We start from the raw sequence: 117207 nt of genomic DNA on the forward strand, positions 1-117207 counted from the left end.
AGATCGAGGGCCTCTCGTACAGCTAGCGCTTCGAGCGTAGTTAGATCGCTGATTCTGGTAAACACAACGCCGAGGCTCCCAGGAAAGCTCCTGTGTGGTCCCTGCTTATGGCGCCCACTGCTCCATATCTTCCAGCTCTATCAACCACAGCACAATGTTTACTTTAGAGGTAATTCCTTGGGTACGCCTGTAGATCATGAAACGCTCGCAACTGGGCTAGATATTCAAGGCTTGATCAGTTGAGTTCACCCAAGTAAGGATGTTATGAATCCGTTTATAGCCCGAGGGCTTTAAAAAATGCCTTCATGGAGAGCTTCTCTTCGTTTGACATGTACTAGATTCCCTAAACTTATGATCGATGGACCGTATGGTGCGCCAGCACAAGATTACCGGGAATATGATGTGTTGTTGCTCATCGGACTTGGCATCGGAGCCACCCCTTTGATCAGCATTGTGAAGGATGTGCTTAACCACATCCAGCGTGGGGAATCGGTTGGCGGAACAGAGCCGGACGGCAGTGGCAAGGCAAAGAAGAAACCATTCATGACCAAGAGGGCCTACTCCTACTGGGTCACAAGGGAAGAGGGCTCCTTTGAGTGGTTCAGAGGGGTGATGAACGAGGTGGCTGAGAAGGACAAGGACGGAGTGATTGAGCTCCACAACCACTGCTCGAGCGTGTACCAAGAGGGCGATGCTCGTTCCGCGCTCATCGTCATGCTCCAGGAACTCAACCATGCCAAGAAGGGAGTTGATATTCTGTCCGGAACCAGCGTCAAGACCCACTTTGCCAGGCCTAACTGGCGAAGCGTCTTCAAGCGCATCGCGGTCAACCATGAGAACCAACGCGTCGGTACGTCTTCTCGCTGCCATTGTCATATCGATCTGGTACTAGAAATGTCGGTGACTAGTTATCATCGATCGTCTGCTAACGCACCTTAATTTAATTCTGCTTCAGGGGTTTTCTACTGCGGCGAGCCTGTTCTTGTGGCGCAGCTGCGGCAGTTGTCGGCAGACTTCACCCACAATACAAACACAAAGTTTGACTTTCACAAGGAGAATTTCTAGTTATATACGATATGTAGCTGATGTAAGAGCATGTCTATGTATGGTCTGCACAATAAGGTACAGAAATAGTAATACAGGTTTTTATTTGGACTGGTTTAGACGCTTTATCATGAGATCTTGATTACTGAACAAATCGTGAAACTGGTGACACTTTCGGCTTGCTCTGCTCTAGGCTCTAGCTCCAAAAATATCACATCTGAAAATCAACTCCGACAACAAACAATCACATCTAAAAATCAACTCCGACAACAAACAATCACATCTAAAAATCACCTTGAGCTCGGGAGGTCGATCAGACAAGCGTGAGATTCCCAGAAGAACGAACATAGCTCCATTTGGATAAGTGACAATGCAAATGCCACCTGTACCCTAGTACACAATAAGTTCATTTCACAAGGGGTTTGCTAATCAAAATAACTAAAGTACAGAGCAGTATACTACATAACCACAATAAGTACATTTGGATTAGTGACTTCACCCACAATAAGTCATTCTCCATGACAGCTGTATTTCTTCCAAGGGAATTACATAACCACAAGAATGTCGTAAGACCAACTCACTAAAGAACGTACGGTGCAAATAAAATTGCATAAAAAGGTGTCCGGTGTCGAGTTTCTAAGATGAACGAGACATTTCTGAGCGGGAGTGCATCAACGTAGCAAGGGCGGTAGGGGAATGCATGGTCTATGCCTCTAAATTGTTGGTGATGTTTCTCAGGATATATGTAGCCTCCTAGATACTGCATTCTGGAAGTCTGGAGATGATATGTACCCACCGTGTCACTAAATTTGAGAAGAAGCGCATCCTTGTGCGGATGGAATCCGACAATACTGCAGCCCCACCCCCAAAGGTCTTCGTCTGGAACTGTAATGTTATCATAGTCAATGAAGTTGTGTTTGTCCGAGTTCCATGAGTAGTCGGAACCGTCTCTACTCTCCAATTCCTCCTCCTCCTCCTCCTCATCATCACCATCCTCATCTTCATCCTCGTCGTCGCCATCGTCGTCGTCGTCGTCATCATCATCATCATCATCATCCACATAGCTATCTTGTTTTTCCTTCTCTTCACCTTGTGTCTCATCATCATCATAGTCGTCGTTGTCATCATCATCATCAACATAGCTAGTTTGTTCTTCCTTCTCACCACCTTGTGTCTTGTCATCATTATCTTCTTGTTCATCCTCTACATCTTGTGCCTCGTCATAGTTATCTTCGTCCTCTTCCTCTCCACCATCCTCGTAGTCTCCGGTCCCGTCATCGCAATCATCATCACTATTGCCATCTTCGAATAGGCTGATTAAGTCTTTGTTGCCTTCAGCCAATTCCCATGTCATCCTTGGTTCCATCCTCGGTTCACTACTAAGATATTTCATCATACGGTCATGCTCTTTGAGGTCGGCACGGTGTGCCAATGTCCATCCCAACTGATCATCGGCCGACTCCATTAGATCCCATACTTCAAGCAGCAAATCATTGACCACCGCATAGCGGATCCCTCTATTGCAACTCCCTAAGTACCTCGTTGGCAGTGCCCATTGACGCAATCTCTTGCGGCCATAAGGATGCCCTGGAAGCTGAACCATCTGGTATGTCCCCTCCGAGCAACGCAGGATCATGAGGACATCACTATGGCAGTGGACGTAGAGTGAGCCATGCCAGTACTCGGCCGACCACCACGTGCGCAGATCCTTACAGCGCGGCGTGGTCACCACATCGTATAGGTTTCCTGAGGCGCATCGCCCTGGCGTGAACTTGCGGCTCTCCCACTGGCCTGTCCGTGAAGAGAACACCAACACGTGGAACACATTCTCCTTGGGCACCTTTGGGTTGGGCTCTTCCTTAGATTCAGAGAATGGTTTGTCTTCTCCAAACAAGTTGGGTAGCCACGTGTCCTCCCAATCGATCCAGCACGGGCATGGTCGACGTTTGGCGCGTGGCCACTCATCTTCCTCGTCGTTGCGATCTAGCTTTTCTGTGGGTAAGAAGAACACCTCGTGGTGCCGCGACACGGCCGGGTCAAAGGCGAGGAACATGCCCTCGACGCTGCACGGCCAGCGCGTCGGCGGACATGGCAGGCGGGCATATCGTGACGTGGCTGGGTTGCACACGTAGGGAACCATGTTAGGATGGAAGTAGCGCTTCCCCGTGACGAGGAGCAAGCCGTTGCAGTGCTGCTTCACAAGGCAATCCCAATGGTCCCAGAAGAGACGCCGGTAGCCGGGCACGTGGGCGTCGGCCGACTGCGATGGCGGCGGGCCGAAGAAGGCGAAGTCGGGGTCGTAGCCGTTGTAGGTGGCGAAGACGCCGGGGAACTCGCGCGGGAATACCTGCGGGAGGAGGAGGGCGTGGGTGTGATCGGCCACGAGGTCGCGCCACGCGCGGCAGACGCACCGGGACACGGCAAGGGCGCGGCCGGGGAGGCGCCTGAGGATCTCGAGGAGGAGGTCGCTGGGGAGGGCTACGCCGTTGCCGTCCATCACGCCGACGGGGTCGCACGTGAAACTCGCGGTGGCTGGCGCTGACACGAGGCGATCTCGGGTGCAAGGAAGAGAGGAATAATAGGATCTAGCGACAGAGTATTTTTTTTTTTTGAGGGATCTAGCGCTAGAGTTGTATACAAGCGTATCGCTCAATACGAACTGTAATCGTAGTGGGCATTGCTTTTTTTTTTCGTTTTTGATTTGAGGCACGTAGTGGGCATAGCTGCCTTGTATAGGACCGTCTCACCCTGTGAAAAAACGGGAACTCCTATTCGGTGCTTCAGGCGCCGATAGTTTTTTTTTAGACAATCTCGCAAAATTTTAAAAAACGGGAGCTCCTATTCGGGGCTTTAGGCGCTTATAGTTCTTTTAGACAATCTCGTAAAATTTTATTAAACCATCACAATGTTTACAGGGATAAAAGACAATCCACCAGACTGACCTGACAAAATATGGCAGCCAGCCCCAAAAGATAACGCATGTGCTTCTGCATTGGAACTCCTAAATTCATGAAGTATATATTACATGAAATAAAACATCAGAATGTTCCTTGATCTCCTCAATAATTGGCCCATATGTAGCAAGTAGCAACACCTCCCTGCTAAATTTCATCGACAACCACCTTGAAATTAGAGGCGACATGTATATGCTGCAAGTTGAGATCCTCTGCCAGATCGAGGGCCTCTCGTACAGCTAGCGCTTCGAGCGTAGTTAGATCGCTGATTCTGGTAAACACAACGCCGAGGCTCCCAGGAAAGCTCCTGTGTGGTCCCTGCTTATGGCGCCCACTGCTCCATATCTTCCAGCTCTATCAACCACAGCACAATGTTTACTTTAGAGGTAATTCCTTGGGTACGCCTGTAGATCATGAAACGCTCGCAACTGGGCTAGATATTCAAGGCTTGATCAGTTGAGTTCACCCAAGTAAGGATGTTATGAATCCGTTTATAGCCCGAGGGCTTTAAAAAATGCCTTCATGGAGAGCTTCTCTTCGTTTGACATGTACTAGATTCCCTAAACTTATGATCGATGGACCGTATGGTGCGCCAGCACAAGATTACCGGGAATATGATGTGTTGTTGCTCATCGGACTTGGCATCGGAGCCACCCCTTTGATCAGCATTGTGAAGGATGTGCTTAACCACATCCAGCGTGGGGAATCGGTTGGCGGAACAGAGCCGGACGGCAGTGGCAAGGCAAAGAAGAAACCATTCATGACCAAGAGGGCCTACTCCTACTGGGTCACAAGGGAAGAGGGCTCCTTTGAGTGGTTCAGAGGGGTGATGAACGAGGTGGCTGAGAAGGACAAGGACGGAGTGATTGAGCTCCACAACCACTGCTCGAGCGTGTACCAAGAGGGCGATGCTCGTTCCGCGCTCATCGTCATGCTCCAGGAACTCAACCATGCCAAGAAGGGAGTTGATATTCTGTCCGGAACCAGCGTCAAGACCCACTTTGCCAGGCCTAACTGGCGAAGCGTCTTCAAGCGCATCGCGGTCAACCATGAGAACCAACGCGTCGGTACGTCTTCTCGCTGCCATTGTCATATCGATCTGGTACTAGAAATGTCGGTGACTAGTTATCATCGATCGTCTGCTAACGCACCTTAATTTAATTCTGCTTCAGGGGTTTTCTACTGCGGCGAGCCTGTTCTTGTGGCGCAGCTGCGGCAGTTGTCGGCAGACTTCACCCACAATACAAACACAAAGTTTGACTTTCACAAGGAGAATTTCTAGTTATATACGATATGTAGCTGATGTAAGAGCATGTCTATGTATGGTCTGCACAATAAGGTACAGAAATAGTAATACAGGTTTTTATTTGGACTGGTTTAGACGCTTTATCATGAGATCTTGATTACTGAACAAATCGTGAAACTGGTGACACTTTCGGCTTGCTCTGCTCTAGGCTCTAGCTCCAAAAATATCACATCTGAAAATCAACTCCGACAACAAACAATCACATCTAAAAATCAACTCCGACAACAAACAATCACATCTAAAAATCACCTTGAGCTCGGGAGGTCGATCAGACAAGCGTGAGATTCCCAGAAGAACGAACATAGCTCCATTTGGATAAGTGACAATGCAAATGCCACCTGTACCCTAGTACACAATAAGTTCATTTCACAAGGGGTTTGCTAATCAAAATAACTAAAGTACAGAGCAGTATACTACATAACCACAATAAGTACATTTGGATTAGTGACTTCACCCACAATAAGTCATTCTCCATGACAGCTGTATTTCTTCCAAGGGAATTACATAACCACAAGAATGTCGTAAGACCAACTCACTAAAGAACGTACGGTGCAAATAAAATTGCATAAAAAGGTGTCCGGTGTCGAGTTTCTAAGATGAACGAGACATTTCTGAGCGGGAGTGCATCAACGTAGCAAGGGCGGTAGGGGAATGCATGGTCTATGCCTCTAAATTGTTGGTGATGTTTCTCAGGATATATGTAGCCTCCTAGATACTGCATTCTGGAAGTCTGGAGATGATATGTACCCACCGTGTCACTAAATTTGAGAAGAAGCGCATCCTTGTGCGGATGGAATCCGACAATACTGCAGCCCCACCCCCAAAGGTCTTCGTCTGGAACTGTAATGTTATCATAGTCAATGAAGTTGTGTTTGTCCGAGTTCCATGAGTAGTCGGAACCGTCTCTACTCTCCAATTCCTCCTCCTCCTCCTCCTCATCATCACCATCCTCATCTTCATCCTCGTCGTCGCCATCGTCGTCGTCGTCGTCATCATCATCATCATCATCATCCACATAGCTATCTTGTTTTTCCTTCTCTTCACCTTGTGTCTCATCATCATCATAGTCGTCGTTGTCATCATCATCATCAACATAGCTAGTTTGTTCTTCCTTCTCACCACCTTGTGTCTTGTCATCATTATCTTCTTGTTCATCCTCTACATCTTGTGCCTCGTCATAGTTATCTTCGTCCTCTTCCTCTCCACCATCCTCGTAGTCTCCGGTCCCGTCATCGCAATCATCATCACTATTGCCATCTTCGAATAGGCTGATTAAGTCTTTGTTGCCTTCAGCCAATTCCCATGTCATCCTTGGTTCCATCCTCGGTTCACTACTAAGATATTTCATCATACGGTCATGCTCTTTGAGGTCGGCACGGTGTGCCAATGTCCATCCCAACTGATCATCGGCCGACTCCATTAGATCCCATACTTCAAGCAGCAAATCATTGACCACCGCATAGCGGATCCCTCTATTGCAACTCCCTAAGTACCTCGTTGGCAGTGCCCATTGACGCAATCTCTTGCGGCCATAAGGATGCCCTGGAAGCTGAACCATCTGGTATGTCCCCTCCGAGCAACGCAGGATCATGAGGACATCACTATGGCAGTGGACGTAGAGTGAGCCATGCCAGTACTCGGCCGACCACCACGTGCGCAGATCCTTACAGCGCGGCGTGGTCACCACATCGTATAGGTTTCCTGAGGCGCATCGCCCTGGCGTGAACTTGCGGCTCTCCCACTGGCCTGTCCGTGAAGAGAACACCAACACGTGGAACACATTCTCCTTGGGCACCTTTGGGTTGGGCTCTTCCTTAGATTCAGAGAATGGTTTGTCTTCTCCAAACAAGTTGGGTAGCCACGTGTCCTCCCAATCGATCCAGCACGGGCATGGTCGACGTTTGGCGCGTGGCCACTCATCTTCCTCGTCGTTGCGATCTAGCTTTTCTGTGGGTAAGAAGAACACCTCGTGGTGCCGCGACACGGCCGGGTCAAAGGCGAGGAACATGCCCTCGACGCTGCACGGCCAGCGCGTCGGCGGACATGGCAGGCGGGCATATCGTGACGTGGCTGGGTTGCACACGTAGGGAACCATGTTAGGATGGAAGTAGCGCTTCCCCGTGACGAGGAGCAAGCCGTTGCAGTGCTGCTTCACAAGGCAATCCCAATGGTCCCAGAAGAGACGCCGGTAGCCGGGCACGTGGGCGTCGGCCGACTGCGATGGCGGCGGGCCGAAGAAGGCGAAGTCGGGGTCGTAGCCGTTGTAGGTGGCGAAGACGCCGGGGAACTCGCGCGGGAATACCTGCGGGAGGAGGAGGGCGTGGGTGTGATCGGCCACGAGGTCGCGCCACGCGCGGCAGACGCACCGGGACACGGCAAGGGCGCGGCCGGGGAGGCGCCTGAGGATCTCGAGGAGGAGGTCGCTGGGGAGGGCTACGCCGTTGCCGTCCATCACGCCGACGGGGTCGCACGTGAAACTCGCGGTGGCTGGCGCTGACACGAGGCGATCTCGGGTGCAAGGAAGAGAGGAATAATAGGATCTAGCGACAGAGTATTTTTTTTTTTGAGGGATCTAGCGCTAGAGTTGTATACAAGCGTATCGCTCAATACGAACTGTAATCGTAGTGGGCATTGCTTTTTTTTTTTCGTTTTTGATTTGAGGCACGTAGTGGGCATAGCTGCCTTGTATAGGACCGTCTCACCCTGTGAAAAAACGGGAACTCCTATTCGGTGCTTCAGGCGCCGATAGTTTTTTTTTAGACAATCTCGCAAAATTTTAAAAAACGGGAGCTCCTATTCGGGGCTTTAGGCGCTTATAGTTCTTTTAGACAATCTCGTAAAATTTTATTAAACCATCACAATGTTTACAGGGATAAAAGACAATCCACCAGACTGACCTGACAAAATATGGCAGCCAGCCCCAAAAGATAACGCATGTGCTTCTGCATTGGAACTCCTAAATTCATGAAGTATATATTACATGCAATAAAACATCAGAATGTTCCTTGATCTCCTCAATAATTGGCCCATATGTAGCAAGTAGCAACACCTCCCTGCTAAATTTCATCGACAACCACCTTGAAATTAGAGGCGACATGTATATGCTGCAAGTTGAGATCCTCTGCCAGATCGAGGGCCTCTCGTACAGCTAGCGCTTCGAGCGTAGTTAGATCGCTGATTCTGGTAAACACAACGCCGAGGCTCCCAGGAAAGCTCCTGTGTGGTCCCTGCTTATGGCGCCCACTGCTCCATATCTTCCAGCTCTATCAACCACAGCACAATGTTTACTTTAGAGGTAATTCCTTGGGTACGCCTGTAGATCATGAAACGCTCGCAACTGGGCTAGATATTCAAGGCTTGATCAGTTGAGTTCACCCAAGTAAGGATGTTATGAATCCGTTTATAGCCCGAGGGCTTTAAAAAATGCCTTCATGGAGAGCTTCTCTTCGTTTGACATGTACTAGATTCCCTAAACTTATGATCGATGGACCGTATGGTGCGCCAGCACAAGATTACCGGGAATATGATGTGTTGTTGCTCATCGGACTTGGCATCGGAGCCACCCCTTTGATCAGCATTGTGAAGGATGTGCTTAACCACATCCAGCGTGGGGAATCGGTTGGCGGAACAGAGCCGGACGGCAGTGGCAAGGCAAAGAAGAAACCATTCATGACCAAGAGGGCCTACTCCTACTGGGTCACAAGGGAAGAGGGCTCCTTTGAGTGGTTCAGAGGGGTGATGAACGAGGTGGCTGAGAAGGACAAGGACGGAGTGATTGAGCTCCACAACCACTGCTCGAGCGTGTACCAAGAGGGCGATGCTCGTTCCGCGCTCATCGTCATGCTCCAGGAACTCAACCATGCCAAGAAGGGAGTTGATATTCTGTCCGGAACCAGCGTCAAGACCCACTTTGCCAGGCCTAACTGGCGAAGCGTCTTCAAGCGCATCGCGGTCAACCATGAGAACCAACGCGTCGGTACGTCTTCTCGCTGCCATTGTCATATCGATCTGGTACTAGAAATGTCGGTGACTAGTTATCATCGATCGTCTGCTAACGCACCTTAATTTAATTCTGCTTCAGGGGTTTTCTACTGCGGCGAGCCTGTTCTTGTGGCGCAGCTGCGGCAGTTGTCGGCAGACTTCACCCACAATACAAACACAAAGTTTGACTTTCACAAGGAGAATTTCTAGTTATATACGATATGTAGCTGATGTAAGAGCATGTCTATGTATGGTCTGCACAATAAGGTACAGAAATAGTAATACAGGTTTTTATTTGGACTGGTTTAGACGCTTTATCATGAGATCTTGATTACTGAACAAATCGTGAAACTGGTGACACTTTCGGCTTGCTCTGCTCTAGGCTCTAGCTCCAAAAATATCACATCTGAAAATCAACTCCGACAACAAACAATCACATCTAAAAATCAACTCCGACAACAAACAATCACATCTAAAAATCACCTTGAGCTCGGGAGGTCGATCAGACAAGCGTGAGATTCCCAGAAGAACGAACATAGCTCCATTTGGATAAGTGACAATGCAAATGCCACCTGTACCCTAGTACACAATAAGTTCATTTCACAAGGGGTTTGCTAATCAAAATAACTAAAGTACAGAGCAGTATACTACATAACCACAATAAGTACATTTGGATTAGTGACTTCACCCACAATAAGTCATTCTCCATGACAGCTGTATTTCTTCCAAGGGAATTACATAACCACAAGAATGTCGTAAGACCAACTCACTAAAGAACGTACGGTGCAAATAAAATTGCATAAAAAGGTGTCCGGTGTCGAGTTTCTAAGATGAACGAGACATTTCTGAGCGGGAGTGCATCAACGTAGCAAGGGCGGTAGGGGAATGCATGGTCTATGCCTCTAAATTGTTGGTGATGTTTCTCAGGATATATGTAGCCTCCTAGATACTGCATTCTGGAAGTCTGGAGATGATATGTACCCACCGTGTCACTAAATTTGAGAAGAAGCGCATCCTTGTGCGGATGGAATCCGACAATACTGCAGCCCCACCCCCAAAGGTCTTCGTCTGGAACTGTAATGTTATCATAGTCAATGAAGTTGTGTTTGTCCGAGTTCCATGAGTAGTCGGAACCGTCTCTACTCTCCAATTCCTCCTCCTCCTCCTCCTCATCATCACCATCCTCATCTTCATCCTCGTCGTCGCCATCGTCGTCGTCGTCGTCATCATCATCATCATCATCATCCACATAGCTATCTTGTTTTTCCTTCTCTTCACCTTGTGTCTCATCATCATCATAGTCGTCGTTGTCATCATCATCATCAACATAGCTAGTTTGTTCTTCCTTCTCACCACCTTGTGTCTTGTCATCATTATCTTCTTGTTCATCCTCTACATCTTGTGCCTCGTCATAGTTATCTTCGTCCTCTTCCTCTCCACCATCCTCGTAGTCTCCGGTCCCGTCATCGCAATCATCATCACTATTGCCATCTTCGAATAGGCTGATTAAGTCTTTGTTGCCTTCAGCCAATTCCCATGTCATCCTTGGTTCCATCCTCGGTTCACTACTAAGATATTTCATCATACGGTCATGCTCTTTGAGGTCGGCACGGTGTGCCAATGTCCATCCCAACTGATCATCGGCCGACTCCATTAGATCCCATACTTCAAGCAGCAAATCATTGACCACCGCATAGCGGATCCCTCTATTGCAACTCCCTAAGTACCTCGTTGGCAGTGCCCATTGACGCAATCTCTTGCGGCCATAAGGATGCCCTGGAAGCTGAACCATCTGGTATGTCCCCTCCGAGCAACGCAGGATCATGAGGACATCACTATGGCAGTGGACGTAGAGTGAGCCATGCCAGTACTCGGCCGACCACCACGTGCGCAGATCCTTACAGCGCGGCGTGGTCACCACATCGTATAGGTTTCCTGAGGCGCATCGCCCTGGCGTGAACTTGCGGCTCTCCCACTGGCCTGTCCGTGAAGAGAACACCAACACGTGGAACACATTCTCCTTGGGCACCTTTGGGTTGGGCTCTTCCTTAGATTCAGAGAATGGTTTGTCTTCTCCAAACAAGTTGGGTAGCCACGTGTCCTCCCAATCGATCCAGCACGGGCATGGTCGACGTTTGGCGCGTGGCCACTCATCTTCCTCGTCGTTGCGATCTAGCTTTTCTGTGGGTAAGAAGAACACCTCGTGGTGCCGCGACACGGCCGGGTCAAAGGCGAGGAACATGCCCTCGACGCTGCACGGCCAGCGCGTCGGCGGACATGGCAGGCGGGCATATCGTGACGTGGCTGGGTTGCACACGTAGGGAACCATGTTAGGATGGAAGTAGCGCTTCCCCGTGACGAGGAGCAAGCCGTTGCAGTGCTGCTTCACAAGGCAATCCCAATGGTCCCAGAAGAGACGCCGGTAGCCGGGCACGTGGGCGTCGGCCGACTGCGATGGCGGCGGGCCGAAGAAGGCGAAGTCGGGGTCGTAGCCGTTGTAGGTGGCGAAGACGCCGGGGAACTCGCGCGGGAATACCTGCGGGAGGAGGAGGGCGTGGGTGTGATCGGCCACGAGGTCGCGCCACGCGCGGCAGACGCACCGGGACACGGCAAGGGCGCGGCCGGGGAGGCGCCTGAGGATCTCGAGGAGGAGGTCGCTGGGGAGGGCTACGCCGTTGCCGTCCATCACGCCGACGGGGTCGCACGTGAAACTCGCGGTGGCTGGCGCTGACACGAGGCGATCTCGGGTGCAAGGAAGAGAGGAATAATAGGATCTAGCGACAGAGTATTTTTTTTTTTGAGGGATCTAGCGCTAGAGTTGTATACAAGCGTATCGCTCAATACGAACTGTAATCGTAGTGGGCATTGCTTTTTTTTTTTCGTTTTTGATTTGAGGCACGTAGTGGGCATAGCTGCCTTGTATAGGACCGTCTCACCCTGTGAAAAAACGGGAACTCCTATTCGGTGCTTCAGGCGCCGATAGTTTTTTTTTAGACAATCTCGCAAAATTTTAAAAAACGGGAGCTCCTATTCGGGGCTTTAGGCGCTTATAGTTCTTTTAGACAATCTCGTAAAATTTTATTAAACCATCACAATGTTTACAGGGATAAAAGACAATCCACCAGACTGACCTGACAAAATATGGCAGCCAGCCCCAAAAGATAACGCATGTGCTTCTGCATTGGAACTCCTAAATTCATGAAGTATATATTACATGAAATAAAACATCAGAATGTTCCTTGATCTCCTCAATAATTGGCCCATATGTAGCAAGTAGCAACACCTCCCTGCTAAATTTCATCGACAACCACCTTGAAATTAGAGGCGACATGTATATGCTGCAAGTTGAGATCCTCTGCCAGATCGAGGGCCTCTCGTACAGCTAGCGCTTCGAGCGTAGTTAGATCGCTGATTCTGGTAAACACAACGCCGAGGCTCCCAGGAAAGCTCCTGTGTGGTCCCTGCTTATGGCGCCCACTGCTCCATATCTTCCAGCTCTATCAACCACAGCACAATGTTTACTTTAGAGGTAATTCCTTGGGTACGCCTGTAGATCATGAAACGCTCGCAACTGGGCTAGATATTCAAGGCTTGATCAGTTGAGTTCACCCAAGTAAGGATGTTATGAATCCGTTTATAGCCCGAGGGCTTTAAAAAATGCCTTCATGGAGAGCTTCTCTTCGTTTGACATGTACTAGATTCCCTAAACTTATGATCGATGGACCGTATGGTGCGCCAGCACAAGATTACCGGGAATATGATGTGTTGTTGCTCATCGGACTTGGCATCGGAGCCACCCCTTTGATCAGCATTGTGAAGGATGTGCTTAACCACATCCAGCGTGGGGAATCGGTTGGCGGAACAGAGCCGGACGGCAGTGGCAAGGCAAAGAAGAAACCATTCATGACCAAGAGGGCCTACTCCTACTGGGTCACAAGGGAAGAGGGCTCCTTTGAGTGGTTCAGAGGGGTGATGAACGAGGTGGCTGAGAAGGACAAGGACGGAGTGATTGAGCTCCACAACCACTGCTCGAGCGTGTACCAAGAGGGCGATGCTCGTTCCGCGCTCATCGTCATGCTCCAGGAACTCAACCATGCCAAGAAGGGAGTTGATATTCTGTCCGGAACCAGCGTCAAGACCCACTTTGCCAGGCCTAACTGGCGAAGCGTCTTCAAGCGCATCGCGGTCAACCATGAGAACCAACGCGTCGGTACGTCTTCTCGCTGCCATTGTCATATCGATCTGGTACTAGAAATGTCGGTGACTAGTTATCATCGATCGTCTGCTAACGCACCTTAATTTAATTCTGCTTCAGGGGTTTTCTACTGCGGCGAGCCTGTTCTTGTGGCGCAGCTGCGGCAGTTGTCGGCAGACTTCACCCACAATACAAACACAAAGTTTGACTTTCACAAGGAGAATTTCTAGTTATATACGATATGTAGCTGATGTAAGAGCATGTCTATGTATGGTCTGCACAATAAGGTACAGAAATAGTAATACAGGTTTTTATTTGGACTGGTTTAGACGCTTTATCATGAGATCTTGATTACTGAACAAATCGTGAAACTGGTGACACTTTCGGCTTGCTCTGCTCTAGGCTCTAGCTCCAAAAATATCACATCTGAAAATCAACTCCGACAACAAACAATCACATCTAAAAATCAACTCCGACAACAAACAATCACATCTAAAAATCACCTTGAGCTCGGGAGGTCGATCAGACAAGCGTGAGATTCCCAGAAGAACGAACATAGCTCCATTTGGATAAGTGACAATGCAAATGCCACCTGTACCCTAGTACACAATAAGTTCATTTCACAAGGGGTTTGCTAATCAAAATAACTAAAGTACAGAGCAGTATACTACATAACCACAATAAGTACATTTGGATTAGTGACTTCACCCACAATAAGTCATTCTCCATGACAGCTGTATTTCTTCCAAGGGAATTACATAACCACAAGAATGTCGTAAGACCAACTCACTAAAGAACGTACGGTGCAAATAAAATTGCATAAAAAGGTGTCCGGTGTCGAGTTTCTAAGATGAACGAGACATTTCTGAGCGGGAGTGCATCAACGTAGCAAGGGCGGTAGGGGAATGCATGGTCTATGCCTCTAAATTGTTGGTGATGTTTCTCAGGATATATGTAGCCTCCTAGATACTGCATTCTGGAAGTCTGGAGATGATATGTACCCACCGTGTCACTAAATTTGAGAAGAAGCGCATCCTTGTGCGGATGGAATCCGACAATACTGCAGCCCCACCCCCAAAGGTCTTCGTCTGGAACTGTAATGTTATCATAGTCAATGAAGTTGTGTTTGTCCGAGTTCCATGAGTAGTCGGAACCGTCTCTACTCTCCAATTCCTCCTCCTCCTCCTCCTCATCATCACCATCCTCATCTTCATCCTCGTCGTCGCCATCGTCGTCGTCGTCGTCATCATCATCATCATCATCATCCACATAGCTATCTTGTTTTTCCTTCTCTTCACCTTGTGTCTCATCATCATCATAGTCGTCGTTGTCATCATCATCATCAACATAGCTAGTTTGTTCTTCCTTCTCACCACCTTGTGTCTTGTCATCATTATCTTCTTGTTCATCCTCTACATCTTGTGCCTCGTCATAGTTATCTTCGTCCTCTTCCTCTCCACCATCCTCGTAGTCTCCGGTCCCGTCATCGCAATCATCATCACTATTGCCATCTTCGAATAGGCTGATTAAGTCTTTGTTGCCTTCAGCCAATTCCCATGTCATCCTTGGTTCCATCCTCGGTTCACTACTAAGATATTTCATCATACGGTCATGCTCTTTGAGGTCGGCACGGTGTGCCAATGTCCATCCCAACTGATCATCGGCCGACTCCATTAGATCCCATACTTCAAGCAGCAAATCATTGACCACCGCATAGCGGATCCCTCTATTGCAACTCCCTAAGTACCTCGTTGGCAGTGCCCATTGACGCAATCTCTTGCGGCCATAAGGATGCCCTGGAAGCTGAACCATCTGGTATGTCCCCTCCGAGCAACGCAGGATCATGAGGACATCACTATGGCAGTGGACGTAGAGTGAGCCATGCCAGTACTCGGCCGACCACCACGTGCGCAGATCCTTACAGCGCGGCGTGGTCACCACATCGTATAGGTTTCCTGAGGCGCATCGCCCTGGCGTGAACTTGCGGCTCTCCCACTGGCCTGTCCGTGAAGAGAACACCAACACGTGGAACACATTCTCCTTGGGCACCTTTGGGTTGGGCTCTTCCTTAGATTCAGAGAATGGTTTGTCTTCTCCAAACAAGTTGGGTAGCCACGTGTCCTCCCAATCGATCCAGCACGGGCATGGTCGACGTTTGGCGCGTGGCCACTCATCTTCCTCGTCGTTGCGATCTAGCTTTTCTGTGGGTAAGAAGAACACCTCGTGGTGCCGCGACACGGCCGGGTCAAAGGCGAGGAACATGCCCTCGACGCTGCACGGCCAGCGCGTCGGCGGACATGGCAGGCGGGCATATCGTGACGTGGCTGGGTTGCACACGTAGGGAACCATGTTAGGATGGAAGTAGCGCTTCCCCGTGACGAGGAGCAAGCCGTTGCAGTGCTGCTTCACAAGGCAATCCCAATGGTCCCAGAAGAGACGCCGGTAGCCGGGCACGTGGGCGTCGGCCGACTGCGATGGCGGCGGGCCGAAGAAGGCGAAGTCGGGGTCGTAGCCGTTGTAGGTGGCGAAGACGCCGGGGAACTCGCGCGGGAATACCTGCGGGAGGAGGAGGGCGTGGGTGTGATCGGCCACGAGGTCGCGCCACGCGCGGCAGACGCACCGGGACACGGCAAGGGCGCGGCCGGGGAGGCGCCTGAGGATCTCGAGGAGGAGGTCGCTGGGGAGGGCTACGCCGTTGCCGTCCATCACGCCGACGGGGTCGCACGTGAAACTCGCGGTGGCTGGCGCTGACACGAGGCGATCTCGGGTGCAAGGAAGAGAGGAATAATAGGATCTAGCGACAGAGTATTTTTTTTTTTGAGGGATCTAGCGCTAGAGTTGTATACAAGCGTATCGCTCAATACGAACTGTAATCGTAGTGGGCATTGCTTTTTTTTTTTCGTTTTTGATTTGAGGCACGTAGTGGGCATAGCTGCCTTGTATAGGACCGTCTCACCCTGTGAAAAAACGGGAACTCCTATTCGGTGCTTCAGGCGCCGATAGTTTTTTTTTAGACAATCTCGCAAAATTTTAAAAAACGGGAGCTCCTATTCGGGGCTTTAGGCGCTTATAGTTCTTTTAGACAATCTCGTAAAATTTTATTAAACCATCACAATGTTTACAGGGATAAAAGACAATCCACCAGACTGACCTGACAAAATATGGCAGCCAGCCCCAAAAGATAACGCATGTGCTTCTGCATTGGAACTCCTAAATTCATGAAGTATATATTACATGAAATAAAACATCAGAATGTTCCTTGATCTCCTCAATAATTGGCCCATATGTAGCAAGTAGCAACACCTCCCTGCTAAATTTCATCGACAACCACCTTGAAATTAGAGGCGACATGTATATGCTGCAAGTTGAGATCCTCTGCCAGATCGAGGGCCTCTCGTACAGCTAGCGCTTCGAGCGTAGTTAGATCGCTGATTCTGGTAAACACAACGCCGAGGCTCCCAGGAAAGCTCCTGTGTGGTCCCTGCTTATGGCGCCCACTGCTCCATATCTTCCAGCTCTATCAACCACAGCACAATGTTTACTTTAGAGGTAATTCCTTGGGTACGCCTGTAGATCATGAAACGCTCGCAACTGGGCTAGATATTCAAGGCTTGATCAGTTGAGTTCACCCAAGTAAGGATGTTATGAATCCGTTTATAGCCCGAGGGCTTTAAAAAATGCCTTCATGGAGAGCTTCTCTTCGTTTGACATGTACTAGATTCCCTAAACTTATGATCGATGGACCGTATGGTGCGCCAGCACAAGATTACCGGGAATATGATGTGTTGTTGCTCATCGGACTTGGCATCGGAGCCACCCCTTTGATCAGCATTGTGAAGGATGTGCTTAACCACATCCAGCGTGGGGAATCGGTTGGCGGAACAGAGCCGGACGGCAGTGGCAAGGCAAAGAAGAAACCATTCATGACCAAGAGGGCCTACTCCTACTGGGTCACAAGGGAAGAGGGCTCCTTTGAGTGGTTCAGAGGGGTGATGAACGAGGTGGCTGAGAAGGACAAGGACGGAGTGATTGAGCTCCACAACCACTGCTCGAGCGTGTACCAAGAGGGCGATGCTCGTTCCGCGCTCATCGTCATGCTCCAGGAACTCAACCATGCCAAGAAGGGAGTTGATATTCTGTCCGGAACCAGCGTCAAGACCCACTTTGCCAGGCCTAACTGGCGAAGCGTCTTCAAGCGCATCGCGGTCAACCATGAGAACCAACGCGTCGGTACGTCTTCTCGCTGCCATTGTCATATCGATCTGGTACTAGAAATGTCGGTGACTAGTTATCATCGATCGTCTGCTAACGCACCTTAATTTAATTCTGCTTCAGGGGTTTTCTACTGCGGCGAGCCTGTTCTTGTGGCGCAGCTGCGGCAGTTGTCGGCAGACTTCACCCACAATACAAACACAAAGTTTGACTTTCACAAGGAGAATTTCTAGTTATATACGATATGTAGCTGATGTAAGAGCATGTCTATGTATGGTCTGCACAATAAGGTACAGAAATAGTAATACAGGTTTTTATTTGGACTGGTTTAGACGCTTTATCATGAGATCTTGATTACTGAACAAATCGTGAAACTGGTGACACTTTCGGCTTGCTCTGCTCTAGGCTCTAGCTCCAAAAATATCACATCTGAAAATCAACTCCGACAACAAACAATCACATCTAAAAATCAACTCCGACAACAAACAATCACATCTAAAAATCACCTTGAGCTCGGGAGGTCGATCAGACAAGCGTGAGATTCCCAGAAGAACGAACATAGCTCCATTTGGATAAGTGACAATGCAAATGCCACCTGTACCCTAGTACACAATAAGTTCATTTCACAAGGGGTTTGCTAATCAAAATAACTAAAGTACAGAGCAGTATACTACATAACCACAATAAGTACATTTGGATTAGTGACTTCACCCACAATAAGTCATTCTCCATGACAGCTGTATTTCTTCCAAGGGAATTACATAACCACAAGAATGTCGTAAGACCAACTCACTAAAGAACGTACGGTGCAAATAAAATTGCATAAAAAGGTGTCCGGTGTCGAGTTTCTAAGATGAACGAGACATTTCTGAGCGGGAGTGCATCAACGTAGCAAGGGCGGTAGGGGAATGCATGGTCTATGCCTCTAAATTGTTGGTGATGTTTCTCAGGATATATGTAGCCTCCTAGATACTGCATTCTGGAAGTCTGGAGATGATATGTACCCACCGTGTCACTAAATTTGAGAAGAAGCGCATCCTTGTGCGGATGGAATCCGACAATACTGCAGCCCCACCCCCAAAGGTCTTCGTCTGGAACTGTAATGTTATCATAGTCAATGAAGTTGTGTTTGTCCGAGTTCCATGAGTAGTCGGAACCGTCTCTACTCTCCAATTCCTCCTCCTCCTCCTCCTCATCATCACCATCCTCATCTTCATCCTCGTCGTCGCCATCGTCGTCGTCGTCGTCATCATCATCATCATCATCATCCACATAGCTATCTTGTTTTTCCTTCTCTTCACCTTGTGTCTCATCATCATCATAGTCGTCGTTGTCATCATCATCATCAACATAGCTAGTTTGTTCTTCCTTCTCACCACCTTGTGTCTTGTCATCATTATCTTCTTGTTCATCCTCTACATCTTGTGCCTCGTCATAGTTATCTTCGTCCTCTTCCTCTCCACCATCCTCGTAGTCTCCGGTCCCGTCATCGCAATCATCATCACTATTGCCATCTTCGAATAGGCTGATTAAGTCTTTGTTGCCTTCAGCCAATTCCCATGTCATCCTTGGTTCCATCCTCGGTTCACTACTAAGATATTTCATCATACGGTCATGCTCTTTGAGGTCGGCACGGTGTGCCAATGTCCATCCCAACTGATCATCGGCCGACTCCATTAGATCCCATACTTCAAGCAGCAAATCATTGACCACCGCATAGCGGATCCCTCTATTGCAACTCCCTAAGTACCTCGTTGGCAGTGCCCATTGACGCAATCTCTTGCGGCCATAAGGATGCCCTGGAAGCTGAACCATCTGGTATGTCCCCTCCGAGCAACGCAGGATCATGAGGACATCACTATGGCAGTGGACGTAGAGTGAGCCATGCCAGTACTCGGCCGACCACCACGTGCGCAGATCCTTACAGCGCGGCGTGGTCACCACATCGTATAGGTTTCCTGAGGCGCATCGCCCTGGCGTGAACTTGCGGCTCTCCCACTGGCCTGTCCGTGAAGAGAACACCAACACGTGGAACACATTCTCCTTGGGCACCTTTGGGTTGGGCTCTTCCTTAGATTCAGAGAATGGTTTGTCTTCTCCAAACAAGTTGGGTAGCCACGTGTCCTCCCAATCGATCCAGCACGGGCATGGTCGACGTTTGGCGCGTGGCCACTCATCTTCCTCGTCGTTGCGATCTAGCTTTTCTGTGGGTAAGAAGAACACCTCGTGGTGCCGCGACACGGCCGGGTCAAAGGCGAGGAACATGCCCTCGACGCTGCACGGCCAGCGCGTCGGCGGACATGGCAGGCGGGCATATCGTGACGTGGCTGGGTTGCACACGTAGGGAACCATGTTAGGATGGAAGTAGCGCTTCCCCGTGACGAGGAGCAAGCCGTTGCAGTGCTGCTTCACAAGGCAATCCCAATGGTCCCAGAAGAGACGCCGGTAGCCGGGCACGTGGGCGTCGGCCGACTGCGATGGCGGCGGGCCGAAGAAGGCGAAGTCGGGGTCGTAGCCGTTGTAGGTGGCGAAGACGCCGGGGAACTCGCGCGGGAATACCTGCGGGAGGAGGAGGGCGTGGGTGTGATCGGCCACGAGGTCGCGCCACGCGCGGCAGACGCACCGGGACACGGCAAGGGCGCGGCCGGGGAGGCGCCTGAGGATCTCGAGGAGGAGGTCGCTGGGGAGGGCTACGCCGTTGCCGTCCATCACGCCGACGGGGTCGCACGTGAAACTCGCGGTGGCTGGCGCTGACACGAGGCGATCTCGGGTGCAAGGAAGAGAGGAATAATAGGATCTAGCGACAGAGTATTTTTTTTTTTTGAGGGATCTAGCGCTAGAGTTGTATACAAGCGTATCGCTCAATACGAACTGTAATCGTAGTGGGCATTGCTTTTTTTTTTTCGTTTTTGATTTGAGGCACGTAGTGGGCATAGCTGCCTTGTATAGGACCGTCTCACCCTGTGAAAAAACGGGAACTCCTATTCGGTGCTTCAGGCGCCGATAGTTTTTTTTTAGACAATCTCGCAAAATTTTAAAAAACGGGAGCTCCTATTCGGGGCTTTAGGCGCTTATAGTTCTTTTAGACAATCTCGTAAAATTTTATTAAACCATCACAATGTTTACAGGGATAAAAGACAATCCACCAGACTGACCTGACAAAATATGGCAGCCAGCCCCAAAAGATAACGCATGTGCTTCTGCATTGGAACTCCTAAATTCATGAAGTATATATTACATGAAATAAAACATCAGAATGTTCCTTGATCTCCTCAATAATTGGCCCATATGTAGCAAGTAGCAACACCTCCCTGCTAAATTTCATCGACAACCACCTTGAAATTAGAGGCGACATGTATATGCTGCAAGTTGAGATCCTCTGCCAGATCGAGGGCCTCTCGTACAGCTAGCGCTTCGAGCGTAGTTAGATCGCTGATTCTGGTAAACACAACGCCGAGGCTCCCAGGAAAGCTCCTGTGTGGTCCCTGCTTATGGCGCCCACTGCTCCATATCTTCCAGCTCTATCAACCACAGCACAATGTTTACTTTAGAGGTAATTCCTTGGGTACGCCTGTAGATCATGAAACGCTCGCAACTGGGCTAGATATTCAAGGCTTGATCAGTTGAGTTCACCCAAGTAAGGATGTTATGAATCCGTTTATAGCCCGAGGGCTTTAAAAAATGCCTTCATGGAGAGCTTCTCTTCGTTTGACATGTACTAGATTCCCTAAACTTATGATCGATGGACCGTATGGTGCGCCAGCACAAGATTACCGGGAATATGATGTGTTGTTGCTCATCGGACTTGGCATCGGAGCCACCCCTTTGATCAGCATTGTGAAGGATGTGCTTAACCACATCCAGCGTGGGGAATCGGTTGGCGGAACAGAGCCGGACGGCAGTGGCAAGGCAAAGAAGAAACCATTCATGACCAAGAGGGCCTACTCCTACTGGGTCACAAGGGAAGAGGGCTCCTTTGAGTGGTTCAGAGGGGTGATGAACGAGGTGGCTGAGAAGGACAAGGACGGAGTGATTGAGCTCCACAACCACTGCTCGAGCGTGTATCAAGAGGGCGATGCTCGTTCCGCACTCATCGTCATGCTCCAGGAACTCAACCAAGCGAAGAAGGGAGTCGATATTTTGTCCGGAACCAGCGTCAAGACCCACTTTGCCAGGCCTAACAGGCGAAGCGTCTTCAAGCGCATCGCAGTCAACCATGAGAACCAACGCGTCGGTAGGTCTTCTCGCTGCCATTGTCGTGTCTTGGATATGGTACTACAAATGTTGGTGACTAGTTATCATTGGTCGTCTGCTAACGCACCTTAATTTAATTCTGCTTCAGGGGTTTTCTACTGCGGCGAGCCTGTTCTTGTGGCACAGCTGCGGCAGTTGTCGGCAGACTTCACCCACAATACAAACACAAAGTTTGACTTTCACAAGGAGAATTTCTAATTATATACTATATATAGCTGATGTAAGAACCTGTCTATGTATGGTCTGCTTCATAATAAGGTAGAGAAATAGTAATACAGGTTTCTTATTTGGCCCGGTTTAGACACTTTATCACGAGATCGCGATTACTGAACAAATCGCGAAACCGGTTCAGACACTTCAGACACTATCGCGTATCCTTGTACGGATGGAATCTGACAATACTGCAGCCCCACCCCCAAAGGTCTTCGTTTGGAACTGTAATATTATCATAGTCAATGAAGTTGTGCTCGTTTGAGTTCAATCCTGCTTATAATAAAACTTAATCCATGGAAATAACCAAGTCAATCAGCAGCATATATTCATCATAATAATATAGTCCTTTGAGGGAATTACACAACCAGGAGACTAGTTAAGGACATTAAGCGAGTCAAACCGAACCCTGGTATTTCTAACGGGCGGTTTTCCTAACAGGAAGTGCATCGACGTAGCAAGGTCGGTAAGGGAAAGCATCGTGCATGCATCATGCATGCAGCTTGTATATGTTGACGAGGCATCATGTGACCTAGATATTGCATTCTTGAGGTGTCGAGATGATACGCCACCCCAAAACCATTGGCACAGAGGAGGAGAACATACTTGTATGGGTGGAATCCAATGATCCCATACTCCCACACAAAATGATCCTGTTCTTTGACTTCACTCTCATCCAACTCGACAAAGTTATATTCATCTGAGTTCCACGAGTGTTCAGAACCATCAGTGCTTGCCTGTTCTCTTGTCTCACAGTCATTATCGTTTTCTTCTTCTTCCTCCTCGCCCTCCGCCTCTTCCTCCTCCTCTTCTCCCTCATCTTCATCCTCTTCTCCATCGCTAATCTCATCGTCTTCTTCATCACTTTCCTCACCGGTATTATGTTCAAGCAAGCTGACTAGTTCTTCCTCACTTTCGATCACCTTCCATGTACATACCGGTTTAAATGCCCATGAATCTGTCATATGATATTGTGCATTCATGTCCGCCTTGTGTGCCAGTGTCCACCCTAGTTGGCTGTCAGGCGAATCTGACAATGCCCACACATGGAGTTGTAACACATTGAGCACCACATAGAATATCCCTCTCTCATTGTTCGCTAAGATGGACCTCTTGGGCAGAGTCCCAATATAGTGTCCCATTCTCTCATCACAGTCAGGGGGGTCCCTTGGGAGCTGGACAGTGTCATACTTTCCCTCCGAGACCCGCATAATCATGAGTACACCAATGTGGCAGTGCACGTAGAGTGACCCCCGCCAATACTCGGCAGACCACCATGTTCGCACAAATTCCATATCTTCGATACTGATATCACCTTGTGTTGTCTCCACATTGTAGGTGCTCCATGGTACGCAGCGCCCCGGCACGAACTCTTGGCTCTCCCACAAATTGGTAATCGATGAGAAGACTAGCATGCACACTACCTTTTCCTTGGGCGCCTCAACGAATGGCACGAGAGAATCAATTTGTTCATTGGTGTCTCTGTCATGTTGTCCTTTTTCATATGGTTTCCCTTGCACGAATAACTCAGTCCACCAAGGCTTCCTAGGTTTTATTTTGACACGGCCTCTTTGCCATCGAGGCGGCATCTTTTCCCTGGGAAAAAGAAACACCTGGTGATATCGTGACTCGGCCGGGTCAAAGGCAAGGAACATGCCCTCGACGTCGCACGGCCATGGCGTCGGTGGTTGCGGCAGGCGGGCGCACCGCCTCGTCGTCGGGTTGCAGACGTAGACGTCCCTGACATCCCTGAAATCTTGCTCGTCCCGGAGAAGGAGGAGGCCGTTGCAGTGCTGCTGCACGATGGCCTGATCGCCCCAGATGAAAGGACGTCGGAAGCCGGGCTCGTCGGCGTCGTGCAGCTGGTGGCACGAGGAGCGCGAGGCCGGCGGGGCGAAGAAGGCGGAGTCGGACGGGCATCCGCTGTAGGTGGTGTAGACTCCGGGGAAGTTGCGCGGGAAGACGTGGGGGAGCAGCAGGTCGTGGGAGTCGACGACGGCGCGCCACGCGCGGCAGACGCAGCGGGACCTGGCAAGGGCGCGGCCTCGGAGGCGGCGGAGGATGGCGAGGAGGAGGTCGTAGGGGAAGCACAGGCCGTCGGCGTCGTTCGCGTCCATCGATCGCGCGGCGCGAGGGTGCAGGGTCGGAGGGGACGCGATCGAGGCCATGGCGTCCGTTGGTTGCTGAGACGGAGATATATGTTTTGGTAACGGAAGTCCGGAAGAAAGGTGCCTTGGGTATCACGGGTGATATACTCCGTATAACCTCTTTTTTTTTTTTTTTGCAGGGATCCATATATACGTTTACCTACGCATCCTTCAAAACCCTCGCGTACGTCTGTATAGACAGGATATGTATCAGGACTCTGATTCTCTTTGAGTGGTGTCTGATGACTCTGATCCGCATGGAATCCTACTATGTTTCATGTAAAAAAGAGAGAGAGAGAGTATTCTACTTGGTCGCTAACATTCAGAGATTAGTTGGACTAATACTATTACCTCCGTCCTGATTTATTGGCCTCCTTAATATTTTGTGTCAAACTTTGATCATACATTTATTAAAGAAAATACTAATAATGCATGTCAACAAAAATTATATCGCTGGATTCGTATTTGAACATAGTTTTCAATGATATTATTTTTTGTTACATGCATTAACATTTTGTTAGCTAAATCTAAGGTCAAATTTTAGCACAAAATACAAAGGGGACCAATAAAGCAGGACATAGGTAGTAAGAGTTAGATAGGACTCTTCGGACTTTTGAAAAAGGCTCACGCCCCGCTTTATATATAAAACAACGAATAACATAAATCCAACCTGTACAACTCGACCACACCACACACTCAAAGCATGATACAAGGGTGTTGATGAACACCTACACTACGCCTTACAACTCCAAGAAAAACATGTAGGAAGAAAGAGCACCGTTTGAAGTCTCAGGAGCCCTCAACCATGAAACGATGAACCGTATACCCCAAGGCGGCGCCTTCAAGAAGGGCACGATACTGGAGCGCCGCCACGATCCGATCCAAGGATCAACATTTCCCCCGGAGCAACATGGAGAGCAAAGAGAAACCGCGACAATGCCTTCAAGAAGGAGACGACTCCCAAAGGCGCCGCCGCCTTCGGCTTGGCAGAACCAGAGAGGGTTAACACTCTTCCCCTCCGAGACGTAGGACAACAAGACATGAAGATGCTCGCCACGCCAACATCACCGTCGCGCCCAATCTGGCACCTCCAGATCCTGGCGAGATCGAGTATGGGAGGCCCCCTGCCTCCCCCTTGAAGCACCCCTGCCACCACGGCCAGCCACCTATGTGACACGTAGAGCCACCACCACCAGCCCAAAGGGATCCGCCACCAGTCGCTGCACCAAATGCATACCTGAGGAGAAGAGGACGGGTCGAGCCCCCACTATCGGCGCGCCACCTCCGCCATCCAACAGCCACGGTAGGGGCGGCCACCCGTAGCCCGCGCCGCCCATGGTCCACTCTGCCCAAGGACGGATCTTACCAGACCACGAATGGCAGACCGCCGTCAGGTCCTGGGCGAGCACCACCCGCATGAAGCCCGTCGCGCAGCACCCGCACCCTTGCGCCATCACCTGCGCCGATGCGACACCTCTTTGTGGCACCCTACGGTAGTACCCCGTCCAGGTTCGGGATAAGGCCCGCGCCGATACCCCCGTGCGCGGAGACAAAAAAAACCGCTGCCAACTGCAACGATCGGGCTTCGCCTGGCATCGCCCTCTGGCAACGGTGAGGGAGGAGGGGGGAGTTCCGTCGGAGGCGGCTCTGGTGCCCTCCCCGTCGCACGCGGGGACGACGATGGAGGGGATAAGGTTCCGACCACCAAGAGGCATTCTATTGCATCAAAAGATGTAGTTCCTTGGACTTAACTCTTGAAACCTAGAAGACATGCATGGTTTGACATGAGATTTTTAATATGCTAGATAATATTGAATTGGCCAAAAAAAACTACGGAGTTAACTTTAGGGGGGTGCTAGGAGCAAAAAAATTGAACTCCTCAAGTTTTGAGCAGTTAAGTTTCGGGTGGTCCAAGGAGTTAAGTTTTAGGGGAAGGGTTATAGATGCTCTAATGGCACGACATCTCGGTTTGCCGACCAGGGGTTTGCCAGGCACCCTTCACCGATTGTTACACTCGGCAAAGCCTTTGTGAGTCTTTTTTTAGCCTTCACCTAATATTTCCGGTACTGGCAAACAAAATTCTTCCTGTAGTGCATGTAACTATGCTGCAAAATCGGCAGCATAATTTACACATGCATGTCGTCTAATTTTGTTTCAATTTGGAGCAGCCTTCAAAAATTATGTCAATCGAGCATGTGATGTTCATTCCGCTGAGGTTTTTTCAGCCAAAATCAATGGTTATTATATCGATCGCCTGATATGACAACCATGCTAGAGTTTGCTCTTAGAATCGTTAAAGGCGGTTTTCCATCTGATGCGAGGGTATAGCCTAAAATTTACTCTATTAAGTTTTGGGTGGACCTAGCCGATTCCCTGTATATAACGAAGTAAAACTTACTTTCGGCTCATGCATTTCGTTGTGCTATGCGCCCCGCGATGATGGTGATGAAGCCGGCACGGCTAGTGAGCATGCCGGACACGCCTGAAGTCGCCGGTCTTCTCATCACCGATTTCCTGTTGGTCGGGGTGTCCGACGGGAGGGCACCAGCAGCATCAAGGACCTCGTCGCGCCGCTGCTCAAAACCTCGCCGCACTGCTGCCCAAGGCCACGCCACACCAGCAGCGTCAAGGATACTCCTAAATTAATTGATGTCATGTTTGTATTCAGGTATCCGGTTGCATTGTGCAACGAACTCTACTATATGATCGCTGGAGGCACCATATGGACAGGTGAATAGCACGGAGCTGACAACAAACAAATCTCTGTATCTCGGCGACGACGAGGAGAACGTGGGGTAGTTCTTGTACCTAGAGGCGATGGATTGCCACGTGTGGAACACCTACGACATGCACTTCTATGCCTCCTTCGAGCTACTCTCCCTGTTCCAGGAGCTCGAGCTCAGCCACCCGTCGCGATGGAAGGACCTCAACCCCAAGTTCGTGTTGCAGGTCTACCCGGGTGACGTCGCCACGGGCAACACCGCCTTCGCCAGGACGGTGTGGCCGACGGTGTACCTGGCCATGGCCTACATGGACCAGTTCGAACGTGACGGAGGGCGCGACGGAGCTCGTCCATGGCGGCCGCCGGAACGGCGACCAGTACAGGCAAGGGGGTGGCGTCGCGCCGGGGTAGGGTGAGGGCACGGCTGGGGCAGGGAGCGGCGCGGAGCTCATGGGAGGCCCGACGGCTGAGCATAGGAGCAGCATGGGGAGGCGAGAGAGGTGCGACTTTTTTACTCCGCGCCAGAGCGGTGGAGTAAAAACAAGGAAGGGATAGGGAGGGGAGTATAATTTTTACGGGCAAATAGCTTCCATGCGACGTCGTTGAGTTGAATTGTCTCTCATACGACATCGTTGGTTCAAATGGCTCTCATGCGACATCTGCGTTGAAAAAAATAGCTGCCATACGACATTGCTGCCTAATCCAAAGACACATGTTTAAAACTCGAATCAGGTGAGCGGGACCCACAGCGTGGGACCCACTAACTTATCCAGCTCAGCATTGGTCAGGTGAGCGGGACCCACAGCGTGGGATCCAATAACTTATCCAGCTCAGCATTGGTCAGGTGAGCGGGACCTACAGCATGGGACCCACTAACTTATCCAGCTCAGCATTGGTACAAGAGGACAGCGAGCCGTGCCCCGAGCTTTGTAGCACCCGAGCCCTACCGCAGCCTTCCCATCCTCCCCCCCTCCTCGACCGTTGTTGTTCTTCTTCTCCGGCGACGACACGCAGCAACGCCGTTCCGGGCCGCGACCTAGCAATGTCGAGCTCCGCTTCAGCCTCCCGCCGCTCATGGCCGCGCTATGGCGCAGTGCCCATGACAAGGTGCCCTGCATGCCCACGTGCCGCACCCCTGAAGCGGCTAGTAACAACGACCGACAAGAATGGCAACCTTGGGCGGGAATTCGTGAAATGCGAGAGCAAACCAGAGCAGGGAAAGGTGAGATTTTACTTCTCAATATGCCAATTTTGTTTTTTGTCTCCCAATTTCATATTTTTCATCGGATTTGGGATTTAGGGTTCATCTTTTCGATTTCAGAAATTGAAGCAATGCACCCATTTTGAGTGGCTAGATGAGTACATAGAGCGGATTCAACTGGAGGGTGCATCAGGGGAGCTCGATTTACCGTTGGAGGCGGAGAAGTTTGGATCGGGCCCGTCTGGATCTGGGGCCCCTGGATCTGGCAATTCCATTGGGGGCGCCCATTCCATTGGTGCTACTGTGGGGGATGCAGGAGTGACGGCAGAGCTGAAGAAGCTGAACAAGCAGATGAAGAAACTCATCGAATTGCAGAAGCAGGGCAATTTGATGGGGCTGATGGCCGGACTTTTTAATGTTTGTGTAATTGCTCTCGCATTTGTTTATGTGATGATAATTAGTCTTAAGTGAATAGATTGGGCATCATTTGTAATTGTAATGATATGGATGTTTGAATAAAAGTGTTGCGCTGTACGAATTCGGCATGTCTTCTCCACTCTGTTTCGGCCCCGTTTTTTCAGTTCTTCAGTTCGTCATCAGTTTCAGTTTCGCTGGTAGAGGGAGAAAAGAAAAAAAAGGTTCGTCCACAGTTGCCCGAAAAGGCCAGGCCCATATAGAAGTTAGGCAGGGCCGAATAGAACATATTTAGGCCCATTGATAAAAGAAGTGTAGCTAGTGCAAAAAAAATTGCACACGGTCATTGACATCGATATATCTTTTTGGCTTTAGGTTATTTCACAAATTTTAAGTTTCCTGCAGTCACCTTTTTTGAGATAACCCATCTGATAATTATTTGAGCTATTTTTAAGCACACGCTATCGTGTCCGATGGTAGGGTCCCGTGTTGTTTCGCCTAAAACAAAAGGTTGGTTCTAGTTAGCAGTCTAACTTGCAGTCTTTGTGAACCAAAAAAGTTGCAATTGTTTGGTTCTAGTTTATTTCAACCAAGCACCATTTTTAATTTTTTTTTGATTTGTGCTATGGTGTTTTCAAAGTTTTTACTCGTATGTTTCAACCGAAAAAGGTTGTGCCCCTCTCAAAAAAAAGACATCTCACTACAAGAAAATTGAGATACTGTGACGAAAATCCTCATGACGGTGGTTGACAATGTCATGTATGTATCTAATGTGTGACGGTCTAGAGGTCGTGTCACTGATTTTTGTAAATCAGTGACGATTAATGTCATTGAATCGACTCGAACGCTAAGCACCACCTAGCTACCAATTTCTATGACGTTTTGGTAATTTTCATGACGAACTTGCTACAGCACAGACTTACAAATGTAACTGCTAGTAGCGGGACCTGCCATATCTGCTTCACTGGTTATCGAGTGGTAGAACCAACACGTCGTGTTTTTATGGGACCCATGTGTCAATTTTGGTAGTTGAACGCACCATAATTTCTTCATAGGTTATTGTGTGATGCCATTATTTTGTTCAATCTAATATAAATATGTGGTGGCCAGAAAAAAGTTCATTAGTGGGGTCGTGAGCTAATGAATATGACGTTGCAGTTGTTTCGCTCCATCTCAAAAAGGTAAATACGAGATTGGCTGGGAAAGATTTGGTAGGAGGATTTTTCTACGGGACCTATGCTTCAGTGTTTCTCTATGGGGTCCACACGTAGGACCCATGAGAATTTCTTTACGGCGTATTGAGCAGTGTAAATATTTTCTGAGTCTAATATAAATAAGTAGTGGCCGAAAAAAATGCTCATTGGTTGCGCTGGTGAGCTGATGGGTATGGCAGTATAGTGCAACAGTTATTTCGTCCTAACAAAAAAAAAGCACTCCTTCCCACATGGTCTTTCATGTAGGTATTTCCAACAGGGTAGAGTTCATGCGAAACTATGCGAATATATCTTTATCATGTCATTGTACTACACGACCTATCCCCTGGTGCCTTTTTACTTTTTTTATTAGCAGATTATACACAAACATGGTACGTGCCTTTCTAATTTTTCTGATCAAATTATAGACGTTCATGGTACGTGTCAAACCCTCATTTTTTACCTCTAAAAAAACCCACATTTTTTTCACGTGAGCGTGTCAAACCCACAATTTTTTCTAGTTTAAGCATATAATTTATTCGCCCCTGCGCGCCGAGAATTAAAATTTTAAGTTAATTAGGCTCGATGGCAAAAGTTTCTCAACGAAACCCACAGTTCCACCCTAATCCCCATTATCTCATCTGGCGTCGCCCCGATCCAATCTTGCGCCGTCTCCTTCCTTTCACCGTCTCGATCCAATCTGCTAGCATCCCCCCTCCGCCGCTCCTCTCCAGCAGCCCCCACGCTCCGACTCCCGCCCCGTCCACCTCCGCCGCCCCCACCATCGACGCAACAACCACCGCCACCGCCGCCATCGAGACCGCGGAGGAAGCCGTTGCAGCACCGGTGGTGGAAGAGGCGCCGCCGACGCCGCAGGCAGCCGCGCTCGGTAGGAGCAGCCTCTGCACGGGACAATTCTCCACATGATCTGGTGACGCAAGCCGTCGACCCACCGGAAGTACTCCGTGTCGTGCGGCTGCTCTTCTGGACGCTCTCGGCGCTGCTCGTCCATGGCGTGATCTCCGCTACCGCTGCCTCCAACCACGCTGACCTCTTGCTCCAGTTCTTCCACTTGGCTTACAGCTGGGCGGGTTCTGGGCTTCTGGCCGGAGCCAGCCACCGTGGCGCTCCTCTACCACGCCCGCTGCATCCTCCTCGAGACCATGCCGCCCTTCTCTGTTTCCCTGACGAGGCCACTGTCGCAGGCATTTTGCAGCGCTGCTCCCATCCAGATGCTTTGTTGTGGCGCTCCTCCTGTCATTCTCTCCATTTAAATGTTTGAGCGAGAAATCAATGGCGCTTTCTGGCTGTGCGGGAGTGGACATGTTCAGCGTGTGTGGGATTTCTCATGTTCAAAGCTGACATCGTCGATGAGAAGACTGAACCCAAGGTGAGCAAAATGTTTCTTCTTGTATTTTTGACGTGTTTACCCATGCTTCTATTAGTATGTGTATACTCTGGAGATAATGACTAACGTTGGCACCTGCAGCTTAGCAACACTTAGATAGCAATTGATGTTTTTCAACTGAAATATGCAATCGCTAGGAGTTTTATACTTTTATTTTTCAATTACATGAGTGCAGCAAGCATGAGCAGGACGGACTATTGGGGATATGATAGGCAAACAATTTGCTAACACAGAACATATATCTGAACAATGATAGCCTGATTAGCTGAAATCTTTTTGAGCAGGCTGAAGGTGGAGGAGGGCGTGGACGGGATTTGGTCCCAGCATTGCACTCAGAGATGCTCTAATATTTAAGGAGTCCTTGTTTCTTATATTATATTTTATCACATTGCCATCAAATTAAATTGCTTGATTGAGTAAATAGCTTCATAATGTACTAGTAAATCTTTGCTACCATTATTGGCAAGTTTTTGTAAGTAATCTTTCTAGTCAAGCACTTGTGTATCATCTATAGTAATCTTAAGTTTTGCCATTTTTCTCTTCTGAAATTTCTCATCTTGTTTTCATAGGCTTGCTGGCTGCGTCTTCTATGCTACTTGGTACACTCGTTAGACCCCAAAGCGATGAAATCTTCATTTTTTGTTAATACAATATTACGTGAAATGCTTATTAATAGTGCTGCTTATTTAAAGTACTACGTTACAGAATCTGTTTTGTTAATTTTTACCATCAATGCAAAGACAAACATGTATTTGCGTGCTAATTTTGCTACTTTATTACATTCATGTTTGTTTTAGGAAAGTACATATGCGCATGAAAAATTGTTGCATTGTCTAAGGTCCAATTCCAAACTAGTTGAAGTGGAATTCATTTAGTTAGTTTTATGACACATGCTAGTAAGTATTTTGCAATTCATTTAGTTCCACTCTTTTTCATCTTGCACGTTCTGGTACTACAATCATGCCACTAGTTCGGGAGAGTGAGAGGGAAAGGAGGGCATTCCTCGCGGAACATAAACGCATGGGTGATGTGTATGCTAAGCTAAGGGGTGCATTGATTACATGTACTTTAACCATTATACCTCTAGCTCAAGGTTATGCATGTTATCTTGTCAATTTTCATCTCATTATGATGCAACGTTGTTGTGTTTGTCATTTATAGGCATCGGGAGGAGTTAGCCGCAAGACTTGAAGCACAAGAGAGAGCATTTGAAGAGATACAAAAGAAGCAGCAAGAAGAATTGGAAGCTCTAAAGAAGATCCAACAAGAGAAGAATGAAGCCTAGGCAAAGAAGCAAAAGGAGATGGATAATCTGCTTGATTTTCTCTTGAGGGCTCAAGCAACTTAGCAAGCAACTCTGTAGTCCCAGTCCAAACCAGATGGTTCATGAAAGCCATCCTTACATTGCAATCATCAGGACAACATATGTGGTCTTTAGTTAATATTAATTTTCATCTTGTCTATTGTCTATGTCAAACTTGAGTCATTTTTGTTTACAGAAGGATTTGGCTGATAATATGATTTGTCTTACATATCAATTTATGATGTGATTTTTCTCTACAACTTTTTTATATAATATGATGTGATGTGATGTGAAGTAAATACTTATTTTCATCGCAATTTAGATTCGAAAGAAAGTAAATATATTTTGACGACTTCATCTACATCCATAATAAAAGTAGTGGCACTAGTAGTGGGATAGCCGCTCGGGTGATGATCTGGCATAATGTTAGTGACGTTGCCTTGTCATCGAATATGGTACAATATGGCATATTTTCTCCTAATATGTGACATTAATTGACCATCATGGAAATAGGAAGTCGATGACGTTCTATATAACGTCACCGAAGGTCCCAATTTCGATGACGTTTTTGTGCGTGCGCCGTCACTAGGAGTAATCTGTGACGGGGATTTCGTGACGATGCTTGTGACGCCCGTAAAATGTCACTAGGGGGTAATTTGTGACGTTATTAGCTATTTGATGACATTTTTAGCTCGTCATAGTAGGCCCTATCTCTTGTAGTGTCTAGTGTGCCCCTAGTAGCATCTCCTTACAACATAGAGGGGCATCCCCTTACAACATATAATGCATAAAACATAAAAGGAAGATAATTAACTAGACACGTGCTAACAACAACTTTTATGATTGGATCATGTTTTAGTGCATTTTTTAGTTCACATGGCCACATAAATAAAATGCAATGGAGAAACTTTAGGCCCGAAAAAACATTAATAGATAGCACGATAGAGGGGCATCGGGTACCCTAGTAGCATCTCCTTAGAGAACATATAGAGGGGCATCCCCTTACAACATATAGTGCATAAAACATGAAAGGAAAATAATTAAAACTAGACATATATCTAGAAGACACAGGCACACACGCCCCAACCAACATAACACAAGCTAGATAGATATAAAGACTCGCACTCGAACAACTCCTTGGCCCCTCCTTAGCCGGCACCCCTCACTCGTCGTTCTCCGGCATCTGGTAGGGGAGGGTGTGCATGCCGTTGGGGTGGGGGAAGATGTGGTGGAAGTTGGTGAAGATGTTGTAGGTGGTGAACGCGATAAACTCGCATCCACACCAGAACACCTGGCCGAGGAGGTGGTGAGCGTCGTAGGGGTTGGTGAAGGTGACGTAGAGGCCGATGACGATGCCGTTGGCGTAGCCATCGTACTGCTCGTGGAGGTGGAACATGGGCGGAGTGCCCGGAGGGAGGTGGCGGTAGCCGGCTTGGAGGAAGAAGCGAGTCAACTCTCTAGGGCCCCTCCACCTTGAGATGGCCCACACCCTCAGGCTGTTCTCGACGATGACTCCGGCCGGGTACTCCCTCTCCGGCACGGTGCAAGGGCGACGGTAGGTAGGGCCGTAGAACTGCATGGTGGCTCGAGTGGTGGATTTGGCTCGAAACGAAGAAGCGGAGGAGGCTTGAGAGATGAGTGTGAGAGGGATGAGGAAATGGTGCCCTTTTATAGCCGCGTTGCAGCCGTAGTCAATGTACACGATGCCTTCGATCGTTTTCTCTTCTCCGTTCGTGCTGGCATAAGTAATTGCGGGCATTAATTCAAAAACAGCGGGCAGAGCATCCAAAGAGGCACGGGCGGCACAGGCGAGATGCATCGTTTCGTGGACTTGCATCGGCGGTGACGCCGCGTGAGAAACAGGCCCGTTCATCCGCGCGTGACACTGAAAAAGGAGTTGCACCACCGACGCGTCCGTCCCGTGTCTCAGGTTCAAACATGCATTTCTTAAAATAGCTTAGATGCGACGTACCTATACGCTGCGCCCCTGCCGCTGCTTTACTGCGTCGATGCGTGCATGCAAGCCCGCATGAAAAGGGTTAGGCTGTGTCCCAGCGTTCACGAGCACAGAATAGCTAGGCTGTGACGCCGTTGCATGGCATGCATGGGACAGGGATGGCCCACATGTCAGTAACCCTCTCGCATGCAGCCCATCCCCCCCTCTCGACGGCTGTGCGCACGCACGCCAGGCTCTGCCGGGCCCGATCCGCTCGGCCCAACGGTCACTGAGATGCTCCCCCGCTCAACGTTATCTGTTCGTCAGAGAAAAAAAAAGGGTGGCCAATCAGATTGGAGAATCAGGGCTCCCACGGATCGCCCCCGCGGAATCCTTCTAGAAGGCCTATCCGACGGCCACAGTTTGGCGTTAGGGTTAGATCGACGGTGGACGTTTGGCGCTAGGGTTATATGGGTTTTGAAGGCAGTCAACGGGGTTTTGAAAGGTTTGACTGAACATTCAAATGTGTATAACTAATTCAAAAAAATCTAAAAATGAAAAACATGCGCATATAGTCTTGTTATGTTACATAGTTATGATATAAAATGATAAACTTGATCTAATGATCTTTGCATGAAAAAACCTTCACAAATTAGACTATCTCGACTGAGGTTGCATAGAGTTCAAAGGAGTGAGAAGAGGGTTTGAGGTTTTGAAAATGCAAAAAATCAAAAACCTCACCTTAGCTTCATTTTGGAGTGACTAAGGAGGATCTGAAGTTATTTTTGCATTTAAAATTTTTAAACTTGTTTTATTGCTGACTTTGTATTAAAGGGTGTTTTTTAAAAATAAATTAATAATATGAATACTTATTCAAAAAAAGGTGAGACTTCGTATTGATCCTATATAGGTATAATATAAGCTAAGAAAAATCTTTTTGGGTGATTTTGAGAAGGTCGAAAAAAACTTGCTTAGAAATGGGGTCGTTTTCCCTTACTTTGGAGCCTGTTTGGACAACATTTTCAGTGACTATGAGTTGGACTTCACAAAAAGGGTTGGATTTATGAACTAAAGTGCATAGTAGTACATAAAACAATGCAACATCACAGAACAAACAAATGAACTCCAAAAATATTGAAGATAGGTTCAAATTTGAATGTCAGTTCAAATTGGAATTTTATTTCAAGTCAAATCAACATCATAGCACATAAGTTTTCACATGAAAGAACATAAGTTTTCACATCAAATGACAACAAACTTAAGTTTTCACATCAAATTTGAGTGATTTCGACTCTGTTTCTTTTGCTTCTTTCTACCACTCGATTTCTTCTACTTTTTTCCACCGTTTGGTTCCACGGCGCATAGTTTGTTGATGCTGATGCTCTTGCTTTTTGGCCCCTTGGTTTTCTTGCCAACTCCACTAGGCCCCCTCAACTTTTGCACCTCACCATGTCCCACTTCTTCAGTTTGCACTTCTGCAGCTTGAGTAGATGGCACACATTTTTCAACTACTTCAGTTTGCAACTCAACACTTGGCAGCACAACCTCCAAACATGGCAAAACAGGTGTCAAAGCAGATTTGCATGGCAGCACAACAGTTGCTTCATCTGCAATAGTTTCAGATTGCCCTAGCGCCTGCAAAACAGATTCAGTATGCATCACATCGTCCAAAACAGAAACACTTAGCTCATGTTCAGCAGTAACAGTTTCAGTTTGCTCCATATCTTTGTCACCAAACATTATCTGCTTAGTGCTCTTCCTTCTAAAGCCTTGAGTCTTGCTTTTTTCACTGGCCAGCACTGTTCAACAACAAGAGGTGGGGCTTTTTCTGCACGCTTCCTCCTAAAAAATAAAGCATTTCACTTGGTTAGATACTAGAACAAGTAGCAAAATCAAAAACTTGCAAAAACAGTAACATAAACATACTTTGGCCTCTGAGGAGTGTAGATGCATTTGGATGAACCAACTCTGTGCCCAAGTACCTCACACAACTTGCACCTATTTTTGTTAGCTTTTTGAGCCCTTTTGGGCTTATCATTCTTTTCCTTTTCCTTTTCCCCTTCTTACTACAACCACCTTTCTCAAACCAAGCTTTGAATATGCTCTGTTTTGGCCTCCCAGCCTTTCTTCTAGTGACAGAGGGACACAAGGTAATTCTATTTCCACCTCAGGCCACTGAGATTGGTCAGTCAGGGCAGGAATTGGACTTGCATATGCATCTTTGAATTTTTGTACTGAATAATACTCATGCAAATATGGGTGCATATTTAACCTGGGTTTAGATGCCAAAAAAAGTATGGAATGCTCACATGGTTTTCCAGTGTGTTGCCACTCTTGGCAAGTGCACTCATGCAACTCAGTATTTACCACATGCCTCTTGCCACTATTTGTATCTCTAACTTCAGCACCCCACAAGGAAGATTTCTCAACAGATAGATGTGAAAGATTTCTACTCCTGTTGACCACCTGTTGTACCACTGCTGGAAGCTTGTCCCCTTCCAAAATATTAGCAATTTTTCCTCTCAACTCCCACAAACGCATGATCATGATCCTTATTTGGTCCACCATGTCATGCACAGACAAGTCTTTCAAATCCTTCACTTTGTTGTTAAAACTTTCTGCCAAGTTATTATTGATATGATCACATTTTATGGCAGTATTAAAACCTGATCTATACCACAACAGAGAATGGTGGGTGTTCAACCATGAAGCAAATTCATTATCACTACATGATGCCAATATCTTACTAAGGTGATAGGAATGTGTCTGTCTGGTGTAGGATCTTGCTGCTGGCCACATGCGCCCAAATTCATCTCCTCTGAATTTTTTTATCAGATTCATCCACATATGTCCAAAGCACTCCCTCTGCTCAGCATGGGGGAAAACATTTTTTACTGCGTTTTCCAACCCTTTACATGCATCTGTGTGGATGGCCAAAGGAGAAACTGGCCCTATGCATCTTTTCAGTTGCATCATGAACCATATCCATGATGCCTCTGTCTCTGATTGAAACATTCCTATTGCAATTGGGAACATCCAGTTGTGTCTATCTAGAGCATTGCATGCAGCCAACTGACCATTCCACTTTCCAGTCAAAAAAGACGAGTCTATGCTCAAATATGGACGACAACCTGCTTTGAATCCATCTATGCAAGGCTTCAAACACATAAAAAACTTGCTGAATAAAACCTTGCCATCCTCTGTTAGCTCTGTATCTATCTCCACCACACTTTCAGGTGACCTCTTCTCCACCTCTGGTTTAAAACTATACAACATCCTAAATGTATTTGTCCAGTCACCATACAATGATTTCATGGCCCTTTGTTTTGCTGTCCACACTGTGGTATATTGCAGCTGGATGGGGTACAGCTTCTCCAAGTCAACTTTAAGCCTCTTTGCAGTAGTGTTTGGAGTCTTGGCTAAAATAGGAGTAATCTTCTCTGTAACCCAAAGCTGTGATGTCATCTTTGAAACTCTCTGTGAAGTGGTCATACATGTATGCTGGTGTGGTATTTGATTTACCCTTACTGTACTTCCATCAGGTTGTAGTCTGGCAGACAAGTACCATTTGCAAGGATTGCCACCACCATCATAACCTTTGCACCGAGCATAAAATTTCTTTCGATCAGTCCACATAGTCTTGGCATCAAACTCTTTTTTCACTGCATAGGTCCTGAAAGACATCCTAAACTCCTTTATGCTTGGCCACAACTTTCCCACCTCAATAACTGGGTTCTCTTTGTCATACAAACAAACCAGCTCATTATCATCTGCATCATCCACATCATCTGCAGCCTCTCTCATCAGCTCTTCTTCATCCTCATTTGCATTTCTAGGGCAAAGAATTGTCATCCTTCTCCTTATCTTTGTCATCAACTTGAATGCCAAACATTTCGGCCATATCAATGTCACATATTGGTGTAATGACCAAATCTGTTTTTTCATTCAACTCTACTACATTCCAGTCAACAACAATCTTCCTAGCACCATGGGTTCCCTCCTCTCCATCTGCATCAATCCCTGTATCTTCAGCTACTACAGTCGGTTCAGTCAACAATGCCAACATCTTCTTTTGTGAAACCCACTCATTATCTTCCACCTGTGCAGCCATCTTTGATGGCACATAACCAACTCTGGAATGAGTTTGCAGATGAATTAGCTCAGCATAAAATGTTACTTATTTTCTTGCCCACCCTTCTTGCTGATCAATTTCAGCAACCATGGATTCTCCATCTTCAGTTCTCACATATTCACCATTATAGTTATCGAAACGTTGTAGAGATACCTCTTGTTCTGGACCCCAAACAATACTCTCCCCAATTCTCTCCACCAAATTGCCCACGGCCTTCTCCATCATGCTCTCTAATTCCTGGGGATCAACATCTGCAAATTCGACATCCAACCTCACGGTGGTATCTCTATCAATGTCTTGGACACTGCCATCACTGAGCTTGTCTTTACAGGGAAAAAATTCCACTATAATTGCGAATGTGGTGGCAGAACCTGAACCTCCCCTGTTTTGTCAATGGCAGGCAGCGGCTGCAGTGTAAGCGACAGTCACTACCAAATCGAGTTCGATAACAGCTAAAATAGAAAAGAGGGCCAAGTGCCCGTACAAGCCAGACACAAAGTCGGATCATCCCCAGACTATTGCCAGACCATACCCCAGTCAGACACAAGCCAGACTATCTGACTATGGGTACTGTGGCTTATTCCTACATTCACCCACTAAGCCATGGCTCAGAGGAGTCCGTCGTCTTCGACTCCGACAACGTCCGCCAGCAGCGCGCGCTCCGCCGCCGGCTCCCTCCGCAGCTTGGGGCAGTCCCTCTTGAAGTTGCTGCGCTCACCGCACTTGTAGCAGCGCCCGCGTCGGTTGCCGCCATTGCCCGACGCCACGCTCCGCCCGTCGTCGTCGTCCCGAGCGCCGCCCTGCTGCCGGTCCCGCGCCCGCCACTGCGCCATGGTCAGCATCAGCTGGTCGCCGCCATGATCTCCGCCGTCTTGTCCGCGGCGCCGAACCCGCTCGTTGAACGCGCGCAGCCGCGCCTGCGCCTCGTCGAACGCCATGGTCGTCACATCGCAGAATTGCTCGATGCCGGCGACGACGGGGAACAACCGATCCGGGACGGTGTCCAACAGCTTCTTGACGAGCGGCGCGTCGCCCAGCGTCTCCCCGAGGTTCGCGTACCTCGCCGTCATGCCCGCCAGCCTACCGGCGTACGCGTCCAACGCCTCACCATCCGCCATCTTCAGGCGGTCGAACTCCCCACGCAGCGTCGCCAGCCTCGCCGCGCGGACTCGATCGGCGCCGATGAATCTCACCTTCAAGGAGTCCTATACCTCCCTAGCGGTGGGCTTCGTCGCCACCGAGAGCAGCACATCCTCCGGCAGCGCTCCGAGCAGCAACGCGCGCACCGTCTTGTCCTTCCTGGCGTTCACCGCCGCGTCGCCCGGTGCCACCGCCTCCCACACGGTGTGGACGTCGAGGATCACCTGCGCCATGATTGCCCACACGGTATAGTTGTCCTGCGTGAGCATCGGCATCACCATCGACGCCGATCCGCCCGCGCCTCCGCCGTGTGGCACGATCGCCATTGCCGCCGGCGAGCTCTCGAACCGAAGCTCTGATGCCAAATGTTGGAGCCGCGGCCTTCCTCTTCCTCTCTCTCTCTCGCTACACCTTCCTCTCTCTCTCACTGACACAACGAAGAAGAAGGAGGAGGAAGAAGAAGGACACCAGACACAAGTGTTTTTCCCGGAGCCCGAACTCCACCCGCCGCACGTACGGCGTCTTTTGCTTGAGCACGAACTCAATCCACACAGCGAGCTACAACGGCGGAGGGAGCTGGCTTTATACCCGCGCGCTCGGACACGCTACGCCACGCTCCCACGCTCTACACGCACCCCCCACATCCCGCGCTCCCGGCGCTCGTGTACCCGACGCGCTCGCACGTAGTCGTCACGGCCCGAGTCCAGCGCCTTGACGCGGTCACTCCCCCGCTCGTCTCGCCCACACGCAACGGCCCGAGCGCTCGTACGCAACGGACACACACGCACACACACCTACAGGCACGCACACACGCACCCGAGTCTGCCACGGCCGGACCCGACGCGCCCCGAGCGCACACACGCACGCGTACAAGCCAGACATAAAGTCGGATCATTCCCAGACTATTGCCAGACCATACCCAAGTCAGACACAAGCCAGACTATCTGACTATGGGTACCGTGGCTTATTCCTACAAAGCGCATAGTGGGGAGCCCGGGGACATGGAGCGGCATGGCGCTGCGCCTGTCGCAGTGCTTCTTCGCCGCCGCATCTTCCCTTGCCATGTGCTCCGCTTTCGGCTTCTCCAACTACAGCGCCTACTTGTAATTTCATTCTCCCGCAGATGCTTCCTCTGTTCTTTCTTCCCCCATTGTGTGTTTTCTTGCAAATTCGTGAGCAAATCACTCAAGTAGCGACCATATAACTATGTTTCAGTTTGGGTCTTTCAAGGTTGTTAGGTTGCCTGCGTTTTTCTCTTTCTTTCAGGAGTAATTTTTGCAGGAGTAATCTAGGGAATTTACATGAACTTAAGTGTTCTTTTCCATAACAAGAGTGTGTTTGTCTAATATGTGCGCTGCAGCATTTTAGTTTTCCAGTGAATCATGATTGTTAGTGTCAAATCTCCTGTTGCCGTCCAATATTCAAGTTGAATATCCCCAAAGATTATATGTCACACAACCAGGCATGTGCACTTATTGAGGACTTACACAAGTCAGGAAACATGCAGGTTGGGCCATCCTTCATTCAATACCTACTCCCATAAAAAAAGAAAATTGTGCAAGTTAGGTTCTATGTGTCAGCGTGTGACATGCCTTGACTGTTGTACGTGTGCCGGTGTGCGCCAATGATGTATCTTTTTCATATCATTGAGACTATGAACTGCATAAAGTCTTAAATGTCTTGATTACTCTCGGAATTGCTTGGGCAGGAGATTAAGTGTGTTCTGTTGACATCAACTAACGAGTATATTATGGTCTCTTTTTTTCAGTTACATGAATCTAGTGTTGATCGTGCAGCTTTTGTGGAGTTTGTACTTGGCCTGTCAGGATATATTTTCTCTGAGGAATAACAGGGATCTTCATGTCCCGGATTTCTATTGTTCATGTTATCATTGATTGGGTAAGTCGTGCACTTTGTCACTGCTATTGTCCATGCAACTATGCCTGGATTAACTGAAGGCATGCACTGAAACAACTGAACCTGGTTTTTTTAACAACATTAATTAGTTCTTACGAAAAGTGAAATTCAGGATAATTGCAACGCATGCTTCTCTATTGGCTAAGCTCTTGTTTTGCCTCCCTGTATGAGAATAAGACAGCCTTAAATAGACTTGCTGTTACGGGTGCTCGGTCGAACTTTGGTGACGAATTATCCACTTGTGAATGCATTACAAGGGACAAACACTGTTGCCAAAAACAACCCCTCCCTCCCGCGAGCGCCCGGGGGGGGGGGGGGGGGGGGGGGGGGGGGGGGGGGGGAACCCTAGCGCCGCCTCCAGCCCCCCCTTCCTCGAGCCTTCCTCCCCTCGCCGCCGCCTCGACGTACTTGCGGGCAAAGCCCGGCCAGTGCTGGCGGCGGCGGGGCCCTTTCCTTCCCCCTCTCGGTCCGGCAGGCGCGGGCTTCCGGGTCGGGCGGCGGTGCGGCGTTCGCGCGGGGCGTGGCGGCAGCAGCGGGCGGCGGCGACGCGAGTTGTGGGCGGCGGCGTGAAGGGGCTGCAGCGGAGGTGGTGCGCGGAGGGCTCCGGCGGCGGCGTTCGGCCAGATCTGGGACCTGCCGGCAAGGGCCGTGGACGGCGTGGGCTGCGGGCGTCCGCCCCTACCGTGGCCTCGGCTGGTGGTGGTGGAGGCGCAGCGGCGGTGGCCGGTGGGCGTGCTGGTCGGGATTCAGTCGTCCCGCCGGCTGGACGACGACGGCAGGGCAGATGGGCTCTCCGGTGAGTATTCTTGGCGTTCGGCGGCTGTACTTGGGGTCCCTCTTGCCGGTGGTCGGGTCTGCGTCAGTGGCCTTGCGCCGTGTTGCGTCGGCCGCCGAGGTGGGGCGGCACAGGGGTGTGTCCGGTGGGGAGGCTGGCTGGAGGGATGGGCGGCGCCGACTTGCTCGGGTCCCCGTCACTGGCACAGGGGTGTGCCGGTCCGGATGCGTCCGCTCCCCCACCTCCCCCTTTCCCCGGCCGCGTGTTGGCTGTCGCAGCTCCGGTGATGTTCAAGGCAGGATGTATGCTGCGGTTCGTTGGTCAGTGGTGTTCCTTTGGTGCAAAGTTGATCTCTTTGAATGGTCTTGGGGGTGTCTGGATGTTGGGCGGCGGCCCTGGCGGCGGGAGGCGTGGCGTTCGGGGGCGGAACCTGCGTCTCAGGTGCGGACGAGCAGCCATGGCTTCGCGGGGGACGTGGCTGCAGGTGGTTGGCGGAGCAGGGGTGTGTCGGCGGGGTGCGAGCACCGGGGTTCATCACTTGCCCAGTTTCTGGCCGTCGGTGGCAGCGTCCGTGGACGTCGTATCCTTCTTGAAGGCTCCGTCGCGGTGCTCCCACCCCCTACGTCGCTCCGGGTGAAAACTTGATCTGCGGATCGGATGGTGGCGGCTATCCGTGGTCGTACCCTTCTGGGAGGCACCGTCTTAGAGTCCTTGCTTCGTCATGGTCCATCTCACCCCCTCGGTGGCTCCAAGTGGTTCTTCGTAGCTCATATTATGTTTGCTTGGTTGTGTCCGGGTGGTGTGATGGTGCTCGGCACCTTTGTATCTAGCCTTGGGTGTGTTCGGTGTGTGTCGTGGTGGCGTGTGTTTGTTTGGCTCGCTCAGATGTATGTGATGTTGTTTGCTTTATAATATAAAGCGGAGGAAACCCTTTTTGGGTAATGCATTACAGGTCATGGCGATTCTCATGTTCTTTGGATTCTGTGCCTCTGCCAGCGTGACGATTTTCTTCATGAAGGATATGAACTTCTGCACGGAATACCGGCGTCTAGACTGCAGTCAGTTCACACTTTCAGTCACTCTGGCGTTCTTTACATGGTTGTTGCAAGCTGCGTCTTCTTTCTCCGGGTTCTGGCTACTGGTTTCCTTCTTCTAGTGATCTCTCTCACGCTCTCATAAGCACCATCATGTCGTGCTGAATGTCCTCGGGCACATATCACACATCACTTGTTACATAGGTTGTCTGTTTGATTGATAGCTCATCTTCAGTTTAGGTGTTGGTTATCAGCGCCTTGAGGTGGAACAATTACTATTTACATGATATGGGACCATTAATATGAAGTGTATTTTTTTTTTCGAAAAGGGGAGCTCCCTGGCCTCTGCCATCAGAACGATGCATACGGCCACATTTATTATAAAGCAAATAAGTCCAACAGAGGTCTTGAAGTCTCAAACAAAAGAACAAAAGATGCTCACAAAGAGCAGAAGAGTAAAAGTAAAGCCATAACCGGCTGGCATAAGAAAGATAGGAAAACTAATTGCCTATCCTATTACATGACCGCCATCCAAACCGGTTGAAAATAGTCCGTGTTACCATCTCCCATCGGATAGATCCAGTAACCAAACGCTCCCTGGCCTCCGTCGGAGTGAGTAGCGACCACATACAGATCAACGCAGTGGCTCGGAAGATAACCTGCAAAAAATGAGTATTTGTTGTTCTATTAAAGACCAAATCATTTCTGCAGTTTCAGACTGCCCATAATAAAGCACATACTCCTACACGAATGTGTCTCGCTGTTTCGGAATCTATCCCGTCGAGCCACATCCCAAATAACGTGTTAATATTATTCGGAGGAGTAATATTAAAGGCTATGTGAACCGTCCGCCATAATTTTTTTGCCAACGGGCAATCAAGAAAGAGGTGTTTGCTGGATTCACCCCGATCACAAAACTACATCTTGTAGATCCAGTCTAGTTGCGTTTGGCCAAGTTGTCCTTAGTTAAAATGACTTGTTTGTGTACAAACCACATAAACACTTTAACTCTCAAAGGTACTTTGACATGTCAAACATGTTTCGAACTAGGAATAGAGCTAGAGTTGATAACATCTAGATACATGGATTTAACCGTAAACTCTCCATTCCTAGTTAGCTTGCAGCACAACTTATCGGGTCGTTGAGAAAGCTGAACATCCATCGGTCGTCTCACAAGATGGACCCAAGCTTCCCAACGGTTTCCGGCTAGCGTTCTCCTGAAGTGAATATTGAGAGACATGGACTGTAGTACTGTCGCAATGGATGCGTCTCTCCGTTGAACTATGCTATAGAGAGTAGGATATTGAAGCGCGAGGGGTGCGTCCCCTAGCCATGTATCCTCCCAGAAACTCATAGAGGTACCGTTACGGACAATAAACTTTGTCCTATTAAAAAAAAGCTGATTTAACTCTCATCAGTCCTTTTCAGAAAGGCGAATCCGTCGGCCTCACTGTCACCTGTGACAAAGTTTTGGAATGAAGGTACTTCTTACGCAGAATTTGTGCCCATGTGGCCTCCGTCTCTACAGATAGCTTATACAGCCATTTGCTGAGGAGACATATGTTCTTCACCTCAAGATTTTTGATACCTAGACCCCCTTGGTCTTTCGGTCGACAAATAATATCCCATTTAGCGAGTCTGTATTTTCTCTTCAAATCATCACTCTGCCAGAAGAAGCGGGATCGATAGAAATCTAGTCTTTTCCGAACTCCAACTGGTACCTCGAAAAAGACAATAGAAACATGGGCATACTCGTGAGAACTGAATTAATGAGGATTAATCGCCCCCGTATGACACCAGCTTGCCCTTCCAGCAATGAAGTGTAAGTCACGATCAACCGTACCTGAAAAATTGCTCTAGTTATTATTATTTTACTGGTATTTATCTGGTTATTGATACTGTGACTTGTCATGTGACTGCGCCATGGATTTTATATCTCTTCCAAAAAAAGTGTTAAATACATTTTCAGAAGGAAGTTCAGTTTAGTCCTTGTTCTGCTCTCTTGCTTCAACCTGGATAGGCTAACAGCAAGCCACACAATTACAACGGTCAGCATGCATAATCATAAATAGGAACTAGATATAATGAGACATATATACAAAGATAACTTGCATAATAAGTAATTAGACAGCCGCAATGCATTCATATTGAAGTTCATGATTTAGGATTTTTCTTGAGATTCTCAAGAAAAATATTATGCGTGAGCCAAACCTTAGCTCGACCGCTGTGTCATTTTATGGTACATATTTCCGCTACGTAGGCAGTGTGCCAACTGCCAACTACCAAATATTAACATCGGTCAGGCAAAATTTCGTTCTCTTGGACAAAAAAGATGCACCAACACATCCAAAAAGCCGGTTGGGCCACGACGATTCCTAGGATCACCTCAGGACCAAACTGATCTTCTTCACCTGGAAAGGCTTCCACTTCTGCTGGCTTGCACATCTTTGGATCTCTTAAACAAAATTGTATGACTCTGCAGGTACAATCTGATGTGGTGGTTTAAACTTCTGCTTTTTTTTTCCTTTTGATGTGTCTACCTGCATGGTGTGTGCTGGGGGTGTTAGGTTGCTGCTCTAGCCCTGCGTGGCGTTCCTGGTGCCCAATTCTTGCATCATTAGTCTGTAATCACTTTACTTTTGTTCTGCTGTTATGAATGTGGTTTATCCACGATGTATGAGTAGGCCCCTTGGGCTAAAGGTCAAGGCATAGTATCGCAGCCCCATATACATGTGGTATGGGATAATTGGTCTAATTTAATGTTAATGTTATTTCTACGTGTTGCAAATGGTTTTGTCTCTTGTCTCTACCTCGATCCTAGGGCTTGCACCCAAGATACCGAAGACTGAACAATTAGAGGTTAAGAGCAGAGAGGAGTGAAAGTCTATGTTGAACGTTGGTGACAGTAATATAAGATTAGTACGGTAATAGCGGGAAGCGAGTCTCTGGGGCTACATATGGTGTAGTCATTAGATGCCCAAATGTGTTGATCTGGATTACTCCTTAATAACTAAGGTAACCCCGCGAGTCGGAAGAGCTTCGGTTGGACAATAGAACCTCGATGTGGTGGTAATCAGTCGTGGAGTTATTTGGACGCATCTCCCACAACAACATGTTGACAAGATATATGTACCAGAACCATGTTGACTATCTAGATAAGATCCCGAGCGCAGGTATACGGATGCAGGTAAAACCTTTAGCCCTGGCCTATTTATTTTATTATTGTCTTCAATCACCTCTGCGAAATTGATCCGGGAAACTGGAAATACTTGAGATAACGAGTTTTTGCAGAGATCTACTAAAGCACAACTTCCCGTGGGTTTGATAACCTAGGGTCTCTAGGGAGAAAGATAATATCTACATCCGAATCAAATGAAGGCAATCACAGCCATTCAAAGATAACCCATCTACACAAAATGTGAATTCTATGTCGTATATATGAATCTATGAGCCGCTAGACGAAATGTGCAAGAAAAAACTTGGGGTACCTCCGGGCAAGTCGTAGAACACCTTGAGGTCGCATGGTTAAAGTGGTGGTGGAGCCAGACGGCGAGAAGCAGGCCGGGGCTGCGGCGAAACGTGGGAGGTCCGGGAACAACTCAAAGAGGCGACTGGAAACAAATCGCGGTGGTCCAGGCGGCAGAGGTGGCACCAAACAGCGACGGCGGGGATATGGGGGGTGGCGGCACGGGGCGCCCGTCCTATTTGTGACACCAATATTTGGGTGGATGGAGGGTGCACTTTATTGTCACGCTCAGTCGTCAAATATGGAGGCTTGCGGGCTTGACTTAGAGTGGCCTCCAAAAATAACGCCGATCGAGCGCGGAATGTTGATGATTGCTTTTTTAGTGAAAACCTTCATACTTATGGCTATTATATGCCGATCGACCCTATACGACGACCCTTGCTAGAGTTGCTCTTAGAATCGTTGAAGACAGCTTCCCATCTCATGCAAGGGCAAAGCGTAAAGCTAGCTGGGTTCACTTCACATGGCTCTGCTCCACCATAGCCAAAACTAGCTGGGTTCACTTCACATGGCTCTGCTCCACCATAGCCAAAACTGGCAGAAGATGGGGATTTCTTGGCAACGGCCGGTTACTCATACAAGGAAACTTGGGCAGTGATTTGTACTACTATTAATTGGGATGAAATTTCGTGGTACCCACAGTCCCACACACAGGATGGTGTTGGTGTAGCGCAACTTCCACGGAGGAGAGGACGGCTCTCGCTGGTTTGCCCCGTCTCATCTCACACAAGCCAAGTGCACATATATAACAAGTGCAACAGACTCCTCTCCATCGACCGGTTTCTCCACCTCACACCTCTCCGCGGAGCAGAGCCCAGGCAGAGAGAAGCACGGGATGAAGCGCATAGTGGGGAGCCCAGGGACATGGAGCGGCATGGCGCTGCGCCTGTCGCAGTGCTTCTTCGCCGCCGCATCTTCCCTTGCCATGTGCTCCGCTTTCGGCTTCTCCAACTACAGCGCCTACTTGTAATTTCATTCTCCCGCAGATGCTTCCTCTGTTCTTTCTTCCCCCATTGTGTGTTTTCTTGCAAATTCGTGAGCAAATCACTCAAGTAGCAAGCATATAACTATGTTTCATCTTGGGTCTTTCAAGGTTTGGTTAAGCTGCATGAGTTTTTCTCTTTCTTTCAAGAGTAAATTTTGAGGAAGTTTCATGCACAAAAGGCTAGATGGAGTCCGTGTTGAATGCTATTATATTTTCCTTCAGCGTCATGACATGCAAATCTCTGCCCAACTTATTGGGGAACACATGGATTGACTTCCATCATGCATACACAAGTATCTACCTACGTGCATTTAACTTGGCACATAAGAAATACGACAGAATCAGGAGGCCTCGTTTGTTTAACTTCGAAACATATCAACATTACTATCTTCAATGTCCTCAAAATTAGTGACTGGTATTTGTCCAGTCCGTCACCCACCTAGTAGTGAATATATGGCCTCACCGGAACAAAGGAAATGGCACTTCATTAGGTGATTTCCTAATTCAGGTTCTAAGAGTGTTTATGTAGTAGTAGATTTCGTTCCATTACAAAGTGTATGCCCGTTTGCAGCACTACAAACTCGACACCGTACATATTTATATTTAGTCGTCGATAATCTGGGGAGTTTACATGAACTTAAGTGTTCTTTTCCCTAACAAGAGTATCCTCTATTAATGTTTCCAGTGAATGACTAGATACAGTGTTTGTCTAATATGTGCGCTGCAGCATTTTAGTTTTCCAGTGAATCCTGATTGTTAGTGTCAAATCTCTTGTTGCCATCCAATATTCAAGTTCAATATTCCCAAAGTTATATGTCACGCAACCAGGCATGTGCACTTATTGAGGACTTACACAGCTCAGGAAACATGCAGGTTAGGCCATCCTACCAATTGACCTGTCCCTAGAATCTTTCCGAGTTAACATTCACTTGGCACGATCTAGTCATGGACCAGTCTCTATCATCCGAAACTCACATGTTTTTCATTCAATACCTACTCCCATGATTAAAAAAAATTGTGCATGTTAGGTTCTATGTGTCAGTATGTGACATCTCTTGACTGTTGTACGTGTGCCGGTGTGCGCCAATGATGTGTCTTTTTCATATCATTTGAGACTATGAACTGCCTAATGTCTTAGATGTCTTGATTACTCTCAGAATTGCTTGGGCAGGAGCTCAAGTGTATTTTGTTGACATCAACTAACGAGTATATTTTGGTCTCTCCTTGTTTCAGCTACATGAATCTAGTGTTGATCGTGCAGCTTTTGTGGAGTTTGTACTTGGCTTGTCAGGATATATTTTCTATGAGGAATAACAGGGATCTTCATGCCCCGGATATTCTATTGTTCTTTGTTATCATTGATTGGGTAAGTCGTGCACTTTGTCACCTCTATTTTCCATGTAGCTACGCCTGAATTATCTGAAGGCATGCACTGAAACAACTGAACCCAGTTTCTTTTATCAATATTAATTAGTTCTTACGAAAAATGAAATTCAGAAAAACTGCAACTCATGCTTCTCTATTGGCCAAGCCCTTGTTTTGCCTCCCTTTATGAGAATATAAGACAGCCTTAAATAGACTTCATGTAACGAGTGCTCGGTCGAACTTTGGTGACGAATAATTGTCCATACGAGCAAGAAATTTGAACAACTTATATGCTTTTCATAACTTTTTGTTTGACTAACGGTATGTGAATGATCACATCACTTTGTGAATGCATTGCAGGCCATGGCGATTCTCATGTTCTCGGGATTCTGTGCCTCTGCCAGCGTGACGATTTTCTTCATGAAGGATATGAACTTCTGCGCGGAATACTCGCGGCTGGACTGCAGTCAGTTCACACTTTCAGTCACTCTGGCGTTCATTACATGGTTGTTGCAAGCTGCGTCTTCTTTCTCTGGGTTCTGGCTACTGATTTCCTTCTTCTAGTGATCTCTCTCACGCGCGAGCTCATAAGCACCGTCATGTTGTGCTAACTGTCGGTCAGGAGGGTAAATCAGTTGCAATGTGCTCGGGCATGCAGCATTCGTCACTTGTTAGTACATAGATTGTCTGTTTGATAGCTCATATTTAGTTCAGGTGAGGTGGAACAGTTACTATTTAGTCGCGATCGACCGTACCTGAAAAATTGCTCTGGTTACTGATCCTGTGACTTGTGATGGGACTGTGCCATGGATTTTATATCTCTTCAAGAAAACAATGTGTTAAATCATTTTCAGAACGAACCTCAGTTTAGTCATTGCCCTGCTCTGTTGTTTCAACCTGGCCACGCCAACAGCAAACCACACATAACAAGACAGCAGTAATGCATTCATATCTAAGTTCATGATTCAGTTTTTTTTTTCTTGAGATTCTCAAGAAAAATATTATGCGTGAGCCGAACCTTGGCTCAACTGCTGTGTCATCTTACGGCACATATTTCCGCAACGTAGACAATGTGCCAACTACCAAATATTAAAATCGGCCAGGCAAAAATTCATTCTCGTGGACAAAAATGATGCGCCCACACATCCAGAAACATCGGTCGGGCCACGACGATTCCTAGGATCACCTCAGAAGCAAGCTGATCTTCTTCAATCTTCACCTGGAAAGGCATCCACTCCTGCCGGCTTGCACATCTTCGGATCTCCAAGAAAAAAGTGTATGAATCTGTAGTTACTATCTGATGCAGTGGTTTAAACCTCTGTTTTTTTTTTCCTTTTGCTGTGTCTACCTGCATGATTGGTGCAGTAGTACTGGGAGTGTTAGGTTGCTGCTCTAGCCCTGTGTGGCGTTCATGGTGGCAGTTCTTTGCATCCATAGTCTGTAATGTAATCACTTTATTTTGTTCTGCTGTTATGTCTGAAAAATGGCGGTTTCTTTAACATAAAGAGGAGGCTCATTGTTTCAGAAACAGAACACATCCAGACACATAGCGTCAGCAAAAGCTGGGAGATTGGATCCTAAAGAAAAACGGTATCTTCGTAAGAAAATGCTCGGAGAAATGAAGATCTGTCCTGACATTTCCCATCATGAAAATCAGATCTGCTCAATTCATGCAATGGAGACTTATGGACTCAGTTATTGCGACTCTAACTGAAACATAGAGAAGTGCTTCGGTACACCCCCCCCTGGGTAGTATGGACTTTTCACAAATTGTATTCACTTTCCTACATAGAACGTATATACGCTGTAGGTTCGTACAATACCCGGCAAACAGCCCTCCCTCATGATTTCATTTTTCATTTGATTTCTTATTTTGTTAATTCATTTTTCTCTTTTTTGAATACCAAAATACAAGTTGTAACTAACTTTTTAAACTAGTGATTTAATACAAATATAAAATATTTATTAAATGTTTTAAAAAACACTTACTGTTTTCAATTTTATCCCTTTGTATTTATTAGTTGGGGTCATTTCAAGGATGTCCAAAAAACACCATGTTCAACGGAGATTATCCGGTAAGGTCAGAACGGTTCATCTGAGAGCACGTTATTTTTCAACATATTTGAAATGGCCCCAATTTCCCCACCAAAAAAGATGAAGAAATGGATCCGGTTTTTTTTCATGGCCTTTTACAAGCAATTCAAGACACCATGCCAAGTTGATTTGGTTTTCAACAAATTCTGCATTTTCTGGAGTTTCCTTTGTAAAAGAAGATCGATAAAATGGTCGAACATGTCGCAACTTGCATACGGTGTCGAAAATTGTTTAACCTATCATGGTTGCCTACCATGGTCATTCCCATCCGGGTGCATCCTCCATTGAACATGGTCTAGTTTTTGAACATTTTTTAAATGACCCCAACTTTTGCAGGCAAGGGGCATGCCTGTGGTAAGGATCCGTGCCAGGTTTGAATGATTTTCAACAAAATATGCAAGTTGCGACACGTCCGACCATTTATCTACCGTTTTTAACCGAGAGAACCCCGGAAAAGTCAAATTTGTCGAAACCAAAACAACTTGGCATGGTGCGTTTAATCGGTAATATAAGATCATGAAAAGATTTGGGATGAGTTAATGGATGCCGCAAAAACATGCTCTCAAATGGACCCTTCTCGCCTACCCGAACACCCTCTGTTGAACATGATCTATTTTTGAACATGCATGAAATGACCCCAACCTTTTCCAGTAGACGGGCATGCCCATGGAGGCATCCATGCCAGGTTTGAATGAATTTCCCACAACGTATGCATGTTGTGTCACGTCCGGCCATTTATCAGCTTGTTTTCACCGAGAAAACTCTAGAAATTGAAAGAATTATAGAAAACTTAAACAACTTGACATGGTGCCTTTATTTGATCATAGAAGGAGGTGGAAAAAATAGGTCTTTAGAAGGATGTTGAGAAACAACGCACCCTCAGGTAGAGGCCTTCTAGCCAACCTGAACACCCCTTCATTAAAAATGGGCTATTTTTGGACATTCTTAAAATGACCGCAACCTTTTCAAGCAGGTGGGCATGACCATGGTAGTCATCCATGCCAGGTTTGTATGATTTCTGACACCGTATGCAAGTTGCGATACGGCCGCCCATTATCAACCATTTTTTACCGAGAAAACTACGAAAAATGTAAAATTTGTCAAAAACCAAAACAACTTGGCATGGTGCCTTGAATTGGTCATACAAGGCATGAAAAAAATTGGGGCCATTTCAAGCATGTCGGGAAACGATGTGCTCTTAGACGGAGCCATCTCGCCTACTCGAACACCTCCGTTGATCATGGTCTAAGTTTCCTTTTTCCATCTTTTGTAGTGCGTCAAATATAACGCTAAAAAGAAAGACTCTGGTTTTCCTTTTCAACCGGGCTGGTTTTTTCTTCAGTTTTTACATGGATTTCTATATTATTTTGTTTTTCTTTTCTTTTATTGATTTCGAAAAAAGTTCATCAATAATTCAAATTAAGTTCATTGATTTGGAAAAAAATTAACAAAATTTAAAAGATCCATTGATTTAGAAACAAAGTTCATTAATTTATAAAAAGACCAACAATTTTCAAAAACAAATTGCCAACTTGCGAGATAGTTCACGAATTTGTGAAGAAAACTGATAAATTTTGGGGAAAGAAAGTTCACTGATTTGAAAGAAAAATTCAAGAATTTGAAATTTTGTCGTCATTTTCGATTAAAAAAATCACGAATTATAAGAACTTCACGCATTTAAGAGACAAAAAAGAAATGAAAAAAAACAACCAGAAAATGTTGCCCTTTCCAGTATTGTATTTCAAGTATAAAAAAACTTACTTGAAACTAGAGGTCCGGTTCCCTAGCTGGTTATTGCGGCTGTGCTAATTGTTGAAGGACCTAGGTTCGAATCCTGCAGGAAGCACCTTTTTTGCGGTTTCAAAAAAAAGAAAGGATGAATGTGCTGAATGGGCCAGCCCACCAGGGCAGGGTGTGCACGTCCGTTAATGTACAGCGTATACGTGATTCTCAAAAAAAAAGAGTTTATAAAAAATGCCTATCATGCCCTTACTTATGAAGAGGTATGGGCTAATCTGAGCCGTCTTTGTGTTTAGGGGGGGGTGTACCGAAGCAAAAGTGACATAACAGAAACCATAGTACGATGCACACATTATGAAATAGCTGTTGGGAGTTCCTTTGTAAGAATCAACTCCAAACAAAATAAGCTGAGCAATATCTATGAGCATATCATTAACACATAAAATTCGGAAGTTTGCTAAACTAAAGTAATAAATACAAGCATTCAGGAACACATATAATGCATTCAAGAACATCGTAATGATTTAGCCCAAGGACCAGTTACTATTACACATCACTGGCATAGACGAGGACATTGTAGGTGTGGAAAACCATCGTCTTACAACTCTGCTAGCTAGCTATACTAACTCTAAATGTGGCAGCACCAGTGCCATGCTTGATTTACTATGGGAAAAAGGCGGAAGTATGTACAGATACATGCTACTCACATGGACAACCAAATGCATTCCCATTTGGATCAACGATCATCCGCGCCTTGCGTTGTTGCAATGGAAGCAGAGTAATCCTTCTTCATGTTCTTCAACCTCACGACCACGTCACTCATGCTCATCCTCTGGTCAGGAGAATCACTTGAACACTCCAGACCTAGCTCAAATGTCGACACGAGAAAGTCGATGTTCCAGGCTGTGGAGGATGATGCCAATTCACTAGTATTCCTTTGGTGATGAAAGCCACATGGTCCATACCTAGTTATCTCTTCACCCTGCAGCAGCTTCTCGTCAACAACATTGACAAGTCTCGCCGGAAATGCTTGTGAAACCCACTGCCTAAGACTGGATTCTCCGATGAAGTTCGGATTTGTGGGCCTCTTCCCGGTGAAGACTTCGAGAAACATGATCCCAAAGCTGAACACATCGCTCTTCCGTGATGCCTTCCCCATGAATGCAAGCTCTACTCAAAATTTTAAATGAGAAGTGTTAACTAACGAAAGTAATAGCAATTGTCTTGCCAAATAATTTGCTCGACCATGATGGTAGCAAGTACACATACCTGGGGCCATGTAACCAATTGTCCCTGGCATACTCGCTGAGACCATGGAGTTGTCATCGCCTAGAAGTAACTTTGCAATGCCAAAGTCGGCGACATGCACTGTCATGTCCTCATCGAAGAGCACATTGCTAGGCTTCAGGTCACAGTGTAGAACAACTTCACAGTGATGGTGGTGCAGGTATTCCATCGCCTCCGATACGCCAAGCATAATGTCTAATCTCTTGATGAACCCTAGTGGCTCCTTATTTTCAGTGTGCAGGTGTGTCTCCAAGCTACCATTGGGCATGTACTGAAGCAGCAATGCTCTGAAATCCAAGTTGGAACAAGTATTCAATATCCGTATCAAGTTGCGATGTCGAGCCATTCGCAGCACTTGACATTCAGCATCAAAGCTCCTCACGGCCTGCTCGACTTGCATGTTGAGCACTTTTATTGCAACAACTGAACCATCGTCCAGTTGGCCCTTGTAAACTTTGCCAAAACTTCCAGCTCCAAGTATCTTGTCGTCATTGAAATTATCAGTGGCTCGAGCAATATCATGGTAGGATACTAGCCTATGGCTGATCATGCCAGCCATGTGAATAGAAGTCGTAACATCTGGTTGCTTTCTATTTTTCTTTCTGTTCATTAGGTATAGGATAATTGCTATAGCTCCCAGTATTATCATGAGAACTGGAAGCAAAAATCGTACCAAATGTTTGTTGGATGGGAATGAATCAACTAGGCATGGCAAAAATCCTAGACGTGGGGCACCACATAACCCGGTATTTCCAATCAAAGATTGTGAACTGATATTTTTTGAGAAAATACCTCCATCTGGTATCTCTCCTTGAAACTTATTAAAAGAAAGGTTCAAGCTAGTTAGAGAAGTAAAGTTGGCCAAATACTTTGGAATAGTGCCAGAAAGGTTATTACAGGATAGGTTCAAAACTTCTAGGTTGAGTAACACTTTGAACGAGGCAGGGATTGAACCTTGCAGCATGTTGTGTGATAGATCAAGGTAGCTTAACAGTCCATTTTTTGCAAATGAAGTCGGGAGGTTACCAACCAAGTTGTTGGAAGATATATCTAGTATGTCCATTGCTTCCATGGAACTGAAATCAGTGGGCAATGAGCCAGCAAGGAAGTTGTGAGACAGATTTAATTCCCGAAGGTGAATAAGATGGAATAAGCTTTCAGGTATAGTTGACGACAGCTGGTTATTTGCAAGCGTGATACGCTCTAGCATACTTAGGTTACCAACACCACTTGGTATGACACCAGAAAAATGATTGTTTCGAAGGCCTAATTCGTGCAATCTTGTTAGGGCGCCAATATGAGTTGGGATTGGGCCAAAAATGTTATTCCCACTTAGGTCTAGTTCCTCAAGATTCTCTAATAATGTAACAGAATCCAGATTCGTGGAACTCAATTGGTTGCCAGCAAAGGATAATATACTAAGTCTACTAAGATTTGATATTGTTGCTGGGATTATGCCAGTTAAATAGTTGTCATTTGCGAAAAAGTAATATAATACTGCAGAGAGGTTTCCAATGTAAGTAGGAATGCTCCCGGTGAAAGAACACATTCCTATGTCGATGTACTGGAGTTGTCTACAGTTGGAGAGAGTGGACAAGAAATCAACTGTCCCATTGAGCAGATTGCTTCCAATATCCAGAAAATTAAGGGTTCTGAGGTTCCCAATTGTTACCGGGACTAATCCAGTTAAATAGTTCGACTCTAGTGCCAGCAAAGACAGTTGAGATAGGTTACCAACAAAAGCAGGAAATGAACCTGTTAAGTCATTATATGACAGATGTAAATGCGTGAGGTGACTTATTTCCCCTAATTCATCTGGGATCCTTCCACTTAGATTGCAATATGAGAGATCAAGCACATTTAGCAGAGTGAGATTACTAAGCTCACCCGGAATTGAACCAACAAGGCCATTTCCACCTAAACTAATCCAAGTGAGTTGTGACAGTTTAGCAAACCATGCTGGGACAAAGTCCACAAAAGAGTTTACTGACAGGGAAACTACTTCAAGATATCTACATGATGCGAGTCCTAATGGAATACGGCCTCGAAAGCTGTTGCTACCCATACCGAACTTGAGCAACATGGGCAGATTAAAGCTTTTGTTGCTAGGGATGGGTCCTGTTAAGTAGCTATTACTGGCGAGGATCAGAAGTTCTAGTCTAGACATGTTGAATATGGTTGGAGGTACTGGACCGGATAGCTGATTCCGTTGCAACAAAAGGGTTTCAAGCATGGCACAGGAGGCAACACCGGGTGGTATCGGCCCTGAAAGACTGTTGTTTCCCAAATTCAGATCAATTAACTGAGGTGTGTTGTTGAATAACTGCTGTGGTATCAGACCACTTAACTGGTTTGTCCCGAGATCAATATTCCTAAGATTATTCAGGTTTTGCAGATCATATGGTATTTTCCCAGAGAGATCATTTTGGCTTAGAACAAGGACTTTTAGCTTTGTGAGATTTCCTATGGTATGAGGGATAATGCCTGATAATCCGTTAAGGCTAAGATCAAGTACAACGAGACGACTCGATTTACCTATATCAGGAGGGATGAAGCCTGTGAGATTTGTGTTGGTGAGGTTTAGGACATGGAGAAAAGAGAGGTTACCAAGATATGAGGAGACCGTTCCTTGGAGCGGTATGCCTGGCAGCACAAGAGCGGTGACACGCTGCAGACGCCGGCTGCAAGAAACACCAACCCAGTGGCAGAAGGACGTACCGGTGGTCCAGTTCCTACCAAGAATATCAAGAGGATCGGAGCACTGTGCTTTGAAGGCTAGCAGTGCAGCTAGGTCACTGTCATTATTTCTATGGAGGGAAGGATCAGCTAACATAGTCGCTGGAAGCAAGAAGAGGAGTGTGAGTATCATGAGGGCAAATGCCATGGCCATGGACAGTGGTAACTGCTCACACTGTCTAAGTGCTTGGAATTTGTAGAGTGTTATATGGCCTGCTGCATCGAATGCTGGTAACTGCTAAATGGTTTACTACTTATAGAGTTCTTACATGGTATGTCTCAAGGCAAGGGATAATTATAATAGTCATGGGTACCTAGCCACCAATTGCAAAAACTTGGTCAGACAAGCAAGGCCTTGAATCGATAGAGCTTTTTCAACCACTGACGCAAATTGCAGGCCATGTTGAAAGGCACTGTTGTTGATTGGGAAGGGCTCATTAAGTTGCTATATTGAAAGGTATTGATGGTCCAACTTTCTTTCTTTTGGAGGATACATACCTGTGGCGATCTAATTGCGGAACTGGTAAAAAAATCAACACAATGTTCTTTTGCTAAGGATCCTGACATTTATTCCTAAAAACAGGATCAGCATCTCATTGGAAAAGAGATAGCAAGAGATGCCTCACAGGTCAAAGGAAGATACACAACAGCCTTCCAGGATCTGCGACATCCCTTACGATAGGTATGTGCACTTGCAGCATTTCCAAATATTTTGTGTCTAATTCAATCATGTAAAGACCATAAGATATTTCTTTTGGGTTGGAAGTCTACAGGTCGCTGTTGAGGAATTAAATCAATCTACCGGGCGGTGTTTGGAGAGCAGAATTGGTAGAAACCGCCGGCAGACGATTACAAATACAAAGTAGCATTAGAGGGCGGCAATCAAGACATTATTAGATAGATCTGTTTGGTATGCGCCATTCCAAGTGGCTGAATAAGTAAAGAAAATTCAGCAGTGGTGGAGTTACGGGATAAGGCAGGCAGGCGGCGGCAATGAATAATATGAAATCAAGCTTGCCGGCATACATAAGTATGTACATAAATCACATATCCGCCTTAATACAAGAAAATAGAAACTGTTCCATCTGTTCTTTCATGGTTTGACCAGGACTAACGAACCCTCGGAAATTGTTCTAACTTTTCTCTATATAGTCTCAAATGTTTGAACACTCAATGTATTTGTTCATGACTAACGAACAATGAGAATCTGTTCTGATATTTCTCTCTAAAGTCTCAAATGTTTGAACACTCAACATATTTGAGGTTGGGGCTTCAGCCGGATGCAAAATCTACCATAATCCAACCAAAAATGTACTGGCGCACTAGGCTGGGGACCCCGGAGTGAAGCAAATAAATACCTCGGCGGATTTGGCGCGGGTCTGGAGCAAAATCCTCAGCGCCGCTCTCCCGACGCCGGTGCTGCCACTGACTGCGGCGGCGGGAGGGGAGGTGGCCGGCGGCGAGGAGTCGACTCATTTTTTTTTCAGTGGAAGGAACTGGCTTAATGTTGACCTGCCCGTCGTGGCCGCCGAACTTGGCCCAGAACAGTAGGCAGTTCTTCGCTTGCGGTGCGGCCCAGCGGCCTATATTCTAAGTGGACGGGGGAATAGAAGGCCGACACGCTCGTCGACCTATATATTTCGACAAGATGCGAGTTCTCAAAAAACAAAATCGACAAGACACAAGAAACTTTGAATGTATTAACTTTGATTTGAGTGTATAGAGAAAATGTTTCTCACGTATATGAAAAAATGTATACGATAAATATAAAATGTATATGTAGAAAGTTGATCAGGTATTAAAAACTGTTAATCAAGCATTAAAAAAATGTTTCAATTATTTGAAAACTTTAATCAAGTATTTGAAATTTTTTGAATGTGTATAAAAATGTTTGTCAAGTATATGAAAAATATATATTTAAAAATAAAATGTGTATGAATAAATGTTGATCATATATATAAAAAAATCTTTCTAGGGTGTACGAAAATGTACAATGTAAATTAAAATAAAACTAGGCATCTGAAAAAATATATTGAAAAAAAATTAAGAACACTGACATGTGTTGAACAACAAAGAAACCGTAAAAATCAATAAAGAAGCAAAGAAACACGAAGAAACACAATAAAACCCAGAAAAGGGAAATGAAGTCACAGAAAGCCAATGCAGAACAATAAAAAAATAGTAGAAACCGAGAAAGAAACAAAGATTTACGAGGAAACCCGATGAAACCCCAGAAGAAAACAAAAAACCAAAGAAAACCAATGAAAGAACAAAAAGAAAAAAAGAAAAAAAATATTTAAAAACCAGAGCAGGGCAAACAACAACACAAGCGAACAATGAACTATGGCGATACGAACGAGTTGCGCTAAAGGACCAACCCCTATGCACGCACCCTTGAGGCGGGACGGCTGATATACTTGCTATAAACGAGATATAGCATATGCGATTCGGGAATAAGCCCTGAAAAAACGTGGAATAAAGAGACCTCCTTTCTTTAGGCAAATAGAGAGATCTTCTAGTCCGCGCTTATAGCACCCAAACCGGCAGGACAGATGGGCCACCCAATAGAGAGATCTTCGGCCACTGCAATGATAGCCAATTTAATGTCCTAAATTTGGTTCCCCTTACACAACTGCTAATAGTACAGTCGTTCTTTGTGTTAGGAAGCACGTGCAACTCCAGTTCGGTGTGGACCGATCGGTCAGCCTCCATCGGTTCCAGCCTGAGTCAGAAGCAGTGTTTGCTTGCTCTGCTTCACAACGATGATTGGTCCATGTCTCTCCCATGACAACCGCCTAGGGAAAATGATAACCATCTGGACCATGTTGGCACTAGATGGTGTAGTGCTAGCGTAGCATAACTTGTACGTATTTCCTGATGCCTCTCAGCCCTATACGTTACGTACAACAAGTGAACAGCAAGATAGTAGAGGCCTTCAGTTCAGATTTGCTCTCCAATGCCAAAAACAAATAAAATGATATCCTCTCTAATATCAAATGAGCTCTAGGCGTGTGCGCATAGAGGATATTGGTTTGTGAAAAGGTTGGACATCAACATCTAAATTCTAAGGATCATACCATGAAGAAAACTAAGGTATAGAAATATAACAAAATGACAAATGGCATTATTGATGGAAATACTTGGAGTCATTCTGTATAAGTGCCGTGCCAATCGGCTTTTCAGGAAGCGATTGACGAATGCGAGCTGCATTACCTAGGCTTCATCGGCGACCCGTTCACATGGCGTCGCGGGAGAATACGGGAAAGATTGGACAGGGGCCTGGTGAATGAGGCATGCATGGTCGGGATTGTTCCCTCATGCGGCCCTACAGAATTTGAAGTTTAATCACTCCGACCACGGACCTTTGTTTGTGGATACAGATTATTTTGTACAACCAACCGCAGCCCCAACAAATGCACAAGTCAAGAGATTTGAGGCCTGGTGGTTGAGAGAGGAAAAGTTTGATGAAACAGTAATATATAGAGGCGTGGATCAATGCGACATCAGACCCAAATGCAACAACTATATATATGAGAAATTGAATAAAATGCATGCTCGGTTCCATGATTGGGACCAACGAGTTCTTAAGAAGCCAAAAAACGGTTGAGGAAAGCACAAAGAGAACTTGAGAAGGTAATGGCCGCTCCTATGAATGATGATAGTGATGAAAAGAGGAGAGAACTATCGGAATTGATTGAATACTTGCTAGAACTTGGAGAAATTCAAGTCATGCAGAGATCCCGAGCAACATAGCTGACAAGTGGTGACCGTAATACGGCGTTCTACCAGGCTTTTGCATCGGCGAGGCGGAAAAGGAATTTCATTAAGAGACTGAAAGATGATGGGGGGAATTGGATAGAAGGTAGTTCTGAGTTAAACTCTCGTATTTTGAATTATTTTAATCAGCTTTTTGCATCTGGAGTTCAGCAAACAGACCCTGTTATTCTTCAACGGGTCCAGTGCAAGGTGACTGATTAGATGAACAACTTTTTGATGGCTCCATACACTCCGGATGATGTGAAAAAGGCTATCTTCAGCATTGGTGATATTAAGGCTCCCGGGCCTGATGGGTTACATGCAGTCTTCTTCAAGAAATATTGGCATATACTCGGAGATGAAATCACTCAAGAGGTCTTGCTGGCTATTAACTCGAGGAAGATTCTAGCTGAATGGAACGATACAACAATCCTGATGATCCCTAAAACAGATTTTCCGGACTTGGTAACGCAATTCAGACCCATAAGTCTGTGTAACGTTCTTTACAAGATCATCTCTAAAATGTTGGCCTTCCGATTGAAAAATATTCTTCCTGAAATTATTTCCCCCACTCAAAGTGCTTTCGTTCCTGGGAGGATGATTACTGACAATATCTTGATTGCGTATGAGTGTGTGCATAAAATAAAGAACAAAAGGGCAGGCCAAACTGGATTGTGTGTAGTAAAACTTGATATGCACAAGGCTTATGATAGGGTGGAATGGTCCTTCCAGCAAGATATGATGATCACATTAGGATTCCACAAACAGTGGGTTGAATTAATCATGGAATATGTGAAATCTGTTACATATAAGGTGAGGTTTAATTCACCAGAAACAGATGGTTTTAGTTCGACTAGAGGTATTCGTCAGGGAGATCCTCTCTCCCCCTACCTCTTCCTTCTCTGTGCAGAAGGCCTTTCTAGTCTATTGCAGTTTGAAGAAGAAGCTGGTGGCATAGAAGGGATTAGAGTGTGCAGAAATGCACCGTCGGTATCACACCTATTATTTGCTGATGATTCTCTAATTCTCATGAAGGCAAACACTCTTAATGCAGCTTCCTTACAGCATGTGCTGGAGACCTATTGTCAGAGTTTGGGGCAAATGGTGAGTTTGTCAAAATCCAGTGTTTTCTTTAGTCCTAACACCCCTGTTGTTTCTAGGACTGAAATTTGCCAAGAGTTACATATTGACACAGAAGCCTTATAAGATAAATATCTTGGATTACCTGCTATGGTAGGGGCAAACAAAAGTGATTGTTTTAAACATTTTGTTGAAAGAATTAAAGAGAGGCTTAAAGGATGGATGGAAAAGCAGTTATCCATAGGAGGAAAGGAGATCCTTCTTAAATCCGTGGCTCAAGCTATCCCTGTGTTCGCTATGTCTGTATTCAGTTTGTCAAAGGGGATATGCAAGGATATTACTGATATAATATCCCAGTTCCAGTGGGGGGGGGGGGTGATGAGGATCATAAAAGAATGCATTGGTATACTTGGTGGAAACTCTGCTATCCTAAAAGTGAAGGTGGAATGGGCTTTCGAGACCTATAATCTTTTAATTTGGCAATGCTTTCTAAACAATGTTGGAGACTCCTTACTAACCCAGAATCATTGTGTGCAAGAGTGCTAAAGGCAAAATATTATCCTAATGGAAGCTTACTGCAAGCCACTCTGAAAAATGGTGCTTCTTTCACTTGGCAAAGTATCATGAAGGGTTTGGAAACTTTCAAGCTAGGTATATATGGCGTATTGGTACAGGGGAAAATATATGGCGTATTGGTACAGGGGAAAATGTAAACATTTGGAGTGACCCTTGGATTCCAGGAAGCGCAGACAGGAAGGTTATATCCCCGCGAGGTCATACCATTCTAAATACTGTCAATGATCTAATTGATCCCACGAGTGGTAACTGGGATGAAGCATTGCTTAGAACTTTTTTCAACCCTGTATATGTACGCAGGATCATGGAAATATCACGGAATTACAGCGCTTTTGATGACTTCATAGCTTGGCATCCGGACCGAAAAGGAATTTTCTCAGCTTGTTCTGCTTATCATACACAGTGGACACATACTTACAGAGCATAAGCGAATATATTATCGCAGCCAGGGAGGTCTAGCACCCCACTAGTATGGAGCATCCTTTGGAAGCTTCAAATACCACATAAAATTCAAATTTTTGGCTGGCGAGCTCTGCATGGAATTTTACCCCTAAAATCTATACTCGCCAACAGGCATGTGGGTACAGATGGATCATATCCGACATGTCATCACGGGGCTGAGGATGTAAAGCACCTTTTGTTCGATTGTGTACATGCGACCGAGCTTTGGAGTCGTCTTGGTATCTCAGACGTTATTAATGAGGCAAAGATTTTAGATCGCTCAGGATCTGTGATCCTAGAACATCTTCTGCTAGCACCAACAAGAATGGTCCAGCTGAAACCAAGTCTGAATATCAAGCAAGTAGTTCTGGTCGGGGGCTGGTACCTATGGTGGATCCAACGCCAATTTACTCATGGTGGCTCTCCTCCACCACCGTTTAAATGGCATATGTCTATCCTTGCTATTGCTAACAATTTTCAGCAGGCTAATGTAAAGAAGAGTTCAGTTGTGCAAGAGAGATGGAAGAAACCTGACCCCAAATTTGTAAGAGTAAAAAAGTCATTCACGGTACTTGAACTTGCGCCGCAAGCTCACTTTGGTCACTATACATAAGAAGTTGGTCAATACGGTCACTATGTACAAGTTGAGGTGATTATACGGTCACTCGCAGTGGTATAGCTTCGTATTTTATATAAGTTGACTTGTCAAAGATGCTGCGTCATAAAAAAACTCTCTCCTCCCCATGCGGGTCCCACCTGCCAGTGATGGAGTAAAGAAACAAAGAAGAGCATAAAAATTCTGCCAGTCCGCGGATTCGATCCAGATCTCAATGAAGAGTTCCCACGCGCTAGGCAGAAATCACATATTTGACCTGAGGGCGAAATCAAATCACAAACTGACCTGCTTTCGAAAAAATTTCACTCGGCTGACCCTTTCGTGTGGCGCCCGACAGCTAGGCGCCGCACACTACCATGCAGCGCCTCTGCCTTAGGCGTCGCACCTCCTGCCAGCGTGGCAGCCCTGGTCCAGTTGCGGCCCCACAGACAGCACTACAGCGCCTAAGGCTTAGGCGCCACACTGTGTAAAGTGCAGCGCCTATCGCTTGGGCGCTGCACAGTCTGTGTTCCACTTAGGCTGGCCCCACCCTCTCTCCCCTCCCACCCCCACCCCACCCAACCCTTAGACTTGCGCCCCTCCTCTCTTCCCCTCTCCCCCCTCTCAAATCCTTCTCAAATCTTGCAAATCCGGAGTATTTGACCGTGGATTTCGAAGCCAACCCCTCCCTTAAGGTAATCTCCTCCGATCCCCTCGTTTTCATTCATAGGAATTGTCACATTTGCTCAAATCTTTCTACTTTGGGGAAACCCTAGCTTTGGCTTGGATTTGCAAATTTGTGTTGAATGATGTTATGTTTCTTTGCTAATTTGGTATGGTTAGGCTTTCATAGTATGCTAGGGTTAGGGTTATGTGTGTTTGATGTTGGTGTTAGGGTTATCCTATGGTTAGGATTGTGGTTATTGTTAAGTGGGGGTTATGGTTATTAATTCATATATATGTTATGGCATATGTATTTTGTGCAAATATTTTTGTTAAGTACTTACTTGATATATGTGTGTTTTTGATTATTGTAGGGATGGGGAGAACATGTGTTTATGTTCATCATGTGGATAAAGAGGCCTTTTTGAAAGGCAACGTTGAGCCGGACCCGGATGAGCTTGACATGGTGTTTAAGAGTAGTCCTAGCTATGCGGAGCTCTTGGACCAAGTGAGGAAGGATTTGAATTGGATGGACCCAAGTGACGTTGTTGAGTTCGAGGGAAGGCATATTGTTGGTTTTGGAATGCACATCCGTTGGAAGACAATGCATGTGAACTCCGAGCAACGTTGGGTTGCATACAAGGAGACGGTTGCCGAATCTCTAGACAAGGCTCTTGAGTTATTTGCCTCCAAGAAGGTTGAGTCTTCTTTGAATTTGGACTTGAACCGGAACCCCTCCCCGTTGGTTGCTAGCACTCCCCCACCCATTAACCAAGATCAAATGAGTGAACCTCATTTCATGCAACAAGATTGACCAACATTGAGCCCGACTCCAAACAACCAAAATGAAGCTTTTGAAGAGGAGAATGATGAGTACGAGGAGGATGACAACGAAGTTGATCTCCATGACAACAATGTGGGTGATCTCGACCAATATCATGTGCAAGAGACAATGGACCAATCCATCCATTTTTCCCGTGCATATGCATCGGACTCGGATGACGATGGTCCCGATGAAGAAGTTGATGAGGAGGGGTTCACGCCGAAGGAGGCCCAAGCATTCAAGAAGGTATTCGGGAAGGATCACAAGACACCATTGTTCAAGGATCTTAGTCTCGCGGATGAAGCCGTTGTGGATGGTGGTAAATGCATATCTCTTGGAGCTAGGCCAAGTTCTCACCGTGATTTGGAAGACGGCAAGAACGGGATATATCCCGGTTGTGAGTTTGAATCCTTCTTGGAATTGAAGATGTGGCTTGAGAACTATTCGGTTACACATTATCGTCCACATAAAGTGGCCAACTCGGACGTCAATGTGCGTTACACGGTCAAATGTGAAGTGCCAAGATGTCCATGGATTGTGCGTGCGAGGCCATGGAAAGGAGGTCCCACTTGGCGCATAGTGAGTTGTCTACCAACTCACATGTGCCGGCACAAGAATGCGGATGGCGAGCTTGTGTACCAACAACACAGACAACTCACGTCCGAGTTCATTGCTTACAGGTTATCCAACCAAATATCCACACTTCCAATAATGAGCATCAAGAGTGTCATTGACCTTGTGAAAGCCATCTTTCATTACAAGGTGAAGTACGGCAAGGCATGGAAGGCGAAGCAAGCCGCATTCAAGATGCTGTATGGCAATTGGGAGAAAGCATACAACCGACTCCCTAGGTTGTTGTTAGCTATGGCTGCCACAAACCCAGGCATGGTTCACGTGGTTGAGCCTCATGGGCACCAAACATTGATTCATAACGGGAGGACCATCCGAGTATTTGGCCGTGCATTTTGGGTCTTTGAGCAATGCGTGAGGGCTTTTGAGCATTGTCGGCCCGTCATCGCCATTGATGGCACGTTCTTGACCGGACAATACAAGGGCACTTTATTGGTTGCAATAGCAAGTGATGCCAATAATCGGGTGTTGCCTTTGGCTTTCGCTTTGGTTGAGGTGGAGAACAATGATAACTGGGAGTGGTTCTTGCGTCAATTGAGAACAAGGGTATTACCGGCTGAAAGGGAAATTTGTGTCATATCGGATCGCCATCCAGGAATTCTAAACGCGGTGGTGGTTGACATTCTCGGACATACAAAGTTGCACCATCGATGGTGCATGAGGCACTTTTGTGCAAACTTATATAGGGCATGTGGTATCAAGGAGTTGGCCGATGATCTTCAAGATTGTTGTCTCGCTTTCACCAACAAGGGGTTTGCCACATTGTTCAATGCATTGCTCAGACACAAGAAACTTGACCCCGGTGGTCTTGAATTTCTCAATAAGAACATTGTCGAAAGGAATATGTGGGCACGTGCTTTCGATGAAGATGGCCGGAGGTACGGTCAAATGACAAGCAATATGGCAGAACGCTTCAATAAGGTGCTCAAGAGTGTACGTGCATTACCCGTGACGGCAATAGTTCAATACACATTTGACAAGATGAATGGATACTTTTTAAAGTACTCAATGGAGACGGATAAGCAGATTGCTGGTGAGAACAAGGATAAGCACAAGTACTATTTCCCACCAAAGGTTGAAGAATGGTTGGACTTTCAATCATGAAAGGCAGACTCCCAAGAAGCTGTACTATATGACGACAACGAGTGGAAGTATGAAGTGAAAGAGCCTGGAGGAACCACAAACGATGGCCACCAACATGGAGGCCGCGCTTTCAAGGTCTCCCTAACACGGTGTGATTGCAGCTGCATGAGGCCATCGTTGCTTCATCTCCCATGCTCGCACTTATTAAATGCATCCCGTGTTAGGAATGTGGACGTCAATCACCCTCTTACCGTGAGGGAGTCCGAGTTCTCAATCATGACGGTAAAGAATACATGGGCTCCCCGGTTTCAGCCATACTTGGACCAATCACAATGGCCGGAGTATCATGGAGTTCCACTATGGCCGGACCCGGAATTGAAGGTCGTTGGACGGGGAAGACGTAAGACAAAGCGTCTTAGAGGTGACATGGACGGATGGGGCCGTGGTGGCGGTGGAGAATACGGTACCGACCAATTCCAAGAGCCTCGTGAGCAAACCCGTTGTGGGGACTGCAGTCATCGGGGACACAACACAAGAACTTGTCCCAAACCAAGAAAAAGATCAAAGAAAAATGATGCAAGCACAAGCCAAGCAAATGATAGCCAACCAAGTCAACCCGTTTGAATTGTCTTAAGTTATGAACTCATCGGCATAAAACTTTTGTTTGTTCAAATTGCTGTGATGTTGCAGTCATTGTAAGTCTTATGTTGTTCCGGTGAAATGAATGTGCTGTAAACTCTGTTTTTTCAGTAAACAGCCGTGCAGCGCCCAGAACACAGGCGCTGCACTATACCATGCAGCGCCCAAGGGATAGGCGTCACACAGTACAGTGCAGCGCCTGGCTCTCGGGCGCTGCACTCTGACTTGGTAATTTTTGTGGATGGTCAGTGCTGCAAGCCTTCTGTGGCTCTTTGGATAGCCATGGCCAGTTGAGCAGCGCCTATGAGACGGGCGCTGCACTGTATGGTGCGGCGCCTAAGCGTGGGGCGCTGCACAGTACAGTGCAGCGCCTGGCTGTTGGGCGCTGCAATGCTGTTAACTGCCAAACTACAGAAACAGATGCCATTTTGGGCTCATGCAACACTCACATAACTTGTTCAACATAACTAAAATTACTGTAAACACAAATACTGAACAAAGACAACTAATAACTTGAACATCACATCATTTAGGACAATTCAACATTACTACTACTTTCCGCGCGTGTTCCTGGTGCCACGCCTGCAAGCAATCTTCTTCTTCCTGGGTGGATGAGCCTCCTCTTCCTGCACTTCCTCCTCCGCCTCCGCCTCATGATCCAAGCTAGCCATCCGCGAGGTCCCTACGACCACCTTTGGGTTGCCTCTGTTGTCAAAGTCGTTGGGCATGTACCGGCGTCTGGGCTGCCTAGGCTTGAACACATATGGGGACCGAAGTTGAGCGTCCGCCAAAGTCATGTCATCATCAATGTCATGGCCCTATCACACAATCAAACAATATGGTGAAGACCAGCGTCGTAATCAAGTGAGAATCACATCTAAAGGATTAGTCATACCTCTTGGGTGACCGCACCCTCATCATCCAGATAAGCATATGAGGAACTCACATCGTCCCCCTGATGGTGAGATGAGGGGTCTGATGGTGTACCAGACCTGGAGGCAGATGGTTCATCAAATTCGGGATCACGGCAACCGAGAAGATTCGATAACCGCCTTAACTTCCTGGCCTAACGCTGTAACATGAACAAGTGTGGAAGATATCAAACTCCGCAACATAGACTGGCTCTCATAGTGAATGTGATATGTACCTTGAGGAATGCTCGTAGTGAACCATCATCATTGCCTTTTCCAACCGGTGTGTTCTCCAGAATAGACTGGCTCTCATCAGCTGCTTTCTTGATCTCGGTGCGCTGCGGATGAGAAAGAATGAACACGTTAGCCATTCAGACATGTGTAATACGGCCAACGGGAAAGTAAAGAAGGAACACTTTACCACATAGTTAATCACCGGAACAGCAGGGACTCCTTGCCCTACCCTGACATCTCTGTTGTACTTCCCCTTTGATAGATCCTCAAAGTTCACGGGTTCTTCAAGAATATCCTCATTATATGCCGGCGGGCATATCTCAACTCGAGTATTTTCAAGAAGCCATCGTATGTAGTTATCAAAAGCAAGTGGGTTATGCTCACGAAGCTGGGCGCGTGCACTTTTACGAGCTTGCTCCACGCAAAGCTAGAAGCGGGTAACATACGAAGCATGATGCTTGTCCCAGTCCTTTATCTTCCGCTGCCTTCTCCTGTCCAACCTACATGGTACAATACCAAACATTAGCAAAATCAAGAAGGACTGATGATGCTTAGTCAATACGCTCTCTTACCTATGAAGTGCTTTGTCCGTATCCACCCATTCCGGCGGGTGAGGTTGGAACAGACCAAACTGACGAAACACGCGATGTGGCAAATGAAACTCAACAGCCCAGTTGCATATCAGTGGGCACCGCATAAGCCAGAGATCCCTATCCCGCAAGCACATCGGGTTGATGCTAAACTCCGGGGTGTACCCAAGTCTATCATCGGCGCCATATGGCTGCCATTCCACCTATGAAATAGGGCAACAATGCAAAATTGGTGACTTTTTTTTCAGGCAAACATGAGAAATGACTGAAGTAATGACCTCGTTACCTGCTCAGGCGTAACCTGGACATCCATTGGGTTAGTTTGATTTGGAAAACCTATTACGTGGTCACTATACCGCATGCTTCCCCCCCCCCCTGTGGCTCTCATTGGTGGAGGGAGTTGATCAAACTCATGCCCACGTACCGAGGTGTGACCAAGATCCAAATTCGAAGTGGGGAGACGGCCCTCTTTTGGAAAGATGTCTGGTGTAATCACATCCTCGAGGAGCAATTCCCTAGGGCTTTCTCATATACCTTAGGAGAAGATGCATCAGTCCGCAATATGCTTACTATATCTGAAATCGGTGAAGCCTTTCATCTACCTCTCTCAACTCAAGCCCATGATGAACTTAGAAGGCTCCAAAGTATGGTCTCCTCCACTGAACTATCGGATGAGAGAGATATTTGGACATGCACATGGGGCTCGTCCACATTCAAAACCAAGGCGTACTACAATTTTTTTTTCCGAGAGCTTTAGGTCCACGAGGCGTTTCATTGGCTTTGGAAAGCTAAAAGTGTCCCCAAGATCAAAGTTTTTGGTTGGTTTCTTCTGGTGGATCGTCTCAACACTCGCAATATGCTCAGCAGAAGACACTATAACATTGGGACCAACCTGGACTGTCTCCTTTGTGGCGAACATGTGGAAGAAACCCTTGAGCATCTCTTCTTTCGCTGCACGTTTAGCACACGATGCTGGCTCAAGCTCAATATCACCTGGCCTGCTACTGGAGATCGGCTACATTTGTTGAAACACCTGAAGACCGGAAATCAACGTAAAATGCTCATGGACACCTTCCTAGTTGCTGCGTGGAGTCTGTGGAAGGAAAGGAACAATAATTACTTTCGGCATGTGGCCCCTTCGGTTGACAGTTGGCTAGCCAGGTTTAGAAACGATTTTGCCAACATTGTTCATAGACTCCCTGTAGATAAGAGACACCTCATCTCTGCTATCCTAGCTTCTATCCCCTAAATATATTAACCTCCTAGCTCTCTGACTGTCCTTTGTAATTGCTTAAGACACCCCCCCTCTCTCCTTGTACATTTGTAACATAGTCACCCTTTTGGGTCCTTAATATATACATGCAGTAGGACGTGCTCCTACTGTCCAACCTTCAAAAAAAATCGTGTCCAACTCGGCAACGTACTTCTGGTACATGAGATTGATATCGTTCGTCATCTCGGAAACCACATCCCACTTGTAAGCCCAAGTGGGGCGCCGTAATTCATCATCTTCATCTTCATACCAAGGATTAAACCTGACGCTCTTCGGGCGTCCAACAAGCAGACGCTCCCAGCTCCATACAGAAAGTAGAAGCATATTACCACCAATGCCTGCACTATCTGTGATCCTGCAACACGCATCGTCCAGCTGCATATGAAAGAAAAACAATGTTAACTTGACAGCAAGCTTGCATTGCTAATGAAGAAATGAGTTGATCACAAAACAGACCAACTACCTGTCGGTACAAGTAGGCAAGAGTCGCTGAACCCCAGCTCCATTTGCTATGGAAGACGGTCAACTCCTTCAGCCACATCCATGGAGCGTTCTTGCCAGTGGAGTCAGGAAACAAAGACCTCGACACAACATACCGCATGTAGACACGAGCATGTGTCTGGATCACATCATCAGTGGCATCCGGAGGGCACGTCGCAAAGTGAGTTTGAATCCACGTGAAAGCAGCTCCGGCTGCTTTCCTTTCCCTCTTCTTCTTCTCTTCTCCCTCCTCTACATCAGCCTCAGCCTCAGTAGGAGCCATACCGATAAGAGCAATCATCTGCTCGCGCCACCCATCAGAATCGATGCTCATACAGAGAGGCATCCCGTCGATAGCAAGACCGGTGATCAACGAGACATTCTCGAGCGTCACGGTCATCTCCCCAGTCCAAAGATGGAAACTATGCGTCTCCGACCTCCACCGATCAGCAAGACCGGACACCAGTGGAGCGTTCAGATTCGGCATGGACCGGCTGACCAACTGAATCCACGGGAGTAGTCCTGCCTGCTTGATGTACGGTGTGTACCGCTCATCGTAAGGCATGGCAGGACCAGAGACCCCGTGATACCGAATCTTCAAAGGTTCAAGCTTCTGCAAAAAGCAAGTAATGACAAATCTTAGGGCATGTAAATTTCAACTTAAGGCAAATTTGCAAAATATTTAGATTACTCGTTATTACCATCTCCTTCTCGCGCATCATGTAGGCCCGGTGTTTCGTGTCGTAGACATCGTCGAGAAGCCAAACCATCCTTACAAATTTCAAACAATAAACATATATGAGTTCATCTCAAATATTGGTAAACACTCAACATTTCATATGTGTTCATCTAAACATCTCATATGTATTAATCTACAAGAATCTCAACATCTCCTTCTCACACAATGAATAAATGATTGTAAATTATCATATATATCTAGTATGTCATATGTGTTCAAGTAAATCAACATCTCATATTTCAAATAAACTCAACATTTTATATATATCTAAAAAAAACTCAACAGCTCACATATAGCTACAAAACTCAACATCTCATACTTATCTACAAAACTAGGCATCTCATATATATCTAAAAAAATTTACAATCTAGGTTTCACTAACAAGAATCATATAGTGGGGGGGGGGGGGGATCAAAGGTTCCACCTAATCTTGGGCAAACAAAGATCCAAACCAAGCAAATCAAAGGTTCCACCTAATCTTGGGCAAATCCCTAAAATTGCAACGCATTTACGGAGGAAAAGAAAGGGAACGGAGGAGTTTACCTAGTAGGAGGGATTGGAGATCGAATCTGGGCCTCAAAACTTCAGATCTGAGAGGGGTGTGGGGGGATCCGAAGGGGGCGCCGCCGCCGCCGCTCTCTGTAAACAGAGCAACTTCCTCAGAGGGGGAAGAACTGCTGGGAGGGGCTGGCCCGATGCGGCTTAAGTTAATGTGCAGCGCCCAAGCGATAGGCATTGCACTTTATACAGTGTGGCGCCTAAGCCTTAGGCGCTGCAGTGCTGTCGGTGGGGCCGTAACTGGACCAGGGCTGCCACGCTGGCAGGAGGTGCGACGCCTAAGGCAGAGGCGCTGCATGGTAGTGTGCGGCGCCTAGCTGTCGGGCGCCACACGAAAGGGTCAGCCGAGTGAATTTTTTTCGAAATCAGGTCTGTTTGTGATTTGATTTCGCCCTCAGGTTAAATATGTGATTTTCTGCCCACGCGCTAGCCACCTGACCGCACACACTGCTTCGTGTAATGTATCAATACGAACCTTTTTGTACAGTAAGACCACAGGCACGCACGCAACGGCGCATCAGCCAGCCACAGTCACACGCACAGCGCACACAGAGCCCCGCGTCGTTGCGCTTACGCCAGTAACGCCACGCACCGGACCCGCCATTCATGAATGGGACGGTGCCCGGCAAACATGGACGCATGCACACACTCGCTAGTAGCATAGCACAGCATGCATGCATGAAATAACGAAGGCAGACGGGTCGTGCTCCGACAGCCGCGCGCGCACGGCTAGGAGAGCGACCAGTGTGGGTGTCGCTGTTGTCGTCCATGTGGCCATGTCACGCGTCGCCTCGTCTCGCAACTCCTGTGCATCGCCAGCACCAATCGGTATTGCAATGTGGCGACCGCTCGTGAGACCCTGTCCCAGATGGCCGACAGCACGGCGCACACCCTGGTACCGTCCACTCGTGCTAGCCATGCCAGACGGCGGATGCTTGCTGTGCATGCGTACCGAGCCGTGTGTGTACGTGCATGTTGTTAGAGCAACTCTAGCAGACCCCGCATCCGCCTCCGACCCGCAAAATAACCGCCAAAATGAGGGTGCGGTCCGGAAAGCCTGCCCGACCAGACCCCGCATCCCGCTCCAGCCCGCAAAAAATTTTAGGGGGCGCGGCAAATTTCCGGCCCCAACCCGGGAAAACGCGGGTTTCCCCCTCGCGGCTGCGGTGCCCTGCATCACAGAGAAGCAGTTGGCGGGAGGGACATTTCATCCCGCGCTCTTTTCCCCCTTCCTTCCGCCGCCGCCCGCCCGCCGCTGGCGATTCCGGCCATATCTGCGGGCGGAATCGCTCCGCGGGGCCGCCCCACACCCTCCCGCGCCGAGCCGCTGCACCGCCCCTCCGGATCCGGCGAGAAGAGCCGTCCCCCAGTCGCCGCCGCCGCTGGGATCGACCACCGCCGAGCGCACCACCCTCGTCGCCGCCCGGGATCACTCGCCACCGGTTAGTCCCCTTTTTTATGATTTTCGCGAGCTGTGTAGTAGATTGACGCGCCGGCGTGCGTGTAGATGGAGTTTACCCCGTGCGAGAATTTCTTGCTATCTGACTCGTCCGATTCGGACGACTCGCATGTGAAGACCATGCTTGCGACCTTTCGGCAGCAAACTTTGGTCATGGCGCTTGCCGTGAAGGAGCATGAAGACGAGTACCGAAAGAGGAGGCGAGGATCTACTGTTGGGCGTCTGTGCATTCCGTGGAATCGCCATCTTGGAAACGAGATGTTGATGCAAGATTATTTTTCGGAGAATCCTACATATCCTGCACACCTCTTCCGCAGAAGGTACCGAATGCGCCGATCCCTTTTTGTGAAAATTGTTGAAGCTTGCGAGGCAAATTGCCGGTATTTCACTCAGAGAAGGAATGCCGCGGGCTTAAAGGGATTTAGTGCATATCAAAAAATCTCAGCAGCTACGCGGGTGATTGCATATGGCGTTCCGGCTGACTATGCCGATGAGTATCTTCGCATTGGTGAAGATAGCACAATTGAGTCTGTGCGTAGATTTGTGAAAGTGATCGTCCGTGTCTTTGGTCCCGAGTATCTTGGGGCACCAAATGAAGATGACACAAAGAAATTGATGGCAGCTAATGAGAGGAGAGGTTGGCCTGCGATGCTAGGTAGCATTGATTGTATGCATTGGAATTGGAAAAATTGCCCCAAGGCTTGGCAAGGAATGTATTGTGGCAAGCCTCGTGATGCAACAATTGTGCTAGAGGCCGTAGCATCCGAGGATTTATGGATTTGGCATTGCTTTTTTGGTATGCCCGGCACACTTAATGATATCAATGTGTTGCAACGCTCTCATTTGTTTGCTAGGCTTGCTAGTGGTGATGCTCCTGCTTGCAACTACACTATCAATGGGCATGAATACACAAAGGGGTACTATCTTGCAGATGGTATATATCCTCCTTGGTGCACATTTGTCAAGAGCATCAAAGAACCCAAAACAAAAAAAAACAATGTGAATTTGCAAGGGTGCAAGAGGCAGCCCGAAAAGACATTGAAAGTGCATTCAGTGTTTTGCAATCTAGGTTTGCCATTGTTCGAGGTCCTGCTCGTTTTTGGGATAAAAAAACCCTGAAGAACATCATGACTTGCTGTGTTATCCTGCACAATATGATTCTTGAAGATGAGAGATGAATGGACTTAGAATTCTTTTACGATAATGTGGGTAGCCGTGTCAAACCAGCTAGAGACCCAAACCGCATTAGAGCTTTTCTTCAAACATACAAGGAGATTGAAAATGCAGACACACACTTTCAACTTCAGGAAGATCTCATTGAGCACCATTGGCAAAGGGCTGGACAGTGACTACTTTTTGTATTCATTTGTATTTGTATTCATGACAAGTTTTGTATTGCATTATTTTAAGTTTGCTACGGTGATTTGAATAATTATTTGTAATGCGGATGATTATTGTTTTATGTTTGATTTGAATAATTCAGTTTGTTTTCGATTGTTGAATTATGTTGGATTTGAGATTTGCGGGCTGATGATTTGCGGGGAGCAAAGAGCAGAACCCGCATAGCCGACCCGTAAAAAAACATATTCCGCGAATATACTTTTTTACGGATCCGTTTAGGGGGTCTGCATCTGTGCCAGCCCGCGCCGGCCCGCAAAAGCTGTTTTGCGTGAACTGCATACGCGTTTTGCAGGCCACGTTTTGCGAGGTCTACTAAAGTTGCTCTTAATGATGAGAAGTTCAACGAGCGTGCCAACCGGCGGCAGGCTGCATGCAAACCAGACGCTGAAGGCCGGGAGATACATGATCACGGTGACCACGTGAAAGACATGGCACCAGAGCTCGGACCAAAATAATGGCAGACGCGTTGGTGAAGCAAGACTCCACGAGCTGCATGGTGAGGCACTGCAGGGACTTGGGAGTGAAGACGGCTGTAATGCGTGCGTGCTGTATGCAACTGTGCTAGTGCATCCCACAAAAAAAAAACTGTGCTAGTCGAGTGTGCATAGTATGTGTTGCGTCCTTCTGTATATAAAAACTGTGGCTCAGTTGGCTACCGCGGGCGAGTTACCAGGCGTACGTCCCCGGTTCGAATCTCCAATGGCCCATAATTTTTATCCTTCATCCATTCACTGACAGGTGGGACCCACGTATGGAGGAGAGAGAACGTTGCCACACAGCGTGTTTGACCGGTCAACTCAGATAAATACGAAGCTATACGATGAGTGAGTGACCGTATAATCACCTAAACTTGTACATAATGACCGTATTGATCAACTTCTTATGTACAGTGATCAAAGTGACCTTGCTCCACAAGTTTAAGTACGGTGAATGAATTTTACTCAATTTGTAGAGCTGAATGTAGACGCTGCATTTTATGCTGCAGAAGGTGTTGGTGCCACAGCAGCGGTGATTAGAGATGATAAAGGGGTCTTTCTAGCAGCACAATGTATTTTCATTCCTTATGCTTCTAGCATGGTTACCACTGAAGCCCAAGCAATGAGGGATGGACTAAATTTTGCAAACTCTTTGGGATTCCCGCGAGTGGAGGCGGAATCAGATTCATTGATCGTAATTGAAGCATGTGAGGGGCAATCGAGATGGTGGGATGAAGATGCTGCAATTTTTGCTGAATGTGTGGATGTTTCAGTTTTGATTGGGAAGGTCAAATTTAAGCATTGCTTTCGTAGTTCAAATCAAGCGGCTCATGTGCTAGCCAATTATAGTTTTTGTAATAAGACTTCTAGTACCTGGACGGATGAACCGCCGGGATGTCTAATTTCAAAACTTGTGGACGATAATTCCTATCTAAGTTAATAAAGCTAGCCATGATGGCCTTCTCTAAAAAAAAGGTTAAATTTATTTAGAAAAAAAAACTAAAGGTTAAATTCACAAAGCCTTGTAAAATTTCAAGGCATTTAGTCAAAACTCCAGGTTGCCGGGAAATAACCACAAGCCACAAGAAACACAATACTTGAAACAAATGTACACCAATTACTTTGTATAGCAAATATAAGTTAAAATAGACAGGCGCAATAACGCGCGCCATCAATGATCTACTATAACAATAACACGTACAAGGTGAAAGGTACACGTGTTCAATCACTAATGATGAAATTGATTAACCAAAAGTAGCTGTGTTGATGTTCCAGCGAAAAATAGATTAGATTAAATAAATTCAAAAGCATATGTTAACCGCCATTAGTTCTTCCTTCTGACTAAAACGGACCGTCTGAAACTGTACATTCGCTTTTCTGATATGACAGGGACTCCTTAGGAGGTAGTATATCGAAGTAGCAAGGACGGTAGGGAAAAGCACCACGGAAACGAAAAATCTCACCTAAATCTTGCATGCTTGAGCTGTCAAGATGATACACCATCACCGCGGGTCTTAAATGTAGGAGAAGAGCATTTTGTGTGGATGAAAACCAATGATCTTGCACGATAACTTTGAAGCGCCTAGGTCGTCGGCAGCAACATTTTCGTCTAAGTGGATGAAGTTGTCTTTGTCTGAGTTCCATGAGTACTCAGAGCCCTCTGTACTGCCGAGAGTGTCATCATCGTTGTAATGTATCGGTAAATTATTTAGGTCTTCTCTGGTATCGGCTACCTCCCATTCTATTTCCATCCTTGGTTTTGATTCTCTCATCAAAAGTTTCATTGCATAATAGTGCGGCCTGAGGTTGGCCTCATGTTCTAGCACCCACTCAAGCTGGCCGTCAGTCGATTTCACTCAGTACCCATACCAGGAGATTGTAGTTGTCGGGCATCACGTAGCGAACTCCTCCCTCATAGTTGGCTAAGACAGATCCCTTAGGCAGTTCAGTGTTTCTTTATGCTCCTCTACGTTATCGGCAGGTGGATCATCTAGGAGCTTAACCATGTCATACATCTTCTCCGAGCAACGCAGAATCACAAGGAACCACACGGTGCGGTCACCACGTCATAGAGGTGCCCCGGGGCGCATCGTCCCGGTCCAAACTGTTGATTCTCCCATCGGCTGGTCCGCGAGGAGAAAACTAGCAGAGACAACACATTTTTCTTGAGCACCTCGTGATGCCCTTTTCTCGTCCACAGACGACAAAAATTTCAGATGTAAGATGAACACCTCGTGATGCCACGACACGAACGGATCGAAGGAGAGAAACAACCTCCCCATGTCGTGCGTCCATGGTTCCGGCGGGTTGCACAGACTAGCATGCCACGTCGTCGCTAGATTGCACATGTGGACATCGTTGACAGATTCAAAAAAGTACCTGTCATGTATGAGGAGGAGGTCGTTGCAGTGCTGCTGTACCTAACACCAGTCTGTCCAGTCGTGGGGATCCAGCACCAAATCTTTCCAGGTGAGAGGACGCTGGAAGCGAGCGACAGGGTCGACGCCGGTGCGCGACGGAGGAGGGGCGAAGAAGGCAGAGTGTGGTGAGCACAAGACGTTGGGGGGAGGCGGCAGCAATGGCCCACCCTGGCCCCGATTAAGCTCCGCTAGTGCTTGTTCCCTTAGGCTTTGTTGTTTTATGTGTAAACTACTAGATTGTACTTTTCATCTGCCTACAAAAGAGCGTTGATTTGGATGAAGAGCTGCCGGTTATGCCGCAAAGTGAGCCATAGTTGTCCATGAAAATACAAGAGTGGGAGTGGTACCATAGCATTGAAATTAATCCACACGTCCTCCTTTTACAATTATAAATATTATATGTTGTTTAGTACTACTAGTAGACAGCTCACTACTGTTAAGCTTCATGCACTAGTCAATACAAACAAAAGTCCGAACTAATGAAAAGTGCTAGGCAATTCACATACATACTTCAACACACCTTCTCATGTGTGACACGAAAAGTCAACACGACGACGCGCAAAACTCACGTATAACTCAAGAGGCCTATACGTGGACACAAAGGTGAGCTACCAAGGACTTGAACTCAAGACCTTGGATCCTGATACCATGTTAAGATTCATGCACCAGCCAACGCAACCAAAAGTCCGAACTGATGTAAATGGCTAGTGCAATCCACATATACCGTAACAACCACCAGGGTAAGGATAGACCAGATTCCTGTTGTATTGAAATATAAGCTTGCACTGATATTTGCTCCCAGAAATCATATGTACATGCAAGTCGTTGAGGTGAAATTCGGAAACACGAGTGCAACGCTAAATGCGATGAAGAACGATAATCGGGTGTCAATACCACATTGTACACATATTAAAGCCAAGTCAGAGGGACTGATCTGTGGTCTCAGAAATCATACGGACCCACAGTCGTTGAGGTGGAGCTTGGAAAGATGTGTGCATCGCCAAAATATATTGCCTAGCACTAGGATAATTTGGCATGACTACCACCTTGTGCACACGTTTATCCGACAGAGTGAATCGGACGATCCTCCTGGTTTTGAGGGAAAAAATTCAAACATCTACAGTGCCAGAAGTGAAGGATGATGATCGAAAGTTTGTTGCATCTACTGTTAGAGCAAGGTTAATAGTGTTGGCTTGAAGCTAGGCCAACTCAACATTGCACGAGTGGTACAACTGGTGTTGCTCAACAAGCCCGTTCCAATCAGGCTCTTTGAAATACTTTTTATCCACATCAGGCCCACCTTCCTCAGAAAAAGTAACTTATTCTCCCTCATAGTAAATTTCAGCGGGTTCAAATGCCGCCCCGTCGACCAGAACTGGTTGTTTTGGCGTTCGCAACTTTCAAAATTTCGGGTGGAAAGCACCTTTCAGAAATATCAATTTGGTGCATGTCCTCGTGCGGTCTTTCAGAACGCCGGGATGGGTAGTTCGGTAAACCAACCAGGTCATACAAAAAATCCCGCATTATCTTTTGGAAGCCACATCCAAATCTCCCTCGTTTGCCCTCCCGGTGTCCTTCTCTGTGTCGTTTCGGCGTCCCCATCTTCCTCAGGCGGAAGATGGCACCAAGGTGGAAGATGCCACCATCGACTACCGCTCATTCTGAGTAAGCGAAGATGGCACTAGTGCAGAACCGGGCTTTAGCGCCGGTTCGTAAGGGCCTTTAGTGCCGGTTCTACAACCGTCACTAAAGAGTGGAGACTAAAGCCCCCCCTTACTACTGGTTCGGCACGAACCGGCGCTAAAGTGTCACCACGTGGCACGAGCCAGCCCCGGGTGCTGGTAGACCATTAGTACCGGTTGGTAGCACCAACCGGTACTAAATGTTTGAGGGGGTTTTGGTTTTTATTTTTTATTTTTCCATTAATTTTGTGTTTTTCATTTAATTCTTTTTTGTTTGCTGGTATTTTACGATACTACATATTGTACACGTTATGCATATATATAAATAGATTTTCTCGTAGAATTGCATATTCATCGAATGTGTCACAACCACCACCATTAATTATTCACACATACACATGTGTGTGTGTATATATATATATACAATTTCTCCTACATGTTGCCTTGGTGCCTTCGGAGCACGATGACAAGTGGTTCATGGGGGCGGTAGCGGGTAATAGTATTCTCCTTTGGGATCTATGACCTGGTCGAGCAAAAATCCCGCTATTTCCTCTTGAAGTGCTAGTATGCGCTCCGTTGGTAGGAGCTGCTCCCGCACCTCTCTGAACTGTTAAGAAGGAGATCAATATGCATGTGTATTAGTTGTGTGACTAGATATCGATAATGGTGTAAACATTTGTGAATAGTGTTCTGACAAACGTACCCAGTCCTGTCTTTGAGATCTGCTCCTTTCGGATGCCATCATGCGAATGTTCTCGCAAACGTAGAATGCACATAGATCAGTCCCCAGCGCCTGCTTCAGGGCCTTTACGAGAATTGAATTTAATCAGGTAATAATTAATCAAGCATGATAATTAATTAATGGTATTGAAACAAGAATTAAAAAGATGGTAGCTAGCTAGCTAGTACTACTTAATTACTTACCTTGATGAACTTTGCCTAAGCCCTGCCTGCCGGCAAAGAAAATTAATAAAGGGGTTATTAAATAGTTCATATCAGGAAATGACGAACTAAATAGGCAGAGATATAGTTAATAATGATTCAAATTACCTGTTGACTATCCCCTTCACGATGATGTAGTCACTTTCTTTTTTAAGTAGTGAGTTCAATACTTTAACTTTTCCTTCTTCAACTTTAATGTCTAACAAGATCCAGTGGTACCTGCATGCGCATACGTTTGCATGTATAAATTAAGCGGGCATGCATGTGCATAACACTAATCAACTAACTCTAACCCTATACACTTATTAACATCCACTAGTAGAAAAAGGGTCAAATGTCAAGCACATTAGTGCCGGTTTGTTTTTGAGCCGGCACTAATGTGTGCATTAGTGCCGGTTCCAACGGCTAGCCAGCCGCTTTCATTAGTACCGGTTCGTGGCCGACCTTTAGCACCGGTTCGTGCCACGGACCGGTACTAAAGTGAGTGGTGGCAGGATGTTGTCAGTCCGGGGCCCCTCCAGCACCTTTAGTACCGGTTCATGGCACGAACCGGTACTAAAGGTCATCCTACATAAACCCTTCGTCCACCCGAGCTCGCTCTGTTCTTTCCCTTTCCCCTCTCCTCTCTGTTCTTCCCCTCTTCCTCTCGAGCTCATCACACATTTTGCCCAAAATTTGTCAAGATTTGAAGGCCCCCATCCATTCAAATGATCACAAAGGTTAGCAACTTTGTCCTTTCATCTCTCATTGCTAGATTAGCTCTTGCAATGCTTTGTATAGTGATTAATTTATGAGTTTAGTAATTTGGTAGAAAATATATGTGCTAGTATTTGATTTATATGCAATTTGAGGTCAAAACTAACACTTAGTTTGCATATGTAGGTGTGGTTTACTTAGTGCCTTCTAAATCTCCGTCGTAACCACAGTCGATCGCCCGCACCGTTCCATCGCCGGCACCACCTTGTGGTGAGCCTCTTGTTCATGAATGTTTTACATTACCAAATTGATGTTTGTGTGATTTGGATATATAGTTACTCGTATAATTATCTTACCCGTACGTTGTTTGTTATACATAGTGCCATGGTTTTGATATCTGTCCCCGTCGGCCCTCGTCCTTGTTATGATTCGGATGTGGTATATTCTCTTTTAAAACTAGTTGTTGCATTTCGTGTTTATGACAAATTATGCCCATCAAGTTGACATAGATATTTTTGTCTAGGAGGTTTGTGAACCGGAAATTCCAACCGACCCTATTGTCGAGAGGTTAAATTTAGTTGAAAGAGAAAACGAGTATTTGAAAGAAAAATTGAAAAGAACCGAGGGGGAGAAGATGGAATTGGAGTTGCATGTTGCCGATGTCGTCGATGATCACAAGATCAAGATGGAGAAAATGCGCTTGAAGATTAGAAAGATTAGAAAATATGCCATTGATAGTGAGGCTTGGTATCATTATGCTGTTGGATCAATTGTTACCTTAGTTGCAATCTTGATCGCATTTGTTATTGCATTTAAATTCTTTAGTTAGAGAGTTATTTGTTTGTTGCATTTAAGTCTTGTATGAACTTGTATTAATTTGGTCTATTCGGTGTTGTGTAATGAAGATGAGCCGACAATGGATGTACGATGACCGATGCTCTCCCGAGTTCATTAATGGCGTGCAAACTTTTCTGCTTGCGGCTGAGGCAAAAAAGCGGGCGGATGGTTTTATGCCTTGTCCATGTTTAGTCTGTAAGAATGATCACAATTACTCTACGTCAAGAACCATTCACGTCCACCTGTTTAAGTCCGGTTTCATGCCCCACTATAATGTTTGGACCAAGCACGGAGAAAGATGGGTTATGATGGAAGACAATGAAGAAGAAGAGGACGACGACAGCTATCCTGGCCATGGGTTCCCTGAATACGATGATACAACAATGGGGGAAGAAGCTGAGCCGGCAATGCGGGAAGAAACTGAAGAAGAGGCATCAGATGAGCCCGCTGATGATCTAGGTCGGGCCATTGCCGATGCAAAGAGAAACTGCGCAAGTGATTTGGAGAAGAAGAAGTTGCAGCGCATGTTAGAGGATCACAAGAAATTGTTGTACCCGAATTGCGAAGCTGACAAGAAAAAGTTGGGCACCACACTGGAATTGCTGCAATGGAAGGCAGCGAATGGTGTATCTGACAAGGGATTTGGAAAGTTGCTGGTAATGATAAAGAATATGCTTCCAAAGGACAACGAATTGCCCGAGAGTACGTACGAAGCAAAGAAGGCTGTCTGCCCTCTAGGGTTAGAGGTGCAGAAGATACATGCATGCCCTAATGACCGCATCCTCTACCGCGGATTTGCCACACTGGAATTGCCCGAGAGTACGTACAAGGATTTGAACACTTGCCCGATATGCGGTGCATTGCGCTATAAGATCAGGCGCGATGACCCTGGTGATGTCGAGGGCGAGCGCACCAGGAAGAAGATTCCTGCCAAGGTGATGTGGTATGCTCCTATAATACCACGGTTGAAACGTTTGTTCCAAAACAAAGAGCATGCCAAGGCGATGCGATGGCACAGAGAAGACCGTAACAAAGACGGAAAGTTGAGAGTACCCGCTGACGGGTCGCAGTGGAGAAAAATCGAGAGAAAGTACGGGAAGGAGTTTGCAGATGACGCAAGGAACATATGGTTTGGTCTAAGCGCAGATGGCATTAATCCTTTTGGGGAGCAAAGCAGCAACCATAGCACCTGGCCTGTGACTCTATGTTTGTATAACCTTCCTCCTTGGTTGTGCATGAAGCGGAAGTTCATTATGATGCCAGTGCTCATCCAAGGCCCTAAGCAACCCGGCAACGACATTGATGTGTACCTAAGGCCATTAGTTGAAGAACTCTTACAGCTGTGGAATGGAACAGGTGTACGTGCGTGGGATGAGCACACGGGGGAAGAATTTGACCTAAAGGCCTTGCTGTTCGTGACCATCAATGATTGGCCTGCTCTCAGTAACCTTTCAGGACAGACAAACAAGGGATACCGCGCATGCACGCACTGTTTGGATGATACCGACAGTATATATTTGGACAATTGTAGGAAGAATGTGTACCTGGGACATCGTCGATTTCTTTCGAGCAGGCATCCCGTAAGAAAGACATGCAAGCATTTCAAAGGTGAGGCGGATCACCGGACGAAGCCTCGCCACCGTACTGGTGCTGATGTACATGATATGGTCAAGGATTTGAAGGCAGTCTTTGGAAAGGGTCCTGGCAGACAACCTATTCCGAATGACGCTGACGGACGCGCACCCATGTGGAAGAAGAAATCTATGTTTTGGGACCTGCCCTATTGGAAATATCTAGAGGTCCGCTCTGCAATCGACGTGATGCACGTGACGAAGAATCTTTGCGTGACCCTGCTTGGCTTCTTGGGCGTGTATGGGAAGACAAAAGATACACCTGAGGCACGGGAGGACCAGCAACGTATGCATGGAAAAGACGGCATACATCAGGGTCATGCCAGCTACGCTCTTACCAAAGAAGAGAAGGTAATCTTCTTTGAATGCCTGCTCAGTATTAAGGTACCGTCTGGCTTCTCGTCGAATATAAAGGGAATAATAAACATGGCAGAGAAAAAGTTCCAGAACCTAAAGTCTCATGACTGCCACGTGATTATGATGCAACTGCTTCCGGTTGCATTGAGGGGGCTTCTACCGGATAACGTTCGATTAGCCATTGTGAAGCTATGTGCATTCCTCAATGCAATCTCTCAGAAGGTAATCGATCCAGAAATCATACCAAGGAGAATGATTTGGTGCAATGTCTTGTCAGTTTCGAGTTGGTGTTCCCACCATCCTTCTTCGACATCATGACGCACGTCCTAGTTCACCTATGCGAAGAGATTAACGTTTTGGGTCCTGTATTTCTACACAATATGTTCCCTTTGAGAGGTTCACGGGAGTCTTAAAGAAATATGTTCATAACCGTGCTAGGCCAGAAGGAAGCATCTCCAAGGGCCATGAAAATGAGGAGGTCATTGAGTTTTGTATTGACTTTATTCCTGACCTTAAGCCGATTGGTGTTCCTGAATCGCGGCATAAGGGCAGGCTGGATGGAAAAGGCACGCTAGGAGGGAATCAAAAAATATGTATGGACGGACATTCTCTCACTGAAGCACACTACACAGTTATACAGAATTCCGCCTTGGTGGCTCCGTATATGGACGAACACAAGAATTTTCTACGCTCCAAACACCCGGAGCGGTCTGATGACTGGATTACACGTGAACAAACCAGGAGTTTCGCCGGCTGGTTGCAGACACGTACCATGCATGACGCCTCTATTGAAGATGAGCTGTACTCGTTGTCCCAGTTACCATCTTCGAATATAATGACTTTCAAAGGGTACGAGATAAATGGTAATACATTTTACACGATCGCCCAAGATAAGAAGAGCACCAACCAAAACAGTGGTGTCCGCTTTGATGCAACAACCAAGACGGGAAAGGAAACATATTATGGTTACATAGAGGAGATATGGGAACTTGACTATGGACGTGGTTTGAAGGTCCCTTTGTTTCGGTGCAAATGGGTCCATATGACACGATATGGGGTAACGGAAGACCCGCAGTATGGAATGACAACAGTGGATCTCAACAATCTTGCGTATGCAGATGAACCATTCGTCCTAGCTAATGATGTGGCACAGGTTTTCTATTTGAAGGATATGTCTACCAACCGAGAAAAAGAAAAGATAAGGAAGCGAATGCATCATACGATGAGCCAAAGCGCCACATAGTTCTTTCTGGGAGGAGAAACATCGTGGGAGCGGATGACAAGACAGACATGTCAGAAGATTATGAAAAGTTTGATGAAATTGCTCCATTCACAGTGAATATTGACCCGAGCATCCAGTTAAATGATGAAGATTTTCCATGGCTACGGCGCAATGGGACATACGCGAAGAAAAAGTTTCACACCCAAAGATCTGGGATGTGATCGGCTTCACTATCATCACTTTCTTCTGTGTTTCAGACCCAGGAGGGAATCTCTGTAATAGTTAGGGTAGTTATGTGTTTTGGCATTTGAAACGCGAAGAAATTTTATGTGCAAACAAATTCTTTCATGCATTTACTGATTTTTTCAGCTAAATGACCCTGAAATTGAAAAGCATTTCAAATGAACTAAGAAAAGGTTGAAAGTTGGCATGGTATCATAATTTCACCCACATAGCATGTGCAAAAAAGTAGAGAGGATTACCGCAAAAACTGAATGCACTTCGTGTATAAAATGGACAATCTCTTTCAAAGTATCAGGGTTTCGGACGAAAACTCATCCGTTACAAAGGCATTTCATTTTTTAAATAACCTAAGCATTACCAAATTGAATATAATGATAAAACACACTAATATTAAACATAAGAAAAAAGAATCACTGAAAATCTATTTTCAAAGTTAAGTTATTCACAAACTAGTGATTCACACAAATTTCAAATAATTCAAAATGTAAACTATTCAAATTTATAAACTACCGGCACTAATAGAAAGTTTGTATTTTTTTATACCTAAAGCAAAAATACTCACAAAGAAACTCTAAATATAGCAAAAAACAACTCAAAAATGAATAAAACAAAAATAAATAAAGCAAAAAAATAAGAAAATAAAAAAGCCCGCCTACTGCGCCATAGCGGCCTGCATACGACTAGAAACCCGACCTGTTGTTAGGCCAGGATGCAGGCCCGCAAAGGCCCAATAGGCCCACAGGGCAGCATAGAACAGGTAGGCCCAGAAGGCCTGCAATAGAGAGGATCTCGAGACAGCTGCCGCAGCGGGGCTTATAAGCAGCTGCGGGCGCCCTTCGGCTAGCGAGGTGGGACTAAACTTGCCCGCACCGCACCTGCGCCACCGCACCCCTTTAGTACCGGGTCGTGGCTCCAACCGGTTCTAAAGGGGGGTCTTTAGTACCGGTTGGTGCCACCACCCGGTACTAAAGGTGTGCGCTATCCGCCGCTTCGCCTGGCCAAAACAGACCTTTAGTACCGGTTGGTGGCTCCAACCGGTACTAAAGGTGGGTTCTATATAAGAAAACACTTCAAAAAAAATCGGCAGTTCGTTCTCCCTCTACTTCTTCTCCTCTGCCCCGTCGCCGCCCCCGTCGCCGTCCGTCGCCGTCGTTGCCGTCCCCGTCATCGTCCGTCGCCGTCCCCTCTGCCTCGCCGTCGCCCGCGCTGTGAGCCCCTCTCCCCGGCCCCTCTCCTCCCTCCAATCGAAGCCACCGCGCCGCCGGCGCCGTAGGGTGCACACGCGCGCGCGCACACACAGGCACACAGAAACACACACACGATTCTATTTTTTCTGTTTTTTATACAAATGTTTTAGATGAATTAATTAATTAATTAGATTAATGTCAAATAGTATATAGAAATGTTAGAAATTTTAGAAATGTTAGTTTTATCTAGATGAATTTGATTAACTTCAAATTGTTATAGAAATGTTAGAAATGTTATAGAAATGGTAGTTTTTAGTTTCTTATAATCTTAGTTATAGAAATGTTAGCAATTTTTCTGTTTTTTGGTTATAGAAATATTAGAAATGTTAGTTATATATATAGAAATGTTAGAAATTTTAGAATTAGTTTTAGCTAGATGAATTAGATTAATGTCAAATTGTTAGACGATGATCGATGTTTTTTTCAGTTTCTTATAATTTTAGTTATCACAATCCAATCATTTAAAAAATGTTACTTTTTGCGGGCATATAGTATTTGTTCTCGACGATGCCCGGCCCGCATCCTCACCGTCGACCCGTTCGCGACAACGTCCGGCGGACCCATGTCCGGGATTGGGCTCCGCCGGGCTGGCACTGGGAGGTGCTACCTGGAGGGGCGCGCCGCTTGGTGAGGAACCCGGCCTCGGGTCCCGTCGTCGACCCTGATCTCCTTTGGTGGCGTTTGTTGGGGAACGTAGTAATTTCAAAAAAATTCTACGCACACGCAAGATCATGGTGATGCATAGCAACGAGAGGGGAGAGTGTTGTCCACGTACCCTCGTAGACCAAAAGCGGAAGCGTTAACACAACGCGGTTGATGCAGTCGTACGTCTTCACGATCCGACCGATCAAGTACCGAATGCACGGCACCTCCGAGTTCAGCACACGTTCAGCTCGATGACGTCCCTCGAACTCCGATCCAGCCGAGTGTTGAGGGAGAGTTTCGTCAGCACGGTGTGGTGACGATGATGATGTTCTACCGACGCAGGGCTTCGCCTAAGCTCCGCTACGATATTATCGAGGTGTAATATGGTGGAGGGGGGCACCGCACACGGCTAAAAGATCGTTGATCAATTGTGTGTCTATGGGGTGCCCCCTGCCCCCGTATATAAAGGAGCAAGGGGGAGGCCGCCGGCCAAGGAGGAGGGCGCGCCAAGGGGGAAGTGGGAGTAGGACTCCTCCTTTCCTTGTTGGAATAGGAGAAGGGAAGGGAGAAGGAGAAAGAAGGAAGGGGGCGCCCCCCCTCCCTAGTCCAATTCGGACTAGTCCATGGGGAGGGGTGCAGCCACCCTTTGGGGTCTTTCTCTCCTTTCCCGTATGGCCCATTAAGGCCCAATACGAATTCCCGTAACTCTCCGGTACTCCGAAAAATACCCGAATCACTCGGAACCTTTCCGAAGTCCGAATATAGTCGTCCAATATATCGATCTTTACGTCTCGGCCATTTCGAGACTCCTCGTCATGTCCCCGATCTCATCCGGGACTCCGAACTCCTTCGGTACATCAAAACACATAAACTCATAATATAACCGTCATCGTAACGTTAAGCGTGCGGACCCTACGGGTTCGAGAACTATGTAGACATGACCGAGACACCTCTCCGGTCAATAACCAATAGCGGAACCTGAATGCTCATATTGGCTCCCACATATTCTACGAAGATCTTTATCGGTTAGACCGCATAACAATATGCGTTGTTCCCTTTGTCATCGGTATTGTTACTTGCCCGAGATTCGATCGTCGGTATCTCGATACCTAGTTCAATCTCGTTACTGGAAAGTCTCTTTACTCGTTCCGTAATACATCATCCCGCAACTAGCTCATTAGTTGCAATGCTTGCAAGGCTTATAGCGATGTGCATTACCGAGTGGGCCCAAAGATACCTCTCCGACAATCGGATTGACAAATCCTAATCTCGAAATACGCCAACCCAACAAGTACCTTCGGAGACACCTGTAGAGCACCTTTATAATCACCCAGTTACGTTGTGATGTTTGGTAGCACACAAAGTGTTCCTCCGGTAAACGGGAGTTGCATAATCTCATAGTCATAGGAACATGTATAAGTCATGAAGAAAGCAATAGCAACATACTAAAACGATCGAGTGTTAAGCTAACGGAATGGGTCAAGTCAATCACATCATTCTCCTAATGATGTGATCCCGTTAATAAAATGACAACTCATGTCTATGGCTAGGAAACATAACCATCTTTGATCAACGAGCTAGTCAAGTAGAGGCATACTAGTGACACTCTGTTTGTCTATGTATTCACACATGTATCAAGTTTCCAGTTAATACAATTCTAGCATGAATAATAAACATTTATCATGATATAAGGAAATAAATAATAACTTTATTATTGCCTCTAGGGCATATTTCCTTCAGTCTCCCACTTGCACTAGAGTTAATAATCTAGTTCACATCGCCATGTGATTTAACATCAATAGTTCACATCACCATGTGATTAACACCCATAGTTCACATCGTCATGTGACCAACACCCAAAGGGTTTACTAGAGTCAGTAATCTAGTTCACATCGCTTATGTGATTAACACCCAAAGAGTACTAAGGTGTGATCATGTTTTGCTTGTGAGATAATTTTAGTCAACGGGTCTGTCACATTCAGATCCGTAACTATTTTGCAAATTTCTATGTCTACAATGCTCTGCCCGGAGCTACTCTAGCTAATTGCTCCCTCTTTCAATATGTATCTAGACCGAGACTTAGAGTCATCTAGATTAGTGTCAAAACTTGCATCGACGTAACCCTTTACGACGAACCTTTTGTCACTTCCATAATCGAGAAACATATCCTTATTCCAGTAAGGATAATTTTGACCGCTGTCCAGTGATCTACTCCTAGATCACTATTGTACTCCCTTGCCAAAATTAGTGTAGGGTATACAATAGATCTGGTACACAGCATGGCATACTTTATAGAACTTATGGCCGAGGCATAGGGAATGACTCTCATTCTTTTTCTATCTTCTGCCGTGGTCGGGCTTTGAGTCTTACTCAATTTCACACCTTGTAACACAGGCAAGAAACTCTTTCTTTGACTGTTCCATTTTGAACTACTTCAAAATCTTGTTAAGGTATGTACTCATTGAAAAAACTTATCAAGCGTCTTGATCTATCTCTATAGATCTTGATGCTCAATATGTAAGCAGCTTCACCGAGGTCTTTCTTTGAAAAACTCCTTTCAAACACTCCTTTATGCTTTGCAGAATAATTCTTCGTTATTTTCGATCAACAATATGTCATTCACATATACTTATCAGAAATGCTGTAGTGCTCCCACTCACTTTCTGTAAATACAGGCTTCACCGCAAGTCTGTATAAAACTATATGCTTTGATCAACTTATCAAAGCGTATATTCCAACTCCAAGATGCTTGCACCAGTCCATAGATGGATCGCTTGAGTTTGCATATTTTGTTAGCACCTTTAGGATTGACAATACCTTCTGGTTGCATCATATACAACTCTTCTTTAATGAATCCATTAAGGAATGCAGTTTTGTTTATCCATTTGCCAGATTTCATAAAATGCGGCAATTGCTAACATGATTCGGACAGACTTAAGCATCGCTGCGAGTGAGAAAATCTCATCGTATTCAACACTTTGAACTTTGTCAAAAACCTTTTTCCGACAAGTCTAGCTTTGTAGATAGTAACACTACTATCAGCGTCCGTCTTCCTCTTGAAGATCCATTTATTTATTTTTTATGGCTCGCCGATCATTGGGCAAGTCAATCAAAGTCCATACTTTGTTCTCATACATGGATCCCCTCTCAGATTTCATGGCCTCAAGCCATTTTGCGGAATCTAGGCTCACCATCGCTTCTTCATAGTTCGTAGGTTCGTCATGGTCTAGTAACATAACCTCCAGAACAGGATTACCGTACCACTCTGGTGCGGATCTTACTCTGGTTGACCTACGAGGTTCAGTAACAAATTGATCTGAAGTTTCATGATCATCATCATTAACTTCCTCACTAATTTGTGTAGGTGTCACATGAACCGGTTTCTGTGATGAACTACTTTCCAATAAGCGATGAGGTACAGTTACCTCATCAAGTTCTACTTTCCTCCCACTCACTTCTTTCGAGAGAAACTCCTTCTCTAGAAAGGATCCATTCTTAGCAACAAATGTCTTGCCTTCGGATCTGTGATAGAAGGTGTACCCAACTATCTCCTTTGGGTATCCTATGAAGACACATTTCTCCGATTTGGGTTTGAGCTTATCAGGATGAAACCTTTTCACATAAGCATCGCAACCCCAAACTTTAAGAAACGACAACTTTGGTTTCTTGCCAAACTACAGTTCATAAGATGTCGTCTCAACGGATTTAGATGGTACCCTATTTAACGTGAATGCAACTGTCTCTAATGCATAACCCCAAAACGATAGTGGTAGATTGGTAAGAGACATCATATATCGCACCATATCTAATAAAGTACGCTTACGATGTTCGGACACACCATTACACCGTAGTATTCCAGGTGGCGTGAGTAGTGAAACTATTTCACATTGTTTTAACTGAAGGCCAAACTCGTAACTCAAATACTCTTCTCCACGATCAGGTCGTAGAAACTTTATTTTCTTGTTACGATGATTTTCCGCTTCACTCTGAAATTATATGAACTTTTCAAATGTTTCAGACTTCTGTTTCATTAAGTAGATATACCCATATCTGCTCAAATCATCTGTGAAGGTGAGAAAATAACGATATCCGCCATGAGCCTCAATATTCATCGGACCACATACATCTGTATGTATGATTTCCAACAAATTTGTTGCTCTCTCCATAGTACCGGAGAACGGCGTTTTAGTCATCTTGCCCATGAGGCACGGTTCGCAAGCATCAAGTGATTCATAATCAAGTGATTCCAAAATCCCATCAGTATGGAGTTTCTTCATGCGCTTTACACCAATATGACCTAAACGGCAGTGCCACAAATAAGTTGCACTATCATTATTAACTTTGCATCTTTTGGCTTCATTATTATGAATATGTGTATCACTACGATCGAGATCCAACAAACCATTTTATTGGGTGTATGACCATAGAAGGTTTTATTCATGTAAACAGAACAACAATTATTCTCTAATTTAAATGAATAACCGTATTGCAACAAACATGATCAAATCATATTCATGCTCAACACAAACACCAAATAACACTTATTTAGGTTCAACACTAATCCTGAAAGTATAGGGAGTGTGAGATGATGATCATATCAATCTTGGAACTACTTCCAACACACATCGTCACCTCGCCTTTTACTAGTCTCTGTTTATTCTGCAACTCCCGTTTCGAGTTGCTACTCTTAGCAACTGAACCAGTATCAAATGCTGAGGGGTTGCTACAAACACTAGTAAAGTACACATCAATAACATGTATATCCAATATACCTTTGTTCACTTTGCCATCCTTCTTATCCACCAAATACTTGGGGCAGTTTTGCTTCCAGTGACCAGTCACTTTGCAGTAGAAGCACTTAGTCTCAGGCTTAGGTCCAGACTTGGGCTTCTTCACTTGAGCAGAAACTTGCTTGCCGTTCTTCTTGAAGTTCCCCTTCTATCCCTTTGCCCTTTTCTTGAAACTAGTGGTCTTTTTAACCATCAACACTTGATGCTCTTTCTTGATTTCTACTTTCGTCAATTTCAGCATCACGAAGAGCTCGGGAATTACTTTCGTCATCCCTTACATACTATAGTTCATCACGAAGTTCTACTAACTTGGTGATGGTGACTAGAGAATTCTGTCAATCACTATTTTATCTGGAAGATTAACTCCCACTTGATTCAAGCGATTGTAGTACCCAGACAATCTGAGCACATGCTCACTGCTTGAGCTATTCTCCTCCATCTTTTAGCTATAGAACTTGTTGGAGACTTCATATCTCTCAACTCGGGTATTTGCTTGAAATATTAACTTCAACTCCTGGAACATCTCATATGGTCCATGACGTTCAAAACGTCTTTGAAGTCCCGATTCTAAGCCATTAAGCATGGTGCACTAAACTATCAAGTAGTCATCATATTGAGCTAGTCAAACGTTCATAACGTCTGCATCTGCTCCTGCAATAGGTCTGTCACCTAGCGGTGCATCAAGGACATAATTCTTCTGTGCAGCAATGAGGATAATCCTCAGATCACGGATTCAATCCGCATCTTTGCTACTAACATCTTTCAACATAATTTTTCTCTAGGAACATATCAAAAATAAACACAGGGAAGCAACAACGCGAGCTATTGATCTACAACATAATTTGCAAAATACTATCAGGACTAAGTTCATGATAAATTTAAGTTCAATTAATCATATTACTTAAGAACTCCCACTTAGATAGACATCCCTCTAATCATCTAAATGATCACGTGATCCAAATCAACTAAACCATGTCCGATCATCACGTGAGATGGAGTAGTTTCAATGGTGAACATCACTATGTTGATCATATCTACTATATGATTCACGCTCGACCTTTCAGGCTCCGTGTTTCGAGGCCATATCTGCATATGCTAGGCTCGTCAAGTTTAACCTGAGTATTTCGCGTGTGCAACTGTTTTGCACCCGTTGTATTTGAACGTAGAGCCTATCACACCCGATCATCACGTGGTGTCTCAGCACGAAGAACTTTCGCAACGGTGCATACTCAGGGAGAACACTTTTATCTTGAAATTTTAGTGAGAGATCATCTTATAATGCTACCGTCAATCAAAGCAAGATAAGATGCATAAAAGATAAACATCACATGCAATCAATATAGTGATATGATATGGCCATCATCATCTTGTGCTTGTGATCTCCATCTCCGAAGCACCGTCATGATCACCATCGTCACCGGCGTGACACCTTGATCTCCATCGTAGCATCGTTGTCGTCTCGTCAACTATTGCTTTTACGACTATCGCTACCGCTTAGTGATAAAGTAAAACAATTACATGACGATTGCATTTCATACAATAAAGCGACAACTATATAGCTCCTGCCAGTTGCCGATAACTCGGTTACAAAACATGATCATCTCATACAATAAAATATAGCATCATGTCTTGACCATATCACATCACAACATGCCCTGCAAAAACAAGTTAGACGTCCTCTAATTTGTTGTTGCAAGTTTTACGTGGCTGCTACGGGCTAGCAAGAACCGTTCTTACCTACGCATCAAAACCACAACGATAGTTTGTCAAGTTGGTGCTGTTTTAACCTTCGCAAGGACCGGGCGTAGCCATACTCGGTCAACTAAAGTGAGAGAGATAGACACCCGTCAGTCACCTTCAAGCAACGAGTGCTCGCAACGGTGAAACCAGTCTCGCGTAAGCGTACGCGTAATGTCGGTCCGGGCCGCTTCATCTCACAATACCGCTGAACCAAAGTATGACATGCTGGTAAGCAGTATGACTTATATCGCCCACAACTCACTTGTGTTCTACTCGTGCATAACATCAATGCATAAAACTAGGCTCGGATGCCACTTTTGGGGAACGTAGTAATTTCAAAAAATTTATACGCACATGCAAGATCATGGTGATGCATAGCAACGAGAGGGGAGAGTGTTGTCCACGTACCCTCGTAGACCAAAAGCGGAAGCGTTAACACAACGCGGTTGATGTAGTCGTACGTCTTCACGATCCGACCGATCAAGTACCGAACGCACGGCACCTCCGAGTTCAGCACACGTTCAGCTCGATGACGTCCCTCGAACTCCGATCCAGCCGAGTGTTGAGGGAGAGTTTCGTCAGCACGACGGCGTGGTGACGATGATGATGTTCTACCGACGCAGGGCTTCGCCTAAGCTCCGCTACGATATTATCGAGGTGTAATATGGTGGAGGGGGGCACCGCACACGGCTAAAAGATCGTTGATCAATTGTGTGTCTATGGGGTGCCCCTGCCCCCGTATATAAAGGAGCAAGGGGGAGGCCGCCGGCCAAGGAGGAGGGCGCGCCAAGGGGGAAGTGGGAGTAGGACTCCTCCTTTCCTTGTTGGAATAGGAGAAGGGAAGGGAGAAGGAGAAAGAAGGGAGGGGGCGCCCCCCCCCCCCTCCCTAGTCCAATTCGGACTAGTCCATGGGGAGGGGTGCGGCCACCCTTTGGGGTCTTTCTCTCCTTTCCCGTATGGCCCATTAAGGCCCAATACGAATTCCCGTAACTCTCCGGTACTCCGAAAAATACCCGAATCACTCGGAACCTTTCCGAAGTCCGAATATAGTCGTCCAATATATCGATCTTTACGTCTCGGCCATTTCGAGACTCCTCGTCATGTCCCCGATCTCATCCGGGACTCCGAACTCCTTCGGTACATCAAAACACATAAACTCATAATATAACCGTCATCGTAACGTTAAGCGTGCGGACCCTACGGGTTCGAGAACTATGTAGACATGACCGAGACACCTCTCCGGTCAATAACCAATAGCGGAACCTGGATGCTCATATTGGCTCCCACATATTCTACGAAGATCTTTATCGGTCAGACCGCATAACAACATACGTAGTTCCCTTTGTCATCGGTATGTTACTTGCCCGAGATTCGATCGTCGGTATCTCGATACCTAGTTCAATCTCGTTACCGGCAAGTCTCTTTACTCGTTCCGTAATACATCATCCCGCAACTAGCTCATTAGTTGCAATGTTTGCAAGGCTTATAGCGATGTGCATTACCGAGTGGGCCCAGAGATACCTCTCCGACAATCGGAGCGACAAATCCTAATCTCGAAATACGCCAACCCAACAAGTACCTTCGGAGACACCTGTAGAGCACCTTTATAATCACCCAGTTACGTTGTGACGTTTGGTAGCACACAAAGTGTTCCTCCGGTAAACGGGAGTTGCATAATCTCATAGTCATAGGAACATGTATAAGTCATGAAGAAAGCAATAGCAACATACTAAAACGATCGAGTGCTAAGCTAACGGAATGGGTCAAGTCAATCACATCATTCTCCTAATGATGTGATCCCGTTAATAAAATGACAACTCATGTCTATGGCAAGGAAACATAACCATCTTTGATCAACGAGCTAGTCAAGTAGAGGCATACTAGTGACACTCTGTTTGTCTATGTATACACACATGTATCAAGTTTCCAGTTAATACAATTCTAGCATGAATAATAAACATTTATCATGATATAAGGAAATAAATAATAACTTTATTATTGCCTCTAGGGCGTATTTCCTTCAGCGTTCGCGTGGGCCACATTCGGTGCAGAGGGAGCCGGCCCCGCCGGAGGTGGTGCGTCGTCGTGTCAGGGAGGAGGACGAACACGTCCATCGCTACATGGCTGTTATGGACGTCAGGTTCTCCAATACCTGGCAGGATCTTTGGGCAGATGACCGGAGATATGATCCTGTGATGGTTCCTTGTCTTTGGGTGTCCACCGCCCACGCCCCAGGAACCGCGAGTGGCCTAGATTCTTCTATAGTATTCGATCTTTATTAGCTACCTAGCCAGTGATGTATTCGAGATTATATATTATTCGAGACGATGTATTCGAGATTATATATTATTCGAGACAATGCATATTATGTACTATATGATTAAGTTTTTCCTTATTGATTGCATCCATGCATTATAATTTGAATACTAAATTGTTTTATATTTCTTCTGTATTAGTTAAATAAAAGCTATGGCGGACAATACCGGCAGAGAGGGAGAAGAGGCCCTGTTCGAGATCATACGCAGCCCTAGCAGGCCAGATGATCTGAATGAAGCAAATGACGGCTCCCAATATCTGAACAATACCGGGGAGGGTGATGATAAGATATTCGATCTCGACGACTGAGCTGATGAAGTCATGAACTATGATTATGATTATGATGACGCAGACAATGATTATGATGACGAATACAATGTTGATCTTGAAATAACAAAGACTACCGGCGAGGTATATTTATATAAGCAGGCATCTAGTGATCATCACATGTTTTTTATTTGAAGATATATTAACGAATCGATCTTTCTTCTTTCAGCCCTCCGGATCGAGCAAATCTGCTTCTACAGACAGCAGGACAAAGCGTCGCCCGGGCAAAAAGTTGAAGGAGGGTGTAAAGTACAACATCGATTCCATCAAAGCTAGTGGCGAACCCCTCACGCCTAAGAACATTGCGAACAAGTTCGTTCGTCAGTGCGGAGTTCTTGTGAAGGACCAACTCCCGATCTTCATTCAAGAATGGAAAGAGCCAAAAACTAAACGCCCAGATGTTACTTGGGTCGACGACAGAGCAAAACAAAAGCTTTGGGAATCTCTGATGGAACATTTCACCCTACCAGATTATTTCACTGATGCAGATGTGCAGAAAGTCAAGGACGCTGCTGTTAAGAAGATGGCAATTGCATTCAACACCCACAAGAAAACTGTATGGGCCAACTACCTCGCTGCAGAAAGGAAGACTCCAGAATTCAAGGGAACACTGGAGAAGCAAAGAGAACACTGGCCCGCTTTCGTGAAATTCAAGGAATCAGAATTATCTAAGGAACGGTCGAGAAAAACAAGGCCAATGCCGCAAAAAAGACGCAGTTCCATAGGCTGGGTCCAGGTGGCTACGCGGTGGCAATGCCTAAGTGGGATAAGTCTGAGCAAGAGATGGAGGATGCAGGGGTCACTCCGGTTACTAGGAGCTGCCCCCCCAGGTGCAGAACTTGGTTCTATGCGCATGGGGGGCGTTGGACCCGAAGACAGGCCTGGTTTCGAAGAAGGCAAGTCTAAAAGGAGTAGAACAAAAGTTACTTGACGCAATAGAAGATGCTCGAAAGGGGGTGTTCACACCCAACAGAGAGAACGACGAGCTTACGCACGCCCTGGGAAATCCTGAACACCCGGAAAGAACACGAGGCAAGGGCGTTATTCCCTGGTATGAGGGCTTTTCGGAATGGAACGACGACTACAGGACCCGTGCAAGAAAGAAGATGGAGGAGGAGGAGAAGAGGAAGCTGGAGGAGGAGCAGAGGAAGCAGGACGCGGAACGCCTTCGAGGCCTAGAAGTAAGGCACGCGGACTTGGCACTCAAATTCCAGCAGCAGCAGCAGCAGATTGACTCACTTAGCCAGGAAAGGGGGTCTCAGCAGCGGCAGCAGCAAGCGGTGTTGGAAATATGCCCTAGAGGCAATAATAAAATGGTTATTATTATATTTCCTTGTTCATGATATTTGTCTATTGTTCATGCTATAATTGTGTTATCCGGAAATCGTAATACATGTGTGAATACATAGACCACAACATGTCCCTAGTGAGCCTCTAGTTGACTAGCTCGTTGATCAACAGATAGTCATGGTTTCCTGACTATGGACATTGGATGTCATTGATAACGGGATCACATCATTAGGAGAATGATGTGATGGACAAGACCCAATTCTACGCATCACCAAGATCCATCTATGGAGTTTACTAGCAACGAGAGGGAAGGAGTGCATCTACATACCCTTGTAGATCGCGAGCGGAAGCGTTCAAGTGAACGGTGTTGATGGAGTCGTACTCGTCGTGATCCAAATCACCGATGACCGAGCGCCGAACGGACGGCACCTCCGCGTTCAACACACGTATGGTTGGGAAGACGTCTCCTCCTTCTTGATCCAGCAAGGGGGAAGGAGAGGTTGATGGAGATCCAGCAGCACGACGGCATGGTGGTGGAAGTAGCGGGGATCTCGGCAGGGCTTCACCAAGCTCAGCGAGAGGGAGAGGTGTCACGGGAGGGAGAGGGAGGCGCCAGAGGCTTGGGGTGCGGCTGCCCTCCCCCCCTCTATATATAGGGCCCCTGGGGGGGCGCCGGCCCTAGGAGATCCCATCTCCAAGGGGGGCGGCGGCCAAGGGGGGGGACTTGCCCCCCAAGTCAAGTGGGGCGCCCCCCACCCCTAGGGTTTCCAACCCTAGGCGCAGGGAAGGCCCAAGGGGGGCGCACCAGCCCACCAGGGGCAGCCGCCACCCAAGCCTCTGGCGCCTCCCTCTCCCTCCCGTGACACCTCTCCCTCTCGCTGGGCTTGGCGAAGCCCTGCCGACATCCCCGCTACTTCCACCACCACGCCGTCGTGCTGCTAGATCTCCATCAACCTCTCCTTCCCCCTTGCTTGATCAAGAAGGAGGAGACGTCTTCCCAACCGTACGTGTGTTGAATGCGGAGGTGCCGTCGTTCGGCGCTCGGTCATCGGTGATTTGGATCACGACGAGTACGACTCCATCAACCCCGTTCACTTGACAGCTTCCGCTCGCGATCTACAAGGGTATGTAGATGCACTCCTTCCCTCTCGTTGCTAGTAAACTCCATAGATTGATCTTGGTGATGCGTAGAAAATTTTAAATTTCTGCTACGATCCTATACAGTGGCATCATGAGCTAGGTCTATGCGTAGTTTCTATGCACGAGTAGAACACAAACTTGTTGTGGGCGTAGATGTTGTCAATTTTCTTGCCACTACTAGTCTTATCTTGTTTCGGCGGCATCATGGGATGAAGCGGCCCGGACCGACCTTACACGTACGCTTACGTGAGACAGGTTCCACTGACTGACATGCACTAGTTGCATAAGGTGGCTAGCGGGTGTCTGTCTCTCCCACTTTAGTCGGATCGGATTCGATGAAAAGGGTCCTTATGAAGGGTAAATAGAAGTTGGCATATCACGTTGTGGTTTTACGTAAGTAAGAAACGTTCTTGCTAGAAACCTATAGAAGCCACGTAAAAACATGCAACAACAATTAGAGGACGTCTAACTTGTTTTTGCAGCATATGCCTTGTGATGTGATATGGCCAAAAGGATGTGATGAATGATATATAAGTGATGTATAAGATTGATCATGTTCTTGTAATAGGAATCACGACTTGCATGTCGATGAGTATGACAACCGGCAGGAGCCATAGGAGTTGTCTTTATTTTTTGTATGACCTGCGTGTCATTGAATAACGCCATGTAAATTACTTTACTTTATTGCTAAACACGTTAGCCATAGAAGTAGAAGTAATCGTTGGCGTGACAACTTCATGAAGACACGATGATGGAGATCATGGTGTCATGCCGGTGATGAGGATGATCATGGCACCCCGAAGATGGAGATCAAAGGAGCAAAATGATATTGGCCATATCATGTCACTATTTGATTGCATGTGATGTTTATCATGTTTTACATCTTATTTGCTTAGAACGACGGTAGCTTAAATAAGATGATCCCTCGCAATAATTTCAAGAAAGTGTTCCCCCAAACTGTGCACCGTTGCGAAGGTTCGTTGTTTCGAAGCACCACGTGATGATCAGGTGTGATAGATTCTAACGTTCGAATACAACGGGTGTAAGCCAGATTTACACACGCAATACACTTAGGTTGACTTGACGAGCCTAGCATGTACAGACATGGCCTCAGAACACGGAAGACCGAAAGGTCGAGCATGAGTCGTATAGAAGATACGATCAACATGAAGATGTTCACCGATGTTGACTAGTCCGTCTCACGTGATGATCGGACACGGCCTAGTTAACTCGGATCATGTTTCACTTAGATGACTAGAGGGATGTCTATCTGAGTGGGAGTTCATTGAATAATTTGATTAGATGAACTTAATTATCATGAACTTAGTCTAAAATCTTTACAATATGTCTTGTAGATCAAATGGCCCATGCTAATGTTGCCCTCAACTTCAACGCGTTCCTAGAGAAAACCAAGCTGAATGATGATGGCAGCAACTATACGGATTGGGTCCGGAACCTGAGGATCATCCTCATAGCTGCCAAGAAAGATTATGTCCTAGAAGCACCGCTAGGTGAAGCACCCATCCCAGAGAACCAAGACGTTATGAACGCTTGGCAGCAGCGTGCTGATGATTACTCCCTCGTTCAGTGCGGCATGCTTTACAGCTTAGAACCGGGGCTCCAAAAGCGTTTTGAGCAACACGGAGCATATGAGATGTTCGAAGAGCTGAAAATGGTTTTCCAAGCTCATGCCCGGGTCGAGATATATGAAGTCTCCGACAAGTTCTTCAGTTGTAAGATGGAGGAAAATAGTTCTGTCAGTGAGCACATACTCAAAATGTCTGGGTTACACAACCGCTTGACTCAGCTGGGAGTTCATCTCCCGGATGACGCGGTCATTGACAGAATCCTTCAGTCGCTTCCACCGAGCTACAAGAGCTTTGTGATGAACTTCAATATGCAGGGGATGGAAAAGACCATTCCTGAGGTATATTCAATGCTGAAATCAGCGGAGGTAGAGATCAAAAAGGAACATCAAGTGTTGATGGTGAATAAAACGACTAAGTTCAAGAAAGGCAAGGGGAAGAAGAAGTTCAAGAAGGAAGGCAAGGGAGTTGCCGCGCCCGGTAAGCCAGTTGCCGGGAAGAAGCCAAAGAATGGACCCAAGCCTGAGGCTGAGTGCTTTTATTGCAAGGGAAGTGGTCACTGGAAGCGGAACTGCCCCAAGTACTTAGCGGACAAGAAGGCCGGCAACACCAAAGGTATATGTGATATACATGTTATTGATGTGTACCTTACCAGCACTCGTAGTAGCTCCTGGGTATTTGATACCGGTGCGGTTGCTCATATTTGTAACTCAAAGCAGGAGCTGCGGAATAAACGGAGACTGGCAAAGGACGAGGTGACGATGCGCGTCGGGAATGGTTCCAAGGTCGATGTGATCGCCGTCGGCACGCTACCTCTACATTTACCTACGGGGTTAGTTTTAAACCTCAATAATTGTTATTTAGTGCCAGCTTTGAGCATGAACATTGTATCAGGATCTCGTTTAATTCGAGATGGCTACTCATTTAAATCCGAGAATAATGCTTGTTCTATTTATATGAGAGATATGTTTTATGGTCATGCCCCGCTGGTTAATGGTTTATTCTTAATGAATCTCGAACGTAGTGTTACACATATTCATAGTGTGAATACCAAAAGATGTAAGGTTGATAATGATAGTCTCACATATTTGTGGCACTGCCGTCTTGGTCACATTGGTGTTAAACGCATGAAGAAGCTCCATGCAGATGGACTTTTGGAGTCTCTTGATTACGAATCATTTGACACGTGCGAACCATGCCTCATGGGTAAGATGACCAAGACTCCGTTCTCCGGAACAATGGAGCGAGCAACCAACTTATTGGAAATCATACATACTGATGTGTGCGGTCCAATGAGTGTTGAGGCTCGAGGTGGCTATCATTATGTTCTCACTCTCACTGATGACTTGAGTAGATATGGGTATGTCTACCTAATGAAACACAAATCTGAGACCTTTGAAAAGTTCAAGGAATTTCAGAGTGAGGTTGAGAATCAACGTGACAGGAAAATAAAGTTCTTACGATCAGATCGTGGAGGGGAATATTTGAGTCACGAATTTGGCACACACTTAAGGAAATGTGGAATAGTTTCACAACTCACGCCGCCTGGAACACCTCAGCGAAATGGTGTGTCCGAACGTCGTAATCGCACTCTATTGGATATGGTGCGATCTATGATGTCTCTTAGCGATCTACCGCTCTCATTTTGGGGCTATGCTTTAGAGACTGCCGCATTCACTTTAAATAATGCTCCGTCGAAATCCGTTGAGACGACACCGTATGAATTATGGTTTGGGAAGAAACCTAAGCTGTCGTTTCTAAAAGTTTGGGGATGCGATGCTTATGTCAAGAAACTTCAACCTGAAAAGCTCGAACCCAAGTCGGAAAAATGCGTCTTCATAGGATACCCTAAGGAAACCATTGGGTATACCTTCTACCTCAGATCCGAAGGCAAGATCTTTGTTGCCAAGAACGGGTCCTTTCTGGAGAAAGAGTTTCTCTCGAAAGAAGTAAGTGGGAGGAAAGTGGAACTTGATGAAGTACTACCTCTTGAACCGGAAAGTAGTGCAGCTCAGGAAGATGTTCCTGTGATGCCTGCACTGACTAGAGAGGAAGCTAATGATGATGATCAAGGTACTTCGGATCAAGTTACTACTGAACTTCGTAGGTCCACAAGGACACGTTCCGCGCCAGAGTGGAACGGCAACCCTGTCTTGGAAATCATGTTGTTAGACAATGGTGAACCTTCAAACTATGAAGAAGCGATGGTGGGCCCAGATTCCGACAAATGGCTAGAAGCCATGAAATCCGAGATAGGATCCATGCATGAAAATGAAGTATGGACTTTGACTGACTTGCCCGATGATCGGCGAGCCATAGAAAATAAATGGATCTTTAAGAAGAAGACGGACGCGGATGGTAATGTGACCATCTATAAGGCTCGACTTGTCGCTAAGGGTTATCGACAAGTTCAAGGGGTTGACTACGATGAGACTTTCCCACCCGTAGCGAAGCTGAAGTCCGTCCGAATCATGTTAGCAATTGCCGCATTCTATGATTATGAGATATGGCAAATGGACGTCAAAACGGCATTCCTTAACGGCTTTCTTAAGGAAGAATTGTATATGATGCAGCCGAAAGGTTTTGTCGATCCTAAGAATGCTAACAAGGTATGCAAGCTCCAGCGCTCCATCTATGGGCTGGTGCAAGCATCTCGGAGTTGGAACATTCGCTTTGATGAAATGATCAAAGCATTTGGGTTTACACAGACTTATGGAGAAGCCTGTGTTTACAAGAAAGTGAGTGGGAGCTCTGTAGCATTTCTCATATTATATGTGGATGACATACTATTGATGGGAAATGATATAGAATTCTTGGAAAGTATAAAGGCCTACTTGAATAAGTGTTTTTCAATGAAGGACCTTGGAGAAGCTGCTTATATATTAGGCATCAAGATCTATAGAGATAGATCAAGACGCCTCATTGGTCTTTCACAAAGTACGTACCTTGACAAGATATTGAAGAAGTTCAATATGGATCAGTCCAAGAAGGGGTTCTTGCCTGTATTTCAAGGTGTGCAATTGAGCACGGCTCAATGCCCGACCACGGCAGAAGATAGAGAAAAGATGAGTGTCGTCCCCTATGCCTCGGCCATAGGGTCTATTATGTATGCCATGTTGTGTACCAGACCTGATGTAAACCTTGCCGTAAGTTTGGTAGGAAGGTACCAAAGTAATCCCGGCATGGAACACTTGACAGCGGTCAAGAATATCCTGAAGTACCTGAAGAGGACTAAGGATATGTTTCTCGTTTATGGAGGTGACGAAGAGCTCGTCGTAAAGGGTTACGTCGATGCTAGCTTCGACACAGATCTAGATGACTCTAAGTCACAAACCGGATACGTGTATATTTTGAATGGTGGGGCAGTAAGCTGGTGCAGTTGCAAGCAAAGCGTTGTGGCGGGATCTACATGTGAAGCGGAATACATGGCGGCCTCAGAGGCAGCACAAGAAGCAATCTGGGTGAAGGAGTTCATTACCGACCTAGGAGTTATTCCCAATGCGTCGGGCCCGATGACTCTCTTATGTGACAACACTGGAGCTATTGCCCTTGCCAAGGAGCCCAGGTTTCACAGGAAGACCAGGCATATCAAGCGTCGCTTCAACTCCATTCGTGAAAGTGTTCAAAATGGAGACATAGATATTTGTAAAGTACATACGGACCTGAATGTAGCAGATCCGTTGACTAAACCTCTCCCTAGAGCAAAACATGATCAACACCAGAACTCTATGGGTGTTCGATTCATCACAATGTAACTAGATTATTGACTCTAGTGCAAGTGGGAGACTGTTGGAAATATGCCCTAGAGGCAATAATAAAATGGTTATTATTATATTTCCTTGTTCATGATAATTGTCTATTGTTCAATTGTCTATTGTTCATGCTATAATTGTGCTATCCGGAATACATGTGTGAATATATAGACCACAACATGTCCCTAGTGAGCCTCTAGTTGACTAGCTCGTTGATCAACAGATAGTCATGGTTTCCTGACTATGGACATTGGATGTCATTGATAACGGGATCACATCATTAGGAGAATGATGTGATGGACAAGACCCAATCCTAAGCATGGCACAAGATCGTGTAGTTCGTTTGCTAGAGATTTTCCAAATGTCAAGTATCATTTGCTTAGACCATGAGATTGTGCAACTCCCGGATACCATAGGAGTGCTTTGGGTGTGCCAAACGTCACAACGTAACTGGGTGGCTATAAAGGTGCACTACGGGTATCTCCGAAAGTGTCTGTTGGGTTGGCACGAATCGAGACTGGGATTTGTCACTCCGTATGACGGAGAGGTATCTCTGGGCCCACTCGGTAATGCATCATCATAATGAGCTCAAAGTGACCAAGTGTTTGGTCACGGGATCATGCATTACGGTACGAGTAAAGTGACTTGCCGGTAACGAGATTGAACAAGGTATTAGGATACCGACGATCGAATCTCGGGCAAGTAACGTACCGATTGACAAAGGGAATTGTATACGGGATAGATTGAATCCTCGACATCGTGGTTCATCCGATGAGATCATCATGGAACATGTGGGAGCCAACATGGGTATCCAGATCCCGCTGTTGGTTATTGACCGGAGAGTCGTCTCGGTCATGTCTGCATGTCTCCCGAACCCGTAGGGTCTACACACTTAAGGTTCGGTGACGCTAGGGTTGTAGAGATACTAGTATGCGGTAACCCGAAAGTTGTTCGGAGTCCCGGATGAGATCCCGGACGTCACGAGGAGTTCCGGAATGGTCCGGAGGTGAAGAATTATATATAGGAAGTCCAGTTTCAGCCACCGGGAAAGTTTCGGGGGTCACCGGTATTGTACCGGGACCACCGGAAGGGTCCCAGGGGTCCACCGGGTGGGGACACCTATCCCGGAGGGCCCCATGGGCTGAATTGGGGAAGGCAACCAGCCCCTAGTGGGCTGGTGCGCCCCCCTTGGGCCTCCCCTGCGCCTAGGGTTGGAAACCCTAGGGGTGGGGGGGCGCCCCACTTGACTTGGGGGGCAAGTCCCCCCCTTGGCCGCCGCCCCCCTTGGAGATGGGATCTCCTAGGGCCGGCGCCCCCCCAGGGGCCCTATATATAGAGGGGGCGAGGGCAGCCGCACCCCAAGCCTCTGGCGCCTCCCTCTCCCTCCCGTGACACCTCTCCCTTTCGCTGAGCTTGGCGAAGCCCTGCCGAGATCCCCGCTACTTCCACCACCACGCCGTCGTGCTGCTGGATCTCCATCAACCTCTCCTTCCCCCTTGCTGGATCAAGAAGGAGGAGACGTCTTCCCAACCGTACGTGTGTTGAACGCGGAGGTGCCGTCCGTTCGGCGCTCGGTCATCGGTGATTTGGATCACGACGAGTACGACTCCATCAACCCCGTTCACTTGAACGCTTCCGCTCGCGATCTACAAGGGTATGTAGATGCACTCCTTCCCTCTTGTTGCTAGTAAACTCCATAGATTGATCTTGGTGATGCGTAGAAAATTTTAAATTTCTGCTACGATCCCCAACAAGCGGATGATCATCCAGCATTGGATAGCACCGTCCCATCCATGCCGAGAAGCAGCGTTGGTTCCGCCCCGGGCGACGCACTGCTGGATACATACCCTGTGGATGACATCATAGAGAACACTAACTGTGAGCTACACTTCAAAATGTAGAACATATCCATGAAGGTGGCGGACGCCGTTGCTTTTACAATTACCCCCGAAGCAACCTTCCATTGCGCCCCGATTCCAGAGGGCTCTGCTCGTGTCTTGGTTGATGAGGTGGTGGACCCATATTCAGGGCTAGATCTTGACATTCCTGGAGGTGACGACGAGCACACACTGGGAGAGGCCATACATCGTATCATCCTATGGAGAAAGGATTGCATCATCTTTCGAAGTCCACCGACACCGCGTCTGCCGACTCCTCCTCGAAGTCCGCCACCGTGTAAGCAGACTCCCGCTCCTCCAAGTCCACGAACGCGTGAGCAGACTCCTGCTTCAAGTCCGGCATAGCGTCAGGCCACTCCTCCTGTTTCAAGTCTGACACCGTGTCAGGCCACACCTCCTGCTTCAAGTCCGGCACAGCGTCAGGCCACACCTCCTGCTTCAAGTCCGACACCGTGTCAGGCCACACCTCCTGCTTCAAGTCCGGCACAGCGTCAGGCCACTCCTCCTGCTCCAACTAAGCCACGTCAGCCGTCTCCGCCGCCTAAGCAATCGCAGAAGAGACACGCCGCAGCTATGGTGCGTAGCGGTACGAGTCAAGGTAGTACAGAAAGTACAGGCGGAGACAAGCGATATAAATATGGTCCAAGCAGCCTCGCTCCTCTTCCTCAGAGGCCTTACGACATGACCGAGGAGCAAAATGATGCAATAGTGCGGGCCGAAGTGGACGCTCATTTTCGACCGAAACCGGCAACGCCGCCGAGGGAGAAAGTGCCTGAGGAAAAGATTGACCACTTCATTCGTATGGCTAGACCACCAGCTCCCAAGCCTGTTGACTCAGACTATGAGCGCCAAATCAGGAAGGCACATCGAGCACGACTACAGAAAGAAGCGAGCTCGAGCTCGAGCCAATAAGCAGCTGTCAAAAAATGCAGGAAAACCGTTCCCCAGCTGGGAGAACAGGCGGCGCAATCGACCCCCCCCCCCCGGTTGTTGTGCCAACAACAAATGAGAGTACGCGCGCCCAATATTATTGTGGGCAAACCGTTTACGTTCCCGAGCTGGGCGATGTGGTAATAACCGAGGAGCATATAATGCAGGCTGAAATGCTCAAGATCACTGTTGGACAACTCCTCGAGATCGAGCCCATGTCTCCGCTTAGAGAGGAGGAAATAAAACGGAAATATGTCCGGGGCCAACCTTTGGTCGAGCCCGAGGAGGTCAAGAACCTCCCAACGAGAATGTATGAAATGCATGATTGGTACATGAAAATTACCAAGATTTCCAATCGAGAGTCCCTCATGGTGCAAATCAAGGAAGATCATTACTTCAATAAGAAAGCTCTGTCCGTTGAGTATTCAGAACTATTTTAGTTATTCAATCAAGATGCACTCGACAAATCTATCGTCAGTTGCTATTGTCTGTAAGTGATTTCTTTCTGTAATTTAAGTCTCAAGCTAGCTCTAGTGCTCATTGATTGATCATTAATTACCTGTAATTATATATCCTCACTATATATTCTTTTCTGTGGTATTATGCAGGATGAAGATGTATGAAATGAAAAAAGCTGGACGCTATGGCATTGGGTTCATTGAGCCAAATACCGTTAATGAATACACATGGAAATTGGAATGGTGTAGACAAGATGTAGAGAAATGCATGCTAGAGTTCTTGAAGCGCCTCAATAGCAATGAAGATATACTACTTCCTTACAACTTCGAGTGAGTCACACTGTCTTGTACTACAAATTCTGTTTTTGCTTACTAGCTAGATGTTAATAAGTGTATAGGGTTTAGGGTTATAGTTGATTGGTGTTATGCACATGCCCGCTTAATTTATACATGCAAACGTATGCGCATGCAGCTTCCACTGGATCTTGTTAGACATTAGAGTTGACGAAGGAAAAGTTGAAGTACTGGACTCACTACTTAAAAAAGATAGTGACTACAGCACCGTGAAGGGGATAGTCGACAGGTTATTTCAATCATTATTAACTATATCTCGGCCTATTTAGTTCGTCATTTCCTAATATGAACTATTTTTAATAACCCCTTTATTAATTTTCTTTGTCGGCGGGCAGGGCTTAGGCAAAGTACATCAAGGTGACTCCAGGAAAATGGCGACAAAAGCTATGTTGGTATCGACCCAAGGTAAGTAATTAAGTAGTACTAGCTAGCCAGCTACCATCTCTTTAATTCTTGATTCAATACCATTAATTAATTAACATGCTTGATTAATAATTATCTGATTAAATTCTATTCTCGTAAAGGCCCTGAAGAAGGCGCCGGGGACTGAAGTGTGTGCATACTACGTTTGCGAGAACATTCGCATGATGGCGTTCGAAAGGAGCAGATCTGATAGACAGGACTGGGTACGTTTGCCAGAACACTATTCACAAATCTTACATGATTGTCGATATCTAGTCACAGAACTAATACACATGCATATTGATTTCCTTCTTAACAGTTCAAAGAGGTGCGGGACCAGCTCCTACGAGAGGAGCGCATACGAGCACTTCAAGAGGAAATACCGGGATTTTTGCTCGACCAGGTCATAGATCCCAAAGGAGAATACTATTACCCGCTACCGCCCCCATGAACCACTTGTCATTGTGCTCCGAAGGCACCAAGGCAACATGTACGAGAAATTGTATATATATACATGTGTATGTGTGAATAATTAATGGTGGTTGTGAGACATTCGATTATATATATATATATGATCGGTTCTACGAGAAAATCTATTTATATATATGCATAACGTGTACAATATGTAGTATCGTAAAATACCAGCAAACAAAAAAGAATTAAATGGAAAACACAAAATTAATGGAAAAATAAAAATTGAAACCAACCCCCCCCCCAAACATTTAGTACCGGTTGGTGCTACCAACCGGTACTAATGGTCTACCAGCAACCGGGCCTGGCTCGTGCCACGTGGTGGCACTTTAGCGCCGGTTCGTGCCGAACCGGTAGTAAAGGGGGGCCTTTAGTCTCCACTCTTTAGTGCCGGTTGCAGAACCGGCACTAAAGGCCCTTACGAACCGGCGCTAAAGCCCGGTTCTGCACTAGTGATCTAGCTAGTAAGCAAAAACAGAATTTGTAGTACAAGACAGTGTGACTCACTCGAAGTTGTAAGGAAGTAGTATATCTTCATTTCTATTGAGGCGCTTCAAGAACTCTAGCATTTTATTCTCTACATCTTGTCTATACCATTCCAATTTCCATGTGTATTCATTAACGGTATTTGGGTCAATGAACCCAATGCCATAGCGTCCCGCTTTTTTCATTTCATAGATCTTCATCCTGCATAATACCACAGAAAAGAATATACTGAGGATAATTACAGGTAATGATCGATCAATGAGCACTAAAACTAGCTTGATACTTAAATTACAGAAAGAAATCACTTAGAGACAATAGGAACTGACGAGAGATTTATCGAGTGCATATTGATTGAATAACTGAAATAGTTCTGAATACTCAACGGACACAGCTAGCTTATGGAAGTAATGATCTTCCTCAACTTTCACCATGAGGGACTCTCGATTGGAAATCTTGGTAATGTTCATGTACCATTGATGCAAATCATACATTCTCGTTGGGAGGTTCTTGACCTCGTCTGGCTTGACCAAAGGTTGGCCATGGACATATTTCCGTTTTATTTCGTCCTCTCTAAGCGGAGACATGGGCTCGATATCGAGGAGTTGTCCAACAGTGATCTTGAGCATTTCAGCCTGCATTATATGATCCTCGGTTATTACCACATTGCCGAGCTGGGGAACGTAAACGGTTTGCCCACAATAATATTGGGCGCGCGTACTCTCATGTGTTGTTGGCACAACAAGCGGGGGGGGGGGGGTCGATTGCGTCGCCTGTTCTTGTCACGACCGGTTTTCCAATAAAAATATTTATTGAGAAACCGATCCCTTTAATGGACCAGTAGAGAAAAATCTTTCTTACTGGTAGACAATTTCTTGATTACAGAAATATCCAGGAGTACTAAATATAATACAAGGTTGAGCGGAGACTGCTCAACAATTTATTAGAAGCACGCCGATAATATACATAAAGGCGGAAATGACACAAGGGGGTATGGTGGCATACTACTGACTCGTAATAAAAGTGGTGGTGGATATGTCACAGCGAAGTGGGTGACAGGACTCCTAAATCTTACAGCACATCGAGCGTCGGGTGAGGCTCGATGATTATTATTGTGGGTAGCGGAAGCGTATATAATACAAGTGACCAAATCCAGGATCGCACGGGACTGACTGGGACTCCTCTAGGCGTCGGACTCGCTATCAAACTCATCATCCATGAGATCGCCTTCGTCAACATCTGGCCAAATCAACAAGCCAGGTGAGTACTATGAAAGTACTCGCAAGACAGTTTGGACATAAGATATAACAAATGCAAACATGATGCACATGAGCAGATTAATAATGTGCTCTCAGGTAATAAAATAACAATGCATGGGAAATAAAAAGGAAGTCGGGCGGTACTCCTCCCGAAATCCCAAAGTAATACTGAAAGCCAATCGAGTGTCTGAAATGACTCCTCAAAAGGGTACGAATAAATTAACAATGCCACAGTCGGGCGTCAGGGCGACACCACATAAAGGGCTTATAATGGAATACAAACGACAGTGCGTGCCACAGTCGGACGTCTGAGCGACATCACGTAAAGGGCTTATAAGTAAATAACAAGAATGCCGCAGTCGGACGTCTGAGCGACATCACATAAAGGGCTTATATCAAAAGTAAATAACAAGAGTGCCACAGTCGGACGTCTGAGCGACATCGCATAAAGGGCTTATACCAAAAGTAAATGACGAGAGTGCCACAGTCGGACGTCTGGGCGACATCACATAAAGGGCTTATATCAAAAGTAAATGACGAGAGTGCCACAGTCGGACGTCTGGGCGACATCACATAAAGGGCTTATATCACATAACTTGATATTCAGTAACTCCTGAATTTAAATCACCTCAAGGGAATATTCAGGTACGAAATAATAAACTGGTTAGTCCATCCACAGGAATAACATTCAACAGAGTTTACCACTCAAGCTTGTTCACCGAGATTCCCACGGAAACTGACACGGGGACTGACAAGAATATGGATATGTTGGCCACGGTCCTTGACCATGGACGCGATGACTCGGAAGGATTTGACTCTGCAGAGCTTGTACTATTTAACCACAGCCAACGGATTTCAGTAGTCACAAGGGACTAGTTCCGTTTACGGTATTTTAGGAGAAACACATCTAACCAGTACACACCCATTCAACATTCCGTTGCTAGGAATCACCCCAAGCAACGTTCAAGAAAAACCTTGAGACGGGGAGGCTACAACCTCGCGTAGCATGGGATCAAATTTATACCGCGCGCTCTAAGGGGTGCCCCCCTCTCGGTCCCAACCGGAAACACCCATGCCCCCTGACCGGATGACTGGCTTTAATCCAGGGCCATGGAACCCTCATACCGGCCCCTCTATTTGGTGTGTACAAGGAAAGAGGTTTGCAACTTACTAAACCGTATTCTTTGCAGAAAACATGTGGCAGCACGGGAGGGGACGAACGGTAACGTGGCTCGGTCCACGTTAACGTCGGAGTTTGACGGTTGACATAAGACTGGCATGCTACAACAATACCATCTTACTACCTCTCATGTCACCACATGAACAGGTCATCTCTCATCAAGAGATCACAGTAAACTTCGAAGCACACGGTTAGTTGCCTTGCTTGCAACGAAACACTTACCGATGCCCATATTGCATGCACAAACTAATCAAGCAAACATGCAAAACACCCATCATATCAAAGGTTCAAACATGCTTGCCTGGTTCGGAGAAGTCGGAGTCTAGCTCGGCAAAGTTCGCGGCTCCGTCACCTCCTCCGGAACCTACGGTATAACGAAACCGTATACTAACATGAAAACCGTTGCGTGTATAAAAATTGTTCCAAAATTTTTCCAAATAAATACTATAAAAAACTAGACAAAAATATAAGACAGATAAAAAAAGAATCAACCAAAAAGCATCTTCTGTGAAAAAGATATAAGGGTTTTAGTCCAAGGACTAATCTGTGATGAAACAGAAAAGATCCAGGGACTTGTTTGAAAAAAACAGAAAACGCTTCGGTAAGAAACACGTTAGCCCAGAGAGAAAACACACTTTGCCCGAAGGCGCCTTCAGAAAACGGTTCGAAGGGAAAGGAGAGAGAGGCTGACGGGGGGGGTCCCACCCGTCAGGTTCAAAATCCAACCGAGCTCGCCGGCGCCCGAAGGCTGCGGTGGTCACCGGCATCGATCCACGGCGAGGTAGGGTGATCGGAGGGTACCTACGGGTTCAGGGTGTCCTTCCGCGTCGGTAGGTGCTGGACTTGACTGTCGGAGAGCACCACGACGACGGCGACCCTATCTCTGGCGGACGGTGGTTCGGGCGAGGGTGGAGCTCTCCGGTGGGTGCTGCAAACTTCAAATTGGTGTGCGGGTCAGAGATGTGGATGCATTAGGAGACTACTGGCATGAGCTGAGAGGCAGGGGTGCACGCACGGGAGTGAATCGTGTTGGATCCCGAAGCGGGTCGAGGCGGCCGGAGTTGGGGAAGAAGACTCCCTCGGGGTCTGCCCAGTGGCTTGGCGTGGTACTTGTGGTGTGTAGAGATGGTGCGGGTTCGAGTTCTAGCTCGGGGCCTCCTTTTATAGGCGATCCGAGGGGGTGGCCGTGAACGGGATAACGCCGGTGAGAAATTACGGCGAGGCAGAGGTTGGGCAGGGGGTTTAGGTGGCTAGGCATCATCGTGGTGGATCACTGGCACCGTTTCTCTGCTCAAACCTCGGTCGGGCTTGCGTAATACACTGGCCCTCGACGGAACGGCCGTACGGGCACGACGGCGGCAGGGAGCGCGCTCCGCGCCTCCCAGTTCACGACGACGGACCTACAGCGTGCACAGGTGAGTGGACGGCCACGCGGTGGCCTCTGGTGGCTTGGGCGGTGCTGGACGGCGCCGTCCAATGCTGCGCCACTCTGGCAGCCGCAATGGGCGCTACTGCTGTCACTCACGGGGAGGCGCACCTCTGCCAGCTCGTCGCCGACGCCCGCAAGCTTCCAGGCGATCGTGCGGCGCAGGGATAAGAAGGAAGGAACAGGGGGCAAGGCGCCACCGCGGCTACTGGCGAGATCGAGGAGAGGTTCTGAAGAAAACGACAGCGGCTCTGAAACTGTATCTCTGAACTTTCTGAACTTCGACAGTAACAGTGCCCTTCAGGTGTTCGACGAAATGATTTGGCATGAGGAAAAAAATTTCTGGAGCTGGGACTTGGTGAGGTGACCTCTCGATGCATCCAGAGGCTGCCTGAATTTTCTCAGATTTTTAGGAGGAGAAAACAAATGAATTTCATCAAATTTGACAAATATGGTCCAAACTTGCAGCAAGCACATTTTGAAATATTTGAACTGGAGACCAGTGGATCTTCATGGATCCTGGTTGAGGGTTCTAAGGACTAGCCAGGGAAATTTGTTTGGAGGCAAAACTCAAAGGAGAAATGGTAGTTCCTTTGTAAATCTTCAAGGGTCAAAATAGAGGACAGAAAAGTATTTTTGATAAGAAATAAATGGAAACAAAATCATGGGGGAGTTCAACTTGCTGGATTTGAAGTTTATCTTGACACAAAGAGGGGAGATGGCCTTTGGGAGGGGATTTCCACTTAGGTCATGGCAAGAGGAGATTTTGAAAGGGGAAAGGATCACTCCATAAGCCATAGGGCTATTTTAAAAAGAAAAGATTTTCAAAAGCTTTCCCAAGGAAAAACACTTGTGTTGAGCCAACATAAGATGAAAAACTTCCAAGATCAAAAATCAAGTCTTGGGTGAAACCAAACAAAATACTTGTCATAAATGGCAAGTTTTTGAGAAGGAGGGTTATTTAGAAGAAAATTTTAAATAACCTCTTTCAAATCAAAATAAAGAATTTGATAAAACCAAATAAAAAATTTTGGGTGTCACAGTTCTCCCAGCTGGGGAACGGTTTTCCCGCATTTTTTGGCAGCTGCTTGTTGGCTCGAGCTCGAGCTCGCTTCTTTCCGTAGTCGTGCTCGATGTGCCTTCTTGATTTGGCGCTCATAGTCTGAGTCAACAGGCTTGGAAGCTGGTGGTCTAGCCATACGAATGAAGTGGTCAATCTTGTCCTCAGGCACTTTCTCCCTCGGCGGCGGTGCCGGTTTCGGTCAAAAATGGGCGTCCACTTGGGCCCTCACTATGGCATCGTTTTGCTCCTCGGTCATGTCGTAAGGCCTCTGAGGAAGAGGATCGAGGCTTGGACCATATAATAAAGATCGAATACTACAGAAGAATCTAGGCCACTCGCGGTTCCTGGGGCGCGGGCGGTGGACACCCAAAGAGAAGGAACCATCACAGGATCATATCTCCGGTCATCTGCCCAAAGAACCTGCCAGGTATTGGAGAACCTGACGTCCATAGCAGCCATGTAGCGATGGACGTGCTCGTCCTCCTCCATGACACGGCGACGCACCACCTCCGGCGGGGCCGGCTCCCTCCGCACCGAATGTGGCCCACGCAAACGCCACCAAAGGAGATCAGGGTCGACGACGGGACCCGAGGCCGGGTTCCTCACCAAGCGGCGCGCCACTCTAGGTAGCACCTCCCAGTGCCAGCCCGGTGGAGCCCAGTCCCGGACATGGGTCAGCCGGACGTCGTCGCGAATGGGTCGACGGCGAGGATGCGGGCCGGGCATCGTCGAGAACAAATACTATATGCCCGCAAAAAGTAACATTTTTTAAATGATTGGATTGTGATGACTAAAATTCTATATGCAAATTCTAACAATTTGACATTAATCTAACTCATCTAACTAAAACTAATTCTAAAATTTCTAACATTTCTATATATATAACTAACATTTCTAATATTTCTATAACTAAAAAACAGAAAAATTTCTAACATTTCTATAGATATTTCTGTAACTAAAAAACAGAAAAATTTCTATAACAAAAATTTATAACTAAAAAACAATGTGTGTGTGTGTGTGGACATGGCGGCCGGGGCAGGAGCTCACCGGCGAGGCGCGGCGATGGGGGGCGGCGACGGGGACGGAGACGGGCGGTGACGACGGGGATGGGGACGGGGCGGCGATGACGGGGACGGGGACGGGCCGGGCGGGGACGACGGGACGACGGGGCGGCGCGCAGCGACGGGGCGCGGCGCGGCGACGGGGACGGGGACGGCGACGGAAGGCGACGGGGACGGTGACGGACGGCGACGGGGGCGGCGACGAGGGGCGGCGGCGACGGGGCAGAGGAGAAAGAAGCAGAGGGAGAGATGAGAAACTGGATTTTTTTGAAATGCTTTCTTATATAGAACACCCCTTTAGTACCGGTTGGAGCCACAAACCGGTACTAAAGGTCTGTTTTGGCCATGCGAAGCGGCGGGAAGCGCACCCCCTTTAGTACCGGGTGGTGGCACCAATCGGTACTAAAGACACCCCTTTAGTACCGGTTGGAGCCACGACCCGGTACTAAAGGGTGTGCGCTGCCAGGCAAGGGGCGCAGAAGTTTAGTCCCACCTCGCTAGTTGAGGAGCGCCAAGACCAGTTTATAAGCCCTAGCGCGGGCACTGCATTGAGCTCCTCTCAAAAGCAGGCCTTCTGGGCCTACCTCTCCTACTCTGCCTGTGGGCCTACTGGGCTTGCAGGCCTGCATCCTGGCCCAACTACAGGTTGGGTTTCTAGTCGTATGCAGGCCGCTCTGGGCCTGTAGGTGGGCTTTTTTATTTTCTTATTTTTTTGCTTTATTTATTTTTGGTTTATTTATTTTTGAGTTGTTTTTTGCTGTATTTAGAGTTTCTTTGTGAATATTTTTGCTTTAGGTACAAAAAATTACAAACTTTATGTTAGTGCCGGTAGTTTTCAAATTTGAATAGTTTAAATCTGGAATTATTTGAAATTTGTGTGAATAACTTAACTTTGAAAATAGAGTTTTCAGTGATTCTTTTTTATTATGTTTAATATTAGTGTGTTTTATCATTATATTCAATTTGGTAATGCTTAGGTTATTTAAAAAATGAAATGCCATTGTAACAGATGAGTTTTCGTCCGAAACCCTGATACTTCGAAAGAGATTGTCCATTTTGTACACGAAGTGCATCCAGTTTTTGCGGTAACCCTCTCTACTTTTTTGCACATGCTATGTGGGTGAAATTATGATACCATGCCAACTTTCAACCTTTTCTGAGTTCATTTGAAATGCTTTTCAATTTCAGGGTCATTTAGCTGAAAAATCAGTAAATGCATGAAAGAATTTGTTTGCACATGAAATTTCTTCGCGTTTCAAATGCCAAAACACATAACTACCCTAACTATTATAGAGATTCCCTCCTAGGTGTGAAACACAGAAGAAAGTGATGATAGTGAAGCCGATCACATCCCAGATCTTTGGGTGTGAAACTTTTTCTTCGCGTGTGTCCCTTTGCGCCGTAGCCATGGAAAATCTTCATCATTTAACTGGATGCTCGGGTCAATATTCACTGTGAATGGAGCAATTTCATCAAACTTTTCATAATCTTCTGACATGTCTGTCTTGTCATCCACTCCCATGATGTTTCTATTCCCAGAAAGAACTATGTGGCGCTTTGGCTCATCGTATGATGCATTCGCTTCCTTATCTTTTCTTTTTCTCGGCTTGGTAGACATGTCCTTCACATAGAAAACCTATGCCACATCATTGGCTAGGACGAATGGTTCGTCTGCATACCAAAGATTGTTGAGATCCACTGTTGTCATTCCGTACTATGGGTCTTCCGTTACCCCGCCTCG

The 117207-nt window shown here is 46.6% G+C and overlaps 9 protein-coding genes, 1 long non-coding RNA gene and 2 pseudogenes across 10 annotated transcripts; 8 read left to right on the forward strand and 4 right to left on the reverse strand.

The window, feature by feature from the left end:
• Positions 1-282: 282 nt before the first annotated feature.
• LOC141021402 (respiratory burst oxidase homolog protein B-like) lies at positions 283-1163 on the forward strand. The gene is made up of 2 exons (XM_073497182.1): positions 283-850; positions 956-1163. The coding sequence occupies exons 1-2, from the start codon at positions 298-300 to the stop codon at positions 1063-1065; spliced, it is 663 nt and encodes a 220-aa protein (XP_073353283.1). The 5' UTR covers positions 283-297; the 3' UTR covers positions 1066-1163.
• Positions 1164-4497: 3334 nt separating this feature from the next.
• LOC141021403 (respiratory burst oxidase homolog protein B-like) lies at positions 4498-5378 on the forward strand. Its single transcript, XM_073497183.1, has 2 exons — positions 4498-5065; positions 5171-5378. The coding sequence occupies exons 1-2, from the start codon at positions 4513-4515 to the stop codon at positions 5278-5280; spliced, it is 663 nt and encodes a 220-aa protein (XP_073353284.1). The 5' UTR covers positions 4498-4512; the 3' UTR covers positions 5281-5378.
• A 3334-nt stretch (positions 5379-8712) lies between these two features.
• LOC141021404 (respiratory burst oxidase homolog protein B-like) lies at positions 8713-9593 on the forward strand. The gene is made up of 2 exons (XM_073497184.1): positions 8713-9280; positions 9386-9593. The coding sequence occupies exons 1-2, from the start codon at positions 8728-8730 to the stop codon at positions 9493-9495; spliced, it is 663 nt and encodes a 220-aa protein (XP_073353285.1). The 5' UTR covers positions 8713-8727; the 3' UTR covers positions 9496-9593.
• A 3334-nt stretch (positions 9594-12927) lies between these two features.
• On the forward strand, positions 12928-13808 carry LOC141021405 (respiratory burst oxidase homolog protein B-like). The gene is made up of 2 exons (XM_073497185.1): positions 12928-13495; positions 13601-13808. The coding sequence occupies exons 1-2, from the start codon at positions 12943-12945 to the stop codon at positions 13708-13710; spliced, it is 663 nt and encodes a 220-aa protein (XP_073353286.1). The 5' UTR covers positions 12928-12942; the 3' UTR covers positions 13711-13808.
• A 3334-nt stretch (positions 13809-17142) lies between these two features.
• On the forward strand, positions 17143-18023 carry LOC109772796 (respiratory burst oxidase homolog protein B). Its single transcript, XM_020331492.3, has 2 exons — positions 17143-17710; positions 17816-18023. Exons 1-2 carry the CDS (start codon positions 17158-17160, stop codon positions 17923-17925), a joined length of 663 nt encoding a protein of 220 aa, XP_020187081.1. The 5' UTR covers positions 17143-17157; the 3' UTR covers positions 17926-18023.
• A 2486-nt stretch (positions 18024-20509) lies between these two features.
• Positions 20510-22144, forward strand: LOC109772797 (respiratory burst oxidase homolog protein B). Its single transcript, XM_020331493.3, has 2 exons — positions 20510-21926; positions 22035-22144. The coding sequence occupies exons 1-2, from the start codon at positions 21374-21376 to the stop codon at positions 22142-22144; spliced, it is 663 nt and encodes a 220-aa protein (XP_020187082.1). The 5' UTR covers positions 20510-21373.
• A 17076-nt stretch (positions 22145-39220) lies between these two features.
• LOC141022052 (uncharacterized) lies at positions 39221-40078 on the reverse strand (annotated as a pseudogene).
• A 32-nt stretch (positions 40079-40110) lies between these two features.
• LOC109772798 (CASP-like protein 5B3) lies at positions 40111-43606 on the forward strand (annotated as a pseudogene).
• A 4133-nt stretch (positions 43607-47739) lies between these two features.
• On the forward strand, positions 47740-50201 carry LOC109772789 (CASP-like protein 5B3). The gene is made up of 3 exons (XM_020331486.4): positions 47740-47970; positions 49223-49355; positions 49715-50201. Exons 1-3 carry the CDS (start codon positions 47840-47842, stop codon positions 49916-49918), a joined length of 468 nt encoding a protein of 155 aa, XP_020187075.1. The 5' UTR covers positions 47740-47839; the 3' UTR covers positions 49919-50201.
• A 2434-nt stretch (positions 50202-52635) lies between these two features.
• Positions 52636-57365, reverse strand: LOC109772799 (uncharacterized). The gene is made up of 2 exons (XM_020331495.3): positions 54458-57365; positions 52636-54358 (listed from the first exon to the last, which is right to left on the reverse strand). Exons 1-2 carry the CDS (start codon positions 57363-57365, stop codon positions 53925-53927), a joined length of 3342 nt encoding a protein of 1113 aa, XP_020187084.1. The 3' UTR covers positions 52636-53924.
• A 10860-nt stretch (positions 57366-68225) lies between these two features.
• Positions 68226-69055, reverse strand: LOC141021571 (uncharacterized). The gene is made up of 4 exons (XR_012182898.1): positions 68830-69055; positions 68645-68746; positions 68393-68569; positions 68226-68315 (listed from the first exon to the last, which is right to left on the reverse strand). It is a non-coding gene; the product is annotated as an uncharacterized lncRNA (long non-coding RNA).
• Positions 69056-69069: 14 nt separating this feature from the next.
• Positions 69070-71755, reverse strand: LOC120963574 (serine/threonine-protein phosphatase 7 long form homolog). Its single transcript, XM_073497933.1, has 7 exons — positions 71687-71755; positions 70969-71598; positions 70815-70880; positions 70125-70247; positions 69519-69533; positions 69215-69435; positions 69070-69142 (listed from the first exon to the last, which is right to left on the reverse strand). The coding sequence occupies exons 1-7, from the start codon at positions 71753-71755 to the stop codon at positions 69070-69072; spliced, it is 1197 nt and encodes a 398-aa protein (XP_073354034.1).
• Between the last annotated feature and the right edge of the window lie 45452 nt (positions 71756-117207).

The sequence above is a fragment of the Aegilops tauschii genome, chromosome 4, assembly GCF_002575655.3.
Source record: "Aegilops tauschii subsp. strangulata cultivar AL8/78 chromosome 4, Aet v6.0, whole genome shotgun sequence".
NCBI lineage: Eukaryota > Viridiplantae > Streptophyta > Magnoliopsida > Poales > Poaceae > Aegilops > Aegilops tauschii.

Bases quoted from the DNA above. Each gene is read 5' to 3' on its own strand.
- LOC141021402 (XM_073497182.1), top strand. From the start codon at position 298: ATGCCTTCATGGAGAGCTTCTCTTCGTTTGACATGTACTAGATTCCCT. The intron at 851-955 runs GTACGTCTTCTC...ATTCTGCTTCAG, and splicing joins CCATGAGAACCAACGCGTCG to GGGTTTTCTACTGCGGCGAG.
- LOC141021403 (XM_073497183.1), top strand. From the start codon at position 4,513: ATGCCTTCATGGAGAGCTTCTCTTCGTTTGACATGTACTAGATTCCCT. The intron at 5,066-5,170 runs GTACGTCTTCTC...ATTCTGCTTCAG, and splicing joins CCATGAGAACCAACGCGTCG to GGGTTTTCTACTGCGGCGAG.
- LOC141021404 (XM_073497184.1), top strand. From the start codon at position 8,728: ATGCCTTCATGGAGAGCTTCTCTTCGTTTGACATGTACTAGATTCCCT. The intron at 9,281-9,385 runs GTACGTCTTCTC...ATTCTGCTTCAG, and splicing joins CCATGAGAACCAACGCGTCG to GGGTTTTCTACTGCGGCGAG.
- LOC141021405 (XM_073497185.1), top strand. From the start codon at position 12,943: ATGCCTTCATGGAGAGCTTCTCTTCGTTTGACATGTACTAGATTCCCT. The intron at 13,496-13,600 runs GTACGTCTTCTC...ATTCTGCTTCAG, and splicing joins CCATGAGAACCAACGCGTCG to GGGTTTTCTACTGCGGCGAG.
- LOC109772796 (XM_020331492.3), top strand. From the start codon at position 17,158: ATGCCTTCATGGAGAGCTTCTCTTCGTTTGACATGTACTAGATTCCCT. The intron at 17,711-17,815 runs GTACGTCTTCTC...ATTCTGCTTCAG, and splicing joins CCATGAGAACCAACGCGTCG to GGGTTTTCTACTGCGGCGAG.
- LOC109772797 (XM_020331493.3), top strand. From the start codon at position 21,374: ATGCCTTCATGGAGAGCTTCTCTTCGTTTGACATGTACTAGATTCCCT. The intron at 21,927-22,034 runs GTAGGTCTTCTC...ATTCTGCTTCAG, and splicing joins CCATGAGAACCAACGCGTCG to GGGTTTTCTACTGCGGCGAG.
- LOC109772789 (XM_020331486.4), top strand. From the start codon at position 47,840: ATGAAGCGCATAGTGGGGAGCCCAGGGACATGGAGCGGCATGGCGCTG. The intron at 47,971-49,222 runs GTAATTTCATTC...TCCTTGTTTCAG, and splicing joins TCCAACTACAGCGCCTACTT to CTACATGAATCTAGTGTTGA. The intron at 49,356-49,714 runs GTAAGTCGTGCA...AATGCATTGCAG, and splicing joins TCTTTGTTATCATTGATTGG to GCCATGGCGATTCTCATGTT.
- LOC109772799 (XM_020331495.3), bottom strand. From the start codon at position 57,365: ATGGCCATGGCATTTGCCCTCATGATACTCACACTCCTCTTCTTGCTT. The intron at 54,359-54,457 runs GTATGTGTACTT...AATTTTGAGTAG, and splicing joins AATTGGTTACATGGCCCCAG to AGCTTGCATTCATGGGGAAG.
- LOC120963574 (XM_073497933.1), bottom strand. From the start codon at position 71,755: ATGGTTTGGCTTCTCGACGATGTCTACGACACGAAACACCGGGCCTAC. The intron at 71,599-71,686 runs GTAATAACGAGT...TGCTTTTTGCAG, and splicing joins TGATGCGCGAGAAGGAGATG to AAGCTTGAACCTTTGAAGAT. The intron at 70,248-70,814 runs GTATGGAGCTGG...CAACAAATGTAG, and splicing joins GTAATATGCTTCTACTTTCT to CCGATCTCCAGTAGCAGGCC.